Genomic DNA, 116,950 nt, shown 5'->3' with positions numbered 1-116,950 from the left:
CAAGTAGTCCACTTACAGTGTTCATTTTGGGTCTTCTCATACATGACAACATACTACAGTAATTCTGTTTTTTCCACCTAACTGCCATGATACTTTGGCTGGAAAGTTAAGTCATTTTCTCACAATGAAAAATGTAGTGTCCTCAAAGCTCATTACAAACTGCTCAAAATGAGCTGACGTGATGCAGCAGTGACTTTTTGTTCCTCAGGACACCTTGTGTAGTCTACTGAAACAACAAGACACAGCCATGGCTGCTGATAAAGAAAGAGATAATGAAGCATTGTAACAGACATACAAATTACAGTTAGATGGTAATGTGCATGACAAAGAAGAAAAATTGGTATGATAATCATCTGCTGATAGTTTGTCGGTGAAGATTCTCAGTCATCCAGGTCATGGTAGTGCTATATTGTAGAACTGAAGAAGCTTCTTGGAAAAGAGGCGAAACGTCTTCAAGAAATGCAAGCAAGTTCAGTTGCCTACGATATAGCACTTACGATCTGCTGATAGTGATCAATTTGCCCTGGACAGACGTGATCACCATAAGATGGTTCCACTATCATGTGACATGTGAATTTCTCTCTGTAAATTTAGAAACAGGAAACACCCTTCAATATAGTGTCCACTTTGTTCTTCTTTCATTATACTGCTTTAAGACAGCTCAGGGGCAAAATTAAAAGTTGACTTTGTAAGGAAAAGGTTTTATCAACTCTCTGATGACTGGAGACGTACACCAGCAGCCAGGAAACCTGAGTTCTTGCCCTGGGGGAGTCATGAACCTGTTGTCATGTGACTCTCTCATGCTTTTCAGAGCTGGGTCGTTCATCTCCCAGCAGTGCAGTCTGGAGGTCATGGGTTGAACGTCGTGCCCTCTCCCAGCTGCAGCCCTGCCATATGAGTTAGGCAGCCTCTCGGGAAAATAGTAATGTCTCATGCAGCTTGGGGGTTTTACCCAACCCGCACTGATGCTCCAAGGCTGATAGCACAGTTGCGTCCAGTCCCAGTAACTCATCTGACGCCTCCTTGGTTCCTGCAGAGGGCATTGTGGCTCCACACAACCCAAACATCTGTTCTCATAGAAGCTTCCCAGGAAGCAGCTGGTCTCCATCCAAGCCAGACACTCTTCCACTTTGTCACATCGCCCCCTCTCCCTCCTCCCCCTGCTCTTCTTGTACTGCCTGAAGTTCCCCTGCTGGAAGTCTCTCAGGTGAGCTTGGTGGACGCCCCAGTAATGGCCCCGGCCGTCCTCGCAGCGGCTCACCTTCACAAAGCAGTCGTTCACAGACAAGTTGTGCCGGACGCTGTTCCTCCAGCCCGGACCCCGGCTCCTGAGGTAGGGAAACTGCTCCTCCATGGCTCTGTAGATGGACGCCAGGTTGAGTTTCTGGGAGGGAGAGGAGAGGAGGACTTTGGCGATCAGGGCAATGTAAGAGAGTGAAGGCTTTGAGAAGAGCTGTGTGGCCTCAGAGAAGGGATTGTCTGAGGAGCTCGTGTTATCAGGTGGATGAGCTGGGCTGGTGAGGATGCTCTCATAGGTGCTGACAGCGTCTGCCGTGGTTGCAGCCACTTCTGTCCCTATAAATTCTCTGCTGCTCTCTCCTGTCGTAGATGCATTCATGAAGTCACATCCTGCTTTTTCTTCTTTCACGTATGAAGTTTCTGTGAGATGTTGCGTTGTTCTTCCTCCCCCTGTGTTCATTGTTTATTTCACTTTCAAGTCCTTGCATTGAAATCTGAAGTATCCTGTTTGCATCAGATCCCACATCCTCTGACAGTTTGCTTCTTTCCTGTTGGACAAAACTATTATCTCCGAGACAGCCTTTACATGCTTTTATACTGTTCATATCCAGTTCAGGAGGGGGTTCACCATTCCTCTGTTAAGACTCAACACTCTTACTCACTGTTAAAATATGTATTTTATTTGCTCAGTGAGATTAAGGATTAACCGTTTTGCTCGTGGCTCGGGTTGGACATGCCACTTTGTCACAGCTGCGAGATAAACACAGGAAGTAGTACAAACACAGTGCATAACTGTAAACTTTGTAGTTCTGGTATCCACAGATAAATCTCGATATGGGATAAGCAGATAAAAGAATGAGCGTCTGTGGAATGGTTGTTTCTTACATATTATCAGGAGTTCACAGTTGGACCATCAGAGAGTCAGCGACTGGTCAGTGGGAATTATTTCGGAGGCCTGAACACTATGTGAAGTACATATGTTCTGTTTTGGACCTCATGTGACCCACTGTGGGCCAAAAGCAACCCATAGCTGCCACGGTAAATCTCATGCTTGTTATACAAATAGCATTACAACACTCTGGGGAGCAATAAATACAGTTACTTAAGAACAATGTCCACAACTCTAAGATGTGAAAACAGTTTTGTAGTAAGAAGAAGTTATCAGTCTATATTGTAGATTATATCACACAAACTCTGCCTCTCAGAGGAAAGAGGATGATATTTTCTCCTCCTGAGCTTAGACTACTGTACATAGTTTAAGTCCCTTCTGGCCTATTTATAGTGTTGGCCCTTGCAACAATGTCATCTGTAACTCGACTCCATCTGTGAAGTCAGAGCATGTTGAATGTCAGTTGCCAGCAGCAGAAGCACTGCAGTTCACTTCCCGCTAACTCTCCCACAGAGAGCCCCATGGAGTTTGTGGGACAACCGAAAGCTTCTGAGGCCTGTAACTTCTTAGGAGTGCCAGGCCTCAGCTCCTTGGACGTGGACGAAGACGAGTGTGAGGTGGTGATCGGCATCAGGCCCAAATCTTCCCCTCTCCCCCGGAGAAAGAGCTCTACAAGTGATGAGGATTTCGAGCCGGAGCCACCTCTGCCGGGCTCCAGGAGAGTGTCCTTTGCAGACGCTAAAGGCCTCAGTTTGGTGCAAGTGAAGAAGTTTGAAACTTGGGATTTACCCATGCTGCCAGTATGTGACCCTTCTGAAGTTATAGGTAAAGTTGCAGAGGAGTACTTCCTGTCTCCTCTCACTTTCTCTCTTCCGTTGCCTACGGCGGAGCTGTTCGTCAAAGTGCAGGAGCAGAAAGTGGAACTGGAGACTATCGAGTTAATTCCAGGGACCACAATACTGAAAGGAGTGATCCGTGTCCTCAACATCTCCTTCACTAAGTCGGTATACGTCCGAGCCACTTTGGACACCTGGTCCAGCCACTTTGACCTCTTGGCAGAGTACATGCCTGGTTCCAGTTACAGCCTGATGGACCTTTTTTCATTTAAGCTCACCTTAGTGCCTCCGTTTGGGGAGCAGGGAGCCAGAGTTGACTTTTGTCTGCGGTATGAGACTCCACAGGGGACATTCTGGGCCAACAATAACGGCAGGAACTACGTGCTGTTTTGTCACCAGAGAATGAAAGAGAAACCACAGAAGGAGAATGTGAACAAAAAAAGTTGCCTGAAGATTGTCAGGTGAGGATTTTAAGCATTTGATGATGTTTGTAGACACAGTGCAGTATATTTAATGATGACCATCATACATGGCCAGGAGAAATGTCCATCATGCTGAAGCTGAAAGAGCGCACTGGCCAATTTCTGCCATATAATTTTAGAATATTGGCTACTGTTCATTAGTAGCTTGATCAAAACTAGAAATTGTTGTAATTATTGTATGAAAGATGTTACCTTTATAAAAGCCTTGGATTTATAAACAGCAAATGACAACTAGCTAATCAGGTTTATTTAGGTGTGGATTATGTGAGGTCTGTGCTTTCTTTAGGTTTGCGAGAAATCATTTCACATAACTGGTGGAAAGATCCTCTATATTACTGCTGAGTTAATAATATGATGGACTGGGATTGTGCAACCAATACAGGCTGTTTCAAAAGTTTTTTAAAATCCAGTATGGATTATCACATTTACACTGACAAATGCCACCAGCAAAATGATTTTAAATACTTTTTTATTAAAAAATGATTAATGTATCTCAACGTTGTCACCTCTTGTGGTGTGTTAATTATTAATAGTTGCATGAAAGTGTGATTGATCCCAATTTTATTAATTCACAGTCAGAGCACTTCCACTGTGGAATACCCTACAGCAATGGAAGCTTCAAATCAAGAAAACATTTCTACAGGTGAATATTTTATTTTGGGGAAAATAATTGTGGAATTTAAAGAAATAATGCAGCCTCAATATGAGAGTAAAATGGCTCTTTTTTCCCAGCTGTTTTGAAACAGGGAAGGGTAGCAGACACTATCAGAGTCAAGCAAATCTCAGATGATCAGTCAGGAACATCAGAGGAGGATAGACAGAAATTACTGGTGAGTAAAAAGAAATAAATATTATTTTTTTGGCACGTATAAAACGAGAAACAACAGTCTGGTTTATTAAGACATTTGATGCATTGCCTTTAGACTTCCTAGCCAAATATCCAGACTTTAAATGCCAATTCAATGACTTTGTGCTTGCAACGTCAAGTGTATTTGCACGTTAAGTAACTGGAAACCATCAAATTGTTGTAAAATCTGAACTGCTTCTCACAAGATACTGCAAACTCTGTGACTGTTTAAACAATCTCTTATTTTCAAACTTGGTTTGACAACATTGATGCATTATCGTCTATGAAAGAGAGTTTAGAGACACCACAGTGTGTATATGAGGTCCAGGAGAAAAAGAAAACTTAACATGACCCCTGGAGCACTTTCTGAGAGAATATCACATGACTGGGACCTGAGTAGCAACAGAGAGACATAATGTACCCGTGCACCTAAAGGACACTCTGTGCATGCAGTTTGCACTTCCTCAGTGTCTCATATTTTGTCACGCATGCTGTTGTAACACTATTTCAATCGTTTAACTGTTTGTATTTAATCGAAAATGCAGTCAAGGATTTTATTTATTGCGAGCATGTTACTGTGTGATGTGTACCTTTAAGTGTCACCCTACTCCATTTCTTAAAACAGCATAACTGCTCTGTGTGCAAACTGAAATTAATCTATCCCTGTTGTTGACGGACAGGTCGAAAGCAGACATAACTGCAGTCGAAGAAGTCGCAGAAAGGCTGCACGGACTGCTCGGGTGAGGGACTACTTTTCTCAGAGAGATGGAGGGGTGGATGACACTGAAAGAGATGAATCACCTCCAGAAGCTAAACAGGCAGCTCAAGAAGAAACCCCAGAAGAAAAACACTCGAATGTGAGGTCATTTACCGAGGGAAGCAGCAAATCAGAATGTTCTGAATCTGTGGAAACAGGCAGCGCACCTCTCCTTGATGATACATCACCAGCACACGACTACACATCTAACAGTGAGACAGCGAAATTTGAGAGCGTCAATTTGGCTGACTCTGCCACATTAACAGGAGGTGAGAGTGCCACGGATATCCCACACAACCCCTCAAATGATGAGCCTGCTCCTGCAGAAAATATCAACATGTCAAAAGCTGAGGAAAGCAACGCTGCAGCAGAACCAACTGAAGTGAGCAGCCTTGTAAGTCAGACCAACAGCTTCAAATTTGGAACTGTGGTGGCTCCGTTGTATCATCAGGTGTTTGGCAGAGTGGGAAGTGAAAGTCAAAACGTCAGTGATTGGGGAAATCCAGGACTGAATGTTGCAGACTTAACTCAAAGTTACCTTTATACTGAAAGAAGACAGACTAGCTGCCCTTTTCCAAGAGATGCGAGAGGCAACGATGAGGAAGTTCACAGAAATGCAATAAAGACTCAGGAATCAAACCAAGAATTCTTAGATGCCACTCCAAATAGTCCTCCCAAGGAAGAAGAAGAAGAAACAAGTTTGAGTGTGACAGCAAATGACATCCTGGACCATGCAGAAACTGTGCAGGATCCAGTTGATATCATACTTTCAGACCAGAGTCGCACAGATACATCTGAGGTTCCAAATACTATTTCAGAAGACACAGTACATCCCCATGCTGTACACATTTTAAATACAGATTTGTTAGATCTACAAATACCTGATGAGAGTTTACATCTCCAGGGAGAGGCACAGGAAAACAATCTAACCCATGACCTCCAACTGCCAGAGCACTCATGCACACAAACTAATCTCGATGAAACACTTGCAGAGAGTGATGACATGCCCAGTGTAGAAACCTCACTTATGCCACTTCAGCCCTCTCAGAGTGGGTCAGAGTGTGTTAGTGACGAGACAGATCAACAGACCAGCCGAAGTGGAGCAAATGACTTCAAGTGTGTACATGAGTCAGACAAAGGCAATGGCGTTGGCGAAACAGTAACATTACCAACAAGCAATGACCTTTCAGAGGAGGATAAACTATTAGCAGCTTTACATGATTTGAATCCTGAGCACATCAATAATTCAGCCGCAGAAGAAACTGAGAATAGCTATGTTTCTTGTTTTGAAATTGTGGAGGAAAAGAATGTCACCACACCTCAGATATCTCTTGAAACTAATGATATGGAAGAAGGATATAAAGTGGCAAACGACTCATATAAAGGTGAAGCAAAACACTCAGCTGAAACTAAGGTAACTGGTGAGGTAGCTGAGTCAACGACAAAAGCAACGATAAGTAATCACATCCATGGCAACGTGTTTGTCGAGCTCAAGGACGAAGACGTTCAAGAAAAAGAGAATCATGAAATGGAGGCCGCTCTCTCAAAGGATTTTTGTTTGGCAGACACAACTGAGGTAAACTGGGAAATGATGGTTGAAGAAGAGGAGAAAAACATATTAACAGATGAAGTAGAAAGCGAGTCTGTAAGTGTAAAAACTGTGGAGAAAGACCAAGGACAATTGGACGACCCAGGGATAGAGTTGGAGGATTCAGGGATAGAGACAGCATCAGAAAATAGAGATACAACAGAGAAAACAGAGAAGGAAATGTTGGAGATCACTGCTGAAAGAGAGACTGAGAACAAGGCTGAAGATGCAGATGTTTCAGAGGACAAGCAGAGGACTGCAGACAATGATATTTCCGAGATTATGTCTGAAAAAGACAGGGAAGAAGTTGAGAAAGAATTGGAATATGTTCAGACCACAAAGACAGCTGGAGAGGAAGAGCCATCTGAGGAGACTGAAGAAGAAAAAAGACAGGAACAAGAGGAGACAGAGTTAGAGGAAGAAAAACACTTTGCAGTGACACCAGAGATCAATACCCAAAGGTTAAATGTCCAAGATGAAGAGGAGATAGAGGAGGAGGAAGAAATGGAAATAAACTTGAGCGATGACTATGACGCAGATGTGGAATGGGAGGATCAGTTAAAAACAAGGGAGGAAAACAGAGAAGAGGAGAATCCTGATTACAATGAGGAAAGTCTTGCTGATGTAGAATCAGAGAGCATGACAATAGAGGATGGGGAAAATGAAGAGGGGTGTTTTGAGGAGAGGTCAGACATTACACAAAACAAAATTGAGGATGCTTCATCTGCTCCACTGAACAATGTGCAGGACAAGAGAGTCATTGACAAAGAAAATACAGGTGTAGGGCAAAATGGACACATCCCAACTGTCACACATGACCTATCAAGAGCTGAGGGAAATGAGAATGACTCCGCCGCTGCAGAGGGAGGTTCATGGATTTTTACAGGTGAACCTGAAAGTGACCAAGAAAGCCATGACAGCTCTTCAGCAGAGTCTGACTCAGACGATGAGGTGGAGTTGTACATGCACTGTCTGAGGGCCGTTCACGCTGGGGCTCAGGCCCAGAAAGACAGAAACAAGGATAGAGGTTTTAATGTGGCCAAAAGGCCCTCCATAAGCAGAGGCAAACCACTGTCCACACCCATGCCACCCATCAGCGAGTCTCTGGATGAAGAGCAACACTTCAGCTGCCTTTTGGACAATCATGAGGACATGGAGATAGCAGAAATCCAACTAACAGCTGCAGATTCAGGTGAACAGGAGAGCATCAATAGAAATGTTGCATGGTGGAGAGAGACTTTTTCCTGCAGCAATATCTCAAAAACATTGTTATATGCCACCTTGTTAGTTGTATTTTTTGTGGTGGCCCACCGGTATGATTTTCTTGCCTGTTTCGGGCTCTACTTGGTATCAGTGGTTTGGCTCTATTGTCAGGGAGACAGGCAGCCAGGACAACAAAAACAGCAGAATAAGTTGAATTAAACTGCTACTGCGTTTCTGCAAATCAAGATTACATTTGTACATTTTATAGGCATCATATCAACATTTCTCAAGTGATGTAGTGTATGAGTTGACTTTATCATCGGGAGGTAAAGAGTATGTTGGATGGCATGGCACCTTGGCAAATGCCTGCCAAGCTGTAGACCACTGTTCGCGACCAGCAAAAAAACAAATACAATTGTTTTTTTAGTAACCCATGCTATGTTCTAAAATGACCAGTATGTGGGTTTTTTTTAAGCAGATTTTTAGCGCTCAAACGTGGGTGGTTCTTAGTGACCCTTGGCTTTTCTTCCAGGGGCTTTTAATTCCTCAAACGTGGGTGGTTTTTAGCAACCAGTGGCTGTATTTCTCACGTCTTTTTGGCCCTCAAACATGGGTGTTTTTTTGTGACCCGTGTCTTTTTTTCCAGCAGGTTTTTAGCCCCAAACGTGGGTGTTTTTTAGCAACCAGTGGCGTTTTTTTCTATTGCCTTTTTTTTCCCTCAAACGTGGGTGGGTTTTAGCAAATAGTGGCTGTTTTTCTAGCACCTTTTTTGCCCTCAAACGTGGGTGTTTTTAGTGACCCTGTGACTTTTTTTCCAGTTGCTTTTTAGCCCCAAACCTGGGTGTTTTTTTGTGACCCATAGGCTGTTTTTCCAGCAGCTTTTTAGGCCCCAAACATGGGTGTTTCTTAGTGCCCCATGCTGTTTTTCCACTGGAGATAGTGCCACAAAAAGTGGTTGTTTTTTACCAAGACATCACTGCATTTTTTGTTTTGTTTTTTTGGATCGTGCCCCCAAAGCCAGGTATCTAAATCGGAAACATGATCTTTTCCCCTAACCATAACTAAGTGCGTTTTTTGCCTAAACCTAACTACATGTTAACCACAGCGTTGTTGAAACAAAAAAGTTTTAACGTATCCTTCACATAATGACATAGAAATGTAACGCATCCTTGGTTTGCAGGAACGTACAGTGCCACCAGTTTTCTAACAATTTGCTTGGTTCATGAGTGTGTCAGCCAAGTGCTGACACAAGCGTTCAGTAGATTTAAAACTCTACTTTTGCTTTGTACTAGTTATTTGAACAAGATCTTCACAATTAGTAATGGTCTAAATATACGAGGAAGACACATACATAGAACAGTGAATGATAATGGGCATTGATTTAAAGGATATATGACACACATTAGAATAAATGCTGTATATTCCCTATGGGAGTAACTCTCTGTTGTCAGGAGTTTGAAACAATCTTTATTCTTTTCTGTACATACAACTTAGTTTTGACTCAGACAACAGGCTGTGGACCATTGCTCACACTGATTAGTTCTGCAGAGCGTTAATGCTTTCTCAAGGTTCTCAGTGTGCTGTGTGTTTGGATGCCACCTATAAATCATTGTGTTTCTGTAGGGTACATGTAGTTTTCATAAGCCTTGAATGAATAAATTGTACTGTAGACAAATAATTCAATGTGTCCAGTGGCTCTATATTACTATCAGTGTTAACAACACTAATAGAAGACTAACAATAGTGGCCAGCTAAGTGAATAACAGAATAGATTTAGTTTAGTTTCGTTTTAACATGGGCTTTACACAACACAACTGTTGAGCCAGAGTTAGCTATACAGCTAATCTGCATCCCCGGTCTCTGCAGCTTAAATTTATGCAACTTAATAACCACCAACAAGACTGTAACCTACAGCCATACAGTTAGCTTTGAAGTGGTGTTTTGAGCTAAACTTTGTTTTATTTAGAACAGTGTTTCTCAAATGGGGGCGGGGTACCTCTGAGAGTACTTTGGGGTACGTGAGTTTTCTTTAATCAGTCATGCATAATCATATCAGTAAATTGTAAGTGCAACTTATTGAACAGATGCAGTTCAGTGCAACGACACTGCCGTCTCTGTGTTATTGCATGGTGTTAAAAAAAATAGTTTGCCAGGAATTTATTGATTTAGAACATTTGCAATGTCCCATTTAAGTGTTTTGCAGTTACAGTGCTGTTTAGTAAATCAGACAGTGATGGTGCTGTGCTGTATTGCACCTCTTTAAATAGGCTTTTTTTCTACCAAAACTACCCAGCAAGCATTTTTTGGTTTAAAAACGTCTAATAGTCGTCTACATGAAGACCTGACATCTAGGCTAAATCACGGCTGAATTTGGGCTGTCAGTGAAAATTTGGTAGACGTCTAACCATAGCCAAAGTGTAGACGTCATCAATTATACAGCTATGTAGAGACCATGTCCAAAAAATGGAGATAAACATATTTTAATTACTGTTGACTCTCCATACGTGATTGAGTATCATGTTGCACGGCATCTGCAATGGCGAAAATTACATTTAATCAATTTCAAAATTAAATCGGCTAGATTTGTGTTACGTGTAGCTAGACTAAATCGGAGCTAAATATAGCCAATACGTTTAAATCACGACTATTGCTTGCTGGGTAATTTGTGCTGGTCAGGGGGTACTTGGCTGAACACTATCTTAAAACGTGTGAGAACCTCTGGTTTAGAAGGTGTAATATTTGGCAGATTTGCCATCGTAGTCACGCATATTTGAAGTAACACTTGGCACAACATAGAGCTGAGTATGTTGCCACCAAAAGTATTGAAAAAATTAAAGTTTTGTCTAGATAATGTAGCTAGGTGAAAAGTTATTACAATGCATCTTCATCTGTTCCGATTTATGGTGGGAATTCATCCGATAGTCGTAGAGACAAATCATTCAAAAACACGAATTGAACCTCATAATTGAGTTAGAGGACAAGTCAAGAGATCAGCAAAGTCATTAGGAATCATCTTCTAACATCTGAATATCTGCACCAAAGTTCATGGTAATCCATCCCATAGAAGTATGCATTGCATTTTTCTGTAATAAGCTGGGCTACACTTAAATGTACCCGCTTACAAATAAACAGCAAAGTGAATGGACTTAAAATACATTTTATTTTCTGGGAGTATGCAGGTTAGTCAGGTTAGTAACAGATAATCTAACCCATAATCAGTGTTTTTCAATAGAAAATATGAATGCCATCAGGGGTATGTTGTGTCAGAGATCTGCGGTCGTACCCTGAAACTCGACAAGAACGCAGAAACCGGCAATGACTCGACAGTTTGGATTCTTGTTTGTGTTCCTGGTGTGTTGAAATGTTTTGTTTTGTTTTGTTTTTTAAATCTTGCACTGCATTCTGATCAAATCAGGTGTCTTGTTATCAGCACTTATCAGTAGTGAAATATGTTTGGCTTGAAGCTGACCATCAGAGGTATTAATCTGTACTTTCATACAGTTAGAGGCCATGTCCGGGGTTTACAAAGCGTAGTCTGAAAATCAATATTTACAAATGAACAAACAGCTCTCGTAACAGAGTAGAAGATAGTTTTAAGGATTATTCCTTCCCTTTCTTATCTTATGACATACTTCTGTCCAAGAGAAGTTGTTCCAACTAGAGGACAAGCATTGAGCCAAATCTACATGCAATTTTAACTTTAGTCCACAACTGTAAATCTAAATAGGCAGCACTCTTCTAACAACTTTCAGTGCCTATATGCCTTGGGAGCTGAATCAAGTCACTTGTGGTGATAGCATGTACTTCCTGCTCCTTATCTGAACTTTGGCTTTTAGCCGTGTTTTGAGCAGAACACAGCTGCAGTAATATACTCGCCAGGGGATTTCAGGGGCAGTCCACTGGAAGGATTACCACTCTCTTTTGCCAAATGAACACGAACATTTTTAGCCACCAAAAGAAACACAACAACATTTTTGACAAGTGAGACATAGGCTATAGAAGAGTGTAAGCTATCTGTGAAAGAATTACTGACCACAGATTCCTTGTGGATCAAATTCCAATCACAGCCTTCAGGGACAGGAGTTTATTACAAGTATCCTTTTTTAATAAACTGGTAATCTGTGAGTTGAATTCTGCTGTTCAATCCAGCCTCGTCTTTCTGTCTTTTAGAGGCTCTAAATAAGACCGTGATTTACAGAGGAGTATCAGATCTGTCATACAGTAACAACATTCTTCTGTCACTTCACTGAAATCATCCAGCAGTCATTTGACCTGAAGTGAAAATTGGTGCCCACGCTAATTTTTATTAGCCGTGCAGGTGGAGCTCATGTTGGCCGGGTATCATCAAACCACGTTGGCTGACCCTTTCACCTGTTGAACTACATATTCTGATAACGACCACAGTGTTTAATAGCTACTGCAGCCAGCCAAGTGTCTTCAGTTCCTAGCAGATGCTTGTCTGTCCTCTTTCTAGGACTTTTATTACTGGAGTGTAGTAATAAATCAAATGTGATATGAGGATGTGGATCAGCATTTCAATCAGGGAGTTCCAAGAAGCAGTAGTGCTAATTATATTAACATGAGAGAACTAAATTATTTGTGATCTGCAGCATGAAATAACTTCAAAATGAGAGAAAATTTGAAAACAATTCAATAGGCCTTTCTCATTTTTTTTATTTCAAACATCCTGTTTACTACCAGAGCCTTTAAATAAGATACTTACTCTATAAATACCCACTAACGTTAGTATGTGTTTTTGGTGTAATTACATACCACCCACCCATGACAGTATCACAGCACAACAAGCCGGTGTATCTGCAGTGAAGAAAACAACACAGTTAACCATCATGTGCTGTGTGTTATTTCTGGAAGACAGGAGTAGTTATGTTAAGGCAAGGGATTTAAAATGATTTACACACACAGTCTGGATAACAAAGCTTTAGATAGAGCTACAACTGTCTTGAATTCACACTACATAGAACATAAAATCAGGACAAAAGCAGTACTGAAACTGTAATTGGTGATTCAGATGATTATATTGTGTTTTCATTGCTGAAGTCCTTCAAACTCAGCTCTTCCAATCTATTTGTTTTTAAGAAATGTAGGCATATTAACAGTGAACTAAAACAAATGAAAATGATGTACTGTATAGTGGAAGTCTTAGGAAATATGGCGTCCACACAAGATAAATAACACTGGAACCATTGGATGGCACTATATAGGCCTACACAGTTATTACAAGTCAAACACTTTACGGGTTCAATTTTTTTTTTTTTTTTGCTGAATGCACAACGTTTATATTTATTTGATTTTATTGTTCCACCAGGGAGAGAATTTTGTCTTTTTCTCACCAATAAAAATAAACACATCACAAGTCACTTTGCAAATCACCAGCATCATCAAATCTTCAACATCATGGCAGCGATGCAGAAGTCGATACAACTTTTATAGTAAATCCCATCATAAAGTTGTTTTACTGCTGTTTTTTCATTTTATTAAATGCACTTGGTACAAAGCTTCCCTTGTATGTGGGACCCATACATAAGGGAAGCTTTGAACGTTCCCATAAACAACAGTGTTACACAGTGTTCATAACAATTTCGTAAGCAGTCTAGAATCTTACCAGCTGTTTTGAAAACAGTAGCTTGTTTTAATCTCTTTAATTTCCAGCAGTTTGACTGATTCCAAAACTGTTTCTTTTTCTAACAAGAAATAAATGACTAAAATCACTTTAGTTCTGGTATTTAATTTATTAGCCCATTTTTTAATCCAAGAAGTGATGCTCATGAATAGTTCTGAGATGTCTAACAGTCTTATCACTATCCAGTGCTCCTTGATAATCTGCACATCACACAAACCGCAGAAATATAGGCTGTCCAAGTGCCTCTTCTCTCACTAACCTCCTGAACAGGACAAAACCATGCTCATGTCCAACTTACGCTCCCAAATCTATTGTACAGGCTCCATTCTCTATTTCAGGGCCTAATCAGATTAGCTGAAGCAGTTAGTTTTTGTTTAGCCATATCTGTGCCAAGTTATTGTAGGTTGTAATGAACATTTAAATGCGCATGGTTTTCGATGAAACTGTTTTTAAGTACAGTTAATGACCTGACTGATAACATGTAGTTTACAGTGTACTTGTGGTGCCTTTAAAACAGTTAAGTATATTTAGTATAGTTTACAGTGTGACTTAGTTGTTTAAATAATTAAATAATCTTTTTAACATAAGCTATAAATGAAAATTATTTACTGTAATATACTATAAAAAGTAAGGTGCAAGCAAGGTGATCCTGGTGATTTCATTTTATTTATTTATTTATTTATTTTACTTGAAATAAACTTTATTTAAATTTTACATTTATATTCACAGGTTACACCATTAAAAGATAATGCTAGGGAGGAGCCAAGAACACATGACAAAATATATATCCAAGGATTCAAAGGTTTCATTTGTCACATAATAAACAATATGTGTATTAAAATGCATTTACGCTGATGTGCTAATTATGCAATAAATATTAATATAGGTTAAAATACAAGTGTAGATATATATTAGTATATAAAATAGAAAAATAAAATTAATTAAGTAAAAAGTGATGTGAGAGCATAAGAAATAAAATAAATAAATACACCTACACGAATAGATTGCATCTGTTAAACTTCATTAGAGTTTTAACAATTCAAAGGGGATGAAACAGTTTGTAAATACATTTTAAAATTATTTATGAAAACATATTTAACGGACAAAACCAAATTATTTTGTGTCATGTCATGAGGTGTTGGGAGTCGTGGGATTTACCAGCTGCACTTGAACGCTCCGTGGCACACACGCAGGCTCGGGTCCGCTTCCAGGCCTGTGATTGGCCGACGGACTGTCAGTTCCGAACCATGTCTGTCAAAGTCAACCAATCGGGTTGCGTCTTGTTGGCCGGTGCACCGGTTCGCCGGTCGGTTTGCAGCTGGGAGAAGGGGGAAGCAACTGGCGAGGGCAGCATCGGCGGAGCGGTGCTATGGACCTCAGGGACAATGTCGAGACCGGGGAGACGGAAAACCACACAGAGCTGTTCTCCGTGCCGATCCCGGAGGAAGCGCCGTGTAAGAGGGAGCAGGAGAAGCTGTCAGGGGTCGTCAAAAACGTCCACAGAAAACTGCGCAGGAAATACAGAGAGGGTAAGCAGCCTCGGTTGGGCCCCTTTTTGCTGTCTGTGGCCCTGCAGCCGAGTGGCGAACACTAAACCTTACCTCTTAAATGCGACATTAAACAATTTCTCTTAACGCTAATCCCGGTAAAGCTAACTTATTCTGCTCGGTAACGTTAGCCCTGCTAGCTAACGGTCTTGTGTCGCCTCTAGTTAGCTTGTTATGGAGGCAGACCGCAGTGAGGGTTGCACTCAGCAAGCAAGGCCTTTTAAAGCTACTGAACAATAACATTACACACAGGCAGTGTTATTGCTGTTTTTAAACTTTATCTATTACCGCAAACACTTATTATCTCCCCTTTAAACCCAGTGTACTGACAGCAGAGGCATTAATACATCACCAATGACACACACAAACAGATCTCATGGCAATGAATGACTTTCTATTGCCTCTTTATTGCCAATAAATGATAACTCTGTGGACTGAACAAACATTTGGTGCAACTTTTACAACCAAAGTAGCTTTATGTCTGAGCATCGGTGTTATTTAGAACTAGACAGCACATCCAAAAGGAGTTAACGCTTCTTAAAATGTCAAAAAATGAACCCACAGATCCACAGTTTGTTTGAAGACATGAAGGCAGAGCTTCTGTGAGTGGATCCAAACTCAGCTGACTGTATGCCAAACTGCAGGGAAGGATATTTAGGGTAAGGAAGGGCTGGTGTTGTGGGGGCCAAGGTATTCAAGTGCTAAGTTAAAAGAAAAGAGATTGAGTCTGACCTCGTGCCAGGAAGCAGAAGTACAGAGGTGGTACGACAATCAATCAATCAATTTGGCACGTAAAGTTGTGTAAAATACAGATTTATTGAAATGCAATCCTGTCAGTTCTCACAATTTGACCATTAAAAATGATTGTAATAGTGAGTATAGCTATATTATAGACATGCTAGGGGTGGACTGCAGGGTTACAGTAGAATAATATGTCGTAAAATCAGTTCTCATGCAAATATAAAACCATTTGAGACATATTTCATAGTGAAAATGAATGTTGGTAGACCTATGGCTGCTACATTCTGTTATTTTTGTCCAGTACCAAGTACAGCCATAGGTCTGGCATCATTTTAGCGAATAGTTAGCATGTTATTAATCGCTCATTGTCAAGAAAGTCACATTTGTCACCCCCTTTAAAAGGCAGGTGGAGAAAATGTCACCTGAGAACATCACTTTGTTCATACTTTTTAAGAGAAATTTTCCCCATTTAATACTGATAAACAAAGTTAAGATCCAAACTGCCACTTTAGGGTGGATTTACTTCTGCTTTTATGATTTGAGGAAGTGCAAGAAAGGCAAAAGTGACAACTTAATGGAAGCAGATGATACTGTATCTCTGAAGCTGTGATTTCTTAGTCAAAATGTTTACATTGTCATGGGATGTTGCTCTGGATCACCTCATCTGTCTTCACTCAGAGCGAGCCCATAACTATTTGCAAACAAAATTTGACTGACCATAATCAATCTTTATGGGTGCAAATATGCAAAACAAATTGCTGCTCAGTTCTGGCATGTGTTTGTGTTACTGTGACTGAAATAAAAAGAGTTAATTTATCTTTTAAAATCTGTAAAGACTGTGTCAGGGTTAGATTTCCATACTGGTTGATGGTGTGTGTTCATCAGCAGCTGTCTGTCCTGAAGACAAAAACATCTGTCTTCTTGATTATGAGTCAGTCTGGATAAGAGCATGATGTAAAATGGGAAGTTTGGAAAAACCCTTTTGCAAGACGATCTGCACTGACGTGTGAGCATCAGCCAGAGTGATCGAATTCTTCATTGCTCGGAAAAGAAACTGGCATTTTACTCAGCACAGACAAAATCGTTTATTCCAGCTAGGAGCTTGAAGTTCAAGACTGTGTAGTTTAAAGTGCCTACAAGCAACGCTGAAGTGGCCCGGATTCAATAAGATGCTACAATGCCTGAAGCGTTGTGCTGTTGTTGAAGCTGCACTCTCTCTGTGTCATTTTCTCTTTCTGAGGAAATGCAAAGTCTTACTGGAGAATGTGCAGGAGGGAAACACAACAATCTTGCAAAATCTTTAACTTGAGTAAAGAAATGTTGCATTATTGATCGCTTTCTGGGTAATTGTCACAGCACAACAGCCAACAGTTTGTAGGCTATAAGACTTATTTGAATTTGCAAGTATAACTCCTATTTTCAAATCTTTTTCAATATATACTCATTTGAATACAACACAAAGACAAGATATTTATTGTTCAAACTTTTCTTTTAACAACACTTAGTAAGCGTTTGGTAACTGAGGATTGTGTAAGTTTGAAAACAAAATTTCTTCTCCAGATTCACAAGCAGGCCTCAGTGGAAGAATGGGTCCAAATCCCTCCTGAACACTGTGAGAGATGAGTTTCTTCATACAGGAGGTGTCTTGAGGCTTGCATTGCAAACAAATGCTCCTCCAAGTATCAAATAATTTTCAGTTAGCGTGTTCAATACATTTTCCTGTGTCATTTCGCTTTATTGCACATTGTTTTTGTGGGCTGAAATGTTATGATTTCTTCTATCTGTGTAGTTTTATTTAGTTAAAACCAATGTCTGGGGTCAATTTAATGTGAGTAGCTGTTTTGGAAATATGTTTAATGACAAAAAATTAGATGTGTTGACCCTCTGAGAGCTTTGAAGCTAGAGTGAAGACCATCATCTGATCATCATATGAAACTAAAAGACCTAAGAAATCCAGTAGTACCAACCATGTAATGCTAGCTAGCTAAATAATGCTCCAAAGTTAGGCTGAATTTTGGCAAGGGAAATCCCTTACGGACATTTTCACAGAGGTCCCTTGGCCTCCCACCTCAAGATACCTAAATGAAAATGGGTCCTGTGGGTACCCACGAGTCTCCACTTTAGTGACATGCTCACTTTATGCTTGTCCCATGCAGTTTTGGGCAAAACATGCAGTTTTTTGCATGTGTCATTGTCGCTTATTGTATGTGAATATTTTTGCATACTGCAGCCTCTAAATGGTCTTGGAATAGCATTAATTGGGTATGACCTGAAAGCTGAGACTCCTGTGGATTCAATAAGCCCAGTTTTATTCATGTGCGATGATACTAGTCAACTGTACTGTACAAAAACCCCTACTGTGACCTCTTAGGTCAGTGGTTTCCAACTGGTGGGTTGTGGGTCCATCCTAAGTTGACTGCAAGTGACTCACAAAAGTGTAAAGTTTGTAAAAAACAGACTTTATTTTGAAGAACAGTGAATTTCCGACTGTAGGGTGAGTGACTAACGGACAGCTACTTAACAGAAGCGGCAAACTAGCTCAGTGACATGGCCAAATGAAAGCGTGACGCTTGACCTTGAACTTAGGGATGCACGATAACTTTTCTTTTAAACCGATACCGATAACTTTCAGCTCCTAAAGGCCGATACCGATAACTGATAACCGATAACACACACACATACAGTGTATATATATATATATATACAAAACCAAAACAGTTTTGACCCTTAAAATGAAGAGATATTTATTTTTTCCAATGAAAAACTATTAACAAGCATCTCAAACATTTTCGAAAAGATATCAAACAAAAAACTATTTGATATCCCAAATGAACATCAATTTAAATAAGGTGCATTACTTACTGATATAAAAATAAAGGCCCCTTGAACTGATGCAAATAGGGGCGTCGGTAGCGTAGTGGATAGTGCCGGCGCCCCCATGTACAGAGGCAATGCCTCGCTGCAGCTTCGACTCCAGCTTGCAACCATTTGCTGCATGTCACCCCCCGCTCTCTCTCACCCCCTTTCACTCTGTCCTGTACATTAAAGGCAAAAGCCCAAAAAATAATCTCTAAAAAAAAAAAAAGAAAAGAAAGAAACTGATGCAAATACATGCATCGGGATTACAAACTGAAAAAGTTCATTCCAGAAGTTCAAAAAAATAAATATATATAGAAAATGATTGCACTGAACAAGTTAAACTTGTCTGTGTAAACAAACTGAAAAAGTGCATTCCATAGTAACAAAAAAATAAGTTTAAAGAATTTTGGCTTATGGTACCATTCAAATGAATTCCTTTTCACTAAGGTAAATGAGGTTCAGTTGTTCTTTTATCTCATATTAGAAGAGAGAGAGAGAGAGAGAGAGAGAGAACGAGAGCGAGTGAGCGCGCGCGTCTGTGTGTGTGTGAGATAGTGTTGTCACGGTACCAAAATTGGGACCCACGGTACGATACCGGTGACAGTATCACAGTTCTGAGTAGTATCACGATACCACAGCAAAAATGAGGCAGATGTGCCTTTTCTATAATACATCACTGATATTTCAAAGGAATAAATTACTTTTTGACTTCAAAAACAGCATGAATAAGTGATTAACATAGGGGGGATCAAAATAAAATAAATAAATAAAAATCAACCAGCCACCCTCCTCCCCTGACAAGTCCCTTCATAAGTAAAGAACAGTCCCTAAAGTGCGGTGAGGTTTGTGGACCGTTACCTGCCACACAGAGAGAAATGTGAATGGCTCGTTTCTCCTCTGACACGTCACATACCTGTGTGCCGCCACAGTTCGGCTGTTCAGGTACTTGTGGGCAGTCATGATGCCAACAAGAGGACATTATTGGACCTGGAGCCGGACTTATCCGTCGCCAGTAAGCCGTTATGTTGGTGTTCCTCAAGTTCTTGGTGTGTTAATGTGGTATTTTGAAACAATTTTTGGTCATTTTTTTAAATTCTTGTGTGGTAAAAAGAGGCTTAGATTTAACGCCAAAATTGTTCAACAAATAGTATCAACCAAAAATTGGTGTAACAACTTTGAGACGTAAATGAGCACAGGAATAGCCATTACATACCTCCATCATAATGTTCTTAGCTTAACTTTAAAAGTTATGTAAACACAATGTTTAATACATATTTATGACTAGAAAACCCTGACACATGGTGCTGAGCTGCATCTCAATTTAATCTTCAGGTTCCTAGCTTTCAGATGATGAATACCACTTCTGTGTGTTATACTGTTGACCTGCTATCAATCCCTACAGATCCCCTCCAAAAAAAAGACAAAAATAGGTCTATATGGGTCTACAGTAATATAATATAATAGTTACTTCTCCACTTTATGTCGAAAAGGATTTGCAAATCATTCTGTTTTATGTATGTTTTACACTGCGTCTCAACTGTCTTGGAACCAGGGCTGTACAGCAGCCACAGATATCATGATGTAGGTTATCTCCTGCTTGAATGCTTTGGCTGTTTTGTTTCATTCCACTGCCTCTGAATCCAAAATATGCACTTGACCATTCCACTGCTCTTATACCTCGAAGCAAACAGCAGACAGAGAAGACTTGGCACAAGACAAGTTTTACTACTTCAAAACAGTTCATCAAAAGTGTGAAAAAGGAGTTTGGGTAGTGTTCCTGGAGTCAGTGTTGTGCTGTAGCAAACGTTGCCACATTCTCCACTATCAGTTATGTAGCAACCAATGCACAAAGAGGTCAGGTTTGCTGTTATTTGTGTGTCTCTGTCCTACTTTTCCACCTTAAAAACACTACGCAACCATGATGTAGTGTTGTAACGTGATGTCGTGTTTTGGATAAGTCTGAAATATTGGGAGTGCGAGAGAATAGCTGGTTGTTTTGGAGGCTGCACAGAGAAGTCGTCCTGCTAGCAGACCTCATGAGTGGTTAATAAGTAAAGCATGATCTGGTGGGCTTGGCATTGAATCACAGTGGTCATGCTTCTAGAGTGCTGCTGTTTACCACCACTCCCCTTGTTGTTCTTTCATTTCTGCAAATCTGAATGAGAGTTTTCCTTGTGGTCATGAGATTTTTCCTTTATCAGCATGTTTGCCTATGCTACAGGCTGTAAACTGTGGAGATGTGCTGAACGGAGTTTCTGTGGACTTTAGTATGACTGTGAAATGGCTATTTGAGGATGATTTTTTTCGAGGAACAGTTACACTTCTGTGCTGGCAGAGAGGAGTGAACATGTAGGCATTGTAGCGGTAAATGTGGCCTGAGCTTTTTTATCAGTTTTCTTCCCAAGGAGTGCTGCCATGTTTAGGTGCTGAAGGGGATGACCAAAGTTGGCAAGTAGGTTATGAGTGTTTGCTGCTTGCTGTGGATGACTGTGCCAGACTAAAACTCAAAAGTAGGACTGCAGTATGATGATACCAGTAGCTTAAGCTAACTTTGAAAGTCTTAATTGATTCCTTTAAGTTTTGAAGTCTGTGATTTACATTTTGTGTTGCGTTATATTTGTTATTTCTGTCCTGATTTTTATATATCCTCTCTCAGTGGGCGACTTTGACAAGATCTGGCGCGAGCACTGTGAAGATGAGCAGACGCTGAGTGAGTACGCCCTCGCCATGAAGAATCTCGCTGACAACCACTGGACCAAAAACTGCGAAGGAGAGGGACGCATCGATTGGTGTCGCAGGTACAGCTCAAATCAAATCAGCTGCAGTTTTACACCTCCTGACAGTGGAGTCTGTGGGATGCGCTTCTGTGACATTTTGCTGCCACTTTCACATTAAAGTTTGAGCAGTGTTTCCATTCCACTTCCACAGTGTCTGTCAAGAATACTTTTTGGATGGCGGGATGAAAAGAATGTTAGAGAAGGATGAGAAAAGTGCCATGCTCACCATGGGTCTGACTGCAGCGTCTGTAAGTGCCCAACCGAATAGCACCATCCCCAGGTAAGCACACTGAAGGTGAACACACTACAGTACATCCTTACAACCTGCTTAGAATATTTAGTATGGATTGGGGGCACAGTCAAAAACTGTGAAAGCAACTAAACTCTCACCCATTACCTAGGAAAAAAAAATACAGTTACAGTTACAAATTTCTAGTTACTTCAGAGATGAAAGAACAGTGTTTATAATAAAATATGTGTTTGTTTTTTACTTGTTTCTTATAAAAAGCACCTTCAGTTTTATTTGCACAGAGTTTCTACACAAAATGGAAAAGTATGGAATATGATTATAGTAATTTTTCAGGTTTGGATTGGTACGAAAAAAACAAAAGATCTTGTGGAAAAATATTTGTGTATCCAGACTATTGCCCCTATTCTTTTCTTTGACATATAAAATTCAGAAAAAGGAAATGCGATGAAATGCTTTTCTTGAATTTAATTTATGTGTAACATCACAAATAACCACATATTAAGCTTGTTTGAATATTGATGAGTTATGCAGAGATGTGGATATCAAAAAGTAAATCTTTCATGTGCAAGGAAACATTATGGCTGCGTTTATCCTCCTTCTATGGACACAGTAAATAAACAAAGCTGCATAGACACTTGGGAAATTAAATGATTGAACTATTATCAACTAATTTTCTGTTCTTATTTGAAAAATAACATGAATGAATAAATGAAAAAAAGATATAAAATGTCAAATTAATTACTAAATTATTTACAATAAAAAAATCAACATTCAAAATAGCAAAAGTGCAGACAAAAAATATTGATGATTGATTTAAATTTGAGTTTAAAGATATATATATATATATATATATATATTTCAACAATATCTTTATTGAATTTTCCAAATTTAGAAAACAAAACAAAACAAAAAGCCAACAAAGTGACACAAATGAGACAGTGTGTTAACATACAGGTCCTTGTAGGACGGGGACATTCAATGAAACAAAATATTAAAACCCTACATTACGTTTTCCCCCTTTACACACATATGGTCACTATAACAGTGCAAACAAAATGGGACAGAAAAAAAAACAAAAACAGAAAAACAAACAAAACATGGCAGTTAATAGAATGCTTCTGTAAAGATATAGGATCATGAGTCCATACAAATATCATTGCCGTACAATCCAGTGATTAAAGGATGAGTGAACAGAGTTATGCAGAGGGTGCACTTATTCTACTCCAGGTTCATTCAACAGATGAGATAGATCATTGTTTTTTTTGTTTTTTTTTTAAAGATTATTTTTATTGGCTTTTTGCCTTCATTGACAGGACAGAGGGTGAAATGGGGAGACAGAGAGAGAGTGGGGACTGACATGCAGCAAAGGGCCGCGAGCCAGATTCGAACCTGCGGCCACTGCAGCGAGGCAATGCCTTTGTACATGGGGCGCGGGCACTATCAACTACGCTACCGGCACCCTGAGATAGATCATTGATTTTAGTATATTGGATAAATCAACCCCACACTTTTTGAAATGTCTCCTGTCCTTAAGAATGTAAGAATTTTTTTTCCAGAGGTAAGCAAGAAGATAATTCCCTAAACCAGATTGCAATACCTGGCTTACTCATACTTTTCCATGTTAGAGCTGTTGTCCTCTTTGCTTGTAAAAAACATATGTTTAAAAAGATTTTTTACGTTTTACATTATGTACATCTGGGTAGAGAGGCCAAGTAGAAAGATTTTGGGCTCTAGCTCTAATCTGATTGAGAGGATGTCCTGCACATTTAATCTAACCTCTTCTCAAAACTCCCCCACTCTTGGGCACTGCCATAGGCAGTGAAAAATAGTGCCCTTATTTACACCACACCTATTGCAAGTGTCCGGAATATTCACATTAAATTTGTTCAATTTTTCTGGAGTGATGTACACCCTCATCAGCCAGTTATATTGTAGGAGTTTTAAGCGAGTATTACCCGTCCCTGTCTGGGATGCTTTACATGCGCTGCGCCACTGTTCCAGTGTTAATTAAGACTCAGTTGAGGAGGCTTTCAGTAAATCATAAAATTCAGAGATGATGCCCTTCCCGAAAGGATTTTTTATAAGAGTTTTCTCCAGTCGGGTCAGGGGCGGACAGGACGATTGATTTTGATTTGCTCTAATAAAACTTCTTAACTGAAGGTATTTGAAAAAGTGTTTGCGAGGGATATTGTATTTCCTGATCAGCTCATCGAATGTTAAGATATTCACATTATTACCATAAATGTCTTTTTTTTGTTTTACACCTCTATCTGCCCACAGTTTAAAACCTGCATCTGCTTTTCCGAGTTTCAAGATAATTTAGCAGAAGTATGAAATAAGAATTGTGTAAGAATTCTGTTTGCAAATTATATGTGCTCCTCATCAAAAGCATCAATATATTTTTAACACACCTTCATAATACGTACGTACTGCATAATAACATTTTGTAACAGTCAGAAAGTTTAATTGAAGATTTGATGGGCTGTCGCATGTGATGTGTTTGTTTGTTGTGGGGGAAAAAAATCCTCTGCTGATTTAAATTTAACGATGTGGTTGTTAGAAGACAAAGAGGCACTGTTGGATGCAAAAGTCACATGATGGTTTTGACATTGACGCTTGTTCCACATTTGTGTTACAGTTCAATCTCTCAGCTGGGGAAAATGCGCCTTCTTGACGTGGGAAGCTGCTTCAACCCTTTCTTGAAGTTTGACGAGTTCCTCACAGTTGGTATTGACATAGTGCCTGCAGTTGAGGTAAGCTTGTTTATTCTGCTCATTTTGTTGACAAAATGTTGACACAAATAAAATGCATGAGGTTTTCCTGTCTGGTGATTCAGTGTTGGCATTACAGAGCAAAAGCAGCACCAGAAATGACTCATGCAGAGGTTATCCGTGTTGTGGTTTGACGGCGTGTGAACAAATTCTGCAGAAAGCAGAACAAAAAGCGTCTCGCATTTTGCAGCTTCAAGTATAGGACGTTTAAAAGTGCTGAATTTTCTGCCTGTTTTCTCTCCTTCAGAGCGTCTACAAGTGTGACTTCCTCAACCTTCAGCTCCAGCAGCCTCTCCAGCTGGCGAGCGATGCGGTTGAGGCGTTCCTCCGCCAGCTCCACAACCCCATCGACTCGCTGCCTGCCCAGCTTTTCCACGTGGTGGTCTTCTCCCTGCTCCTGTCCTACTTCCCCTCACCATACCAGCGCTGGATCTGCTGTAAGAAGGCCCACGAGCTGCTGGAGCTTCACGGCCTGCTGCTCATCATCACGCCCGACTCCTCCCACCAAAACCGCCACGCCCTTATGATGCGCAGCTGGCGCGTTGCGGTGGAGTCACTGGGCTTCAAGCGCTACAAATACGTCAAGTATTCCCACATGCATCTCATCGCCTTCCGCAAGGTGTGTCTGGCCACCACCAGCGACCTGGTGTCACGCAACTACCCAGAGATGCTCTACATCCCTCAGGACTTCCACTCCAACGAGGAGGAAGAGTGTGCCGACGTGCCCGTGCAGGTGCGCTCCGAGTTTGAGGATGACCAGATGGCATGGGGCTTCTCGGAGCTGCCTGACACGCCCTATGATTCAGATTCTGGGGAGAGCCAGGGCAGCTCGGTGCCTGGTTTCCACGAGCTAGAAGACCCCATCCTGCTTCAGAGCTAGGTTAGCTCTCCTCCTCCTCCTCCTCCTCTCCTTTCCTCCACTGTCACCTCCCCTTCAACTGCTGCGCTGCCAAATTTAACCTGCTGCATTCTTCTCCCACGTCTCCTCCCTCTCCTGAAAACAATGCAGTTTGCACAGTGTGAAAGACAGAAGTTTACAGATTATTTTCTCATATCCACACTCCTCTGAGAGTACACACACAGACACACACACATATCCACATAAACACACACACTAAGATGGATATATTTTGATAAATATCTAGGTTTTTTAAGAGTTGGAAAGTGAATGCCCTGACGATATCTTAACTCCCCGCTCCTTGATTTCCATATCATCTTCCAATCAGCTTTCAATAACAAAAACAGCTTGTCTGTACTCTGTCTCTATATGAATAAGCTAGTGTGGCAGGCTGCTTAGTATAAAAGACAAACAACCTGAGCAGTCTGACAGGAGTTTGATTGCACTGGAGAGACTGAGATGGAGTGACTGGACTGGTACGCTTGCTTCTGTCACAGTCATGCAGCTAGACTTTCTGAAAATCCTTGATGTGCATTTAGTTTTCCAAGACAAAAAAAAAAAAAGAAGTTCATCGTTTTGAAATATATATTCTCAACAGTCAAAACATTGGTGTTGTCCAGTGTAAAGTGTGGCAGTGCCATTTTAACTTGGCATCATCTGAATGATTTGTGTATCTTTTACAAGAAAGTGGTATTTGTAGCATTTTAAACATTTTCAGAACCATACGGTAGGAGTATTACTAGGTTTACTAATGTGAAACTGTAACTGTGTTTACTCATTGTGTAACAAGGTACGAGTGTTTCAAAGTAGGTATTAGACTTTTTTTCCTCCTCTCGTTGTCCTCACAAATATTAAGACTGAATTATCTCCAGTACATTTTGTGCTCTCTAGCAGAGAAATAGTACAACACAGCAAGTCAGTGACCCATATCAAATGGACTTTAAAGCACCAGTATCCTTTGACACAATTTTGTAACTTTGTGAAACTAAGTACTCTGCCTCCAGAAAAGATCCAGATCTGAGCTTCTCACAGAAAATTCACCTTGACACAAGAGATTTGCACTAATTTACTGTTTTGTCATACAGAACCTCTGAAACAGGTGAGAAACTGTAGATTTTAGCAATAGCAAACCAGAGCAGATCTGAAGATGCTGTATTCGACGGGGGGAGGTTTTAGCTAAAGACACTACCAGATGAAATGTTAGTGTGTGTTCTGCCTGTCCCTGAATGGGCTCATTGTGTGGGTGTGGTTGGGTTTGATTGTGTGAATGAAGGAATGAGTTTACGTTGATGTGTTATTGTCAGTGGCACTTTATCATTGATCCCAAAGGGTGTCACAAGATGTAATTATTTTCCTATGATGACAGTTTTACAACCAATATGACGGGCCCATAAGATAATACCAATAAGTCTAAGGTGCCTTCTTTGTTCACATTTACTGTATGTTGCAAGCAGACTTTCATGCCCCTGGAGAAAATGAAATTCATACCTTTCAACTAAAAAGATATGAAGCTTCTGAGGCCAAACAGTACGTACAAACTGTCCAGTTCTCCTTTGACATATTAATGGATAACAAGAGACATTTCCAGTGTTGATGTAATGCAGTGTGTTGTTGCCATACCCATATCATTTTCCAGTTAATGCACATCTCTATGCTGATATCTTCTCTGTTTTAACAGGAAAACAACATTTCACAGTACCGCACATATTCAGACTTTAAGGTTTTGTGATTAATTGGTGCATTTGTCTTCCAATGTTTCTTTTTGGTCCATTTGCATGAGTTGTTTCATCTTCATTTTCAACATTTTCAACAATGCAGAACAATGTGTGCTTATAGTATGGTTGTATTTCTCTTTTATAAATGAATGTAAATGTAACGCGTCTGTGTGGAGTTTTTTGGTGTGCACCCTTTCTTGTAGATTCAAAATACTGCTCTGTGTGCTGGTTATGAAGTTATGAAGGGGCATTTTTGACTCAGGAGATCAGAGGTGTGGACTTGAGTCACAGATTTTATTACTTTAGAATCAACTTTACAAAATTAAATAGGACTTGCAACATGACTTTGATGTTAACACCAATGACTTGTGACTTTACTTGGACTTGAGCCTTCTGACTTGAAAATACTTGATTAAAAAGTATGTCATTTAAAAGTGTGCCACAAACTAATGAATCAACTAACCTTATTCATTCTGAGCAAATCGACGCTTAACTCCCATAATCCTACAGCATCCAATCAAGTTGCAAGAGACAACCATGAGGTACTAATGTTGGAAAAAATGATACCAAAGGTAATTTTGTTTGCGTACACAAACTTCCTGGTGGTCAGCAACAGAGGAATTGGATTATTCAAAATGTGCAGGTTAAAAATTACAGATACAGAGATGCAACAACTTCTTAAAAAATGAATTTTAATGATTGAATACAAATTTTATAAAGAGTTTATAATTTTTGTAAATTTAATATACTATTACTCTGACATTAAAATGGCATTACATTTGGTGAAGAACGCAGTTTTACTTGTTTAGGACGTGGGACCTGACTTTGGACTTGTCAGTCTTGATTTGGGACTTAACTCAGGACTTGTCTGTCTGGACTTGGAACTTGAGAGCAAAGACTTGAGACTTACTTGTGACCTGCAAAACAATGGTAACCCCTCTGCAGAAGATCATGCAGATTGTTGATCGACATTTCTTTTGATACACAAACAATATTTGTCAACATTGTATTTTATATGATAGGAATGATGCAATTTAACATAGTTCCAATACAGAGTATGAGACTGATGTGTTGCACAGAGAGTTTATAGCTGTTGCTAATTTTCAACTCTTGTCCCTAGTTGGACTTGACATGTAGGCCTACAAGTTTTTTTTTAAAAAATATCATCAAACCATGCTACACTATAACCATGGAAGGATTGCACAATAAAATCCATAAATCACAGTGCATACATCACAAGATATACCACAATACATCTACCAAAACAGACACTGCGACACACATACCACAAGAAATATACTAAAATACACATACCACTACACACTTATACACTAATACCCTGTAGAAATTTGAGCGCAATAGCAAATAGTTGGTACAGCACCAGTTTGGTTTAAAACAGCACTTGACCTTTATTGTGAAGGATTTTAAATCTGGAATTATGTCAGTAGCAGTTAAAACAGGAATAAATCAGGGACCTGAATCAAGAGGCAGGATAGCTTCTTTAAATGCAGTAATACTGTACATTAGGCATTGTATTATAACTAGCCTTTAAGGCCACTCTGACAAAGAAGCCATGTCTTACACACACACTATAATTTCACTCAAAGTCCACACTACCTACCTTACTACCTCAGGGCCATAAAAAAAATAACTTTAATGTGAAAGGAAGGAATTCAGATATTTAAAGACAATTTTACAATCTTTTTTCTCAGGAAGGCAGGATTAAATTGAGGGGATTTGAACTCATGACCTCAGTATTAAAAGAATAAAAATCATGGCTTTTGCACAGAATGAGAGTGAAAATCTGGAACACAGTTGTTCAGTTAAAATATAAACATAGACCTAGTAAAGTAGAACGTAAATAAGCTCATAATATTGAGTATAATATAAAGAATAATAATTTATTATTACTTACTTGATCTTTCATTATTATTTAATCATATTTAATATCGAGTCAAAACCATAGACTGCATAAAAATTCAGAACTGAATGAGCGTTTGACGTTGGCAAGTGATTTTTTACCCTCAGCACTTGCCGTAGTGGAAGCCAGCGTCATGGCGCCTGTCAACTGACAAAAACTTTTGACGTTACAAACTTTTAATGCGGATATGTCTTTCACAATACTGACAGCTTGTTTGAAGGTGCTCCGTCCTGAACCTTTTAAACCAGTGTCGGACATCAGATGAGAGGAACATAAACAGCCGTCGTCACGATGTGAATGCTTCTGCGTGCTAACTTTGGCCGGTGCGACGATGCATCGCTGGTAGCTAACGGTAGTCAAGCTAGCCACTTTCAACAAGTTAGCTAGCTAGTTAGCTAAACTTAGTTTAAGCGTCGTTTGGTTTCAGATATCATTACGGACAATAAACCGACTGTAACTCGTTAAAGTGCCTGTTTCTAGGTTTGGTTAGTTAGTCTTTTATATCACAATGTGTCGTTTTCTGCGCTACTGTGTCAGCCACTGCCTCCATGCAGCGATGACCCGGCTGGAGGAGGTCAACGGAGAGGTTAGCATGTGGTCGTCTGTCCGGTGGCTGGGCTACCTGTCAGGTCTCAACCTGCTGATCGCCCTGTGTCTGGGGCTCTATGCGCGGTGGGAGAAGACCGCAGAGACTAGTCTTCTTGTCATTTTCGTTTTGGCTCTAATCGTCCTCGGAATAGCAAGTGTAGTGTATTATTACTTCAACATGGAGAGGGTCAGCCTCAGTCTCCTCCACCTGTGGTTCGGGTTTTTGCTAGGACTGCAGTGTTTCCTCAACAGTCCCGCCCTGGAGAGCGATGTGAAGGAGCAGGCGGCCAACTACCTGCTGCTGGTCAGCGTGACACTGAGGACACTGTGGGCGCTGCTGGAGAGACTGGTTGGATGTGCCAAGTTCCGTCCTGCCTTCCTCACCTCGGCAGAGCGGCTGGAGCTGGTGGGCTTTGCCACTGCCAGCACGGCTCTGCTCATCCAGAAGTCTTTGAGTGTGATGGTGCTGGTGGTGGCGCTGGCCACGGTGATGATTGCCCTCCGGATGAAGGCTCTCCTGGCTCTCGCCAACTTGGTCTGCTTCGCTGTCATCACCGCTGTGCTGTTCTTCAAGTCTCTGAACATCACCATCAACCCTTTCGCCCTCGCCTGCTTCTTCAGCCAGCTCATCTGCGACCCACTGCTGGATGTCTACTTCAGTGGCCTCTCCGTGACCGAGCGCTGGCAGCCTTTCCTGGTGTGGCGGGGCCTGTGGCGCCGGCTGTCCCTTCTGCCTCTGCTGGTGGTGGAGGTGACCTTCATCATTCTGGCTGCTCAGAAGCTGAAAGACCTGGACCAGTGGTACCTGATGATCCCGAGCTTTGTGGTCTGTGCGCTCTTCTGGGCCATCTGCCACATGGTGTTTGTCATCACAGTGTGGGGCTTTCACACCAAACTCAGTGAATGCCAGAGGGTGTGCTTGTCTCAGGGGTCAGGGGTCAGCGGTCTGGACAAGGTTATGGCTTCAAAGGGCATGAGACATTTCTGCCTCATCTCTGAGCGCCTGGTGCTCTTCTCGCTGGTGTCAACTGTTGCTGTTGCTGCTCTTTGTTGGCAGGTAGGAGCAGCCAGACAACAAATACCTTATTTATAGAGAGATGGCACACACTATCAACTGAATATCAGAGGATTTTTTAATACAATGTGCTGAAAATGTGGATAGCAGATGACAGCAGTGTATGGTGTGTTTTCAGTCCTCTTTGACCAGCAGTTCCCAACCTTTGTGGCTTGCGATTCCTTTGTTTGATTCAAACAGTACCATACTGATTACTTCTACATCACATTCAATCAGGACTTGCTATAACACAGAATGAACTTGTTTGTTTAGGAGCATGTTCTCATTCTTAGCTTAAATAGTTGATCATATTTTGCTAGAATTCATTCAGATGCAGATTAATGTTACAGTATCTTCCACAGCATTTTCCTTCATATGTCATACTTTTGTCTGCAGTGAAAACCAATTTTTTATTGACTAATGACTGTGCTCTGCAGGCCTCCAGTAGTATCTTTGTTAGCATGTTTCTGCTCGTCCTGCCTCTGGAGTCTCTGTTCCACGGGCTTTTCCATGAGCTCGGGAACAGTCTGGGAGGAACCTGTGTGGGCTACGCTGTTGTCATCCCCACCAACTACTGCAGGTAGTGTCATGCATCACTACTGAGAGTGGTAAACAATTACCAGTCAGATATAAGTAGACTGCACAATAATAAAGAAAATCCCATGATATGATTAAAGTTGAGAGGTAAATGTCAAAGTTTTCCCAGTTTTAGATCAGTATGTTGTGTCATGCATCTCGCCACACAACAGTAAGAGATCTGTGCTACTTCCTGAGTGTGATTGAGTTTTAAAAGGGCCAAATAAAATCTGTTATTAAAATTTTGTTAACAGGCAAGTGCTACATTCCTGCAATAAGTCATTGTCAAGTCATTGTGTGTTCATTCAGTTGTCCATGAGTCATAAGACATATCCTGACCTGTGCTAAATGACAGCTCTAAATAGACATGATTCATTCACTTTCCTCCTCTGTTTTATTTTTGTCTGCCTCATAGTCCTGACGGTCAGCCTGTGCTGCTGCCTCCAGACCAGGTGCAGGAGCTAAACAAGCGCTCCACAGGCATGTTGAACAGTGTGCAGCGCTTCTTCGCCCACCACCTGATTGAGAATTTTGGCTGCGACTATTCCACTAGTGGGCTGGCCCTGGATGCTCTGCAGGTCAAGATCAAATCCTTCTTGGAGCTCCGCACGGCAGATGGGCCTCGCCATGACACTTACATCATCTTCTACAGTGGTCACAGTCACCGCTCTGGAGAGTGGGCGCTGGCAGGTGAGAGAGACATCTAGTTGAAGTAATTATGATTAGTAAGTGTTGATTGATTGACCATTTTAGTAATAATATAATTACAAGTTCTGCTGCACAATTAATTGTATAATCATTATATATTAATAATGATTTTTAGCTTTCAAAGTTAACTACGTAGGATTAGCTGTAATCTATGAACTATGATTTTTATTTTATTTTTTTACTTTTTTTATGAAATTTCACAATAGATGAATATTTATGACATCTTAATGGCATACTGTACAATGTTTTTTAAAAAATCTCTGACATACTATACTATGATTTTTTTTCAAAGACACACTTCTATCATTTTTAAATATCCTACACAATAATTTTTATGGCATACTACACATTGTCATTTTTATGGAATACTACATAATATTTTTTATATAATGCTGTGCTATGATTTTTTTAATGACATAATTTACTATGATTCTTTTTATTATATGCTATGATTTTTTTGTGACATACTTTAATATGATTTTTATGACATGATAGACTGAATTTTTTGAATCACACTTACTTATGACACACGTAACTATGATGTTTTTTTTAAGACAAACTATTCTGTGATCATTTTATGGTGTACTACACTATAATTTTGTAATTTATTATTATATCATGCTATACTATGACATTTTTTATGTCATATTTTCCTGGGGGTTTTTTTATATCATACTATACCCTGAGTTCTTATACTATACTATGATTTTGTGTATTATGCTGTACTATGATTTTTTTTTAATTCAATTCAATTCAATTTCATTTATAAAGCCCAATATCACAAATCACAATTTGCCTCACAGGGCTTTACAGCATACGACATCCCTCTGTCCTTACGACCCTCGCAGCGGATAAGGAAAAACTCCCCAAAAAACCCCTTTAACAGGGGAAAAAAACGGTAGAAACCTCAGGAAGAGCAACTGAGGAGGGATCCCTCTTCCAGGATGGACAGACGTGCAATAGATGTCTTACAGAACAGATCAGCATAATAAATTAACAGTAATCAATAAGACACAATGAGACAGAAACAGAGAGAGAGAGAGATGCAGGACAGATGGTAATGACAGTAGCTTACAACAACATTACTGAAAGTAATAATATTATAATTATGATTCTGGCTATTGTGGTACAATATGTTGAAAGTAAATATTTATATCTGATAGTATATGTATGTGACAATCATATGTGTATAATAACAGTAGAAGTATGACTAATGATAACAGCAGCAGCAGGAGGCATCTGGCAGGACCACGGCAGCAGCACAACCACACACGTCACACTATCCAGGCACCGCTGTGATGTAAGTTAACCTGCAAGATAGTGGAGCACAAAGGGTCTGGAGAAGAAGCCGAATTAGTGACACGCAGTATAGCCGGGTTAGCAAGATGCAGTAACAGGACATGAGAGAGAGAAGGAGAGAAGGTGCCCGGTGTATTATAGGAGGTCCCCGGCATACTATTTTATATCATACTATACAATGTTTTTTTGACATTATAATGTGCTATGCTCTTTTTAAGATCATACTATACTTTTATTTTTTTATCATACTATATTATGACTTTTTTAAACATACTATACTATGACTTTTTTATCATACTGTACTATACTATGACTTCTTTCATTACACTATACTATGACTTTTTTAACATACTATACTATGACTTCTTTTATCATACTATACTATGATTTTTTTTTTAATCATACTATACTATGAATTCTTTTATCATGCTATACTGACTTCTTTTATCATACTATACTATGACTTTTTTATCATACTGTACTATACTATGACTTCTTTGATCACACTATACTATGACTTTTTATCATACTATACTATGACTTCTTTTATCATACTATACTATGACTTTTTTATCATACTGTACTATACTATGACTTCTTTTATCACACTATACTATGACTTTTTATCATACTATACTATGACTTCTTTTATCATACTATGACTTTTTTATCATACTGTACTATACTATGACTTCTTTTATCACACTATACTATGACTTTTTTATCATACTATACTATGATTATTTTTTTTTAAATCATACTATACTATGAATTCTTTTATCATGCTATACTGACTTCTTTTATCATACTATACTATGATTAATTTTTTTTTAATCATACTATACTATGACTTTTTTTATCATACTATACTATGATTACTTTTTTTTTAATCATACTATACTATGACTTCTTTTATCATACTATACTATGATTAATTTTTTTTAATCATACTATGACTTTTTTATCATACTATACTGTGACTTTTTTTATCACACTATACTATGAATTCTTTTATCACACTATATGACTTTTTTTTAATCATACTATATTATGACATTTTTTTGATCATACTATACTGACTTCTTTTATCATATTATACTATGAATTTTTTATCACACTATACTATGACTTTTTTTTAATCATTCTATATTATGACATTTTTTTGATCATACTATACTATGACTTCTTTTATCATACTATACTATGAATTTTTTTTATCATACTATACTATCACTTTTTAATCACACTATACAATGACTTTATCATACTATACTATGACTTTTTTTTATCATACTATACTATGATTTTTTTTATTATATTATAGTATGACTTTTTTTAATCATACTATAACTTGTTTTTACCATATTATATTATGACTTTTGTTTTTAATCATACTACACTATGACTTTTTTAACATACTATGATTTTTTTTTATAACATACTATACTGAGAGTTTTTTTTAACATACTATATTATGACTTTTTTTTAACAAACTACATACTATGGCTTTTTTTTAACATACTATACTATGACTTTTTTTTTTATAACACATTATACTGAGAGTTTTTTTAACATACTATATTATGACTTTTTTAATTATACTATACTATGACTTTTTTTTTTAACATACTATACTGAGAGGTTTTTTTAACATACTATATTATGACTTTTTTTTAACAAACTATACTTTGACTTTTTTAAATCATACTATAGTATGACTGTCTTGATTTTTTTTTTTAACATACTATGATTTTTTTTTTTTTACCATACGATGCTTTTCTATCATACTATTGTATGACCTTTCATCATACTATGAGTTTTTTATGACATTTTATGCTAGGATGTTTTTTTTTAATCATATTATTCTATGACTTTTTTTAATCGTATTATACTATGACTTTTTTTAACATACTATACTATGATTTTTTTTAACATACTATGATTTTCTTTTTTATAACATACTATACTGAGAGGTTTTTTTTAACATACTATATTATGACTTTTTTAAAATCATACTATAGTATGACTTTCTTGATTTTTTTTTAACATACTATACTATGATTTTTTTTTTAACATACTATATTAAGTTTTTTTTATCACACTATTGTATGACCTTTCATCATACTATACTATGAGTTTTTTTATGACATTTTATGCTAGGATGTTTTTTTTAATCATATTATACTATGATTTATTTTTATCATACTATACCATAACTCTTTTTATCATACTATACTATGACATTTTTTTAACATACTATATTGAGTTTTTATGGCCTACTGTAGTATGATTAAAAAAAAATAGCATACCATGATTTGTATATCTTAATATAACTTTTTTTTTAATCCTTTATTGTTCTCCTTGTGCATTGTTTGTTTCTTTGTGATCTGTAATCAGCTGGTTTCTGTGTTCATCATCAGGAGGAGACACACTTCGCCTGGATCAGATCTTGGAGTGGTGGCGGGAGAAGAATGGCAGCTTCTGCTCGCGCCTCATCTTGGTGCTTGACTGTGACAACTCGTTGGCGTGGGTGAAGGAGGTGAAGAAGGTGGAGGGTCTGTACGTGGCTGTTCAGGGAGCAACACTTGTCCGAGTGACAGATGTTGAGCTGCAGGACCCCCCGCAACTCGGAGACTTCACTTCTCAGTGGGTGGAGTATAATTGCAACTCAAACAGCGACATCCGGTGGTCTGAGAGGGGCAGGGCGGTCTCTGCCACCTATGGCATCTCCAAACACTGGAGCGACTACACACTGCACCTGCCAACAGGAAGTGATGTTACCAACCACTGGAGCATATACTTCCCTCGAATGACCTACCCGGTGGTCCAGTTGGCGCTGTGGTGCAGCGGTCTCAACGCGCTGTCGCTCTGCAGCATCTGCCTGCGATGTCTGAAGCGAGTCAAACTAAACTGGTTTCCACCAGCGATACTTGACACTGGCCAAGGCTTCAAACTGGTTAGATCGTAGAAAGAAAAAAAAAACAAAAGCTATTTTTATTTTCAGATTATATTTCTTGGACCCTGAAAATAGGCAGCTATTGGATTGTTAACGTGCCGCTATCCTGTTCGTTACTGAAAAACTAATCAATGTAGTTACTGATTCGTGCATTTTGAAATGTCTTTTTAGAACCAGTTTTATATTCTTTGCAAGATTTTCTATTAATGTTTTTAGCTTTGATTAGAGATCTTAACATCCCTGTTGAACAGATGGATAAAATGTGACGGAGCACATCGACACTATTTTTGCATCGTAAATACTGTTAGATCTGATTCCACCTTGACTTTGAGAACATTCGTGTTGTGCCTTTTACCGTAAAGTCACCAAAGAACATCCAGCTCGCCTGGCTGATCTTCTTAACCTTTAACCAAAATGGCCGTGGTACATTTTCAGAGGAAGATCTCAGGTGTACATCTTTTTTAAGAAGTCTAGAGCAGTTTCTAGAGTTGAAATTTTTATGTAGTTCTTGTAATTTGATTGTGAAATGATTCCTCTCCTCTTCTGTACTACACTATGCATTTTACGCTCCACATATATTCAATGCACTGCTTTGTTGTACCAGCATTTTGTAATGCTTTTGGGGGTCAGTTTTATAATTACTCTCCAGCTGCTTCAGGGAGTCCAGAAAGTTTTTTTTTTTTAACCGTACTGATGACTGCACTACACACACAGATGTGTGCGAACTACAGTATTTATGTTATAATAAACCTCGGGAATTAAATGCATCACATGATGATAGACATTTTCTTTCTGGGGTTTATTGCAGTTTACTGGGCTATGACGATTATTCAGGTGAAGGACGGGTACAACTATGCAATAAAGGAGAAGTGGGACTTCACTGCTCAAATCATGAATCGTCAGTGCTCCTCTTTTGGGTAAAAACTGCTATAATTAAATGGGTTTTTTTCATGTGTCTGACACTGGGAGAATAACAAAACTTAAAAAGTGAATAGTGTATTTGCATAACACTATTCTGATGTTTTCTAAAATCATATTGAAATGTCTGACAGTATTTTCAAATTTAAACTCATACTTACTTTGATAAAAACCAAGCGGACTAAATTCAGGTTTTCTGTTGATTTTATTGAAAACATTATAAAATTATGTGGTGCAGCAGCATATTTCAGTTTTTAAGATCTTTAACATGTTCACATTTACACAAACCAAGTTGAAAATGGCTTTTACAGCAAGTTGCGAATGATCGTTGTCCAGGAGACAAGAACACAGGGCAGAGACAGTAACAGAACATCTACTGCCCCCATGTGGCTGCAAGTGAAACTACACCGAACCCTAAAACACACTAAAGGAAGAGGTCCTTTATCAGTGGGGGAGGCCAGTTCCTGTTTAGTTCTACAGCTCATTAATGAGTCCACTTCCTGAATTCAGTATTTTGTGGTTTCAGAGCTGATGTGCAAATTCATGACTTGGGTTGGTTTAAGTCGAACAGAAGCACTTTGACCGACCCAAGGCATGGACACAGGTACACAGTGAAACCCCAGCCCGTGTCTAAAAGGCTTCATTTATGAAAGGAGGGAAAGAAAGCAAACTTCCTGAACTTCTACCAAGTTCACAAGCAACTGAATTAGCACAGCACTGGATAACGTGTACAAACATTGATTTTAGGGTTTTAAATTTGAACAGTAATCTTTATATTCAAAGAAGAGGGTGAAATATTTTAACAGTTGCAGCCTGAATGAGCATGAGAATGATCTTTGCAACAAAAAAACAGAAGCAAACTTCAGTTTAGTGTTTGTGGCAAAATAAACATGATGACTAACCCTCTCATTTGAACAGCAGATTCTGCTGAATTACATTCACTAGAAAATTACTACAGTGTCATTAAACATCAGCCTAGTTTACAAGAGGGAAATTTGGACCTAGATTCACAGATGTTGTCTACTTAGTCTTCAACTATGCAGTATATAGCCACTGGGACACGATGAGGGACACAAAAAATATACAGCTGATTCTCTGACAGTCACAAGACCTCGACAGGACAAAGACTAAAGCTTTCGGAGGGACATTTTTTAGAAACAGAAGATCCAACCTGACTGGAAGCAACAGTGTTATTTTCAGTTTGAATCAGTTGGATTTAAGTGTAAAGCTTTTTTTTTTGAGCATTATTAAGTTAAGAATATTTAAATAAGGCTGCAACAACTACTAATTTATTATCGATTAATCTGTTGATTATTTTCTTAGCTACATGATCATTTTGTTTAAAGAAGGTCTGAAAAAAAAGTGAAAAATAGCCACTATGAAGTCGTAGTTTCATCCAAAACCCAAAGATATTTAGTTAAGTATTACATCAGACAAAAAACAGCAGCAAGATGCCACCACAGAATGTTTGGTGTTTTTGCTTGGAAAAAAATAATCACTGAAACATGATCGATCATCAAAATAGCTTAGGAATAATTTTCAGTTGATTCATTTACATCACTCTACATTTAACAATTTTGTTTGTAACTTACAAGAGAAAAAGCAACTAAGATGATTCCACATATTCAGAATGAGAGACAATTAGTGTTACAGAAACAGGAGAGTTGAGGTCCACAATTTTCCCATAAGTAAATTTGGTTTCGATGGTCTGACCTCCAGGTCTCAATTTCCATTAGTAACATAAAAATTGCCGACATGACTAATCCCAGTGGTTTTGGACTCTGCTTTAGTTGAAATGAAAAGGAATCTAAATGAGGTTTAACAGCTGTTTGAGCGGCTCAAGTGGGTCTGAGTGGTATTTATGGCTTTAGCAAGAATGACATCTAAGCTTTGGCTTGTTGCATGTGCAATGTGTCAACCCTGCAGAGCTGGAGACGGATGGTTCTCTGCCCAAACCAAACGCAACTAAGGCTCCGATCAAACAAAGCACCTTTTAGCAGCTTGGTTTTCAATGAGAGTGATTACTGCTTTTGCATTGCTGAGCACCTTGCATTTTCTTTACTCTATACAGCTGGACACCTCAAGTACGACAAAAAAAAGTTTCCCTATTGTCAAATTAAAATGAATTGAGGCGGGCCTTTCATGGTGGCTATGACAAGAAGTAGCAGCGTACATGGTTAGTGTGAAGCTACCGTAATGTCACTTTTATGTTGCCGTGGGCGGGCTGAGACATACCTACTTTCTAACGTCTTACTAGCTGTAATTAGGCCTGACGATTAACAGCAGATTGTACCCTGAACTGTCCCCAACTCATCCTAAAATAAGCCTTAAAGCAACCATCATCCAGGTAAAGCTCCTGGACCAGCTGGTGGTACTCCCTGTGATTTCTACTCTAAGGGTCTCTGATTCCCTGTGATCAACATACTGTACCATTTGGAAACAACCTCTCATCTTCAATCAGAGCAAGTGCTCTCTGGCTGTCGGATTTTAAAGGTACAGATTTGTGAGTACTTTACAGTAAAATAGCGGTTAAGACAGGTGAAAAGATGCCACAAGCTGCAAAAAGCGCTCTGTCCGATCGGGGCAGGCTTCAACCAAGAAAAGGCATTGCGATGTACCTCGTGTTTCACGCTCTGTCTGACTGGCGCCTAAACCTTCATTTCTCCCACGTTAAGACGGGTTTCGTTTCAGGTGATTCAGACACAGCAGAACGTGACATTTTAATAAAATTAAAGCGTTAAATAATAATTTAAAAAATACATTTGGCATAAAAGGAATCAGATATTAAATTCACCCTCTGATGTGACTGAATCCGCTGAGCCCAGCCTTATTTACTGTCCTGTCACAATGGAGGGACATCCTGATCTCTGCCATTCCTTACTGCACCGTGTGAACCGACATGTCTCCATGAGAAGGGAGCACATCTTCCTGTCAGTGTGATTGTCATGGATGTGTTCGTCATAGTGCTGCAGATTCCTCATTTTTACAAAAAGGAACTGGAGTACAATCTAGTGTTCAGAATCCATTTACCCTAAAGAAACAACAGTAGTGACAAAACATCTACAAAAAAACACCCAAACTCTACCCCATATATTTCTGTATAATCAGCAGTTAAATAACTAGAGTATGGTACATCATGATTTTCTTTTCTTTTTTTTTTCTTTTTTTTTAAACAAACTTGTCGTTTGTCTGAGAGGAGCGAAAGGCTTCGGCCAGTTCCTCCTCTCTCTGTCAGACTGAGCGAGGATCCCCAGCAGTTACAAGGACCCGAGGTTCAGCGCTTCTAGGAATCAGAACCCTGAACTGTAAATGAAAAGCTGACGTTGTGTCCCACGTGTACATGATGTGTCTGGAGCTTGCAACCAACCCTTAGGAAAAAAAAAAAAAAAAGAGTACTCTTAACTTTCAAAGATGTGTGGGAATACGATAGACAAAAAGTAGAATATTAACTGAACATAACAGAAATGTGTCGTCACTAACCAAGCTCCATTTTAACTGCTGCTTGGTGATATCGTGGTCCAAACCCCAGGGTGATACTGAACATCAGTCACCTACTGAAACGTGTCACTGCTCCCAATACTCCTTTTTCTCACCTGCACTGATGCGACTGCACAGAATAAAGCGTATTTACAGAGGCGGGCATTTTTCCGCAATCTTGTTTTCAAAGACAAAATGTGCAGCTGAGAAAACGGAAACTGCTGTCGATAATTGGTCACGTGTCTGTCTGCTTCCCTGATCACCTTTATTCCCCCCTTCCACTCTGTTTCCCCTCATCACCCAACTTCCAAACTAATGTATAAATAACACAAAAAATGTATCTTGTCCTGTGTATAATTCCCCAAATGCTTTTAAAAAATAGAATGAGGTAAATCCCTGTAGTAAGACAATAACTAGGCAATGCACTGAATGAAAATTGCCCCTTCCACCCCCTCGCCTCTGTTGAATGACTACTTGGTTCATGTAGGCACAAAAAAAGTCTACACAGCACGTACATGTGTCCATCGGTTTGCCTCTACGTGTGTCTTTGTGTCACGACTCTCCTTCAGTCTTTTCATTTCGCGCCATCAAACCTCGTCCTGTTGCTGCTGACAGACCGGTTACGACTCGTGCTCTCCCGCCTCAGGACTTCCTGTGCCGCACCGTCTCGGAGCTGCCGTTCAGTTTGCTCCGCCCGGACGGGGTGGCTGTGCTGCCGTTGCCCAGAGGACGGTCCCGGTCCGTGGGGACTTCCTGTTTGCGTCGACGGGTCTCTTTGTAACGGAGTGTGATGTCACTGTGAGAAAAGAGAGGACACAGTTAACAGAGCCTCGGGAACAGTTCCTCATGGCTAGATTCTGTTCCACCAGCTTTATTGCTCAATGCGCTTCCTCATGGAAAACACATTGAGCAATTAAAATAAAACAGATGTGTTCCTGAGATCTTCTATCCATTTTTCAGCAAAATACTTGTCATTTTTAAACCTCAACACAAGTGAAAGTAAGGAAGCTGATTTAAGACTGCTGATTGTCTAAAATAACCCATGAGTTTTCACACTCTACAACGACCATTTTATTTGTTGAGACAACAAATGTGATGCTGCTGACACCTTTACTTTCTAAAGATAAGCTACGTCACTTTCTCTCTCAACCATGATATGCATCGTCATGGAGAAAAGCAAGAAGTCCAAAGAGGTTGGCACTCCCCCTCTATCGTCATGGAGATGCTAAATTGCAAGAATCAAACACCAGTGCCAAGTTCTTCGAGGGATAATTAATAAGAAAACTTTGGTTTACTTAAGAGCATAATACTCTGTGAGCTGTGAATAATTGATTGAAGTGTCTAAAGGTGTGTGACCACATTGTGATTTTCTTTGGCAGAAAGGTGGTGGCAGGGCAGCAAGGAGCACTTTGTCCAAGCGACTCGTGGCTTTTGTTTCTGTGACGTCTGCTAGGTGGCTAACATAATGCTATGTTAACACAGGGTTGACTACACAGTTAACAAGCTTACAACACAGGGGAGATGGTAAATGGACCTGCACTTGTATAGCACCTTTCTAGTCATCTGACCATTCAAAGCGCTTTTTTCACTACGAGTCACATTCACCTTTTCACACACACATTCATACACTGGTGGTCGAGGCTACCATACAAGGTGGCAGTTCTTAACACACTCACACACTGATGGAACAGCCATTGGGAGCGATTTGGGATGAGATACTTCGACATGCAGATTGGAGGAACCGAGGATCGACCCGCTGATCTTCCGATTAGGGGACAACCTACTCTACCTTCTGTGGTGATAAAGGTTCAACACTCGCCAGCAACACTTCCTTCCCATAAATAGACTTTTCTGTCTGTTTCTGAGTGACAAATCACATAGCTCGGGATAGACAGTATCTCAAGGAGCAGCTGTGACAACATCACTGCCTTCTGACAAACAGTTCAGCCAAAATTGCTCAGAGCCGTCCGCTACATGGACATAGGTCTTAATCTGGCTACATCTTATGCATATGCCATTACTGGTTATATACCATCGATGTATTCCCAATCAAGATGAGGGGCAGTCTGACAACAATCAGTGACACTGACAGTGGAGAGATAATCATCAAAGCTCTTGATGACCCACTTAAAGGATAACTTCGGTGTTTTTCATCCTGGGCCCTATTTCCCCATGTGTATGTGTGCGTATGATTCATAGGTACAACTTGTTCTAAAATTGGTTCAGTATTGAGGGAGGCGGATGCATCCGGCAGCCGCGAAATGAGCTAAAACGCTAACGTGGGCAAATGCGTCCCGTATAAGTTTGTGCATTAAAAGTGCTTTTTTTTCGCCACTGACCGGTTCAGATCGCCAGTGTTATCTCTGTAAATAGCATAGTAAACGTTTCCCTTACCTCTGGGCTGTGTGACATCATCTCGCAAGAGCATTGCTCTACTGTATCTGTAGCTCTCTCTACTTGTAGGGCAGCCGTTTTCTTGAGGAAGAGGTGTTTCGGGATTGGATGTCTTCTCTTCTTCGGCTGGCAGCAGTCATCTTGGGAGAAGTGAGCACTGCAGACCTGATGGTCTGCAAGGCGCAGTGTCTGGACAGGAGTGTTAGCATCCATTTGTAGCACAACTAGCCACAACTTCAGCATCTTGCCGTCCGACAAAGGCAACCTATGAAAGCTGTACGGGGTGTTGTGCGACATCCTGTTCTTGCAATTCGGATAAGCACAAACACGAACCATTGTTTTCAATCGATGCAGTAAAACTCTCAACTGTACTCCGGGACAACCAGCACCACTCTGAGCGGCGCTCTGCATGGCTCCTCTGTTTTATTCCGAGATGATGTCACACACAGCCCAGAGGAAGTGAAGGGTAAGGGAAACGCTTAGTATGCTATCTACAGAGATAACACTGGCGATCTGAACCGGTCAGTGGCGAAAAAAAAGGCACTTTTAATGCGCAAACTTATACAGGATGCATTTGCCCCCGTTACCGTTTTAGCTCGTTTCGCGGCTCCCGGCTGCATCCGCCTCCCTCAATACTGAACCAATTTTAGAACGAGTTGTACCTATGAATCATACGCACACATACACATGGGGAAATAGGGCCCAGGTTGAAAAATACCGAAGTTATCCTTTAATGGTGGAGCACCAAACCTCTTCACATTCCCACAATACTCACCTTTGTCTGCTGATGCTAATGTAGTGTATCAGATGATAGAGACGGATGTGACACACCTGAACCTGAACAACTGGGTCAAATTGTGTTTGCAGATAATTCTTTGAGCCTGTTTATACCTGGTAATGACATGGGTCTTTGGTGATCCCATCACAAGTGGAAATAAAAGCGTAAACCACCAAGACGCACTGTGGTGGTCTGGGACACATTTGACCAGACCTTTTATAGTGTACACTCTACGCTGATGCATCCTGACTCGTCCCCCGACAAGCACGTAACAGAAAAATAAGCCATCAATGTAGGATGTGTAGGATGTGTCGGTCTTTAACGTGCCCATTTTAAGATGAGTTAGACGAAGTGTTGTCTGATCGGCCATTGTTTTTTTGCCCTATGGAAGGAGATGTGTTGAATTCTGCTGACTGTGGTATCTCCAGCTGCACCAACACAACCGCTAACGTGACTGGAGAACATGCTAGTGAGCAGCTAGTGTGGACACAATAACTGTGCGCAGGGCCCTTTGACTTTTTAGGGCAAGTCACATATAAGCAATAAATTCTGAATACAAGTGGTCAGCCTCAGACGTATTATAGACACAGGTGTGAAAGGTTATGTGTCTCAGCTCTCCACTCCTTATTTTATACAGTCTATGCTCTCCACTTGTGTTCAGATCACAGAGACAGATGTTGATACCAGGTGTAGACAAGCTCTTAGCTCAGTGGGACTAACAGTAACAGGAGGTACATGCGCACCTTCTCCCACCCTAACAACACAATAATGGTCACAATGCTTTTCTTTAGGGCTAAAGCCAACTTATTTGTAACCAGAGAAATCTAAATGCATTATAACCATTTGCAAATACGATTCCACCCAGCGTGTTTTACTATTAAACGGCATGCTGTAGTGTCTGGTGTCGTTGATGCACTGTGCTGTATGACTGGATGACATGCACCATGAGGGCTGATCTGATTGGCTCTCATCGGGTGAAGGGCAGTTCAGTTGGAGGAGCCAGCATGCTGACGACCACATAATGTGTGTGTGAAGTGTGCCAACACTTTATTTTGGTTTCATTCAGTGAACCCCTTTGTCTCCTGTCTATCACTTCTACAATGTCAGCATGCTGGCTGACGTCTGTGTTACTTATCTGACTCACTGCATCTAAGAATAGAAATGATGTGAAAGGAAATGGTAAAAATAAAGACTAAAGAAAAATTTAAAGTGCCATGCAGGAGACGGACCCATGTGGAGTAACATCTGTGTTGTCTAGAGGATCCAAAGTATGGATCCAAACAGTGACGTCTCAGAGGGGAAATAAAACAAAATACAAAACTGCTGATAGGAGGAAACGCCTCTCTCCTATACCTACCTCACTGGACATGGACATTACTGCTGAGCATGGGCAGGAAGGAGTTGGGTGGGAGAAAGGAAGGGAGGGAGGATGGGGAAGGAGAAAGTAGACAAAAAGCTTAACATGCTGGGGCATGGCTGCGCTTCACAGGAGCACTACTCAACAGAAGGTGAATCAAACCAAAAGCAACCTAAAATATATCACTGCATGAGGTCAGGAGGAAAAGGAAAATCAGATACAGGGCCTAGTGATGAAGAACGCTCATTGGATCACATGCACATAAACCCAGGGTTCCCATGTCCATCAGATTCCTGGAAAAGTTATGAATTAGCAAAACTGTTTTCCAGGCCTGGAAATGGTTTGGAATTAGTGTTTCAGAGATTTTTTGACTATATGCTGTTTTTAAATATATTTATAAAAATCCCAAAACATGTCTATGATGTGTGAAATATGATCCTTGTATTACTAGTTCAAAATCTAGTGCTGCACTGCGCGTCCATTAAAACGTCACTAGTATCACAAAATATACTTAAACCGGATCACCATCATGTTATCACCAAGGCCGCGCCCCCCTTTTTGGGTAAATAAATGTGATGTCACATAAGGAGACAAAAAGGTAAATACCATGAGGTAACCATCTTTACATGTACAGATGTTAGCAGTGGGGAAAATATCGATACAGCGTAGTATCGCAATATTTTTGTATGCCAATATTGTATCGTCAAACAGTGACAAATGTGTCAAAATCTGTTTTATTGTATAAATCACTATTATTACAATTATTAATTAATCTTTAGGTAGCCTACTAGAATAATATAATCAATTGCATTTTTCAATCCACGAGAAAAATTTTGCTGCTGCAAAAAATGGTTTCAGTAAGGTGAACAGACTTTATAAAACAGATGTTGACAAACAAGACTATATTTTATTGCAATACTCAGCATATTGCAACATATTTAAGATCGCAATAATCGTGACTTAATTATCGTGATTATACTGGATCATGGATCCTCTGGTGATTCCCACCCCTAACAGATGTATACATGAGTAATATCTGGCCACTGTGTTGAGTCATTGATCCACTTGGATGAGGGAAGACTGAAGCGAATCCAATTGTAATCCAAACACATGTCAAATTGCACTGACATCTACAGGATCTTTGGCTGTCTATCCTTCAAAAAAGGGCATGGCCTTGAAGTTTTTGGCCGTATCCCTATGTGCCTGTCTGGTCGATTGGAATATGGAGCTAGCTGGTTGTTGCAATGTCTAAAGTTAGCAAGCACTAGCAGTTTGCTTAGCTGCAAATATCTGGTGCATGCTTAATAATGTATGGCTGTATCACTAATAATAATAAAATGTGTGACTGTATCAGTCAGGAAACTGGAGTGAAATATTATAGGAAAGTTACGGAAAAGTTTTGAAAATTAATTGGTAAAAATGTGTGGGAACCTTGTAACCCATGTTCATGAAATTCAATTGGTTATTGTGATTTAACTGTACTTTGTTGCAAAGCAGCAGTGACTGAGAACAAATGGCAATTTATTATTTTTAAACTGCCACAAAAAAAAAAGCTCAATCCCTTCTTCGCTTCTTTAGTCTCCTGTTTTTACCCGCAATCAAAGAACAAACACACCTGTGCATGGTCATTATGATCTGTATTGACAGATCATCTGAAAAGAAAATCTGGATTATTAAATGTCATAGATGCAGACCAGTTTTGTTATTTACTTTTACTCCAAGGAATGTTTGCATCAAAGTAATTTCTCTTCCTGAATGAGCACAGAATTTTATCATTTCTTTTAGGCATCCATGACCTATGTCGTTAAGCAGCTTTGCAGCTAATTTTATCTAAATTTCTAACCCCTGTACCCCCTTGCCCACACTGCGTCTTACCGGATGAAGAACCGCCACAGGGTCCAGATTAAGATGAGGAGGAGTCCTAAGAACCAGCACTGCATGATGAAGAAGGGGATGGGCAGCATGATGGTGGTGGGGTCATACTTGAGCACTATGAGGAACTCAGTCACCGTGATTGCTGCCACCAGCCACGCCTGCTGGCCGAGCTTTTTGTGGAACTTCCTGTGGGAAAAATCACAAGACGGTGTCATCATGGAAAAGTCATCAAACTGAGAGAATGTTTTTACTGTTTGTAGGTGAGACTGTGCTGCAGGCAACACCCAAAATAGACATTATATCACAGTAATACTCAAGGTTACAGAGCTGCTGAAAAATCTTTCTGCATAATAGTTACTACACTTTAAAGTAAAATAGTTTGTAAGTTTTTAGAAAGCAGCAACACACTAATATACCCATCAATTAAGACAAAACTGCTACATTATGTAGAGCTGACTGCTCATTCTTTGTTGTAGTGAACTGGACCATTTTTGTTGGGTTCTGATACAAATAACGCCACAGATTTAGTCAACTTAAAACTTTCCCTCACAAACGACCTGAAAGAAATGACCAAACTCATTTGGCCTGCAACTCCTCACTATGAAAAACAAAATGTTGTCAATTGCTTAAGGCAATGCAACATGTTTGCATATTTGTCAGACATGTTTGCTTTCTGTAGGCAGATGTGATAAGAAGCTTACTATCAGTCAGATAAATGCACTCCCTCCCTAATCTGCTCTGAGGGTTTTCCAACAACAAGCTCACATGCTGCACATACTGGTACTACTATTACTACTAGCACTGAACTGGAAAAATGAGTTCATTCACATACAGAGATAACCATCAAAGGCTGAACATCCTCATACAGTCAGTGAAATGTCCCCTTACAGGATGGCTGACAAAACTTTGTGGGAATTATTATGGTGAATTTATCTCCTCACTGCTGTGTTGCTTATTGTTCTCTTTTTTCTGCTTGGTAATTAGAGGTCAACCGATTCATCGGTTTGGCCTATTAATAGGACTTTATATAAAGTATCACTAATAGCGGAACAGGGCTCCGATAGTGGCTGATAGCTGTAACCTCCACTTGTCACGTGGGTGCAGCCTTGCACAGAGTAGCCCACATGCAAGTACTAAAATGTGTGCTTTAGATTATTTGTATGATTTAAATTAAAGTTACCTAATGTGGGACAGCTTTACTTATTTATCAGGGGCATAATAAGGTTGCTAGGTGTAGAATAACTCTGCTCTCTGTACTGACTGTCTGCTTGGCACTGGAGATTTTGGGTTTCTCTGCTAGTGTTGTGTCAAAGTCTGTTCCACTGTTGTCATGTGTTTCCCATATGAAGGTGCGGACGCACCAAACCAACATCAAAGAACTAGCGGCGACAAAAGCCAACTGTTGCATCGTCTACGTTGCCTCACATCGCCATGTGTCAGCTGCATTTGAACACACTACACGGACTACATCCGACGGCCAAGTAGCACGTACGTTCTGCGCCTGCGTGAGAGAAAGCGGAGTGAGAGAGTGATACATCCTGACAGCCGAGGGGTTTCCTATCTGTGCAGCCGAGCACCGCAGCACCTCCACGGACTATTACATCCAGACGGTCCCGCTGTTTCCTCCGCAGGCTCCACTTCACTCAGCTGCCTGATAAACCCGCTGCTTCTTCCCACTTTAACCTGAATAACAAACCAGGGCTCGTGCTCTGGTTGGATCCAAACGGAGAGCTGGGGCTAGCTCAGAGACTAGCGGAGGCTAACTGGCTGTGCTTCCCTCTGTCATGCTGCGGCTAACGCTCCGCTAGCCGCTCCCAGCTAGCTCTGGTTTGTTATTCAGGTTAAAGTGGGAGAGGCAGCGGATCTGTCAGGCAGCTGAGTGAAGTGGAGCCTGAGGAGGAAGCACTGGTTGGCCCTGGTTTCACTATAGGCAGATTCACTCGCTACAGGGGCGAGGAAATAAAACCTGAACAGCCAATCAGAGGGATCTCTCTCACCGACTAGCTCCGCCGCCGATTCAACATGCTCAATTGGCCGAAAAGCCGCCGACGCCGAAGGGCCGACGGTGCGGGACACACCACAAAAACTACGGCGACAGACGCTCACCGATGGCCCGACTTTGGTCGACGGCTGACCGTTGGCTTGGTGTGTCAGGGCCTTAACAATGTCAGGGTAAGCCATTTAGAGTAAAGCAGAGTAAGGTGGGCCATTCCTGCATTTAGTAGGATTATCTGAGAATCCTGCCTACACTGAGGAGTTTCGATCTGCAGTGGAAAATGAAATGGACAAAACCAGTCAGGACCAAACTGAGGTGAGGTGAGTCGAGCTAAACCATATAGTGAAAATGCGGCATCAGTTATAGATCAGTATTCCAGACACGGTATCATCTACCTAACTCTACTTGTACATGTGGTCAACCTATGAACCCATTCAACCTCTGCACTTCCCATCAGCCAACTTTATGTAGCTACTACTCACGGGTCATCCATGAAGTCGTAGATTTCCCTCATGGCTACACCTCCCACATTGACAAAGAAGACCAGGCGGAGCAGCACCAGGTAGTGTTCAGGAGGCATCCACAACACAAACTTCAGGTAGAAGGTGTTCAGCTCCGCCAGGAGAAACTAAGACGGTACAAGATAGGATAACACAGGTCTTAGTGTAGGTGCAATGAGAATATCATAATACATTTGTAGGCGGTTAATCATCATGTTTTGATATATTAATAAATCTGAATAATATTAAAGTGAGAAAATGACTGTTACTGACATAGGTTCATTAACTGCTCACTTTTCTAAATATTTTTTAGTTCAAAAAATAAAAAAAGCAGAATCTATGAAGCTACAGAGCTTCAGAAAGAATAAAGTGATGTTTTTAAGCCTATACTGTATACCTTACATAAGTGTATTACATAACCAACAATCAAAAATGTAATCACATTACAATGACAAATGTAGAAAAATATTTAGGTTAACATTTAGCTTAAGTAGCGTGGACTGACTCTTGGTCATGTACAGTATGTTGAGGACGTCTTTCATGACCATACATGTTCACTATCTTCACTGTATTGTCATCTCCTTCTTGGTTGCCATTATTATTTCCCATTTTTCGTATAAATAAAAAAGAGGTTATTTCTCACCATAAAGATGATGCCTAACACAGCAAGCCAGCGACGAAGGTTTGAAGCAGGCTTCCACTCGAACTTCACCCAACTGTACGGTGTGAACTGGAATGCTATCCGCTTTATCTTCCCCCTGAGAGAGGACACAGCAGAGACACAGTTGGAAATAAATAAAGGTACATTTCTAACACAGCAATGTTGGTGCATGTGTAATTAAAGGGGGCAATACCAGCCCATTAATGCACACTATTTCAGAAGTCGAAGAATTTTTTTTTTATATAATAATTGTGGAGAAGTTACAGAAATATACTTTTAAAATCAGTATAATTTGTTTAAATGCCATGGTTGGATTCTATAAGAGCAGGGCTTTGATCATGGGTCAATCACACTTTTGAATATACCATATCTTGCTTTAGAAAGGCAGCTGTTGTCAATGTTTACTGCAGCAGGTGTGAAGTCGTACTTGTATGTAGGAATGTTCCACAGGCCCTGCCACTGGTAGGGCTTCATTGACAACCAGGCCAGGGTCTTCATGCCACAATAGATCCCCAGACCGTTACACACCAACACATCCATGATCCACTAGAGAAAGATAAGCAAAACAAATTTATCAAAGAATAAAGAAAAAATACACAGTGATATTCCTACACAACTGTGATCCACCTACACAAGATAGACCTTTTCTTAGGACTTTGTGGGCACGTACAGATCTCCCTGACTCTCACATTAGCTTTGTTGCAACCTAGGAAGGAAAACTCACACTTGACATAATATTTGTCAGACAGAATGAAACGAGAACATCAGTGTGTGTGCCAGGCCTTGTTTTTAATGTAAATCCTTTCTCTTCAGAATTGTGTCTCCCTCTTAAAATCACACATACAGTAGACATTCAGGCTCTATTATGTATAAACTTGTACTGTTATTCATATTTACTTTAAAAAAGCAGTTGTTTGTGCAATAACTTTAGTAACTGCCCTTAGGTCCTAGTGATGCAATCTACTTAATATGTTTTTATAGTCAACAATATCTGTCTGTTTACATTCTGTTATGTTGCTCTATTACTTCCTAATGGTGTTTATATGACTTTCCCTGCTATCACTTGTGTTGCTTAGACCACCTTGTTTCCCGGGGGCATGACATTAAGTTCTTATCATACAAACAAATAACAACTTAACTGCTACCATAAAGCTTAATAACAAGGAGGGAGCAAGCACAAGGATATTGAAAAATCACAATGCCTCCTCAACTGTTGATGCAAGACAACGCTCCACGCTGGGTGCGGTTACACGATGGCTTCTCATTCAGAATGAAATAAATCTGAATGAAATCATTCGGAATTAAAGTTTTTCCAAGTAGTTTACATGAGAAATATTCATCCCGAATGAGGGTTTACACAGGAGATCAGTTTAATCGCCTGTATTTGGGTCCGAGCAAAGTTTGGGGCAGGGAAGGTTTCTGATTGGATAGGGGGCGGGGCGAATGTTACGTGTTTACGTTTACCGGAAGAAAACACTGTAGTCCTCGTTCCGGATAACAAGATGCTTGACGACGCCGTTCTTAGTGCCTTTTTCGGGTTTGTTTTGCTTATATTCTTGAAGCAGCAGTACGACAACAACCTTGTTCTGCTAATGCTTCGTCTGTTGAGGAGGAGAAGGGAGGTAGAAGGTCGAAGAAGGGAGATAGAAGACCGTGCTGTGGCGAATGGAAACCGGTGAGTGCAACAAGTCCGACTGCTCTATCTCAGCCCGTTGCTGCATACCAGTCATCGCGCCAGAAGGCCAAGGAAACGAGCATGAGCAGAAAGAGCAGAATGAACTTAAAGAAGAATGAGTGTATACAAGTACAAGAAATTCTTTCATTCGAAATTAGAAACAGAACATTCCAGCCCCTTACATCGGAATGAATTTTCAAGCACATTTTCATTTTCATTCCAAATTAGGTGTTTACAAGATCTTTTTTTTATAGGAATGAACTTTCACTCCTATTAAAAGGGAATTAAACTGTCCATGTAAACCCACTCATTGTGCTTTCACCAGTCACTGCAGAGCAGCAGCTCAGACGTACAGTGACCTTTGCAAACTTGAGTAAATTCAGCACATGGTGAGAAGTTTACCGATCTGTCCTGCTGAATGACTCGTGAGAAAACAAGACTGAGTTGCAGACTTATTGGAAAAATGTCCAAATGCAACCCAGCCTTATGAGGTCTGCAACTGCTCAGCAATATAATTCTTCACAATAATTTAACTATTTATACTATTTAATTATTATATAACCATTATATTAGTGGTATAAAACGGTCTTAAAATGACAATAGCATCATTTATCACAATTATTTCTGGGACAACAAATCATCCACCTAAAGTAGGTGGTCTATGCAGTCATGTTTTTTCTGTTGTTGATGTTTATGTATACAGTTATCCTACATTTTGAATAAGTCTGTACACAGCTGCAGGTCAAGTCTCTTCTCACGGTGACTCACAAGAATCTCCATCTTATATGGACACATTCAAACAAACACACCTTCAGTCATACCGATGTTTGTTCATTGCAGTATATTCATGTTAACACCTGTTGATTCTTCGGTAAGCAAAGGAGAAGTAATATTTGTACGTACATGGTCCCACCAGCACTCGGAGAAGTTAGGTAACTGGTGCTCCAGGCTGTATTCCAGGAACTCAAACATGACACTGATTATCATACACATCCACCAGTCCCGAATCATCAGAGTCTGAGGAAGAGAAGAGAGCAAATTGGGACGGTGAGTAGGAGGAGGTAAGTGACGTGGAGTGGGAGGGGGTCAGCAAGATACCACAGAAAGAAAGGAAACATTCGTCATTGCTGCAAATGCAACAGAGCACACCGGTGCTGTCGGTCTGTTTCACACAACAGCAAGCTGGTTGTCAGTCTGTTACAGAAAAGACTGGTCGAGTTTACAGAACAGATTTTTGACATGGTGATCAGCCAATAAATTACAGGTTATATCCTGATATATTAATAATATATGAGTTGGTGTTAAATGATTCAGGTGCTTGCGTCTTAGTGAGTCAGATATTTGCAGTCCCCCTCCAGACACATTTTAGATTATGCACTTGTACTATTACTTTGTTTAGGGTGTTTTTCCACATAGTAGATCTTCTCCTTCTCCCTCAATGAGAAATTCTGGATCTGGCCTCTGCCTCACCCACCTTCGCTGCTTGCAGAGAGTTTGCTCATTAAGATGGCCAACATTAGTGTTAGAGTAAACATCTGAGAGATTCAGCTACACGTTTGACCCCAGTCAGACCCAGACTCACATGAGGAGTCTGTTGTGCACCAAACTCAGCGACTAGCAGACATATCAGAATGGTGAGTGTATTTAGCATCTTTTATTTATGTTGTTTGTGAGCTTGTTAGCTTGTAGGCTAACTGGCAGCAGCTGACCAAATGTTAATGGTTGTGAAACATACAGTTATATCTGCTAAGATGTTACAGGGCATTCACATTGGTTTGGTTTACATCCAAAAACTGCACAGTCTATCACATTTGCTGTCAAAACTTTCATTATGCTAATGCTAAGTGCGCTCTCTGCACTGACTGTCTGCTTGGCGCTGGAGATTTTGAGTTTCTCTGCTCCTGTTGTGTCCAGTAACAGCACACTGCATACGTACCTTGATATACCATCCCAGAAAGTGAGCTGGAACAAAGCCATCCATCTTGTCCTGCAGAGACAAACCAATGTGTTACTTTCAACAAGTACTCTTCACGAGAAGCTTTTTTCCCCAAAGCATTTTCCACTACTTTCTGACATTTAATGGGCTGAACAATTCAGTGATGCATTAGTTGCAGCCCTACTCTTAACTTCCACTCTCTATATTCTAATAAAGTCCCACAAATAGTTCACATTGGTACCAACCAGAAATGAGAACAGTGAGTACTGGGTCACTGAACAGGACAAAACTTGGCTGGGCATCATAACGCACAGAAATAAAATACGTCCAAAAGCAGTTCTCCGCTGTTTTATTTTTTTCACACACCACAGTTCAACCACATAGCATTTATATTCAAATCTTTCTGCCTCGCACATTTTAGTTTTTTGCTTTTTTACATACAATTCCAAAATGGTCTCCAACTCTGTTTTGTTTTTTCTAAATATGTGGTCGTAACTTGACATTTTTAAAGGTTATTCACAAAGGTTAGCTGTAATTTAGGAAAGGATGCGGTGAGCTTGACCAACTCCCTGAGACTGAATTCAGGCCAACAGTGGAGATGGGGTCTGGGTCATCGTGGCAACAGCAGCAGCAGACTGCCTCCCCGGGGGGGGAAGAAGGCCTGATTCTACTGACGGGCTATAATCTGCACCAGACACAAGCCTCTGGGGCCAGTCAGCACACAGCCACACTAACTGTGTGTGTGCGCGTTTGTGTATGAGAGAAAGCAAAGGAGAAAGAGACAGGAGGGAGAATGAGTGTGTGAATGTATGAGAGAAAGAAACAGACTCGTTCTCACTATTTAAGAATTGGGTCATTTCCTTATTAGTAGTAATTGAGGGCAAAGAGTACCACAATATAAATAACAGCACCAAGTCAGAAATTTCACTTCTTCGAAGGAGGCTTGTTATGTGCCAGAAGTTTTCAGTTTAACACACTGAGCATGAACGGTACTGCATATTCAAAATATGTTTAAAACAATAAAATGCCACGTCCACAAAGACACATGTTCATGAGTCACCTTTTATCACTGATAAAAACAGGTGATAAATAGTCTTACCCAGATGTTGTGGAAGGGGTCGCTGACATTGCCTGGGTCATAAATGAGGCAGTTTCCTCCATAGTCGCGCTCAGGGAGCGGCACCCCGAGTTTGGGGTCAATGTACTTCATGAACTGTCGTCCATCATGCACCGTCTGGATAACATGGGTTTAGAGGAAAAGTACAGAAACTATTAGCGCTTGTTCTCTCTGAAAAGGAGCTTCTCTTGTGACATCGAGCCACACTGAGACTGAATGGTGAATGCTGCAATGTGACTTTTCACCTATGACTGTTACATAAAGGAATATGGAAATGTTTCCAAGTAAAAAGATGCTGCTGTTAATCATATTGTCAGGAGTTCAAAACAACCTTCATAACAATTTCTACCAAAAAAGCAAAAATGATTCTAGCTGTTTCCGTGCAGCACTACAAAGAACACTAACACACTTCCTTTTTTGCTTCGATGAATTGTGGAATTAATGGAGGATTTCACCAATCTACAATTTAATATTTCCTTGCTCGAGAAAAAAAAGTAGATGGCTTAAGTATTAAAACTTCTTTAACAGTATTTAAGCCTGATTACGATTCAGTTTGCCAGCTGTAAAGTATTGCTGTTTGAAAGGGTCTGGCTCGGTGACATTTTAATCAAACTGGGAGAGCACAAAGAGGCTTCCAGGATTCCAGATGTGGGAGGATCGCAGCAGAAAAAGTGGCAAAGATTGGAACAGATAATCTTATATTTTGGCCAGTGTTAAGCCCTGGTTTTAAGATGTCTTAATGTACTCCACTACATGTTTTTTCAGAGTGTAGTTACTTTGCTTTGGTTTGAGAACACAAATCTACAATTTAAACCAACTAAACGTTAGTTGGGAAGATTTCATTGGTCGCTTAGACACAGTAAGTGTCCACGCTCAGCACTCAGACAGGAGTCAGGTTAATTTCCAGGGCTGGTATCTGCAGTTATTCCACAGGCCAGTTAATAACATGTCGGGCAGGAAATCCAAAGTGTGGGATCATTTTGAGAAGGTGAAGGACGAACCCAAGGTGATATGTAAACTCATCTTCATTGGTCGACTACAAACATGACGTATCATCTGAAACATGGAAGTAGCTACATGCCCATTAGCCCACAGCGTCATTAACAGGCGGCTCGCTCAGTGTGTGACGTGCACTTGTAGATAAAATATAGGCCTATATTAATGAAGGTTCATTAGTACGGTTTTGTATTTCTCTGTAATGTAGCACAGTGTTAACAATGTTACTGATACTATTCTTTCTCACACCTTCAACTCAAACCACTGTGTTGCCCCGCCCAAAATCTATCATTTAATAGTTGAATTAATAGCATAAGCATGCGGGCATCTAGTCGACTAATGGCCCTAAATGACGACTATAGGGCGACCAGGAAAATTCTTAGTCAGGCGCAGCCCTAATCTGAATGTCCACAAAATTCAGTTTTGCCAGAGAAGCACTTCTGCTGTACATACTTTATATGTGTATGTACAGCATATGGTTATTCTTTCAGCAATGAATGTTTTAATGTGAGTGTTTCAGTCTATCAATGCATCAGTATCATCAGCACACCAACCTGGAACAGGATGAAGATGAGAAACAGTTCGTAGACGACAGTGACACAAAGCCAGAACCGCCAGTAAGCTACAGAGAAGGAGAGAAAGTGATGGTGAGAGTTGTAGTTACTTTCAAAGAAAAACAAAAATACAACATGTTGGGTGGCATCTGGGAATTAAAACAACTTCAGTTTAGTTCCTCTGATGTTTAAAGGGGGCAGGTTAAAGATTGTGATTGCGAACAGAATCTAAGTGATGCTTTGTTTTGTATTGAGTATCATTATATCTCTCTCAGTCACACAGACCTCGCTGACAATCATAACTATGAATTTACAATGTTATATCCTGATATCTCCTTTGTTTCTGCCCTGATTTTGACACCTACCCTTTTCACCAATGCTCTTGATATCCACACCAACACGCAATGAACAAATTGATAATGTGTCTTTTCATGAAAGACATCTTCCCTGAACACATGACTGGACACAATGAGCTGCTCCGGATGCGAGTATTAGTGCAAAATCAAATCACGATGGTAAGATGTGGTGACTTAAATCATCTGGAATTTCACAACACATCAATCATAGTGTTTTTCTGTTACCAGGGACACAGCAAAAGTCAGTAGAAATTGAGTACTACAGTCAAAAGGGTTGCCACAGATAATCTGGCCTCTGTTTAAGTTGTGTTTCATTGATAGATTTTTTTAAGTCACATGAAAGGACAAAAAATGGATGTGGTAGAAGTTGAACACTTTCACAGCAGCACCTTGTAATATATGAGTCACAAAAGGATTAACTTCAACGGTCACTGTTATAGTAATTCCTCGTGAACTGATGTGTGTAAGCTCAGTTTGCTGCGACACTCCCAGCTGGTGATCCAGCGGGAGTTGCAGGTTGTAAATCCTAAAGTCCCCCTGGATCTTTTCCCAGGATACAAACCTGTGGAGTTTCAAAAAAACTACAACAAGGTGAACAACAACTGAACCCACTTGGCTGGCTCAACAAGTCAGGGAGTGTGACGCAGCCACTCAACAACAAATGAACCCTTGTCTTTCAATCCACAAAAGGAGGGGGCAAGAAGGCACGAGTAATGCAATAACAGCAGCCCAAATTCTTGTCTGGCCACTTCACGCCTCCGCCAACAACCGCCAACATTCAATGTGCATCCCCAACTGACCTCCACACCCTGTTGCCTTCCTTCCTTCCTTCCTTTCCCTATGGAGTTAGTGAGAAACATGTTGTGTAAGGGAGAAGATGAGTGTCCTGCATAAATGACCTGGTTCAAAGCCTAAATAGCAAACTACTTCTACGAACTGCACTGTTAAAATAGACGCATCCCTTTAGAGTGTGCAGCAGATTTTTAAAAAGAGGTGCAGCATCACAGTTAATACACTCAGCGACACCAAACAAGGTTCAACATACGATATATCTTCGCCCCCACCACTGGTGAAAACTGTTAATACAAAGCTGACACACTCGTCAAAAACAACAGCAGTAACTTGAGTAATGAAAACACACAACAGGATGCAGACTCATATCAACTTTTAACAAAGAGATCTAAATGCTACATTGCTTATGCTGCATTCAGGGACCATACAGTTAGACTTGTGGCCCCTTTTCCAAGATGTCCAACTAGCTGAAAGCTCTTTAATCTAAGCCCCGCTGTTGCTGTCCTACAGTTTGAATACTGGTACATCAAAGCAGAAGTGGAAACAAACACCTGCATCAGAGGTGTCCGGTTACACTCTTCAGTTACTAGATACCTGCCAGCCTAACACAATCAAGAATGCAATGTGGCCATGGTATAATGCCATGTAGGCTAATGCCAGCTATCTTTACCGGTGGGTGTCAAGTTACTGCATTAATGTAAATTTGCCTCAGTGGTGGGTCATGAATAAATGAAAATGGTCGCAGTCTTGCTGAGATAAAACCATAAGGGGCACAAATGTCCCTTTTTCTGCATCTAAACAGCAGCTCACTGACCTGTGGGAGACGTTTATGTGTTAAGCTGAGCTGAAAATGCCCCATTAAAGGGCGTGCATTAATACCATGTTTAAAATATTGACTATGCATTATTGTAACATCTACCCAGTGTGGACTTGTTTGTTGGTGTTCTCAATGGGATTTACTTGGACCTAACCCATGCCAGGAAAACACCCCACCCCCTTCATTTACCCAGATGCCTCCTTTACTTTGACAATTAAATTTAGCAAGCCATTGTGTGTATTGATTCCCAGCACTCAGAGCTTCTTTGTTTCATATTAGAGGCCAACATGAGATTCTCAAATGTTGCTATTGATTGAATTAGTGGAAACTGCTCTCAGGTACTCTTACCTCTCTGCACAGGGATGCAATGGAGACATAATAAGTTAATAATGCGCCATCAAAAAAAATCAGACTCAACACCTGGGCTCCTCCTGATAACAGCGCGCTATATTAACAGAGCAAAGTTCCTGTCAATTACTGTAATGGCAGATATATATTGCTCTTTAATGCTCATGAGGTTGTTCATACTCTACTCTTAAAAGTTATTCTCTACCAGGGCAAAACATGGCATATCCTGGTTATGCTTCAGGGAGGTACCCACTCAAATTATTTGAAATATAACCTACTCTTTAACATAACAGGAGACAGATGGCGTGAAGAAGATGAAATACAGCCACAAGTATGCCACTCTTACCTGGATGCGGTCTGGTAAAGGGTCCATCTTTGGCTTGTGTCACTCCAAAACAGAGGAACACCAGGATGCTGGCCACAATCCCCCTACAGTTAGGACCACAAGTAGAAACACAGAAAAATGCAATTTAAATTTCTGATATATTATAAATGAATCTGGCAGCTGATATATGTGTTGCAGCCTCAAGCCTCGTGGCTATTACTCCAGTAGCAGAGTGGAACTGAACATATTTACGCTGACAGTGAAAGCGGAGATGTTTGATTTGATCACTTACTCCGGCAGATAGAGGTAGTCTGTGTGAATGTGGAAGTTATTCAGTCTCAAAACACTAGCTTTAAATTGGTAACACTGAATTTGGGGAAAAAAATAACATCAGCGTTCTATAGTTTGAATGTCAATCAATCAATCAATTTTATTTATAAAGCCCAATATCACAATTTGCCTCACAGGGCTTTACAGCATACAACATCCCTCTGTCCTGTGAATGTGAATGTCAAAGTGTTGTCTGTGTACTGGAGTATCTTATTAACACGGCAGAAATTATGTGCTAGTTTAACATCTGAATCATTAAACTCCATGATGCCATGCCTTCAGATGAAACTTGCACTGTATAAGTGGTAGTGTTGCATGGTATACTGGTACCAATGGTAGACCGCGGTACTAAAACTCTACGGTACATATGATACCATAATGTTGGAGTACCGTAGTACTACGGTATCTCATGGCACCACTACTGTGGGATAAGTTCAAAGTCCAATCACAAGAGGGTGAGTGTCCATGCGCTGTCCAATAACAGCGCGTGCTGTCCACCTGGCGCTCGATATGCTGCTGCAGTGGTTTGTTTTCCAGTGACATTTCAGGTATTAGCTGAGCTAGTGAGTATCTTTAAGCAGTGAAAGTTATTGTTCATTTCTTTTTATTTGTAGGCAGTGATTTGTTTTCCACAGAGCTCTACGGTGCGAGCATTTTACTCGCATTTGCGACTAAAAATAGTTTTGTGCAAGCAAAAGAAATCATTCAGGAGCACGCTGTGCGAGTACAGATTTCAACCAGCAGCAGAAACGAAAGGCAAATCCTGCCAGTTGTGGGTTGAACGGGGGTCACAGACAGGAATATAGCGGAGGCTCCACCTGTCAAATACGGTGGCCATAGTGCTCCGCAGTGCAAGATAACGCGGCTTACCGGCGACTGAGAAGCCCCAGGTCCAATAATTTCCTCTTCTTGGCGTCATGACTACCCAGAAGTACCTGAACAGCCGAAATGTGGCGGCACACAGGTATGTGACGTGTCAGAGAAGAAACGAGCCGTTCACATTTCCCTCTTTGTAGCAGGTAACGGTCCACAAACCTCACCGTGATCAAGGGACTGTTCTTAACTTGTCAGGGGAGGAGGGTGGCTGGTTGATTTTTATTTTATTTATTTATTTCATTTTGATCCCCCCTATGTTAATCACTTATTCATGCTGTTTTTGAAGTATGAATAAGTCAATAAGTAATTCATTCCATTGAAATATCAGTGATGTATTATAGAAAAGTGATTTATCTTTTTATAAATGACAAAAGCACATCTGCCTCATTTTTGCTAATACTAATAAGTGGAAATTCAGCCATGACATGCTTGTTGGCAAGCTACTCAGAATGTGAATGCAAAACATGAGGATTCAATAATAACAGAGATTTAAGAGGCTTGTGGCTTCAAGGTTTCATTTTTTTTTTTCCCTCCAAAGTGTCCGTTTGATGTTGGAGCAGCTGATAACAGCACAGCCCTGAAATGACGGCCAGCTGTCTGTTCAAAGTGGGCTAAATTTAGTTGAAAAGTTTAAGTTTCGCACATTAGAGCATTTATTTTAAGGGAATTGTCTGAATGTCTTTTCAACATACAGCCAGATCTACAAAATCTGCTGAACAGATTTCTTGGCATAAGTGCTGAAAAAGAGAAATACATTACAGCAGGTTTAGAAGAGAGAGGCCAATGGAAGATTTTCTATAACCCAGATTCATACTTCTATATTTTTAGTGGTCTGAAAATAAATTCAAGCTGTTCATAAAATCTGTGATGTCAGTGGCCTAAAATAGGAAGGGACAGGAAGGGGAAAGTAATGCGGCATAATTTGATTTGGTGACCTGTTTCAGCTGACCATGGACAGTTACTCCCTTTCACAACTCCTCAAGAGATGAGGCCAATCTGAACCTGCTGCTATCAGGTTGTGTTGCCTTTAATCACTGCTGTGTTGAGATCTGAAAACCCTGAGACGTGGCGACTCCACTGCTCTGAGCCTACAAATGAACAGAGGAGGCTTAGCTAGACACACAATGAGATTGTGTGTGCCAACGAGGGTGGGAGCATGAGTGTGTGTGATTCGGTGATTGATTGTGTGTAGGCAGGAAAGTGAGTGTATGTGATTACTAGTATATGTCAAAGTGAGGGTAAATGTGTGTGAACTAGTGTTAGAGGATGAACATATCCTGCTGTGCATGAATGAGCACATGAGTGAGATTCAGTCTGAGTATGGGAACTCCTCTGCTAAGAAGAAGCTCTAGGGTCTTAATCCTGACGAGCCAGACTGCGCTGACTGCAGCAAATCCTGTTAAGAACATCACACAATCCCTCACACGCAGCAACATACACATAAACACAACCTCACTCTCTCTGTCACAGACACACACATCATTTATGCAGCTTTCTTGTGCTTAGCCTGCCTTGCACTATTTAAATTAAATGACTAACACATGCAGCCACTATTGCTGAAAAGCAAATTGAAGGATCTTTTTGAGTGGGCTTTTACAAGGTCAGTGCATTACATACATTAGATGGCGGTTGGTACGCCCCCAGTTTGGAGAAGCAGGCAAGAGTACTGACATGAAAGCTGACCCATGTATTATTGAGGAGGGGTCAGCAACAAAATGCATTTTAGCCACCTAAAAAAGTCCCACCTGAAAAGATTAATATCCACTAAAGTGTACACTACATTACATGAGATTACTTTGACAGCTTTACCTTGTCATCCGACAGCAATATCCAAAAAGGAACAGAAGCCATGATACTGTTCACTTCAAAGTCAGACTCCATTGACAAAAACAGTTATCAAAGCTCACTGAGCACAGGAGCTGCTGGTCTACTGCTGCCTCGATCAGTAAGTTTGTTTGTACTGTGTGACTTTGGTGTTAAAAAGGATTAGTGCAGATTCTCCTAAATTACACAATAACACAAACTAACTGATCAGGGCAGCGGTATACCGGCAGCTCCCATGTTCAATGAGCTAAAGTGACTGTTTTTCTCAATTGAGTCTGGTGGGTTTGATGAAAGGGAATGACATGCAGGGAAGGGCCACAGGCTGGAGTCGAACCCAGACCGCTGCGGCAACAGCCTTGTACATCGGGCACCTACTCTATCCACTAAGCCGCATTAGGCTTCAACTTTGAAGAATACTGACACATAAATTTGAGTCTGGAAACCTACTGGAGAGTTGAGGGAACAGAGAGAACCAGTAAGTTTAAAATAAAAGAGGAACCATCTAATTTAAAACAACCCTCATCTTTAGAATAAGAGCTTTCTTCACCATACCTACGCTGTTTTCTGGAGGCATAGACTACTCAGTATGGTCGCTACTAAGCCTGTCACTTTTTGGTATGACTGGGCACTAGAAAATGTAATGAACTGAGTTTGATATTTTCTCTGTGTTTAAAGAGTAAAGCACAACAGCCACTCTTCAAAACTTAATCTAATCACATGGTATGTGACATTCAGACTCTTCCTTATCATGGTCATAGGGCTATCATTTTTCAGTGAAAAGCTCCACATGGCATTGACAGAGGGCCAGCTGGGTTCAAGGTGAACGCCACTGAAGAAGGGAGTGATTCAATTTGAAGTTTGCACCTCACCCATGCTGCTGTGGCTGTGTGGGTTCATGCCAAATGGTGTTAAAGGTGAGATTAAAACTGTGGTGCTCATTGGCTTGTTCTGTTTATGTGACTTATTCATTGGGCTTTAAATGAGAGTGTGACATGACCCGCAAAAGATTGACAAACACACACAGTGCGTCCCACACAGAAGCAAATTATTTGAAATCAGACTAACAGAACACAACATAAAGACAACGTAATGGTGGATGTCTGGTTAAAAGGGGGCAGAGGTACAAATCAAAATATAAAACCAGTTAGAATAAACCTCAAATCAGTATTGATGCTGACTACAACAATTATTTCAAACTTCAGTCCAGTCAAAAGGCCTCAGTGGATTAAGTGGATATTCTTTGGGCAGCCTCCTGGTTCCTGCAGTGTTTTGGCTTTGAGGACTCTGAGGAAGTGACGCGCGTAGTCTACTGACCTCTTAGTATTGTAGGCCGTGTCCTGGGGGGTCTCTTCCAACAGCGTGACGTAGACCAGAGCACAGGTCAGGATAAATAGCACTGTCACAGTATGGGCTCGCCTGCAAAGAGAGGGGGAGAGAGTGAACGGAGAGAGGGATATTAATAACATTAGTCAAGAGGAAAATTCAATAAAAGCCACCAGAGGAAAGAAAAAAAAGCTGACAATATCTCAGGTCACCAAAGGAGAACGTTAAGCAATATAACCGCAGTGTAATTTGAGCTGTGAACACATTGGTGATCACTTAACAAAGTGTCTTAACAAAGTGTCTTAACAAAGCATTTAGACATCCTGGGTGTGGGCCAAAATATCTTTGTCTCCAATAATCAGTGTGAACATAGGAAGGGAGTGGAGACGAGATAAAACAGGTGAGTTCAAACAGATTTCTGTTGAGAAACCGGGTTACGTCAGCTGAACATAATTACAAAAGGGTGTGCAAAACAAAAAATACACAATGAGGTACACATTTTATGAGTCAGTCCAACATTTTATATCACTTCAGTGGAGGCACAGAAGTCAAAAACAGCTTTTGTGTCAATTTTCTGGTGACATGCCTGACTGCGGACTGTGGAGACCTCAGCAGGGAGCATCCGGTTTGTTAGATTTATAGCATTTGCATACCGTGGTCAACAAGTTGAACTTCATTCCCCATATAGGGAGCAAACCTCGGCCTTTGTCTTAAAACAGTTACAGGCTACAGAGGCTCAGATATACATTCATGCTATCTGTGGGATTCATCTTAACTCAGGGGGCAAAGTTTTATTTGTCCACTTACTGATATGAGCCACGGCAACACAAAATGGATTACCCCAGGAATTCTTAATTATAAAGAGGAAAGGATTAAGCCCTTGAATGATCTTTGGAAAAAATGACAAGGACATAACTGCATGATAATCTATATAAGAATGGCTGGAGCAATGGCAAAGTCAGGTCAAGGTTTAAAACTATACTTATCAGATTGATCAGAAGGCCACTGGAATCAGCCAATATTTACTGTAATCCACGCTGTCCCGAGGCAATACCTGAGGTCAGCATCAGGCCAGTCAAAGCATTTTTAAACGCTTGACCTATTGCCTATTCTGTGTTTGTTTGCTGATGGTACCCCAGCTGTTGAAAATACTCCATGGGGCTCAGTTAAAAACACTGACACCAAACAGCATTGTGAGCGTGTGACCTGCAAGTGAACTGTGACGCTCACTGTGAAGGGAATAAACAGCGGCCAGCAGCCAGTGTCAATTAACCTAATGATGTGACAATGTGTGCAACAATGAGTATTGTGAGCAGTGTCGCTTCAGGTAAAGACAATTACAAATTCAGCAATTTCACTTGCATTTCAGCAACATGTTGCACAACCCCTCTAAACCACTGCTAAACTTCAGTGTCCTTCACTACTATTTAGCACCTCGAGTACCAAACATCACTCAAAAGCCCTTTTTACACAGAGATTGCACTATAGGGCTGCTACAAAGTCCCTTCTTTATGCTGCCATTTACACAGAACCAAAGCCAGCATGCTGGCACTGTGCAATTAAAAGAGGCGTGAAGGGCATGATATGTAACACAACAGTGTCAGCCTCTAGCATGACATATAACATGAACATCAGCAGTGGTTTACTGTCCCCGTTATATGCTAGTTGATCTCGTCCTCTGCACCAAGGGTAAGGAACTCCTAGACCTTATTGTTTTCCCAATTTGCAGATATTTTTTGCCACTGTGCCTCCTCTTGGAGTTAGCTCCTAACTGCTATAAGCTGCTTTTTAAATCTCTCTGGGGTGGGCAGCACATGAAACACATCAAAAGGTCACACCTGTCTTGTCCACTGTCCCTTTCAGCTGGCTGTCCCTTTTACACTGACGTTGTTTCGGTGCTGTTACTACCTTAAAAGGCAAGACAACTCTGTACCTGCATTCCACAATTGTAATGATTGACACTGAGGTGACATAACGCTGCCTTAATGAGGCAGTGTAAAAGGGCTAAAGCTAGTGGCTGTTGCTAACTAAAGAGAACGTCTAGCAAGATAAGATAAGAGCCCAAATGATGACTGCTTTTATAAAAGCAGGTTAAGCACTAATATTTGAAAGTTAAGAAAAATCTACTGAGGCTATAAAGTTGTTTTCTAAGATGTAAAAACCTCAATTCTTCGATTCTAAATTGAAAACTGATTGCAATGAAGAGCAGGATTTGAGATTCTCCTTGTATTTTTCGCTACACTCCACCTACTTAAGCACATCTGAAGAAAAAAAAAAGACTTCAGTATTCAAATACTCAAGTTCTTAATTTGGACATCAGTATTCGCTCACCATATAGCGCAATCGCCACTCAACCTCCCACATGTGAACAACCACCACTCCACCTGGCCTGGTCTTGGCAAGCTGCTGGAAACATCGATAAGTCCAAATGTCCAGTGCTCTGATGAAGGTCAAATAGACCGAAAGCTCAACAATAAAGTGAAACACTGCATAGATGTCAGTGTGCAGAAATCTTTTTCTACCTGTTTAAAAAGGGTAAAATTGTATTTCATTGTAGACCTGTGTGCAGAGCCTCCCTACTCCGCTATCACCGTCTCTGTTTATCAGAGGACTACTGCTGCAGGAGTGTGAGCATGACATTCTTACATTTTACAGTAGCAAACTAAACCTGTCAGTGCTCTATTGTAGACAAAATATGCAATGATTGCAATGGCTTCTAAATTACCCAAAACACATCTCTCTGTCCTGCAATTTATTGTTACTTTTCAATGAACATAGCGGTATATAATGCCAATATCAATATGGTCACCAAAGCAGAACTGAAAGCATTGTGAATATTGGACTTGCATTCATCAGGTGGTTGAGCCTGGTAATATTTGGGGGCTATGTCTCTCAACTTGTTTAGGTGTTGTTCTGTCTCACAGCTTTTATACAATCAACACAGCAAGTGTAGTTTGTTTCTCTCCGCTCATTACACGAGTAAAGCCATGCATAAACACAAAACCATGTCCCTGAGCATGCTAAGTGACATTTGCCTCTCCAGAGATTTGATAATACACTCACGGAGTTGTTTCAGAGTGGATACGCTTTCCATGTTTACTGTCATTAAGGAAAATGTCAGCTGGTGCAACAGTGTGGCTCTTAATGTGTTTTTAATACTTTTGGGACAGCAATCAAGGTCAACGGCACAGAGGCATTTGCTGTATCAGACTGTAGCTACACTGATAATGGTCTCTTCTCCAGACTTGAAAAAAAAAAATAACACAACAAAACTTGTCTTAGTATTTAAGAATGAATAATATAGCAGTATTTTTAAAAAGCTAATTTTGTATTGAGATCCCTGCTGTCATCTGTCGAGCTAGAGAAGGTCGCCCCCTCTGCCAGCCCTTCGGCTCAGAGTCTGAGTCACGGAGTCGGCATGCCAGGTGTCATTAGCATTTTCTCCCTGTTCCACCTCCTTATCCAACCTGTTTGGCAGGAGACACAAGGGAGGGCCTGGCTTCTCTCTTGCTTAACAACCACAGAACCACAACACCACCGGGAGTGAAAAGACACAGCGGAAATACCAGCCCGGTGTAACTGAGAGGCGGCCTAACCTTAGAGCAACATTTCCCAATAAGACTAAGTTTGAACATTCACATAAAACAAGCTACGGGTTGAAGTGAGTCAAATGACTAATCAGAGCATACTCACAAATAGTCTAATGTTGTCCTGCAGGGTTGAAATAAGCTTGACAAATAGCTTGTGACTTACTGAGCTAAAAAAATGTGACTTAATTTAATGCAACAAGCTTTGGTTTCACAGCAGCCTCTCGTTTCCAAGACCTCAGTGTCTTATAAATCCCAGGTTCACCGGCCTCCTGACACTTAACATTAAATCCTCATATGAGTTCAATATTCTTGAGTGTTGTTAATAACCTAAGTCTTAAATACATTCAAAAATGACACTTTTCCCAAGACACTGTCAGCAGTCAAAAGGCACAAAGCGTTCTCAGAAGCCTCTGAAATGTGTGGGCAGCAATGCTATTTAGGGAAAAATCAAAAGTGGTGTGCAAGCACAAAATTTTATTTCATCAGGCTGACTTCTATATAAGGGTCTATCCAAGCTATTCCTCTTTTCTCAGAAAAAAAAACCACACTTCCCCCAACATTCAATCTGTGCTAATAAGGCAGGTTGCATGCCACATGGTTACCCTCCTTAACTACCAGAGGAAGCTGTCAGAATCCACAAACAATTCTTTGGTGTAACACTCGGGAGTCAGTGTCTCACATCCCAGCCCATGTCAGGTTTCATCTTAAATGTTTTCTTTCACCTGCCTGGTCGGACAAGTTCATCAGAAACCTACTTGCCCAACGTCAATTTTTACTTGCTCCTAAACATTTTTAATTTGTGGTTATCAAATAACAACGAACGCAAGAGACAGTGAGATGTTGTTGGCACTCAAGCAAGGTTATTTGGAAACTGGATGCGCCTTTAAAAAATGACCCCATTTTATCCACCTTTGCCCTCAAACTTGCAGTAAACTGTGTAATACATAGTTGGAGTTTCACCCACATCCTCTTCTGTTACCCAACTATTTCTAAGACAACAGAAATGCTCGCTTGCACTTCAGCTCAAAAACTTTGTCTTTAACTCCTGCAATGACGTCTCACTCCTTAGCCACTTCCAACATCATCTGCAAAGAAAATTGATGTGTTTCATTCTTTTTTTACCACTTACCCAATCAGGCAAGTGAGCTGCAAGATTTTCTAGCCCAATAAGGTTTTCTACTTACCCTGGACAATCGGACAATCCTTATTGTTGAGCTCCATTATAAGGATTCCTACAAAACAACCACCTTTATCACAATCACTTCCTCTGTTTCGTCTGCTTAACACACAGTTTCTTCACATTTAACCACAGTCTGCTCCTAGAAATTGTCCATCATGGGTGAATTTGAGGTAGTGGTTGGCCTTATTTCCGTTCTGAAAAGTATTAACTGCTGAATGTACATTTTTAACGGCTTATGACAGGAAGGAGGAAATCAGGTGCTGCACATTTGGTATGAAATGTGTTTTGCCGCTTTTAAATAAATGCAGTATTTGCCAATAAACATCCACGATGCTGTGTAATTCAACATGATCACAGGGTTCCAAGTTGACCACAAGGTAAACAGCCACATTCTTCATTATCAGCTCTTGATTATATCGGACTGGGAGTGTCGTCCAACCACTGTAAGGCCAAATTCCTAACAAGCAATCATATACATATATCACAAGTAGGACTAACCACAAATGGTTATTTTATGACTAAAACTAAGCTGACCTCACCCAAGATCATAATGTTTTGCAGTTTAATACAGCAAACCTGTAGTAACCCCTGCCGTCATGAGGGTCACGATGTTCAGAATAAGCTGAACAGTTTTATAGAAGTGTTGATTCAACTTTATGATCATTTTTGAGTCTGCAGTTTGCTGTGCTTTCCAATCACACTGCATAAACCAAGCTGTGTGTCTAGTATTTAGTGCACCTTAATTGATATACATGGGGAGGCCATACATTAGAAACCCCTTTACATACTGCAGGATGATGATCCACTTTAATAACCTGAACAGACAAAGTACCTTAGCATCTAAGTTCCTGTTAATGCTTTCAGTATCAGAATAACAGGAAACCTGGATGTCAAGGCCGTAACACAGTAATGAGACGTTCTCATTAAGGCTTCTCTTTGGGAGGACCAGTCTCCTGTGCTGTCAAAGGTATTGCATAGCTTAACAGATTCTTAGTGCCCCTTGCTCTACACACAAAGCAGGGATGACGCACACATACACAGACTCAGACTCCATATTCCTGTAGCGACAGGTTGAAGAGCCATGGTAGCTATACAATAAATAAGACTGCAAAGCAGAATGTCACTTTTTCAGACTAGCCTTGAGCCCACACACTGCAACACCTGCACCCTGCACATGTCACCATGCTTTGAGTATGTGTGTGTGTCAGTGGGTGCATGCAGAACTCACTCCTCCAGTTTACTGCATGGACAGTATATCTCTCTCGACTTCAAATCTGCCGTGGATCTCTTTCTGCTGAAGGTGCAGGCTGGGGTATTGGCTATTGGCTTGTCAACAACAAGCTCTGCGCTTGGATGTGCAATGTAAGCAACTGTAACAGCCTGGCAAACACTAGCAGAACACCTTCATAACTGACACCTTGTGGACCTTGGTGATTCATCTGCATGTTAATAATTTCCCCATAACAGATTTTAGCTTGACCTCAGACTTGGCACTTCAGCGGGATTGTATTCAAATATTTAGGACAAGGTCACAGTGTTCGTGGTGATTAATGGAGGTCACTCCGGACCTGTCTTTCAGTTCACCTTGAAAGCTATAAAACCCTGCTGTCTAGTCTTTTACTGCAGGAACTGTGAATTTGAAGTATGTGCTTGCAGTCACTGATCAAATCGACACCATCACCTCAGATGCTGCAGCGCTCAGTATTTGACATTTGAAGTGTTGACATTGCCTTAAAGCACTCACCAGAAAAAGGTGTTGGTCCCGTCGTCATAGACTTCACACTCGGTGTTTTTCCGGTGCATGCTCTCCCTTGAAGTCTGCTTCATTACATTAGATTTCATATGTGTGCTCTGATCCGGACAGCCCGGTTCGACCGAGCCGTTCTTGATCTGATCGGCGGCGGATGTGGCGCACTTGCTGGTGGCGTTGATCGTGGCCACGCCGCTTCTCTTCGACTCGGGCTTGGTCATGGCTCTTACCCACCGCCCGCTCTCGGTTTTTTAAACGGATCCGGTGCGGTGTGGTTTATCCCTGGGCTCTGCTCCGGTGTACTGTCATCCGCGTCAGCCCCACCCAAGTGACTGTCAGCATCCTGGGGTAGTCGGAGAAAATGAACGTTACTAAGACGATAGATAGGGAAGAGAGAATAACCTGAAAATCACGTCCTGCAGACAGTTTAGGCAGTTGGCTCCTGAACACCGCCCAGCACGGCACAGTACAGTAACGTTATGTAGATGCATTCAAGATGTTAGTTCGCTCTGACTCTTTCTGTCTGTGACACTGCCTCCTTAAACCAACGTATTCCCTCAAAAATGAGCAAAGCAACACTGTCAGGTATCAACAATGGCGACAACTTATACACAACCAACGTATGGGCATTTAATTAGCTTTCACGTGCGAACAAATCACAGTGACGTTAACGATAGATGCGCCGCGATGAGTGCGATATAATACAGTTTGGCTAGCTGCGTTAGCTAACTACATGTAGCAGGCTATTTTTGACTATTTGACCTTGCTAACTAGGCTTAGTTAACACACAAGTTTGTTAACAATTAACCCGCGTAAAACCACCATTACTCGAAGCAGCGTTTAACCATTTACGCGTTAAATATTGTCTCGACGTTAGCTAGCCGCGAGCGTGTTTACGTTACATTTAAGCTAACGTTACTCACCAGTTCAGTTTATGGGATTACTGACTGAAGTCCGGATGAGTTCACGAGCTGCTAACGCTACATCGGTACGGACGCTTAAAATCCGTTTCGTAAGTAAAAAGAAAAACAATTCAGCGGGTGAATGTGTGTCACGCCGCCCTCAGGCTGCCTCTACTGTGGCAGCAAACACACAAACCGCTCTCAACCACAGACTGTGCAGGCTACACTCCAGCTCCAGACACACATGGGCACGCACTGGTGGCAAGCTAACAGCAGCAACAATTCCATATCCGGTCTACATTCTTCACAATAAAAGACGCTCGTGTAATCTAACATTTAATTGTTTTATTTTACAATCAATATTTAAATCGGAAGTCTCACTTGTTTTACTTTACTTATTTTTTACGTTGGCAGCCTGACCTATCTGGCGGGTTTAGCTGATGATCATCCGCTATTAATGTACGCTTTGTTTTGAACAGTTGACGTTTTAATGTTAAAGTTTTTTATTCCCACAGTTATAATGTGTTACATACCAGTAACTGTACCATACCGCGCCGTTGAATGAGCTAAACTGTGAAAACATGTTATCAAAAACACTCAAAACATGTTGGGTAAACGTGTGTCGTCACTTCCGCTTAGCTACGTCTCAGAAATGTTCAAAAATAAAATAAAATTTCAATGGAATTAAATAAAATAAGTAAAATTATATAAATAAAATAAAATAATAATATAAAATGTGATTTAAATATTTAAAAAAAAAACTAATTAAAATCCAATAATTATATTTCAGTAGTATGGTAAAATGTGAGTCAAAACGGAGCATAAACGCCAGTCAGTTTTTCACAACTTGGCAACACATTAGTTAGTAACATACAATGGTGGAGAGTTACATTTACTCAAGTATTTTACTTACAATTTTGAGGTAATTGTACTTTACTTTTGTATTTCCAGTTTTCTGCTATTTTACATCTCTACTCCACTGCAGTTTGGGGGCAAATTTTGTACTCCAGTACATTTATTTTACAGCTTTAGTTACAAGTTACTTTCAGCATTGTAAGTTTTTTTTTTTTTTGTTTGGTTTTTTTTTTGTCCACCTGCCACAGTTGCTAGTGGATTCCAAAATCTGCCGGCCACTGAATAGTTTACCATTGTTTTTTGGCTGTTGAGTAAAGCAAATCTAGCAGCCAATTGCATACTTTACCAGCATTTGGCTGGTGGCAGATTTGTGTTGTTAATGCAAAATATAAATCAACTAATAAGTTATGATATACTATTATGGCATATGGTACACAGCAGCATATAAATTAAATTTAACTTCACCTTAACAAGCTGCAAAATTTAGATAATTAACACATATATTCATTAATAATCATAATCAAATATATGTTATTGTGAGACTGGCCATTCTGTAGAGCAGTGGTTCCCAACTGGTCCAGCCACAGGGTCCAGATTTCTCCTTAGTCGTTAGCTTGAGGTCCCACAGTCTAATACATTCAGCCTCATACTTGCGTTTGGCCATGCCTTTGACCTAGTTTGCTGTCTCTGTCAAGTAGCTATCAGTTAGTCACTCACTCTACAGCAGAAAACAGCACCTCATAATAAAAGCTTTGTGCTGGAAATTTACTGTGCTTAAAAATAAAGTAAAACATTAAAAAATAAAAAAAAATAAAGTTTTACTTGTGGTTCTTTAAGTATATTTTGATGCTAATACTTTTGTTCTTTTGCTTATAAGATTTTTAATGCAGGACTTTGACTTGTAACAGAGTATTTCTACACAGTGGTATTGTTACTTTTACTTAAGTAAAAGGTCTGAATGCTTCTTCCACCACTGGTGATATATTACAAAGGGGTTTTTCTTTCTTCAGAAAGAACCAAACCTCATTTTATAGCACCACAGCATTGTGGTCACATCATTTATCACTTTAAAAATCTAGACATTCAAAGACAAAGACTTGTTGCTTTTAATTTAAGATGCATAAGAGTTCAACTCAGCCAGGCAGTCACTGCTGGGCAATCATAACCTTTTGCTTCGACTCCACTCCACCAAGTTTGTCTGGTAAAAGATACACTTAGAAGATCCTCCTTGAGACTTCTTTTATTAGCTTGGAAAATCCCTCAAAAATCCCTCAGCTGACACCACATGGCAAAACCACCTTTATCTCAGTCTTGTGTGACCAGAGCGAGGGGACTCCAGGCCAGAGGTAAAATGGAGAAAAGCTCTTTTGTATTTAGTGTTTTTGTTTTGAAAAACTTTTCCTCAAATGTAGGGGATATCAGAGAAGAGTGTTGCACTTTTGTCTCCACTACATTTATCTTGGGCCTCTTGTTAATTACTTGCAAGATTAGGTTCTACGTATAATAATGACTTATGATTGATCATTAATCAAACAGTGTGGTGTAGTTACATAAACTGCCATTATATAATTCAAGTGCATCTTCAGCCACTGCCCAAAGCCATCATCTTAGCTGACCCTTTGAGTTTATTTTTAGGAAGAGAAAAAGAGGCGTGTACACCTGTTTGTTTGGTGTGCGTTTGTGAAATGATTGGCATTGTGCTAACCACAACCGAAGGCAACATTCTCTGCAGTCTGGATGAGGCTCATTGTAGGTCATAAACTGTGAGGACAGAGGTGTTGTCATTGCAAAGGTAAACGAATGGCAGGAGTAGCTCAAGGTTTTATGTATTTGTCCAAAGTCAGTGACTGCATGTCATATAAACCACTTAGCACTCTCACATAAAGCCCCTTGAGTGATGCTTCTCCTTTGAAGACTCTTATTGTTAAACAAATAGATATTCTTTTCATACACTGACAGTCTCTCTCAATCATGCAGCTCTGTAAATCCCATATTTTAAGACATTTAAAAACCCCAAAGCCTCCAACAAAAGACATCTGCCCTTTATGCACTAAAAACTGCAGCCAAACTAGTCAAGTTCAAATCTAGTTCAAGGCAAGCAAGACAAAAGCACATATCTGTAAAGTCTTATCTTGAAAGGAGCAACACGAGTCAGGTGCAAACACTGCATAGTTGCCTTTTGAATATTTATTTCAATTTAGGTCTTTGCTTCAGAAGTATTATGAAAACATTCCAGGAGCTATTTTTAACTATTGAACAAGCAGCTCCGTAAAAATGTGTTTAAAGCACTGGGCACAGGTTGCTGCATTCCAGGGCATGTTTTGGCTGTAACATCGTCCTACTGGAGGATTTTTAACTGTTGGAAAATGGACAAGTCAGAGGCGATAACAGCTGCAATCTATCAGCAAAGTTTGGAAAATATAACTGTAGATGTTCAGAAAGCCAAAGTGTGTCATTATCAGTACATCAAGACTAGAGCATGATTTGATGACAGAATCAAAGGGCATTAACAGAAATGTAGCTACAGAGAGTAAAGAATATACTCAATATTTTAGTTTGGAATGGTGAGACATGGCTGAAGTCAACAGACATGCATGGTTATCACAAGATATTAGAGATACTGACATCATATACTGTGTGTGTTCTATAATTACGTGATCTTACAATGTAAATTAAGCGGTTTACTTTTGATTGTCTGCTCGTTTCATCAAACAGGCAGGATGTAATCAATCAAAAGGTCTGATGAGCTTACAGATACTCACGCATTATTTGGCAGAGTGGACCATTAGGTAGGAAACGGTGGTTAGCTCATCCAGGAAATCACTCCAGACGGGTGTGTCAAACGATGGCTCGCTTCAATTCTAAAGGCAGCATGCAGAGAAAATGGTTTTATAGGGGTAACATGTGGCCGGGGGGTCAAATTACTATTCATCCTGCTTCTAAAGGGGCCTGTGGTGATGCCTGCAGCCCCTCTGACATCAAAAGGATGAGTGTGTTCAGGTGAGTGGTCCAGGTGGGGGGGGGTGGGGGCTGCCAACTATGGCAGCAGCACTGCAGCACACAAAACACTTCTCTTGATGTTGGCTATATGTTCTAGCAGCAGATGAGAAAACATGTAGTTTCTAAGTAAGTTAACTGGTAATACAGATAAGAGAGCCTTTACTATCATCCATCTATATACAGTGCAGTGCTTATAGGAGTGAAATGGTGTTTCCCTGGTCCAGATGCAACACAATAGAATGAACAAATGAACACAAGGTGCAAAGACAGGTATGAAAGACAAGGAAACATGTAGTGCAATAATAGAAAAATACATATACAAGTAGTATGGGGTCATGTGGTGTGAATGTGAGCGTGAATTGTGTCTGTCTCTATGTGTTAGCCCTATAATAGTCTGGCATACAGTCAAGGGTGTACCCCGCCTCTCGCCCAGTGTCAGCTGGGATAGGCTCCAGCTCTCACTCTGACCTCGTCACATATTGACATTTTGGTCATGGATTTTCCACTCCCAGATACAAGGAGCAAGGTACCCTAAGTGCGTTGGTTGTTGACGTTCTAGGACGGCGTGTCAGGTTCTAGCTACATGCATTGTATTCTTTCAAAATACACTTCCGTTTTCACAGGAAATTTACAGTTTACATACAGTCTCTTTCAAAATAAATGCACATGGTTGGGTTTAGGATAGTCTGAGTGGGCGGAAGTTCGCTGCATAGATCAGCCTCTCATTGGGCGGAATGAGCCACCTGCTGAAGTCCCGCCCTATCACCTCCGGTTGTCATAGTCGAAAAACGTCCTTTACTAACTTTTGCAGTGTTTGATCTTGCGGGATGTAGCTATTTTTCTGCCATGGTTCGCGTCCTGTAGGCGATATTTTTGTGGGCGTGTTACACCAAAACCTGTTTCCCCCCGGCAATATTTTTGCAAGCGCACCATTGCTGTGGCACCGCCAAGAACGATTGTGATTGGTTGAAAGAAATAAAAAAAGCTTTTTTTTCGTTTTTTTTCCTCCAATCTTAAAGTGAGAGTCGGCGCAGCCAGACCTTTCTTTTCTTGAGAAAGGTCTGGTGAGCGAGACTAGGTTTAGGAAAAAAGAACAGGGTTTGGCTTTACAATGTTACGGAACGCGAACACCGCTCTCTCGGGCTGAGGTCGTGCAGTGCAGGGCAGACGCAGCAGCAGCTTAGCCATGTATCATTTCAGTGAGTCGGACTACGCAGTACACAGTCAGGGCTCCTCCCGCCAAGCACTGAACGATTCGGTGAATGAATCTTTTGAACGAATCTTTTTAATGAACTGATTCTAGTGATTCAGTAACATCTGAAGAACTGCTTTGCCCATCACTAGTCAAGAGCTGCTCCATAGATAATGAATGGGAGCCTGATTTTATGGACCCACTGATGGTCTGTCTTAATTTTTTTATACCAAAATAAGCTTTGTTCTAATGTAGTGTTCTCAGCTCTAAAAAAAAGAAAAATCAGCCATGTACCCTTCCCCTGGGTGCTCTCAGTGTCATCTATAACATCTTTTCCAGTTCATTGTTTATGAGGCAGCTCCAGACTTAGTTCATATCTACTTACATTCTTGGGCTGTCTTAGACCACTGGAATAATAGATATGAATTTTGAAAATGGGCAAAGTCCCCCTTTAAAGTGGCAGATGCAAATAAAACATCAACTTGAATAAAAACAAGAACAGTTCAATACAAAAAATGATGTACCGTTGACATACAGAGCTTCAACAGAAAGTCTAATTTGACTTTAATCTAACTTTACATACAAACTTGTTCTCAGGGTCAAGGTTTAGCAGTGATGTATTGGATCTTTGACAATAGCTGCAGCACATTCAAGGCTCCTGCACATCACCTTCAAACACATTCTGTCCAAACCTGTTTCCAGTTTTTGTCTGCTATCGCCACAAAAGTCTGGAGAACCTTTCAAACTTTGCATTTAGCCCTCGGGGTATTTCCATTTCTGTCAAAGAGCAGGTTAAGCCAGTGTGGAGGTATGTGCGTGTGTGTGTCAGAGAGAATAAAGCTGAAGGACATCACACCAGTCGACTGACCTGCTGCTCCGATGAAAGCTGTGAGATTATCTTCCCTTTGAAAGATAACTAATGCAAAAATGTCTCTTTGAAAGTTCGCCTGAGGAACATAAGTCTTTCTCCAGCTTGTCAAAGTTCATCTGTGACCAGTTTGAAATTGAGTAATAAGATGTGACAAGGAAGATAATATTCTGCTCAGGGATGTTTGATGTCAGAACAAAAGCACAGGTTCTGCTAATCATCACGGCCTGTAACCCTCTTAGTAATGTAATGCTAATGCAGTTTATTGATTACAAGGAATGTCAATAAGGTGAAAGTGGATACTTTAATCAATAATGTATGAGATACTATTGGGTTTCTGTTTAAATACTCTTGCTTTAAATCAGGCTAATAAAAAGGCCACATATTGGTGAATATATTTCACCACTAGAGGGAGCCAACAAACAACACATGGAGATTTCTTGTTTCATGTTTATAATCAGAGCCAAAATGATGTCAGAGATCATTAGGTAGGTGTGGCATTAATCACAGCTCAACTTAAGAGACCAAACATTCTGATCTTGTCATTTTTATGATTAAAGAACAGCAACAATCAAGACAAAAATATCTGAATTTATGTAAAAGACGCAGAAAAGATCACATCAGGTGAGCTGTATAATCAGAATCAGAGACACTTTATTTATCACTGGGGGAAAATTGTGATAAATTACAGTGGCTCTGATGTATAGAACAGAGAATTACATTAAGGAGAAATAAAACTGAACAATCAGTCATTGCTCATCTGTATATACTAACTGTCAAATCTCTACAATGATACCTGCAATAATGTATATTTGCTGCTCAGCCTGTCGAGTGTGCAATATCAATACTTCCATCGGTCAGTAATGTGAAATCAGTCATTCAGTCTGTCTCCTATTATATTCTGTTTCTTTTGGGTGCTCCCTTATTATATTGCTTTATGGTTTTTTTAATATATTGTTTGCTTATTATATAGCTCTTTGTTTTTCTTTACTTTACTTATTTTATGTATTTATATATTGCTTTGTATTTTTTTTCAACTGATGCTTCCTGTTTACACTATCCCTCTGCAAATTTCCCCACTGTGGGACGAATAAGGGATTTTATCCCATCTTAAGAAGTATGAAAATCATAAAAAATATGTTCATTATGCCAAAATGTTTAACACTAATATGTGAAACATTTTAAAATATAAAAAACATGTACATTGTGCTATGTTACAATGAATAAAACTAGTATGTACTGTTTAAAAATATAAAATATGTGCATTTTGTTAGGATTTACAACACATGGCATGCATAGAAATATAACTAAGAAATATGTACAGTATGTGCATCATATGTTAAACATACATTCAACAGTAGTGTGTAGTAGTAAGGACTATTGTTTCCCAAGATGTTATTTATAGCAGTGGTTTCCAACCTTTTTCCTTAAAGGACTCCTTATCTATCATTGAGTAAACTGATGATGACCCCTGACTAAGTGACATATTTTATGGAAATTTCATATTATGTTCAAAGCATAACAATAACAGTACCGAAAAACTGATAAATTGTACAATGAACCCAAATAGAGAACACAATAACTGCAGAAACTGACTGTGATTTGGATGAATTTGGAGCAGATTATTTCCTTTAAATATCATACAATTAATTCTCTGTATTATGGATATTTTTGGCCATTGTTCAGTTAGCTCTTTGGTTGCTTTAACAGTGTACTTTTCTAACACAAGCAGAAAGTGACGGCTCTGTCAGTGTTCAGGTCTTCACTGTGCCCTTATCCTGTGAGACTTTCTTTTAAGTTTATATCTTAACTAATAATCTAAACTTTAAAATTACCATTTTATTTTATTTTGTTTACTCACAGAAACGAATGAAATGCTGAGATATAGGCCTACTGTGTGTTTTATAAAAAGTTTTCTTTCACCCCTTAAAATCAAGAAGGCCCCATGACAACCCTGTAAAGCTTTGGCCCCCGGGTTGGGATCCAGTGATTTATAGTTATTTGTCACAATAACCATATAGCTGCATAATGTTGTGTCAGTTCCCATTGATTATTTTATTGTAGAGGATGTAGTTACCATTTATGTAAATCAGGAAATCATTACTGATTATTGATCACTCACAAGATTTGATCACTCCAGCTGCTGCTTACCACCTAATGATGCTATGTGTGCCTATGTAGATTCATTTGTAGCATCACTATAGCTCAATCATATGTCCAACCTGAGGACAGCACATCACCTGGTGAAGGGACAGCACTTTCAGAGAGCACCTGGCCTTTAATAAGCAGGCTGCTGCTTAACAATGCCTCCTCACACCTCTCCCCAGGTGGTCTCACACTTAAATTCATGTGACTCAAGTAACTCCCACATGTCACATGTGCCCTATTATTAACCTATAGGTGACTCTCACATGACATCAGGGTGTCACAAGAAAGTGTCCTGTACACAGAGACAGACGCAGTGTATTGTTGAGCTGTTATCTGCTCACTCTGTTCTCTGTACAAAGGTGTAAATAAATAAATAAATAAATGATGATAAAAATGTTTACAGCGACTCCATTAGCACATTAAAATATAAGACGAGATGAGATGCAGTTAAATGTGTTGATCCAGAGGATGGAAATTTAGCATGAAACAAACAAGAGATGACCACGATAGGTAAGAATGGTAGAAAAACACAAATGTAAAAGTTAGACAGACACAGTATGTCATCCTAGGCTTGTGTACATGAATTAAATGCATGTGCAGTCAAGATATTCCACATCAGGATCAATATACACACCTTATAGCAGGTGTAACACACAAAAAAAAATTAAATGTAGATAATGTGACTCATGGTGGAAGTGTCCACTCTCACAAATCTGGGTTTTATTTTAGGAAGGCTTGTTTGCATGTTTAACAAGCTCATACTGCAGTACCACGTCTGTGCCACTAGGGGCTGCTGTGCACCTATCCTGCACTACTAAGGCGTTGTCTGAGCGTCCTGACTGTTTGGATCTGAGGACAGCAGACCGGATACACTCTGCAGACACTGTGCGCTCAGTTACTGAAGGTTTGTTCTGACTTTGAGGAAAGTTTCAGCTCAGAATGAACTGAATAATGATGCATGACAGTTACTGAAGAATGATCCTCCACGTGCACACACGCACGTACACTTAGCCTGATTGTGCCATGGCAGCGGTGATTTATACCTTTGTGCGTAACTTTGCTGTTGCACACTGGAGGTGAACACCTGTTTTAATCCAATGTGATAATGACACTTTGGTTTTCACGGTAAATTGAGCATGACATGTCTTTTTGTCACTGCAGGGGTTTAATTTTCTTGTCAGTGTTGAAAAGTTGGTTGTAAATCACAATTAAAGTGCATTACAGTGATCTGTTTAACACATGACGGAGTAGAATCAGTTAGAAGGAAAATAAAGAAAGGACACAATTTCATTTCGCTGATAATTCTGCTGAAGAAGAGCTTAAAGAGTTGATAACTGCTCAGCTGGGCGGAAAACATGTTTTATTTATGACCCTGTCTTCTCTTAATGTTTACTCGCTCATGTGCGTAAAACCGAAGGAGCTCTCTCAGTGTAAAATCCACGCAGACGGCTGAGTGCACACGTTTCATAACCAGAGGAGCTCTTATTGTGATGAGAGAGAAAAAAAGAAGGGAGTGTGCTGGGACAGGAGGGTGCATGTAGGCTACTGTATATGCTGGGGTCAAACATCGGACAGAGAAGGAAACCAGCGACATACGTTTGCTTTACATTTGTTTCCATCGAGGCTGTAAAATGGTTCAACAACCATGTAGTGCTTTCATAACATGAGACGACTGATCCTCTGTAGGTCCGTTATCGAGTGCAAAGCGCAGCAGTAACTGTGCAGAAGAGGGAGGAAAAAACACTCGTGTCCGATAATGGATGCAAAGCAACCAGCTGCTTGTGTAAGTACCCAGCGGCGATCCAAAAAGTGCAGCTCCATCACTTTGACGCTGAGTCCGCTCACTGTTCGCAGAGATTTGACGCTCCAGTTGAAAACCCAAATCGCTGCGCTCTGCTCGGCGCACAGCCAAATGAGCACCAGGGGCTGATGGGAAATCAGGGTGGGGGCTGTGCGTGTTTTGGAGAGGGTTGGACTTAAAGTAACCAATGAGAGAGTCGCCAGAGGTGGCTTCTCTGACTGGGGAGTTGTTGGAAGATTATATACTCCACATCTCACCGAGAAGGTACATTTAAACAGAAGTGTGTGAGAGGGAGAGACGTGCGAGGCGAGAGGAGAAGGAGACACTCACTTTACGCAGAACAACAACAACACTTGATAATCTGACACTATCTGACATCAGGGATCAATCTGCTTAATTCCGCATCTTTTTTTAATTTCTGGTGTTTTTGTTGGAAAGATTTTTGGAGATGTCCAACGTCCAGTTATCGAGCAGCGCACTGGAGAGGCTGGTGGCCAGGAGGACCTTCCCCCTCCACAGACGCACAAGCGTCTGCCGCAACCTCTTTGGACCGGTGGATCACGAAGAGCTGAGCCAGGAGATGAAATCCAAGCTGCGGGAGATTTCCGAGCGGGACCAGCAGAGATGGAACTTTAATTTCGAGACCAACACCCCGCTGGGTGGGGATTACGAGTGGGAAGAGGTGCCCGTGGATACGACCCCGGTGTTTTATCAGGACTCTGTACAGAACGGCAGGACCAGGGTGCCTGAGACACCCGTCAAGCAGAGGCCCTCCACGGACTCTGTTCTCCCGGACACCCCTGATATGGATGTACTGGAGCGCTTGGCCGTGCCAGAAAGCAGCAGCACTCCCTGCCCGGTGGAGGTTAACCAGGAGAACCGCACAGACAAGCTCAACTCAGGGAAGCCGGCTCACAGACAGGTCCCGTGTGTTAGACGCAAGAGGACGGACACTTCTAACAACAACACACACATCACAGGTAAATTTAAAGCACTGTAAAGATGATACTAAGGCTGTGGGCGCATTTGGCTTCAGGGCTGCGCACTGTATCCAAATTACATCCTGTCTGTCTCCCGTGTGCGTAATTTCGACTCAGGTTGATTTATGTGTATTAACTGTGTTTCTTCGTTCCCACAGACTATTTCGTGAAACGAAGGAGGGCTGCTGATAAAAAATCTAATGATATGAGCGCTTGCCACCTCTCCAAGTCTCCAATCCCGGTGGAACAAACTCCACGAAAGAGGATCCGTTGAAGGTATGAAGATTTATCGTATTTTCCAAACTGCTCAAACCGTTAAAAATCTTTAAAACCAGTCTAATATGAAAGCTCCGCTTTGTTACACCTCAGGCAAACAAACTGTTAATTATTAATAATAAGACCTGCGTTTATAGCTGTCTCATAATAAATGATTTTTGTTTTGTTTTTCCTGCGCTAACTGGAAATGATTACGTGAGCCATAAAGTGCAGACAGTCATATCAGGGAGGGGGGTGGGGAGGGCTTGTGGTGGTGAAATCGCAGTTGTAGTGATAGTAGTAGCTGTAGTAACACCCGTGGCTGGGGGGAGGGGAATGTGCGTCACGATGTGGCGGGAAAAGGCTTGGGTAAAGGGTGACGCCTGCTGCTGAGGTTACATCTCCTGTTTCCTCAGAAAGCTGACTCGCGTCTTTTTCTCCGGAATGACGGTTCCTCCTGTAACTCACCGTGTGTTATTCCCTCTTTCTTCAGGTGTTTTTGCACTATTTGCCTGCGCATTTTGAGGATCGAGATGAGGATGTTTCTCCCTGCAACTTAAACCTCCGGAGAATGGAGAATATGGGGGATGGTGTATGGGAGAAAGAAGCCCGACCGGCCGGTTGCTTGGGCTCGGTGCGCCCCGGCGGAGCGCAGCCTGAACACCGGACCAGACTCTCAGGACTGAACGGTTTGGGGAGGAGGAAAGAAAGAGAGAGGACATTTCGCCGAATGACTTCTATCCAGTACAAATGTAGCATTCATTGTTGCTTTTGCATACAGCCACTCGACAGTGTTAAATGTTTTAACATCTGTGCAATCCTAAATTACTTTAAAATAATTGTCTACACTGGCCAAAAGTGTACAGCTTTATAGAGACAACAGCCTATAAATGTTTATTTCTGTTCTGTTTTTTTTTCCTGTAAATGTATATTTTAAGACTATTCTAACTTATAATTTATTTATGTTTCTTTATATTTGTTAAATGCCTTGTTGATTTAGCCAAAGGGCATATTTTTATTTTATTTTATTATTTCCATTTTGTGATATTTTTTTTGTGAGGTTTTGCAATCATGTAGCTTCCCCCATAGTAGTCCACACTTGAAAAGGAAAAAAATAGGTTTCATTGTGTTTCTGAGCCGTGTTTTTTTTTTTGTTTGTTTTTTTTTTGTTTTGTTTTGTGGTTTCATACAAGTGCCCTAATTATGTCTTGTAAGAGATGAGAATAAAATATTTTTCACTTCAACTGTAAAGCGGATTTGTTGTGTGTTTGTGTCCTGTTTAGTTTTGGGGTGTTGTGAAACTGTGTGAGTCAAATTAAGTCTTGCAACTGAAACCGAGAAAAGAGACTTTGTGTTGTCTGGTTTCTGCCTCGTGATTTTTACATTTAGAAAAATAACAGCTTTATTGTGCTTTAAATGAAAGCTGCGTGTATTCTGCTTATTGGCTGCAGGTCTTATGAATAATTTTAGATGTGATTTATTATGTTTCACTCAGGCATCGGTGCAAAGTATGCACAATAGACACCACCTAGAATCCACGCAGTGTAATCGCAGACATTTATGACTCTCCACCTCCCCCGGGGGCGCAGGTACATTACTTTTCATTGAGCTCCGCCCGTATCTGTCTGCCTCTATGGGCTCGTATACCTTGCGGGGGGAAAACGCATTCAAACGTGCAGCCTTGGGCCGCATGGCAGCTGCGGGATATAGGCTGGGATTTAAAGGCCCTTTCGCCCCTCTAAAGAAGCAGCAGCTGCCTTTGGATCCCCGCTTTGTCCGCCACGACGACACCCCCACATCCACCCGCACTCAACAAGCCCTCTAAAGACCCACTCACACACACTGTTTACCCCGCCGTGGATACACCGGGCGTGGAGGCCACCTGCCAGAGCTGGAAAAAGAAAACTACTAGTCTTTGTAATTGTCCTCGTCTATTGAAACAAACCATTCAACAGGTCATACTTGCAAGTTTACCCTTAATTGAAAGAAGCCAAATGCAGCAGTGTGTGAATGTGCGCGCAGTGGGCCTTGACAGTGCGCGCACGCATGCAGGAAACAAAAGGCAACATTTCATAATTTTTCCATAAGTTTCTCCATTGGGTTGAATCGCTTTGACTGTGTGACATGAATGTTTTGATGAAAATGGAGACTTTTGATGGCCAGAGTGACTTTGTCAGCTCTATGCAGCCCATAAGCTCTGACGGGTTTGTTCTGATTTCCAACACAAAGCGCTCTCCGGCTCCATTCTTTCCTTTTTGTTGCCATATGGCAAATCCATGTAGACATAGCCAAGACCCATTCAGTCAGCCACAGAATGTCCTGCATCAGAGAACAAAAGACACTTTGTCTGGCTGCTCTATTGATACGAATGGGCGAGAAAAAAAATATTATAATTAATCTATGGCTATATCCAGCTAATTAACGCCCATATGCCCACGGGGAGCTGCGAGGCCATTCAGTGTAGTTTTAAATTCTCAATGGTTTACATGTTAAAGACAACAGCTGTTCATGTGTTACTTTAATGAAGTCCCCTCTATGCTGGAGACTGGACACATTCAAGGGCTCAAGTCCCCCCTCAGAGTTAAAGGGGTCATCTTCCTTTATTTGTCTCTACAGCTGTGCAACTATATAAAATTTGTCCCAATAAATAGAACTTTAAATCGCTTTCGTTCTCTCAAAAAGGTATTGAATTTGAGCCATTGCAGGAGAGGTCACAGGTTAAGGCCTGAAATTCAACTCGGTAAGCTTCTCTTTAAACGTGGAAAAGCAAACGTAGCTGTATCTTGAACAGTAAATCATTTTAATCAGACTGTAAATGCATAATAATATGTTAGATTTATCCCAAATAATACAAGCCTCCATGCTTAGGCCTTATATGACTCGGTGGGTTTTTACAGTTTAAATGGGCTCCACTCACAGAATATGATAACTTAATTCAGCCCCTGCTGTATGTATGATGGACATAAAGGAAAGAGATGACAGCTAACATACAGACCTCATTAACAAGCCCACTACAATGGAATATAATTAAACAACCAGCTGCTGATGGAGGCAGTCAGCGTCGTGAGCCCTTCAGCCTCCCATGTGACCTTTAACTCACACCCACAGTTTCATTTGTCCCAGTCATCAATAAAATCTTAATGCTTTTTTCTTTAATCAGTTAAAATTAAGCTAAAATGTTTGGACGTGTATTGTGTAACATTTACTGTGAGTTATGCTGCGTTCAGGGACATGATGCTGGGCTGGATAAAAATTATTCTGACCTTCTGAAAATGGATCGATGTATAAGACTTTAACAAAAGCAATATATTTTTTATTAAGAGCACTAAGACTTTATATAAACAAGCCCTCATTCCTTTAAAGAAAAACATTTTTTAATTTATTTTAATTTATAAAACATGTATTCATTCTAAAATAAAAAGTGCGTCAAAATAAAACAGGGAGGAAAACTGCTTTTATCTGGTGTCATTTATTTTGAAACGGTGATCACTTGGATTACCGAGAAGAAAAGGAATACATTAATATCTATTTCAGTCTCAATCTGTTCGATCTTTTTATCAGTGTAATTAAAGAAGCGCTGAGTAATGTTAAATAAATATAGTCCATGCAAAAGTCGATCTTAAAAATTAATCTTTCAGGCACAATGTGGCCTTTGTGTGTGTGTGTGTGTGTGTGTGTGTGTGTGCAGAGTCTGTTCTATCTTTAGTAATTAATCACATTGGTTGCTAATACAGTCTCCTCAGTTCTCAGTAAAATGCATCACAAGTTCCTCCGAAATGTTGCTCCATTTTGGGTCTGACGTTTAAACCACTGTGACACATACAGTGGCTTTGGGGCTTCATGCAAATGTAATATAATTTCAGAGAAGAGAAAAAAAAACTCAAATTGCATTTTCCCCTCAAAACACACAATTAACGGGACTGTCTGCAAAGGCTGCAATTAAATATAGAAAGGAGGAAAATCAGCCAAGGGGAATTAGCATTTTCCATGACCATCTGGCATCGGCGCAGGCGACAGGGAACAAAGACGAGCTGGATGGAGAAGAGAGGCGAGTGTGCCATCGCATTGACCTGCAAATGAGGCTTTGTCACCGAGTTAAAGCTCCCTGACCCCCTTTACCCCCCTCACCAAAAGAGACTTCTTTTTTTTTAACCTATAGCGTAACGAATTGAGGCCTGAATTCAGGTCTGAGTGTGTTTAGGAGCTGCAGATCAAAACAATCGAGGAATTATCGAGAAAAGTGCAAACAGTCTGATCTTGCAGGTCTTAAATCAGATTCTCTTTAAATAAAACAATTTCCAACAATCATTTCTCCTCGGATAATGGTGAGTTATAAACATGGAACAGTTCAGAATGAAGCTAGTTATTTCCTGTCGCATGCTGGTTTTCTGTTGTGGCAAGAGATGAAGTAACATAAATGACTCAAACACAAACTGAATGGCGTTAATGTGGATATATTTTAGCGCAAGCTGGGCTTTGACCTCCTGACGCACGGGCCTGTGGAGCTACTTTACGCACCAAAAGGCAGCTCCTATTTTTCTTTGTCGCTCCTCTCGCACAAGCCTGGCAGTAATTTCACGATTAGTAAATTATAATCAGACTAATGGAAACAGTTCAACAAAAATCTGAAGTTGTTCTTGTGTGTTTCTCTGTTTTAGCCTCGGAGCTGCGCCCTGGGATCTTCAGTGCAATGACATGAGAGATGAGAGTGCGTGTGTGTGCAGAGGGTGTTTTGGGGGGTTGGAGGGTGTTTGTAGGATTGTTGGACACCTGTGCCCCCCCCCGCCCCCGTCACCCCACCCCCACTCCACTCCATGAGTGAAGTGGGCAGACAGAGGCCCACGTGTTTGCATAAAGGTGATTATATCCGGAGGAGGGAACTGTTGTTTGGGTGTGTTTCTCTCTGTCTGTCTTTCTTTGTGTGTGTGTGTGTGTGTGTGTGTGTGTCAGACAAGCCAAATGAAAAAAACACTACATTTTAAAACACGTTAGACACTGCATATCATAGTTTTTTGTTTGTTTTTTACAAATTGTAAAGCTCTCACTCATCACTATGCGCTTTATTCCAGGGCGAGTTGGCCTTCTTTGACCTTTCATAGGCTCGGTCACTGGTATTTGTTAATTCATAAAGCCATACTGGGTAAACTCCCTTCATACATTTGCACTTTACTGACTGTCTGAGTTCTCAAGATTTAGTTTTGTTGTCTGTTCCTGATGCACAGACTTAGTCGTGTAAAAAGCTTTTATGTGCTGTGCTCCTCTCACTTGGAATAACCTATGTGAACTGGTGTCTCTGCCTGATTTTAAAGCTCTCATAAGTACAAGGATGAATGAGTGATTGGGTCTTGTCATTGTGCGTAGGTGTTCCAATATTTCTACATGTTGCTGTGTATCTTTTATGTTTTTTATTGTTGTTTGGTTTTGTTGTGTGCTGCTGTCTTGGCCAGATCCCCCTTGAAAAATAGATTCTTGATCTCAACAGGACTTACCTGGTTAAATATGGGTTAAACAAATAAATATATATATATATATATTAAGAATTCATTAATTTATTTTATAGGAGTAAAATGACACAAAAATCCTAGAGGACTGCAGTTAAAAGCATTGCTTAAACCATTTATTTCCAAAGTGGTCCTCCATGGAAACAGCAAACAATACAGAGAAACATACAGATCACTGCAAACAAATAAATTACATCATAAACCTACTCGACCCTCCCCACAACTCCTCCTTAACTTTTGTTCAACTTTTTTTTGGCTTTGTTTAATATGCTGGAGCAGCAGGGAGATCCCAGTATAGAAAAATGAGCTTCTTGCTATTTTATCATTAACACCTTGTGACTGAGTCATGTGTGTCAGGATGTGAAGGGCCTGTCTTTGTTTGTGGTGCAGGAACATTTAGTTAGTGATGGTTTTCTATTAGTATGCTTATCATATTTTCATGTCTTTCAAATGACACAAGAACAGGTGACCTATATAATATGATTCATACACTGCAATGAGCTTCATGCATGGTAAAAACTATTGTTTTTCCTGGGAACTTCAATGTGTGTATGGAAACATAGAAATGTGAATGTACAGTTATGTAAATACTTGAGCTAATCATCAATAAATAATCATCAATTAATCACGGTGACTTATTGTATATGCATGCAACCTCCTCCTTTTTACGTAGCCTTGATTCAGCTCTGGTAGTAACCAGCTACACTCCTCCAGGTTGCTTTTTAATGTATCCTGGGTTTTCACAGATCTGGGGAAGCAGCATTCTCCCACTCTGCACCTTGGACATCTTCAAAATGATTTAAAATTAGAACATGTATATCCACCAATGAATTTAAGGGCATCATAAAGAATGTGGTGACAGAGACATGCTTTTTTTTCCTGAGAGGCCAGTTTGAATAGTTGTTGTTTTATTGTGGATTTTTTGTATTATATGTTGTATTTGCTGCATTTGAAGTGTGTTTTGATGCTGCTACCTGGGTCAGGTCTCTCTTGTAAAACAGGTTTTCTGTCTCAATGTGAATTCCTGGCTGAATAAAGGTTAAATAAATAAAAATCAGAGCAACATTTACCACCAAACTGATGGTTACTTACCAAATGAAATCATGAATCTTAATTACTGTATTACTGGGAACTCAGTGTTTTAGTCTAGTCCTGGTATTTTGTTAAGTGTTTTACGTGAGTGTGTTTGTGCACTGTCACAAACGTAAAGTTGTTGTGGACCTCAGGAAGAAATCAGCAGCTAATGGGGATCCTAATGAACTAAATTAAACCTGCATGACATAAAGCTTGACCTTGTGTTGCAGTTATTTCAGAAAACATCACCAGACAACATGGTTGCAGTAAAACACATTGATAAATAACACACACGTACAATACATGCTCTAAAACGTTCATTTTTAGCAAAAAATATTGTTAATTGTGTTGTAGAAATGTTTTTCCTTTAGTCAGCATAAGTTAAATAATTTAATGTAAAGGTTGTAAAAGTAGAAAACACACTTTATGAGAAAACTACAGGACTTTAACGTTATAATAACACCACTGTTGATAATTAATACTAAATATAAGGGAGGCCACAACAGAGCCCCTCAGCATTGAAACTATATGTCAGATATCTTAAACAATACGGGGACACCAGAGAAAATGGGACAGTAGTAAAGTAGCCTACATTAATGGAGTTACATCAGGCCCTTTCACCAATATTAGGACATTTTGTAGGTCAACTTATTTTTGTTTTGGTTCCTCTAGATGCAGACATGCCTCAGTGTTTTTCTTTTTTCTTTTTCCTTCTCCCAAGCCTTTTTCTCTTTACATCCACTCAGTATTCATGCCCGCGGATAACAAAGAGCACGGCTCAATCCACGCAGGAGGCGGTGTGACAGGGAACTCGTGGCAGCTTTTCAAATATCTTCTTTCTGTCTGTCTCCTCCTTTTCTTTGCATCGCGACTTTGGTCTCGGGTGGAAGAGGGGGAGGAGGGAGGTGAAGGGAGGGGAGAGGAGGAGGAGGAGGGGGGTTAATCAGCCTCCCACCTCAATCTCTAATTCACTTTGCTCTCCCCACGCATCAAGGGGATCGGATTTAACACTGCCCAGAAGAAAAGCAGATCCTTTACAATGTTTCACAACGTGATGGAGCGAGCGGCTTAATGTCTGCGGCTGCTTCTGAATCTGCACTGCAAAAATATACAGCTGACTATTCAGAAAAATGGAGGAGGTTTGGATTTTAACTTCAATTTTTATGAGGAAGATTGGGGAAGTGACGTCATACTGAGATTTATTTATCTTTTAAATGCAGTTTTGGACATTTCTGTTATTATAAATGCAAGATTCTTAATTATTGGCCTACACTTTGGACTTGTTAAATCAATATTTTTTTTATTATTATCATGTTTGTGTCAGCATGAGTGCAGTGACCATTTAGTCTGCAGACTCTGCATTTGAAAGGATTCACTATTTATCTGCACTTTTGGAGAGGTTTGCAAGAATATAAAGAGATATTTCGATATTTCGTTGAATGAGATGTCTCTTGTATACTATCATTCAGTTTTTTGTTTGTGAGGAATAGCATGAAAAATCTATTAATAAAGGCTGGTTAAGATAAACTTATCCACTTTAAAGACATTAATTACACCGGAAATAACTGAGGTATTTCTATGACTCTTTTTTTAAGTTGCAACACTTCACATGTTAACATTTTTTTCAGTGTAAAGGCCATCAATTAAAGGATGTCTATCCTCCACAGTCCCGCCATTTTCCCCGCTTGAAAAGGTCAAGAGGTCACGCTATTGATTTGGCGCCAAAAAGCACTAAATTCCATCATCCTCATTCCGCCACAGGAACACCCAAAATATCAAAAATGTTTTCTTCAAATGTTAGAAAACAGTCAAACTCTTTTATGATCATTTACACTGTCAAAAATATGGCCTAAAGTTAGAGTCTGAGACAAAGGACAATCTTGTTTAGTCTGCTTTGGAGTGAATGCACACACACACACACACACACACACACACACACACACAGTCACAAGCACAGCTAAATGGAAGGCAGCTATTAATAATGGTACGTGTGCATCTTTCACGTCTATTATTGTACTTTATATTACACTCGATGTGCCCTAATTTAAAACTGTAATAAATTCACACCCATCTGTATTTTTAGGTGATTTAAAACTAATCTATAACTGTGTGTTTATGGATGTTTTGCAGCACAACCTGAGAGATTATAGCAACAGCCTTTAATTACTTAAAGTATTAAAGTAGTGACATGTCGACATGTGAAGCAGGAAACTTTTAGTGAAAGTCAACAAGCACATTTTTTTCCACCCAGCTCCTCAACACTAAACAAACATCAGCTGAAGGACCTGGTCATTTATGTTGCAAGTGTCGGAGCTGCCACTGTGTCCTTGAGAAAGACACTGATTTCTGTTTGATTGATCCTGTAGCTGACCCTGAGCTGCAGTTACACAAACACTGCTCTCTCTCTCTCTGTGGCACCATCAATGGATCACCATTAACATATGTGTGTGTGTGTGTGTGTGTGTGTGTGTGTGTGTGTGTGTGTGTGTGTGTTTTTATGTGTGCTGCATTCCCACAGAGGACACACACCAGTGCAGCCAGCTATGCTATGTGAATATTGAATGCCTTTACAACACAGATGTCAGGGGGTTTCAATGGAACTGACAGTCTCGGCAACTTTCAAATAGAGATCAGTAAGTTTGAGTGTGAAAAAACATGTACCATGTCAGGATGTTCTCATTCAGCAATGTAATCGTGAGCCAGGAGGTTGTGATTGCGTGACCTAAATGCTGTGGCTGTTCTCCTCAAGCTCCCCGTAAGTGTGCCAGGCTTTAAACCTTGACACATTTTTTAAGCCTTTAATTTTCGTAGTGGCCAAACATTGAAATTACATCTGTCACGTGATGCCATGTGGCCCAAAATCTGTTTAACCTATGACTCCCATAGCAAAAGAGATGTCTGTAAATCAGTAGATAATTTTTTTTGGAGTGTCACAACCCTCATGAAATAAATAATTTGACAATCACATTTTGAACCTTTTGGTCTAATAATATTTGGAAAGTCTAGAAAAGCTGCACGGTTAAATCATTTCATCCCTATTAAAGTTAGCGGAGCGCTCAACCGGAAGTAACTGGCTTGACCAGCAGAGGTCTCCAGTGCGCCTGCAGAAGGAGTGCCGATCATCGAGGTAAATTATGTGTCAGTTGATCTTTTTTTTTGGCAACTTTTATTAAATGAACAGGGCCCCATATCCAAAACTGTATCCAGTTCTCTTTACACATACATGTTTACACATGTTGGTAGCGAAGGAGGAAGTGACATATTAAAGAGCAACAAAGTCCGAGTAGTGAGGTGGTCAGTGTGGTGGATGGGTCAGGACAACACATGACTATTAACCCAGGAAACTGGGATTTGTGTCCCATGTGAAAGCAAAAGCTAGCTTTGTTGTTTTAAGTCACGCCATTGTATGGTCATGTCATTGTAACGCCACAGTGTAACACCTGCCGTAACGTCACGTCGTAACGTCAAGTCGTAACGTCAAGTCGTAACGGCCGTCGTAACGCCACGTCACGCCACGTTGTAGCATCAAGTCGTAGCATCAAGTCGTAACATCACGTTGTAACATCATGTCGTAACATCACGTCATAACGCCCATCGTAATGTCAAGCTGTAACGTCACGCCACGTCGTAGCATCAAGTCATAATGTAAAGTTGTAACATCAAGTCGTAACATCAAGTCGTAATGTCATGTCGTAACGTCATATAGTAATGTCACGTAGTAATGTCACATAGTTACTAGGGGTGGGGGAAAAATTAATACAGCACAGTATCCCGATACTTTTTCGTGGTGATATTGTATCGATACATGGACACCAAGTATTGACTGTTTATTATATACATCATTAATGTTTGCAAACACAAATTTTGATACAACTTTTGGTACTAGAATAATAAAATCAGTTGCTTATTCGGTCCACTAGAGGGTGCTGATGTTTTTTTCCCTGGTGAGGTCAGCAGAGGGTCTCAGTTGTTGCTGTTGGTGTTTAAATCAAACATCAGGACTTATTTTGGATTTTTTTAAACACAGAAGGAAAGGACTTGGATGTGACACATGCGATTTGCAAGCAGAATAAAATACTCTGGGAATGCTGCAACCATCCAGAGATAGCGTTAGCCGCTGATGGCCAAACTAACACTAAACCCACTCCTCTGAAAAACTCAACCAGCCTGACAAAACTACCATCTGAGAGAGCAAAGAAAACAACACAGTCCATCACCTGCTTCATGTGCAAAGATCTGCGTCCATACAGCGCTGTTGAAAACCAATGCTTTTGTTTCATGCTTAAAACACTGGAACCAAGGTATGTGAGTCCGTCCTGATGTTATTTCACCCACACAGCCGTACCCAAGCTCTAAAGAGAAGTGAAGCATGAAGTTGAGGAATCTTTGAGTACAGCAGGAAGGATGGTATTAACCTGTGATGCTTGGACTTCAAGGTCAGGGCATTCATATGAGACCTGAAACACAAAGAGGCATCCTCATCTGCTGCAGAGCCGTGTACACAGCTTTGGGCTACTGGCAATGGGAAAGGAGTCTATGGCCTAATTTTGGTGGAAAAGGGGTTTTAGTGAGAAGGTATGGTTGACCCTGTTGCTGGGTGTGACACTTTCTTTGAAGAGATGTGATTGGCTGCCAAGGTGAGTCTGCAAGGTGTGGACACCCAGTGGAAATGAAATGAACTGCGTCACAATATGAGACTATAAATTGTTGATTGATTGTTAGGATGATTTCTCTGCTGATGGCTGAAACAGACTCATACTGTTGTGATCACTTTGATTTCTGGCATTTTATTAAACATCATGATTCCAAGAACTTTCCTAGTACTCTTAGTACCAGGAAGCTTTGTGAGTATGACCCCAGAATTATATGGTATCATCAAATCAGAGTACTCTGTTAAAAGTCATTTTCCTTATTGTAAGTCAGTTCAACTAGAAAGTGAGCGTGTTGGCATGGGAGAAACTGAATAACAACAATATTTGAGGTCAATGTTGAAGCTGACAGCAGATGATTTAATCCTACATTGTTGCTTCCAGTCCGTGTTGGGCTGGTAGCATGTCAGCGTTCAGAGGAAATCGTGTCGAGACAAGCTGTCAAAGCAGCGGCTCACGCTCACTCAAACAACAACCTACTGTGGCCCTTTGAGTCTCCCACATACTGTACCTATCAAAAACTGCATAGCTTCACTCGGGAGTGATGGCTTTACAACCAGAGGGCCATATGCAGCTCTGCAGGAAGGGGTCTGCTTCATTGTGGCAGTAATTGGACAGAGAGGAGAGAGGAGGAGACACAGATAGTGCGATGACACTTGAGAAATGAGATCTAACTCCATCCCAGCGCCAGTCCTGACAGCCAGAGTCCTCCACCTCCATTCTTCTACTCTCTCCCTTTGTCCGCACCCTTTTCAGTCCCCCTGAAGCAAACCTGTTCCCCTTCACGTCCCCTTCTTGCATGGGATGTGAGTCCTCTGTTGAGCGGCTGCTGTCTCTGTTTTATCTGTCCATCCATCCATCTCTGACGCCTCTCCTCCTCGCTCCTCTCCTCCCTGGCCCTCTCCATTGGCAGAGCAGTTTTCTTCTCCTTCAATCATCTTGGCTCATAAAACTCAGGGAGGAGGGCTAGCAGGCTGTGTTTTCAGGGCTGGCTTCACAGCTATGGGTGCACTGACTCGGACTAATGCTATTCACGCCTCACATTTGCTCGCCAGGTCCTATGAAAAGGGATGGCCACGGCAGCCTTTATGGGACACGCAACAAAGGACCATCATTCATCAGGCTGTAGAGCATCGAGGAGCGGCAGAGTTTGGGTTCATCCCGTTAGCCCTCAGCTGCTTGCGGCTGCTAGCATCACGTTGGGATGTGGCCGCTTTAATTTGAAATAACAGCCACTTGCAAGTTGAGAAAAGAAGCTGACAAACATTTTGTATCGGGTTTTGTTTGTGGAAAGTTTTGATTTGTTCTTCATGTTTGAAGTTTCACATGGTGCTGATAGTGTGTGTGTGTGTGTGTGTGTGTGTGTGTGTGTGTGCGCGCACAGACAGACAGGCGTGCACTATGGCTGAGCGTCTGGTGGCGATATAGATTAATAGCCGTACTCCCAGGTCACCAAGCCACTATTAATCTTCACCTTTCCTTAGCTGTTTCTTCACATAGGACCAGACGCTTTAGAGGCCTGTTGGCAGCTCGCAACAATACCCAGAATGCCGCAGGGCCTTGTCGAGCCGTCCTAATTTGTGGCTGTGGTCCTGGGGTTGAATTCAGCCGCTGCTGGCTGCTTGACCTGCTGTATTCTGTTGGCGGATTAGCAACATCTTTTAGTCTCCATGCAGGGCAACGCCAATGGGCTGATACACAGCCTGCAATTACACAGCAGGAAAGGCCTGCTTAGACACACACACACACACACACACACACACACGTACACACACATAAATGTTTATGGATGGATAGATGGAAAGAGAAAGCAAAGAGAAGCAGGTGATGTTTCAGTAGGCTGCTTTGAAGAAGACTTAAGAAAGAGAGAGGGGGACTGAGGGGAAAGGGAAACTGTCTCAGTGTGTGTTTTGGGGTTTTGTACTTACACAGTGGGTATTCAGCCTACATTGTGGACATGGAAATCAATGTATCGAGGGGCTGAGCAGCAGCTTATCTTCATAGGGCTGGCACTGTACAACATCAGAGCATCACAACGCCAACAGATGCCCGACAAAGATGGAAATGGCCAAATCTTTCCAATTCAAACCATCACAGGGTGTTACTCATTCAGAGAGTGTGACGCTCCTTTGGCACTGCTGGCAAGTGACTGATATTGTGGTAATGCAAGGAAAGTGAACACTAAATGACCATTATTGATAATTTTTGGAGTTTATCTGCGTAAGATACCAATGCAGAAAGGCACCCTCTGCAGTGTTATGAAATGCACTGTGATGCCCCTGGTCACATTGTAATATAAGGAGCAAGGGGGGAGGTGGATGGGTCCAACAAACCCTGGACTTTCACCTGGGAGCCTGTTGTTTGCTTCCTATCTTAATTTTGAGCCAAACCATGATGTTTTTTCAAACCTAACCATGTGCTTTGGTTGCACAAGGAAATAAACGTAAATATAACGTGTTTTATCAACATTGCAAGTTTATTTTGAAAAAGACTTTATGCATCTAATAAGGAGAAACTGTACATTTCCTGTAAAAACAGAAGTGTATTTTGTAAAGAAACAATGCATGAAACAGGTGTAAATTGTAATGGCTTCCCAGAACGTCAACAACAGAGGCAGGAGGATACCTAGTGCACCATATGTAGACGTGAAAGTTCATGAGTTGGGATGATAATGCCATACTAGTTACTAATAGGGCCATGACACACCAAGATGACGTTCGGCCATCAGTCAAAGTTGGGCTGTCTGTGAGAATCTGTTACCCTTGTTTTTGTGGCAAGTTCTGCATTGTTGTTACTAGTTGGCCCTCGTCGGCGCTCGTCAGCTGTCTTTTAGCCAATACAACATGTTGAATCTAGCGTCTTGAATCCATGCTGTGGTTCTTCTGGTTTACCTTTTCGAATGACGGATACAGACTACCACCACCTGTTGGTATGGAGAGATATTCCCTTTCACGCAAGCGCAGAACGTATGTGCTGGTTGGCCACTGACTGTAGTCTTTGTGGTGCGTTCAAGTGAAACTTTGGTAGAAACACCAGCGTCATGAGGTGATGGAACATGGCATTCATTGCAACTACTTCTTTGATGTCGACTTGTTGTGTCAGGTCCCTTAGTCAAGATTAACCTGATTATAGACCATTATTTCCTGTGTCTTGCTGGATTAAACCCTTTGAAAACGAAATATTGAAAAACTTTTGACTGTCTGTGCCGAGAGCTCACGTTAAAGGATTCCTTTGGTTTTTACGTGTTCTGCCAATATAGTTTGCTTTGTCTGCCTCTTTGATTTATTAGGATGGACGTCTCCCATGACTGTTTTTCCACCCTTGGCTTCTGGACTAGTCAGCTTATTGGGAAGTGAAAAAAATTTCTTTAATCATGAAAGTTTTACACATGGAATTGCTTACTGTATAAGCCTGCAGTTTGTCATGTTTGTCAAGATATTACAGTCCTGACAGGTTGTCACTGTTTCATCAATAGAGGGCCAAACTGCAGTGGAAGTTGTAGTGTTAGCAGAAGTTGTGACGCTAGAAGCAACAGTGTTGTTATTTCACTGGAACTGCGACAATAAGATTCACTGATAAAAGGTTTTAAGTAACGAGGCCGGTTCCAAATAAATTGCAGCATTGAGAAATGTGCACACAGATGCATTTGCACAATGTTACCCCTGAGTAAAACAAAAGACCTAAACACAGATAACAACAGGCAGATATGCAGCAGGTCAAGCGCAGATCAGAATTGGCAGCGCCGCGCAGCATCTTACAATGCACACAAAGCCTTGAACGATGGGAATAGGGAAATTGGCAAACCTAACATGGTTCCCTGCCATCATCCCTCGCTCCCTCCCTCTGTTTCACAACAGATGCTATGTTCCATGAAGACACTGTCAGCTGCACAAGAATGGCCCGAAATTTGTTGACAATGACGGTGGGGACCGGAGGACAAAAAAAGAAGGAAAAAACAAAAAAACGTTGTCAAAGTCAGTATCTGAGTTAACAATGACGACACAGAACCACGGAGGAGGGCAGCGTGCAAGTGTATGCACAGACCTCTCTCCAGGAATAGGACCTATCGCTATGGAAACACACCCTTACCCCTGCCCCTCCCCTTTACTATTACTATAGTATACACATACACGCACGCTCTTGTCAGCTGCAGGCCAGGCGCTGTCTGAGCCCAGATGGTGGTGAACTGCATAACTCACTTATCTGTCTCTGGCCTCTAAAGGAATGCTTAAAGGCCTCTCCAATTCCCAGCGGACGTCACCAAAAAGAGAGAGAGGGAGAGGCACGCCATCTGCTCCCAGACACCGTGGGCACCCCCCTTTCCTGTCCGTCCCCCAAATTCATCCCCCACTTTACCTTCAACCCCCCAAAAACCTTCCCTGTGATCCCTGAGCCATTCCTAGAGAGTCACTGTGGAGGGGAGAGGGGTCACTGGGAAGAATCGGCATCATTTGCACCAGTATAATGTTTTCATGTTATTTTATGACATAGATTAAAATGAACATGGTTTCTGTTTCCTGTCAACCAATTGTTTAACTTAAAACAAACTGAAATCATGCACAATTCATGAAACATGTTCACAGTGTTGTATTTTTCTATTTATTGTTTCAATAAAACATATTTTACCAGTAATTGTAGCACTGATTCCCTACTCTTTGTCTTGTCATTTTGACCCTTATCTAGAGTGATTATTCTTTTTTCACAGCTTCAATTTAAGGATTTTTAGAGTCTGAAGAGGTGAAGTCATCCAGTATTTGAAAATGTAAAAAAAAAAAATCCAACAAAAATAGACATTTTCTTTATCTATTCATCCTCTTGTGATTCCTCAGATTAATCTTGGAACCCCTTTGGAACCATTAGTGTGGATATTGCATAATCCAAACCTGTCTCATTCACTCTGTGTCACATACAGCAGCTTGGTAAGTGGCCATTGGCTTCTGTTACAGATGCACAAGACACCTTACAGTGTCTGTATGAGATGCACCAGGCTTTCAGCTAACTTGAATATAGTCTCTTCTGCAGCAATAACATAGTAGAAAGAGCAAGTCCAAGTAGGGATGGTGGGAGGGAGGGGTCATGAATGGATTAAACACACACCAAACTTTCATTCAGGAGACTGGTGTTCGTGTTCCATGTGAAACCAAAAGTCAAGTTTAGTATTTGCAGCCACGTAATGAAGTTACTGGCACATGTCGATTGACATAGCAGCCTGTTCTCACTCCTGCGTCATCAAATGCCATGGCTTTGTCAGTGAACTTGGCATCAGGCACCGACGCACAGAAGCACCTTTCGTGGTGGTATGATACTCAACAGCAGGTTTAGACGCAGCGAGGAACAACACAACTTGTCAAATACCGCTACTTTGTCAGTGGACGATGGTGAAAGACACAGACGCAGAGAGACAACCTTCGCAGTGTGATGTGATACACATTGGGCCACCAGCAACTACTTTAATATAAAGAGCGAGAGAGTCCTTATATGGAGGGCGCGAGAGGTGGTGGATGGGTCAAACATAGTTATTTTAACTGAAGCCATGATTGTTTGTCTAAACCTAACCAAATAGTTTCGTTGCCTAAACCTAGAGTGGTTTTGTTGGTGATATCTACATTTCCTGTAAAGTGTATTTTGAATGATACTGCAGTATGTAATGAGCCAAAGTTGACTTGAAAACTTATAGATTGAAAACTGACAGTAGAGGGGTATCTAGAGTGTCATAGTGTTGTTGAAGTGTAGGGTCACTGACCAAGCTTCTGTATTAGATAAGTTGGGAGTGAAAACGTGTTGCATAATCACTGTGTAAAAATATCACAGAGCACAAACTCTGCTCTGCAACTGTCAAACATATCAAAGGACAAAAGCAATTTACTTTTTGCTAAAAATCTTTCATGTATACTGGAACCCCTAGCCACGTTGTGTATGATTTATTTTCCCAACTGTATGACCAGAAAGTTTTAATTTTAGTAGAGGAGTAGTTACTGGAGAGACAAAGAAATCTTGCATCAAAATGATTGCATTCTCAGGGCTGCAAAAAGCACACAGAACCTGAAAATGTGCAGGGACCCAGAAGAAAAAGTTTTGATATCAAGGTTTGTTTTATGTAATTTAAGTATTAGACTTGAAAGAAACATTTTGCATAAAAAAAATTCAAAAATATTATTTATTTATTTTTTATCACATGTCCTCTGTAGAGGACATCGGGGCATAGTCGGGTCTTAAATTTCCAGAGTTAGTCAATGAGTTTCAATTGAGTTACAATGGGACTATGGGGTATTTTATGCTTTATCTCTAAATATCTGAGCTACAAAGGACTTTTACTCCCCTGGAATTATTATGTGGCTGTCTTCAGTGCTTAACACTATGATAGATAGCTGTAGCAAGGTAGAGTGTATTCTTAATAGCTATACCAATGGGCCTGACGTTGCAGTCAGGGTGCAGGATTGGTACCCTGTACCACTGGGTTTAAGGGCCTAGTGGTCCAATTACACTCACCCCTCACTATCTATGATGTGATGAGGTGTAATGCTTGCTATGTAGTCATTTAACACTCGCCCAGGCAATAAGAAGTGATGGGGAGCCCCATAGTTTGACCCATGACCCCTATGTGACAGACCCCAAAGACCAGGTAAACTTTATTGTGTGTGGTGGCCTAGGAAGGGTAAAGAACAGTGGAGTGAAGCTTTATAGATACTATTGTATGTGTGAATACACTCAGCAAGAACTGTCGTTGTTTAAAGGAAATAAAGCAAGAAGTTTCTCAAAATCCTCCTTTTAGGTAGTATCCTACCATAGATGCATGGGAATGTACGTTCACCTAAGGTGTTCTTTTTTTCTAATAAACCTCCAAATTCTTGCATACACATTACTTCAGAGTCTCACTCCAAGCCAAATTTCTGCTTTCACACTGACTAACCCTTTAAAATGTATTAGAAATTATGACAAAAAACTGTCATTCCCCTTAATGGCCTTCTGCCTGCTGAATCATGGAAAGTGGTTAAAAGACAGGGGGTATTAAGTCCTGATGTCCACTACAGAGGACATTGAAAAAAAGGTGTATTTTGAAAAGGTTAAAATTACTCTGGATTTCTGAAATCTCTCTGAATTAAAGTTAAGACCCTTATATTCAGGAAACTAATTAAATATTAACAAAATAATCATAATTTTTGCCAGAAAATGATCAATTACCACTCTGGGAGCAAAAAACGAGGAAAACGTAATGGCAGCCATTTTGAAAAGGGTGTGTGTTTGCCCTGTTAACCCCACCCACATAATGTCTACATCATTAGAAAGCCCTGGATGTCCTCTTCAGAACACAATTTGACCCAAATGGATAGCATAAAGAATACTTGAGTTACACTAGTTAGACTAATGTCCTCCACAGAGGACAAAAATGAATTGTCAGGACCCAGGAGGGTATTACACTTCAAATAGCTACAACTGTGGTGCAGCTTTTTGGTTACATGTTAAACAAGGCGAATTGTAACGTTCTGGTCATTTAATTTTAAAAACTCGGCCTGTTTGAGTTGTTATTGTGCCTGTGTGTTGTACGACACACATCTGAGTAACAGACACTCCTTTTCATACAAACATGTACAGACGTCCCTGTTTTTCTGCTCTGAGAACAAGACCGTGCTTAAACACATAACCCCGGGACAGTACAAACCAAGGGTCACTGGGTTCAGTCTATACAACCGTCTGTGCAGGAGTCTTCTCATCGCTCCGGATGGTTTGCAGACTGGGGCTTTCCAGAGAGGCAGTATTTACGCCTGCTTTTTCTTAGAAGCGTACTGGAAATAAATGTTTTAAGTGGCTGTATAATGCTGTTACAAATTAGCTGCCTATGAACGCATATTGAGTGACTTTGTTTTCTTAGTAACATGAGCTTTTTCTTAATCGAATTTAAATCCACTTGTATTGATATTTTTAAGCTTAGAGTCATTGTGGTGGCTGCTGCTGGAAAGACATGTAAGAAACAGAAATGTAAGAACTCAAAATAAAGAGGAAAAGACACATTTTTAAAAAAGTTAAAGGAGGCACCAGCACGATTTGTCTTCATCACAGTGCCAGCTCTTTACTCTCACTCTTTAAGCCCCCGATTAAACGGCACAGCCTTCTCCACCTTGTTGTGTATTGCTGCACTGTTTAAAGAGGCGAAATCTGGCGAGTTCTCCACCACCCACCGAGTCAAGTGTGGCTCAGGTGTGTGTGTGCGTGAGCGTGCGAGTGTGTTCGCCACATGTGCTTGCGTGCATGCTGGTGTGTGGTCCGGCCAGATCGTGTAAGCATAATCAGATGGCTTTCTTGGTCTTGTACGTGCCTGCATGTGCACCCACACAAAACAATAAATGTAGCTTTTCACAAGCAGTGAGAAAGGACGATAACGAAAGAGAGAGGGATGGGAACTGGGTTGTGTGTTTGTGTATGTGTGAGTGAAAGAGAAAGAGGGAGGGTGAGAAAGGAGATAAGGCAGTAGGGATGCACCTCCAGCAGCACTGGAAACCACAAAGAAGTGCTGATAGTGGTTTCAACATTTTGGTGTCCATAGGAAGACCAGCAGTAGTGTTGACCTGCATCTGGTGTGATTACACAAGCTGAAATTCTCTCTCAGGACAACGTTGGACCATGCGACACTGAATCAAAAAATAACTTTATATACTATCTTTACTGTCAAAGGTAATAGAGATCAATAAATAGGCGACAAGAAGAACAATATTGCATTTACAGGCACCACAGATGCAGCCACATTTCCTGATTCTGTGTCGAATAAAACATGTGCCACTGTGATTTAAAAATTTATACGGATGTTTGGAGTTTTCGTGTCAGTTCTGGGAAATCAAACCACACATCACCACAGAGAGAACGCACGTGTTGTAACCTTGTAAGTTACAAAAAAATATATATATATCTTTGTACTGAACTGAAAAAAATGACTTGAATCAGCAAGATGATTTATGATTTCCACCAGTAGAGATCATTAGAAAGCCAACCAGAAATATTTTTCCATTTGTGTGATGTACCAACCCAGTCACCACAAGAAAATGTTGGCCTTGTACGCTTCTGCAAACCATAAGTACGTTACATTTGTTCATTTCATACATATCATATCAACATTTCTAAAGTGTGCTAGGGTTGTGTATGATCTGACTTTATCACTGGGAGATGGAGGAGATAGTGGAAAGTGTGACATGAAGGTGACACGGCTGCCAAGCTGCAGACCACTGTTTGAGGCCTATTAACAGCATTAATTCATTTTTAGCGAGCTATAGGTGCATTTCCAGTAGCAGTTGTTCCACCCAAAACAAGTATTTTAAACCAAGCGTGATCTTTTCCTATCCATAACCAAGTGTTTTTTCTGCTTAAATATTACAACACCTTAACCACAGCATTGTTGAAACATAAAGGAACATACAGCTTCAACAAATCTGCTCCATAATAGCATACAGATGTTACATATCTGTGGTTTGCAGGAACACAAGATGCCAACATTGATTGGTTGGTTTGGACGTACAAACGCCTTCATTCAAACTTCATTTAAATTGGGCAGAAATATGTAAAACATTCTTATCGTATATTTTTTTTGTTTTTTTTCCCAGCAGTGATGCCCTCCTTTGCTGTCACAGTGTAGTCATTTTCATTCAGTTTCTCTCATCTACTCCACCACCACGTTTCCACCAAATACTTTATGTGAAGTACCCTCAGAACCGGACATGTACTTAAACCCTAGATCTACAGCATTTCTACTGCAGATAGAAATTACCAGATGGTATTAGTCACGTCACTTCTCCATCCAGCTGGCACTGTGTTTCCTCTTCACCAATGATACAGAGGAACATCTGCACCTCATTGATGGGCCACTCTACGAAATGTGCACTGAAATTTTCAGAACAAAAATGCAGGCTGGAGTGTTTAGAGTCTCTGCTGTAATCGATGGGATATTTAAAAATAGCAGGTTTGTGCATTCAAGGCCCTGATACACCAAGCTGACAGTTAGTCGTTAGCAGAGGTGGGTAGTAACTAGTTACATTTACTCAGTTACATTTACTTGAGTAACTTTTTGGATAAATTGTGCTTTTCAGAGTAGTTTTAATGCAAAATACTTTTTACTTTTACTTGAGTTATATTGTTTTAAAGCAGCAATACTCTTACTTGAGTCCAGTATTTGGCTACTCTACCCACCTCTGAGTACATAATTACATATATATATATATATATATATATATGTACAGTATATGTAAGAATATATTTGTGTTTCTTGTGCCTTGATTTATGTTATGTTTGTAAAGATTTCATTTATTTTTGTTTTAGTTAAAGGGATATCGTTTAAAATACATGAATTTGCAGATTATTATTGATAACGTTCATGTTCTTTTACAAATAAATCAGACGTTACTCAACAGTTACTCAGTACTTGAGTAGTTTTTTCACCAAATACTCTTTTACTCTTACTCAAGTAATTATTTGGATGACTACTTTTTACTTTTACTTGAGTAATATTGTTCTAAAGTATCAGTACTCTTACTTGAGTACAATATTTGGCTACTCTACCCACCTCTGGTCGTTAGTGAAAGGTGGGCTGTTGGTGAGCGTCTGCTGCTGTAGTTGGTGCAGTGTGTCTCATACTGTTGCCCCCGGTTGCTTCTCTTTGTTTCCCGTTGGTTTGTTTTTTGGCTAGCGGAGCCTGTCGGTGAACGAAGTCACTCTGACTGGCATTTCAGCTCAATGCACAAGAAGAGAAACAGAGGTGAGCATAGTAAACAGAGAGCTAAATTCAAGTGGCAGTGAGACAGAAACAAACTTGTTACATAAAGTAAGATTTTTTTTTTGCCACAACATTTAGCAGAAATGTTTTGTAATGGTTTGTGTTCTTGTTCACTGGTGCACAGTTAATATGCTCTGTTCTTTCAACACTGGATTGTTGACACTGGCTAACTAGTGTCAGGATGGTCATTATAGACGACCACCATCTGCTGGCGTAGAGAGTTATTTCCTCTCACACAGGTGCAGAACGTACGTGTTGTTTGACTATCAGCTGTAGTCTTTGCTGTGTGTTCACGCACAACTTTTCTGGTCAAGACATGGTGACGTCTGGTGATGCAGCAGGGGGCCTTTGTGGCCACTGGTTCTCTGCAGTCGGTTTGGTGTGTCTGGGCCATCAGTCCTTGTCAAGCATGAGTTATGATTCCCTGTTGACCAGTCAAGGAACTGCAGTGTTTCTAGCTCCAGCTTTTAGTAGAAAAAATCCACAACTTTTGACAATGAAAACACAAAATAACCTCTCTGATGTGTAGCAAACTAAACTGAACTGAACCAGACTGCTTGGTGGAAACGAGGCTTAAGAGTTTAAAAGTAGAATAAAAGTTTGTCTATACACAGTCTTTAGTTCTGAGATCAGGTAAATCAACTCAGGAAGTGAAGAAAGGTACACCACCAAATGACAAAATTTGAGTGCTTTAATATGGTTTTCCCCTTTAACTGTAGACTCATACTGATGCTCTCAGTAACTTTAACAATAGGATTAGTTCAAAATCCTGGTTTAATCACAATTTGAGCGCGCTGAATCTTTCAAAGCTTCACTGTTCTAACGGCAGATTCATCAAAGTTTCCTGTGTTTGAAAAGTATCTCTCTCCTGTGCGACGGATAAATGCTGAGTAAAGTCTCGGGTCATGACATAAGTCTCCAGCAAGTCAGGACAAGCACTTCCATCATGTGGCCTCACAGCACCACCAGCTCTGAGCAGCTTTCCGTCAGCCTCCGACAAAACGTGTGTAACAAATGGCACCAGCCAAATGGAGAGGCAATAAGGCGAGGGGCCCTCTGTGAAGTGTGTGTGTGTGTGTGTGTGTGTGTGTCTCTGAGCGTGCGTGTGCAGGAGCGTGTGTGTGTTGATAAAGTGTACCCAAGCAGACAGGACGTGGTGTGTGTGGATTTTGCAGAGTGAATGGCGATTGTGTATTTTCAAAAGAGAGGGGGTGTCTCCCTGTGTGAGAGTGAATGTCGGAGCCCTCTGTGAGTGAGGGCGTGTGTGTGTGTGTGTGTGTGTGTGTGTGTGTCTGTGTGTGTGTGCACGTGTGTGTGTGTGTGTCACAACAGGCCAGAGTTGGTGAGAGAGAGCAGACTGTCGGTTCAAGTATGCCCCCATGTGACCGATGTGAGAAGTAGAAGGTCGAGACGGGAGGATGGCAGACTTCTGGTCGCTCCCAAACCAGAGTTCATTCTAATTTCTTCTTTTTTCACCTTTACATGTTGATGTGTTTTCATCTTTTGTTGTCTGATAAAATACTATTGAGTGACAAATTAAAAAGTAAACCAACATTAAGTGTCTTCACCAAATCTTTGAAATGCTACTGAAGGGATTAATAGTGCTCTTTCAATTGATATTCTTTTATTTGGTGTTTCAATGATGGTGGTAGAGAGCGCTGCCTAACATGAAATCTTCACACAGATGTTCATCCAGGTTTAGATCTTCTGATTGTGAAGGTCATAGAATATGATTCACATCATTTTCAGACTTATCAAACAGTTAGTGAGTTGATGCATTCTCATCCCAACTTGTCAAATATCACCGCCTTGTCAGTGGACTTACACGTCTACATATGACGCACTCGGTACCCTCCTGTGTCTGTTGTTGACATTTTGCGACGCAGAGTCAATTTACAGTCACTTATGTACAGTTTCTGCCTGTCAGATGCATGCAGTCTTTTTCAAAATGACCTTGCCAGGTGGATAAAACACCTGGCTATTTATGTTTATTTCCTTTTGCAACAAAAGTACGTGATTAGCTTTAGAACTAGAATTACGGCCCTGCGGTCGTATGCCTCCGCGCACCAGTCATGTTTTTCCCATGTCTGTGAAAACATGGATGCTTTACACGCATCTTCCCCCCGGCAGCAAATAAGATCTACGCAATCAGCACAAATTTAAGGTGGACACCTGACAATAGAGTCACCAATGCAGTATCTGACTGAGAGATATGAGAGATATGACACTGAGTAATGGCCAGAAAAGTGCTTTCTCAGAACATTATGATGTCACAGTGAAGTTGACCTTTGACCTTTTGGATATAAAATGTCACTACTTCATTATTACATCATATTAGACATTTGTGTGAAGTGTGGTCATAATTAGCATAAGAATGCTTGAGCTATGGCCAAAAAAATGTTTAGTGAGGTCACACTTATGTTGGCTTTTGACCTTTGACCACCACAATCTAATCAGTGCATCACTGAGTCCAAGGGGATGTTTGTGCCAAAATTATTATTATTATTATTATTATTATTTTAAAGATTTTTTTTGGGCGTTTTTGCCTTTAATTGATGGACAGGTAAGTGTGAAGGGGGAGAGAGAGGGAATGACGTGCAGCAAAGGGCCACAGGCTGGAGTCGAACCCGGGCCTTGTACATGGGGTGCCTGCTCTACCTACTAAGCCACCAACACCCCGTTTGTGCCAAATTTAAAGAAATTCCATCAAGGTGTTCTTGAGATATCATGTTCACAAGTATGGGACAGACAGCTTGAAAACATAATGCCTCCAGCTACGGCTTTCACTGGCACGCAGGCATAAAAAACACTATAGTTGGGCTCGACATTCACACAGGAAGCAAACAGCGGGCTCTTGCGTGGAAGTCCGGGGTTTGTTGGACCCATCAAAGTCTCCTTCCACCTGCCCTATATAGACTTTCCAGGTCCTTTTATTATGCTGTTACCAGCAGCGTTTTTAACTGATGCAAAAACGCACCTTTTGCAGCATATCATACCACAGCAAAAGTTGTGTTTTTTGTGTCTGTGTCTAACAACGGAATCACTGACAGAGTGGCGGCATTTCCCAAGATCAGAATGAGAACAGACTGAGTGAGCCCTTGCTGTTTGCCCACTTATGAAGTGAAGATTTTCGTTGAAATGTGTCAGCTCTCTCAGTCTCATTAACAAGTCCTCCAAACTAAACGGTAAAATCAGATGTTCATTCATGCGCTCAGGAGTTACACAGAAGCCTTTTCTGATGTGACGTACCTGGGGCAAGATGTCATCATTTGTTTGTGCCTTCCAAAACCGTCACCAATCAGTTTAATGATGTGACTACATGATTAAGGATTGGTTTAGGCACAAAAATGACTTTGTTTGGTTAAAGGGAAAGATTGTTAAATCCTAAACCTAATGGAGCACTGTTTGAAGGGAGGTTAAGGAGTACATGTTAAGAAGCTTAATTTCTTTGTAGATTTCTTCACATGTCTCTTTGTGTGTGTGGTTTATGATCTGTGAATCAAATATTTAAAAAGAAAATTCACTTTCCGGCCATACACAACATGGCTGATGTCAAAGAAAGAACAAAGGGATGATAAAGTGATTGCACCTGAGGAGGGGGCGTGTCCTCTCTAGGCAGGAGTGCTTGTGCTGTCGTCCCTGCCTCAGCTGTGATCATACACACTACTTCGTCAAAACATTGTGCCTTAAACTTTGAAACTCTTGTTCCTACATCTATCACAGTCCACTTTGCTTCATGCAGCAATAGTATATTAAGGTAGCAATTATACGCGTGAGTCATAAAAAATATGTAGTACTCTCCTGTTACCCTTCACTGCAGCTTCTGTGAGCTTTCAATGAGCTGTGGTCTGTTTGTGTTTCAGGCGTCTTCCACTGCAAGTTTAGGTCAAAATAGCCAGAAAAGCACCCTGGTTTGCAAACTGCAAAATGCTTCCGGATGCAAAAGAACATCCTGGTATTTTTGGCATACTGCAGGACATAATAAATCTTTTCCTGGCATACTAAATAGTATGGTGGTATGGGCACTGGATTGACCTTTGTTAAGGTTAGGGAAATTCAAAGTTTGGGCTAAAATGACTACTTAGCTAAGGTTTGGGAACTTTGTCGTCATGGTGAAAATAAGAAACGTGGTTAAGGTTTGGGACTGCTTGTGGTCATGCTTTAAACATGCTTTGGAAATAGGAGAACAGCCTCTTGCTGTGTTTAAGTCCAGGGTTTTGTTGACCCATGGTGTCTCCCATTAATGCCTTTAAGAAGAGACTGTTTCTAGTCAGCTACAACAGCAACAGAGAGTTGTGCGTAAGACAAAGACAGTGAGTGTGCATTGTTCCACCAAGTTTTTTTGTGATTGTTGCGGGCAAAAATCCTTGATTATGCGGCATGATGGAATATGCAGGATATTTATGCAATTTTATACAATGAAATTACGGGAACTTGTAAAAATTGCGGGAACTTGCAAAAACTGTGGTTTGATGAAAAAGAGAAAAAAAAAAGTGATTCCCCCAACACCCTGTTCTCACTATAGGCTACTACCTAAATGTAAAGAGTCATTTCTAATTACTTCTTATGATAAGCAAGCATACTACATCACAGAAAGTGCAGGGAATATTTAAGTTCTCATTTTATTTCTTTATTTCAGACCTTAATAAACGCAAGGCTCAAACTTACAAAACATTGCTGAGTCAAACAAGTTCTGAAGTTTTACAAAAAGAATATGCTATAACTTCTGTAAGAATGAATAAATAAAATATAAAATGTAAAATGTGTGCTTCCTGCACACATTTTACATTTTATTTTTATGCACACATTCGATGACGTTCAGGTCGCTTCATAACGTTCCCAAGGCAAAAGGGGGAAAATGGCTGCTCTTGTGTGAAGTAAACGCAACATTTTCAACTTTCTGCTAAGATATATGTGACTTTTTTGCAACAAAAATGCTGGTATTATGAAATCATGTAAGCCCTGCATATTTCACGCATTTTGCGTGGAAATTGGCGATTTATGTGGCAAAAGTGCAGCGTTTTTGAAAAAATGCAGCCCCCGCATAAATATGCAGACTTTGGCTGGTTATGCGTTTAATTATGCGATCACATAATCGCGTTTTTCTGGAGGGACTAAGATGTGAATGGAAACACTTCCAACATGCTGACGCACATTTGACGGCATCATCCAGATGTGCTGATCACCAGATTGAGTAAAGAGAAACCTGTATTTTGTATTTTCAGTTTCATAGCACAAGTGATTAAATGTTGCTTATTTTTGTTATAAAAAATAGTATACCAAAGTTACCTGTAGGAAAATACTACCTTAGTCCTGAGCAAGACGATTTTGTCTGTTTTTGACACTTGCACTATTGTCTGTTCAAAATAAATAAAAAGAAACAAATCCTCATTCTTTTGTTGTTGTTGTTCTTGTTGTTGTTGTACCGAAGTCACACTGATACATGACTCCTAAACTTGAACTGAGCTTTGATGTCCACTGTTAAACACCTACTTTATAGTGACTCCAAAAAATGTCCCACTGGACCTAAAGCCCATTTCTCGGACAGCCCATTATTCGAAAAACAAACACCCATTGCTCCAAAGTCCTGTTTCTCCAGGAATACACACTCCCTACAGTTAGACAACCCAGTCAACAGAAAAAAATGTTCACATTGTACATTTCTGTACACCATGGATACATTACATTTGTACATTATTTTGTAGCGGATATGTTGAAACTTTATGTTTCTCAACAACACTGTAGTAAATGTGTGGTTAGGTTTCAGCACAAAAACCACTTGATTATGCTTGGGAAAATATTATGTTTTGGCTTCAAACCCAGATGTTTGATGGCCCAAAAGTTGATGGAAAAGCATGGATGAGTTTGTGAGAACACCTGGAATCAGTGGCTTAAATAAAAGGGTCAGTAAAAACACAATAGATTGGTGGCTCAAATGCTGCTCGGAAACGCCCTGAATGGTCGGTAAAAAAAACAGGGCAGGGAAATGCCTCGGAAGATCAGTAAAAGATCCAGGATTGGTGACTCAAATACTGCTGGGAAACACCACAAAGTTGTGAAAAACACCTGGAATCAGTGGCTTAAATGCTGCTGTGAAGCACCATGAAGGGTTGGTAAACATATCCAGATTTGGTGGCTGAAACAGTGCTGGGAAACGTTGCGAAAGGTCAGTAAAAACAGTCAGGATTGGTGGCTCAGACATGGCTGAGAAATGCCATTAAGCAACAGTAAAAACACCTGAGATTGGTAGTCTAAATGCCGCTGGCAAATGACACAAAGGGTCAGTAAAAACACCCAGGATCGGTGGCTCAAATGTAGCTGAGAAACACAATGATCAGTAAAAACTCCTGCAGTGTTGCTGGGAAACTGAAACTGACTGCGTCTTTTCAGAGAAACAGGACTTCGGAGCAATGGGTGTTTGTTTTGGGGGTAACAGGCTGAGGAATGGGGTTTTGCTCCAGTGGGACTTATTTTTGGACAAATGGGGCTACGGAAATGTGGGTCGTCGAAACAATGGCATGGCATCATTTTCAGCAACACAGCTCTAAAAACTAGCACTTTGCTGAGCACCAAATGACCGATCCCACACACTAAAAAATGATGATGAACCATTCCAGTCAGTGAATAAGTAATGGAGTGGTTTTCACAGTGGATCAGAATCCGAGACTCCCTGGTAACTGAGTGTCTTGTTGACCATCTCACTAACACATCAAATCCCTGCTTCTACTGCATCCAAGAGGATTTTCACCCTTTTGATTAAAGTACCCCAACAAAGAAGGAGAGCATTAAGATTTTAAAGCCCCAAACGTGACACTGTCGGCCTCAAGAGATTCTTGCAGAACAGACAGGAGGGGAGGCAAGCAAAGTAAGCAAACAAAGCCACTGGGACGGAGATATTGTGTGTTTATCTTTTGTTATGAAAACACAAATCAGCCTTTTTGTTTTGCTCTTTTTTTTATCAGATGGCCGTAATGAACTGCCTTCTGAGTAGGCCAATAATAAGGCCTTACGATCAGAGGACGCTCTTATCAACAACAGGAAACTTCAAAACGAACAACAACAACAAACACACCCCAGGAGCCTCTTTTATCTGCCTCCCTCCAGTCCGCTTGTCACGTCAGGATTGTGATTCAGTTTCAAGATGGAGAGTCTGGTGTTATCAAACCATTATTCTTAAAATTATCTCCAAATCTTCTGTCTTCTTTATCTCCTGAACCCTCCGTTGTGGAAGCCTCTGGTCGCTCCTTCCTTCCATGGATGGAAAAAAAATCATGTCTATTAAACTCTTTCATCTGCCCACAACGTCACATCTGGGCTGGGATCTGACATCAGTGCAGAGGCCTGTGTCAGATGTGGGCCCCAATTAGCTAGCGTGGCTGGTTCACCGCCTCCTACCCCTCCCCATTCTGAGCAGAGACGGACAGAAAGAAAAAAACTGTACTAATTGCGCTTGGCTGCTCTTTATGAAGTTGGAAGTCGTGTCGCTCGGTGTCACGCCCACCTCTTCCACTCTAAAGTTGCACTGAGGCGACAACTACACACTATAAACACCACCCCGGCTGGATTTGTGGTCGCTGCGATCAAAGTCACAAATGGTGGATGATAGGGCTGGTGCTGCAAGTGTGTGCGAGTGTGTGTGTGTGAGACAGAGAGGAGGTAATGTATGGGTCCTGTTGCTTTAATTCTTATGATTGTAACCGCTGTACAGTTTGATGAGTGAACATGACGCTAAAGTGCTTCTCTCTGACGCACTGTATGTATGTGTGTGTTTCTCTTACCAGAGGTACATGTGCAGTAATTGCTGATCATGTGTGCCTTGTTGCAGCCACATCCTGCTTAAAATGTATACGTTTCTCACAGAAAACATCACTGTAAGAGACGCCTGTTCACCAAAGTCGGGTAGGATGTGACCCACCTCAAACCAGAGTTGAGATGGCGGTTGTGAGGATGGGTGGGCTGATACGTCCATGCAGGTTTACACCTTCCTCTACCAATGGAGCCATTCCGTACCGTCCCCAGCACACAGATCTGGAACTAAAAGGTGGAGCTAAAACCACTGCAGTCCGTTGACTGGTCGACAGAGAATCATCACTTAATGCAAAAAGTGCAAACCCAACATTTTTAATTATCACATTGCGATGAAAACACTGCAGCCTATTTTTTAAAAATTTATTTAAAAATGTCAGCACACAGCCCCGTTTCGTGGTCAACCAATGAGGTGTAGATGTTCCTCTCCATCATCGGCAAAGAGGAGATACAGCAGGAGCTGGATGGAGCTGTTAGAAATGAGAAAGTATTACAGCTTGTTTCTCAGTGAATGGCTGACCATGGCTTCCACCGGATGGCCAAGCAGTGTAGGACAAAATGTAACAAACTAAAAAGTGATTATAGATCAGTGGCGGCTGCTGGTCTTTCACACAGGGGAAGCTCACTTCAAGTTTACATCATAAAATTTGCTATATTGTAGCGAGGCAGTAACTTATAAAAGGAACATTTAATTAAAGCCGTTTTTCAACCACACTCATGCCATAGAACCACAGCAAGACACACCTCAAAGATTTTCAGATGGGTTTAACGGTGAAAATGAGCTATATCGCTTATGGAAATAAACGGACGGCGCTCTGTCAGAAGACTCCATTCGCAAATATGTACATGGGACTGAGCTCAAAATGTGACGATGCTTTACGATGATTTATTGTGAAGTGATGTCTTTTTATTTTATTTTACTTTATTTGTTTGTTTGTTTTTACTATCATTTGTGTCTATTTTAAAACATGCTATATATTTGTGATAATTTTGATTTCTGTTCATGTATTTGCTCTGACTGTTCTTTTATGTTGATCTTTCTTTGTTTTGTCAACAAAACCAATGAAAAATATATACCAAAAACAACAACAACAAAAAAAACAACAACAATGCCGGTGTGTATTTCCAAAGCTCTGTCAATCACAAAGGGGTTCAGCCTTTTAGACAGTTCCTCCAATCATCATGCATACACTGAGCGTCCTCTCCTGCCTACCGCTCCATTAGGTCCCAGGGAAGCTGAGCCTCCCTGGAAGTGACGATTATGTCGCATTTATCCAATGACCGTCTCAGTTTGCTGCATGAAAAAACCTGCTCAGCGCTGTCTCATAGGAATGCTTGGAGGCTCCGCGTCCACCGTGCTGACATGAGAATGTATGACAGGGAGGTCGCGTTTGAAAACTGGGGATAAACAGCTGATGTTTGAACATCATAGTCATGATGTGAAACGCATCCTAGCGCACGTTAAATGCAAAGTAAATTCATATTTTAATGTAAATTCAATAGTGCATATTTGACCATTTCTTCTATGAAATTTTAGGGGAAGTTCAGCCTCCCTTGTTGTCTCAGAGCAATCGCCCCTGCTATAGATGGATCAAGAACCACAAACAGCCGGAGTTGCGTAGACAGAAAAAGCTGGCGGTGAGCTTTACTATGGTCACAGAGAGTGAGCATTGGAAGAGAGGGCGCATCGACTCGGCCATGGCTTTATTTGAGGCCCCTCTGGAGGCAGACAGTGAGTATAGTAGCATTAGCTAACTAGTTAGCTCTGTACACCGCTTGCAATCTTTGCTCACTTTCAGCTAATTAACCTGCTGTGTGAAAACTTTAAGACTATAAGCCAAGCCTAACAGCCTAACTGTGAAATCTTTTCTGTTTTGGCTTCATGCCTGTCTGGTCAGCTGACAGTGTACTGCAAACAAAACATGTCACGATTTTGTCATCAAAACAGGAAAATGACAACTAGGGGATTTAACAGACAGGCACAGAGAGGTTTTTTTTTCATTTGTGTGGGTTGTGGTTTGTATTTACACATTATTTTAAACCAGTTCCACTATTTGTTTTGAGGAAATTGCAAGTCTTGTCTGTACACTGACAGTTTCTCACAGTGTTATCTTCAACATCAGTTTTGAGGACACCGACTTATAGTGCACTGGTGGCCTTATTCGTCGTCTTTGCTTGTTCTTCTTTTCCTTCCCCTTATTGTTCCCTTTGTCCTTTTCTTTTCCTCTTCCTGTTTCTTATTCTTCATTTTCCTGTCAGTTCCTCCTCACTGTCTTCCCTCCCTCTGCTTTCTCTTACTCCCTTTACTCCCTCCTCATCCTCCTGCTGCTCCAACCCCCCATGGATAAGGACAGTTAACCCATTTATATCGAGTGTTGTTTTGTTTGACTGTTTTCTCTCTCCGTGTGTTTTTCACAGAGTCTATCCTCTTTTTCCTCATCTTACTCCCTCCTGTTTTGCTCTTCTCTCCTATCACTTTTACAGTCAGTCTCTCTCTTTCTCTCTCTGGCTCTCTTCTTTCCATTTATTATCGCCAGCTGAGAAAAACAGAGGAGTCTTTTGGCGCAGAGCCAGAGCAAACACTGATATCCAACCAGCCCCCCTTCGCTGCTCTCTCCTTCCACTGGCAGCTGTCCATAACTAAACACACAATGTAACAGTACAGATACACACACTCACACACATACACACACACTCCCCGGAGCGTCCACTGTAGGTGTTTGCTTGGCTGACATGCTCTTCTATGATTGCAGTGGTCTGTACGGTGCACTACAGCCTGCAGCTGTGGACCTTTCCAAAGCTTAGGCTGCAGCCAAGCAGAAACAGCAACAAACTCTGGACGGGCAGATAATAAACAGACACTTTTAGTCTTCTACACGGCCTCTCCACTCATTTTCCCTGGCAAATTTTTATAGAGGATTGTTTGTTTTTTCAGACCATATGCAGAGAGAGACTGGAATGGCAGGGGCAAGGTCATGTCATGCAACAGAAGCAATAAGTCAGATAAAAAAAAAAGATATTTATAGCAGATGGAATGAGTTTATCTCAGTGAAGCATCAAAAGCACGAGGAAACTGTTGTGCAGCTGCAGCAGTAGTTGCAGTATCATTAAGTTCCTTCTTTATAAACTCACAGTCACACTTTCTTCCTTCATCGGGGCTGTTCTCATATTCTTGCACATCACTGCTTGACACGATTTCTTCTTTCCTCAGTTTTGCTTTTACTTAGCTCCTATTACTTAACCTACTTGTACTATTTCTGTGTTTTTGCTCTGTTTATGTTTTCTCAAAGTGGTTTATTTTGCCATTATCTGCACATCTTTGCTCAAAACTTTTGAGTTGTGCAGTCTCAGGACACCTGGGCTCAGTCTCTCGTGTCTGCAAGCTTTCGTCCTGCTGTAGTATTATGAGTTCCTGCCAGGTGTTCTGCAGCCCTTACCTCTGACCTCCACTGTGCAGGAAGATGTTAATTCCTCCCAGAGGATGAATGAAGAACAAAACAAGTATTTACTATCTTATTCTAAGGAAAAGAAGAAGTTGTCCGCACACTGTAAATGCAAGCTCTCAAACATGTCATGATGCAAACATAAACATTGCATCATGACATTAAAGGCAGCTGCATTACTATGTCCTCTAGAAATTTTGTTTGGTCTTAGGTTTGGCCAACAAATGCACTTTGGTTGATTTGGGAATGACCACGATTTCAGTTACATTTTATTAATAAAAGAAATATTAACAAAGACTTCTCTCTTAAGGCCCAGACACACCAAACTGCCTCATGTTGCTTGTGTCTCAGTCAAAAAGTTGCCCATAAACACACCACAAAGACTTCAACTGATGACCAACCAGCAAGTGTGTTCTGTGCCTGCGTGAGGGGAAATAACTTTCCACACCAGCAGACAGTGGTCATTTGTAATTGTCATACAAAAAGGGAAACCAGACTGTCTTGACACTAGTTAGCCAATTAGCACTTTAACAACACAATCCAATGTTGAAAGAATAGCCATATTGACCATGCGCCAGTGACCAATAACACAAACCATCCCAAAACATTTCTGCGAAAGAACTCAATGGCCAAAGAAAAATAATCTTACCTCATATAACAAGTTGTTTTGGTGTCGCTCATTCTTGACTTTAGCTCTTTGTTTACTTTCCTCACTTCTGTTTTTGTTCTTGTGCATTGAGCTGAACCGCCAATCAGAGTGAATCATTCACTGACGAGCTCCACTGTGCTGACGCTAATTAAACATGTTGAATCGGTGGAAAAAAAGTGGTCTAGCGCCAGCAAAAGCCAATGGTATGGCATACACTGCAGCGACGAGGGCCACGGGTGCTAACCAATGGCCTAACATTGACCAACAGCTGACCTTTGGCTTTGTGAGTCACGGCCTTTAAGGTTCAATGTTAATGCAAGATGGTGGTGGGAAACAACTGAAAAAATTATCAGTGAACATTTTGCTGGTACATTCAGTATTAACATTTTGCCAGATATGTTAACCGTTCCTCATTATGGTGGTGTCTATATACACATATATTCTTTTTAAATTCCTTTTAATGCTGTCTATGTCCAACCCTACTGGGGTTAAATGTTTACCCCGTCTACAATCTTTTTTTGTGAAGGAAAAAAAAAATGTTTACGTCAAAAACATGTTTTTGTAGACAAAGCCTGTTGCAACATGCTGAATTTGTAGAAAAGGGAACAAAACAGTGTTTTGCAAGATTATTGCAACAAATGTGTTTACTGCAGTTTATTGCACAGATGAAACTGCATGTATCCTCCAATCTAATCTAATACAAATAGATTTTGTACAAAACTTTGTTGCTGTTCATTTTCATTTAAAAAAAAAAAATCTGTCTCTGTTTAAGCAGCTATACAAGGAGAATCATCCCTTTACAACCAGTGTTAGAATGAATTACTCACATGACTCATAACTCATCAGACGCAGTAATTATTTAGAGCACTTCCCACTCAATTTTTCAAACCTTAATTTCCTGACTTTAAACCAGCCTGACTGCTTCTCATCTTTGTGCCAAGTGAATGTAAGACCAATGCCCTGCACTTCTTTACTGCCTGCACAGACATGAAATTAATATAATTATTTTTCCATATAGTCACCTTAACATAAGGTCAGGGAGCACACAAGGTTATCTCCCAAAATGTTTTCTAGCTTGAAGCCATCTTAAGTTGTATCCTCACTTTTCCAGATCAAATCCACAGATTCAAACCACCTCTCAGTCACAACAGCTGCACATATGTCTCTGAGGAAAACCTTCAATT

The 116,950-nt window shown here is 40.7% G+C and overlaps 5 protein-coding genes across 5 annotated transcripts; 4 read left to right on the top strand and 1 right to left on the bottom strand.

The window, feature by feature from the left end:
* The first annotated feature begins 2,450 nt into the window (after nt 1-2,450).
* Nucleotides 2,451-9,842, top strand: ppp1r3ab (protein phosphatase 1, regulatory subunit 3Ab). The gene is made up of 4 exons (XM_049573632.1): nt 2,451-3,425; nt 4,022-4,089; nt 4,179-4,276; nt 4,974-9,842. The coding sequence occupies exons 1-4, from the start codon at nt 2,578-2,580 to the stop codon at nt 8,058-8,060; spliced, it is 4,101 nt and encodes a 1,366-aa protein (XP_049429589.1). The 5' UTR covers nt 2,451-2,577; the 3' UTR covers nt 8,061-9,842.
* A 4,872-nt stretch (nt 9,843-14,714) lies between these two features.
* bmt2 (base methyltransferase of 25S rRNA 2 homolog) lies at nt 14,715-27,184 on the top strand. Its single transcript, XM_049573631.1, is given in 6 exon segments — nt 14,715-14,808; nt 14,811-15,011; nt 21,286-21,427; nt 21,558-21,686; nt 24,295-24,409; nt 24,675-27,184. Coding segments are annotated over 6 exon segments (1,299 nt in total). The 5' UTR covers nt 14,715-14,729; the 3' UTR covers nt 25,308-27,184.
* A 1,872-nt stretch (nt 27,185-29,056) lies between these two features.
* tmem168b (transmembrane protein 168b) lies at nt 29,057-37,251 on the top strand. The gene is made up of 4 exons (XM_049573513.1): nt 29,057-30,606; nt 31,041-31,183; nt 31,595-31,869; nt 35,607-37,251. The coding sequence occupies exons 1-4, from the start codon at nt 29,470-29,472 to the stop codon at nt 36,152-36,154; spliced, it is 2,103 nt and encodes a 700-aa protein (XP_049429470.1). The 5' UTR covers nt 29,057-29,469; the 3' UTR covers nt 36,155-37,251.
* A 947-nt stretch (nt 37,252-38,198) lies between these two features.
* Nucleotides 38,199-71,039, bottom strand: ptdss2 (phosphatidylserine synthase 2). The gene is made up of 13 exons (XM_049573514.1): nt 70,811-71,039; nt 69,882-70,230; nt 63,359-63,460; nt 59,036-59,118; nt 56,377-56,444; nt 54,809-54,943; nt 53,710-53,760; nt 52,677-52,790; nt 50,526-50,644; nt 50,081-50,195; nt 49,420-49,565; nt 46,942-47,127; nt 38,199-41,333 (listed from the first exon to the last, which is right to left on the bottom strand). Exons 2-13 carry the CDS (start codon nt 70,106-70,108, stop codon nt 41,180-41,182), a joined length of 1,500 nt encoding a protein of 499 aa, XP_049429471.1. The 5' UTR covers nt 70,109-70,230; nt 70,811-71,039; the 3' UTR covers nt 38,199-41,179.
* A 9,858-nt stretch (nt 71,040-80,897) lies between these two features.
* Nucleotides 80,898-83,139, top strand: LOC125888048 (cyclin-dependent kinase inhibitor 1C-like). Its single transcript, XM_049575223.1, has 3 exons — nt 80,898-81,633; nt 81,792-81,909; nt 82,382-83,139. The coding sequence occupies exons 1-2, from the start codon at nt 81,102-81,104 to the stop codon at nt 81,905-81,907; spliced, it is 648 nt and encodes a 215-aa protein (XP_049431180.1). The 5' UTR covers nt 80,898-81,101; the 3' UTR covers nt 81,908-81,909; nt 82,382-83,139.
* Nucleotides 83,140-116,950: the final 33,811 nt, after the last annotated feature.

Source organism: Epinephelus fuscoguttatus, linkage group LG4, assembly GCF_011397635.1.
Source record: "Epinephelus fuscoguttatus linkage group LG4, E.fuscoguttatus.final_Chr_v1".
Classification (NCBI taxonomy): domain Eukaryota; kingdom Metazoa; phylum Chordata; class Actinopteri; order Perciformes; family Serranidae; genus Epinephelus; species Epinephelus fuscoguttatus.
Note: the sequence above shows the minus strand (reverse complement) of the source record. Positions and strands in the feature narration are given on the sequence as shown.

Coding starts and splice junctions, on each gene's coding strand:
- ppp1r3ab (XM_049573632.1), top strand. CDS start 2,578: ATGTTGAATGTCAGTTGCCAGCAGCAGAAGCACTGCAGTTCACTTCCC. Junction 4,090..4,178: donor TCAAGAAAACATTTCTACAG/GTGAATATTTTA, acceptor CTTTTTTCCCAG/CTGTTTTGAAACAGGGAAGG. Junction 4,277..4,973: donor AGGATAGACAGAAATTACTG/GTGAGTAAAAAG, acceptor GTTGACGGACAG/GTCGAAAGCAGACATAACTG.
- tmem168b (XM_049573513.1), top strand. CDS start 29,470: ATGTGTCGTTTTCTGCGCTACTGTGTCAGCCACTGCCTCCATGCAGCG. Junction 31,184..31,594: donor ATCCCCACCAACTACTGCAG/GTAGTGTCATGC, acceptor TCTGCCTCATAG/TCCTGACGGTCAGCCTGTGC. Junction 31,870..35,606: donor TGGAGAGTGGGCGCTGGCAG/GTGAGAGAGACA, acceptor GTTCATCATCAG/GAGGAGACACACTTCGCCTG.
- ptdss2 (XM_049573514.1), bottom strand. CDS start 70,108: ATGACCAAGCCCGAGTCGAAGAGAAGCGGCGTGGCCACGATCAACGCC. Junction 63,461..69,881: donor GGGACCAACACCTTTTTCTG/GTGAGTGCTTTA, acceptor CTCTCTTTGCAG/GCGAGCCCATACTGTGACAG. Junction 50,196..50,525: donor TGGAACATTCCTACATACAA/GTACGACTTCAC, acceptor GTCCTCTCTCAG/GGGGAAGATAAAGCGGATAG.
- LOC125888048 (XM_049575223.1), top strand. CDS start 81,102: ATGTCCAACGTCCAGTTATCGAGCAGCGCACTGGAGAGGCTGGTGGCC. Junction 81,634..81,791: donor CAACAACACACACATCACAG/GTAAATTTAAAG, acceptor TCGTTCCCACAG/ACTATTTCGTGAAACGAAGG.